Below are 144,179 nucleotides of genomic sequence, written 5' to 3' on the forward strand. Positions count from 1 at the left end.
TGGGTCCAATAACCAGCTCCAGCTCCTGACTGTGTGTTAAGCTCATGCAGACTCTGAGGCAGCGATGATAGCTGATGTAGCTGTGTCCCTGCTACACACTTGGAGACTTGGATTAAGTTCCTGGCTCCAGGTATAGCACAGCCTGAGAGACATAAGCCTTATGAAGATAGCATTCTCTACAGGATCCTGCTCATCATTTTATGAGGTCCAGTAAGCTTTGACTATTTGTTGAAATAATGAACTCAGGGCCTACCAAGCTAAATATCTATAAAAAAAAAATAACTGGAAAGACTGATAACGCAGACCTGCATGAAGACAGCAAAAAGTTTGGTGAGTTTGTCATAATCTATACTTGAGGCAGATGATTCTCTGTGTGTGGCTGTAAGCACAGTCCACGCTCTGGATAATGCAGGGTATGGTGTAGCACCTGATAGGTGCTTTGTTTTGTAGCCATATGCATGCATTGGCATCTAAAGAAAGTTCTCTCTTCACACCAGGTATACAGAGTGTTTGAGATTTGGGAATCACTTCCCTTGTGTAGTTAACATCTCTTCAATGTGCCATACATGGTGATGTGATGAGTTCAGTTGTGTCCTCCACAAATTCCTATGCTGAAGTCCAAAATAGTACCACAGAATATCTGCTATATATTATTGTATTATATTCAGAATATAATTGGATTTGGACCTCAAGTTTTTAAAGAGTGGGACCCTCAGCCAACATGGCATCTTTCAGAAGAGGAAGCAGCAGCAGGAATGTGCCTTCAGAGAGATCATCCTGTGAGGAGGCAGTAAGAGGGCAGCTACCTGCAAGCCAAGGAGGGAGACCTTGGGAGAAACCATTCCTGCCAGTGCCTCCATCTTGGAATTCCAGCGACTAGAGATATAAGAATATAAATTTTATTGTTTAGGTTGCTTAATCTGTGGGATTTGTATATGACAGCCCTGGGAGACTAATACATTGCCAAAAAAAAATTAGTCCTGGTTACTTCAAGTTCACCAATTGGCCAATCCTGAAGGCAGGAGAGAGGGTTCTTGAGGTCTGGATCTCTCAAACTCCTTGACCACAACCTTTGTTCTCTGTCGCCCTCCACCAAGACCCTGTTTCTTCTTCTGTTTGCCTCTGCACATGAATTACCAGTCATCCTTTAGACCACAGATTCTGGTGATGCGGAAGGGGCTCAGTAGCTTTAGATCGTGAGCATTGGGAAGGAATTAGTTTTACATGTTCTGGTCTCAGGGCACAACACCAAATGTGAAATCAAACATGTTCCATGAAAAATAACCTCCTGCCACCAGATCTTCTATGAGTCATTATTTAGGATGTGTATCAACTTTTTCACTATGACTTACATTAAAAAGCAACCTTCTTTGGTTTCCAAGAAGAGGTTTAGTTTCTTGAATTGGTTTTGAGAGATTTTCAAGAATTCATCTTACCACACTCAGAGGAATATACAGTTAAATTTGTCACAAAAGTAGATTCTTGCAACTGCTCCTGTCAGGTTCTTGAAATTGCTCTACAGTTCCCATTTCCTTCTCACTAAGGTACAAGTGATAACTGATAATGAAGGTCAATTTCTGTTTTACTTCTGCTTGAATTCCTCCCTGTCCAGTTTCTGGTGTCCATGCTGTTCTTTTCTTTGGGGAATGATAACTCCTGCTGGATCCTTACATCTCAATCTCTGCTTATAGTCTACTCCCAAAATATGTGCAAGGATATGTAGCAATAGATTCCTGTAAGAAACTTTATCTTGGCTACCTTAACACCCTGAAGGTGACACCTGCCTGATTTAGCAACATGGTTCACGAACCTTGGAAGATTATGCTAAATCTCTCATAGGAAGAGCCATGCCCAAGTGGAGAAATGGCTGAGAGGAGATATCATGGAGGCATTGGTGATATTTGAAATATTTCATAGTGACTAAGGCTTACAAGCAGACCAAAAACATTGATACACAGTGTTATGTAGCAACAGTGAAGCATCTTCAATAGTCATGAGAAAGACTCAAAGGACCATCACAATTCATCAAACAACTCCCTGTGAGGTACTACCTTTGTTTCCACCATAACATCACAGCACTTGCTACCCACTTGAGAAGTAAGTACCATTTCAGAGACATAGCCAGCCTGCCACTCATTAGACTGGTACCCTCTGGTATCCCTCACACACTTAGTGTCGTCTCTCCATCATAGTCTTAGAACTTCATCCAGCTGCAAGAAACCCTGGTCTTGTACTTGCATATTAAGCAGATGAATATCTTAAGATAAGTATCTTAAGCTATGGAGAAATGGAGGTTATTTGACAAGGTCCTCATTCATTTATCCACTGATTCCACAAAAGTTAAATGAATTCTAAACATGGATCAGGCACTGAATTGATTTTAAAAATTGGATGAATAAGTGATATGAGCAAACAAATGAGTAAAGCAACGTTAGTCACTAATTCCCATTGTAACAGATATGAACCATTTTCTAGTTTAACACTGGAGACAAGGAAGAAGGAAACTCTCCAGTTGAAAGGGACCATGAGACATTTGTATCCAAGATACCAAGACAGAACTATGTTTCAGACTCAGAAGAGATCCTTTCTTGAGAGAAGAAGGAGACAAAAGAAATGTTATCAATCCACAAAGATGATGCTATGTATGTCTACCTGGTTCTACCATAAATATTTGCATATACTCTCCTATGTTCAAACATATCTGGTTCCTGTAACTGACCATAACCCTGAAGAGATTAGTGTTGCAATAATTCCATTTATTCCATTAAAAAAAATCCCTGATGACTTTGCAATTTATATTACTTCTCAGCGGCTTCAGTTGCAGACTACTTGCTTAGCTCAGTGCTTTTGCTGTGTCTCTGCCTCGGTCTGGGGCTGGAACTCCTTAAACTAACACAAAAGGCTAACTTAAGTCACCAGTCTGTCAAAATTGGTTCATTATCTTGGTACACAGGCTGAGCAAGGGAACAGTGTCGCTCACAGTTAGAGAAGCAGTTGTCTTGTTCAATCATTCTGGAATTCCTTTAGTTTTCTGATCATATTCACACTTGTCTGGCACATAACTGAGGCCCACTAAGTTTTCTAACTAAATGATTGAAAAGATGAGGGGTTGGCACTGTGGCGCAGTGGGTTAACACCCTGGCCTGGAACACCAGCATCCCATGTGGGTGCCGGCTCAAGACCTGGCTGCTCCACTTCCGATCCAGCTCTCTGCTATGGCCTGGGAAAGCAGTAGAAGATGGCCCAAGTCCTTGGGCCCCTGAACCTGCATGGCAGACCTGGAAGAAGTTCCTGGCTCCTGGCTTCAGATTGGCACAGCTCCAGCCATTGTGGCCAATTGGGGAGTGAACCATCAGATGGAAGACCTTTCTGTCTCTCTGCCTCTCCTCTCTTTGTGTAACTCTGACTTTCAAATAAATAAATAAATCTTAAAAAAAAAAAAGATGAGGGTGATTTGGACATACCTCACCAAAACTTTGGATTCAGTCCTGGCCCAATATCTCAAGATGGCTGTGTGCAAACCATAGTAACATGTGCAGCAAAGAATCTGGAAACTCTTCATTGGAAATGAGGGGTCATGAGGTGTGCACCCTAAAAGAGAGGATGCCTTTAAGGATTTGAGGTCATCAGAGTTATCTAGAAGCATCAGAGGGAAGTGTATAGAGAAATGCATTCATTCTGGAGTAGGCTCCTTCACTAACCAAAAATTCTATGAAAAAATAGAATCACCTTATTGGCTATTTTATCCCCAGCCCTTGAGGCACATACTAGTTGGCACTAAGTCTGTATTTATTAGATGATGAGCAAATGGATGAATGGATGGATGGATGGATGAATAAGCACAAAAAGGTATATTTGGGCTCAAGTACATGCAAAACCCCATAAAAGAAATATTCAAAAATGGGATGATTTGTCTTTCAAGGTTGTAAGTTTTTTTAGTATTTAGGGTATTGAAAATAAATCTGATGATATTCAGGTAGCTTTCCTTAAAAGTAAGATTTTCTTGTTTATGCACCAAATTTTCAATAAGTCACTAAATATTTCCTTGGCCAATTGGTTCTGAATACATAAGCTGCCTCTCCAGTGAGATTCCCTCACCATGTTGGAAATCATGCTATCAATGCAGGCCACAGGGCAATAAGCACAGAGAGATGAGTTCAACCCTTCATTACTGCAAAAGGAGAATACGACAACAATAACAAGACCCCAAAGTAGGTATTCTCATTAAATTCCTTCAGCAAGGCACTTCAACAAAAAGTATGTTTTGCTTGGAAAGGAAAAGTAATTACATAAAAGGCAAATAAAAACATCAAAAACTTCTTGCATTACAGATTTCTATTTAAAAATCACGGCAGTATGTTGACCCATTGAAATAGACATTACACACACATATTACTTTTAATTTTAATTAATTTTTATTTATTAGAGGGAGAGAGAGAGAGCACTTCCATCCACAAGTTCATTCTCCAAATGTCCACAATGATAGGTCATGGCTGGGCCAGGCTGAAGCTGGGAAATGGGAACTCAACCCACGTCTCCCAAGTGGGTGACAGGAACCCATCAACTTGTACCATCACCTGCTGCCTCTCAGGGGCTGCCCCAGGAGGAATCTGGAACATGAGGCAGAACTGGGACTCAATCAATTCACTCTTACATGGGATGTAGGTGTCCTAGTTGGTATCTGAAATGCTAGGCCAATTGTCTGCCCCAGGTATAATATTAGATAATTCTTTCACAGATGAGGACTAATGGTCTCCAGTCTTACTGGTTAGAGTGTTTTAGGGAGATACCCTCCATGCTCCAAGAATTCTTTCTAATTACCTTATCCAATATCCAGAAAATACCCATGTTTTTATATTCCCAGCCATTACAATGCTTTTTTTTTCCTAAAAAGAGAAGCAACTCTATCAAAGTCACATCTTCACAGTTAATTATAACAGGGACTCTCTCACTGAGTATGAAGTAGTCAGTAATAAAATTATCTCCACTTGAGTACTGTTTAGTCAAGGCTGTATTTTTTCTATGACTTTTTTTAAACACTGGAATGTTTTTGGAAATACAATCTCCTTTATTAATGTTAAGAGCCCTGCCCGTAAACTTGAGCTCATTCTGTTGAGTCAGGACTTAACTGATAGATTCCTGAATTTACCCAGCATTTTAAATGTGGTGTTCCAAGTGCCCTTTGCCCTCAAGGAATTAAGGAGTCCATTAATGGAGCTGTCATGGTAATATTTAATAAGGAACCTCATGTAGGATTTTAGAAACTTTCCGTTTGAAGGTGTCTCCTGCTCCTAAATAATACAGAAGCTATCAGTATACAAACTGGGTAACATAGCGGGAGAGCTGGTAGGCCATGCTTACTCAGCACACCCAAGGAAAATGGAATTTAAGAGGTAGGTAGGCCAATGAAAAGAAAAGTCTTCAAGTTCACTGTTTTTTTTACTGTGTGCAACAGGTGGAATTCACAATCAAGTGAGTTGTTAATAGAACAAGTGTGGCTGCAAAATAACAAGTAAGTTATGGCTAACACGCATGCATGTTGTCAGGCCACAAAGCCACAAGGGAAGTGACAGGAGGGAACTACAGTAATGGTGACAACAGATCTCACAACTGTTCATCTTTGGTAAGTCTTATAAACCCTTTAATAGAAACAGGCCCCTGTCTATGTAGCTTCAGCCACTGCTGCTCTATAGCATTTTCTGCCATCTCTATGTTTACAGTTACCTGTTGACATGCTGAGTCCTTCAACTAGACCGAAAATGACTTAAAACTGGGGAGTTTTCTTCAGCGGTGTCTGAACCCACGTAGAGTGCTTTAGCCATAATAGGTATTCAAGAAGCATTGCTTTCTCAGAAGCGGTAACTTCATATGTTGTGCTAAGAATAGGAGTTCAACACCTTTTTACCAACGAGAAGGAAAAAACATGAAGATGAATGAAGGGAGGAGAAGGAGGGTGAAGGGTAGAGGAAGGAAATAAAAGCACAGAAAGAGAAGACAGACTTTGAGTGGACTTTCATAATTAAAGCAATTCCTTCGCATGTAAATGTGCTCGGGTTCTTGCTCTCACATACGGTCTGACACAGGTTTGTGTTTCACAATTGCAAAATCTGTTTCCACGTTAAGTCACTCTCACGTCCTAGGTAAGCCAGCCTGAGAAGAACGTCCGAAGACCCTCTGCAAATGTCAAAGGTATACCTTCAAAGCTTTCCATCCTTTCTCCACATCCTGAATTCACTGTGTGGCTGAATTTCCTGAATAGTGCCTTTCATAGCTAAGATAGCCACTTTTACAAATACCTCCTCTAGAAACTAGCTCCAGTCACATATTGTTTCCACTGCTGTATTTATTTATTTATGTTTTTGACTGAATTAAGTTAATCATTCAGTGTTTCACAATCAGAGCCGCTGATAATCAAGTCTCCATCTTGAGCTACCCTTGCAAAGGTTATCCTTATCAGAGCAGCATGGGCTCTACCAAGTCTGGTCCTTAGCCAGAATGTAATTAGCAGGGTTTGCTCTTAGTATCTCTCCCTATCAAATCCACAAAACCTTTTCTCCTTGGATTTCCACTCAGAGCACCTTTCAGGGCTCCTTTCATGTTTGCAAATATCCCATCTCTTCCTTGCCGTGGGTTTATCTTGGTGATTATTTGAGTTACTGCAAAGTGCCTGACAATGATTTAAGGTCAGATTTCTTCCAGTTGCAATTTGTACTTTTTTAACAGTGACTTTGGATGTTTTGTACTGTTGGTGACCTATACTCTCATTTTTGCCCAAGACTTTCTTCATTTTAGCATCAACAATCCCATGGCTCAGGAAATCTTGCTTCTTGGGCAAACCAGAAAGACTGTTTACCGCACTTGCTCTGGTAGGACTGTAAAAAATGACAACCGGGAAGTGTTCAGCCTTCTATCTCAAATTGTCACTCTCAGCTGGAGATGTTTTCAGGCTGTTCTTCCAAGTTCATGTTCGTAATTATCTGTTGCAGCTTCTCAGGAGTCCCCAGCATCCTGTCTTCCTTCCCCACACACCACACCCTTCAACATGAATTTCCCAGATGCTCTGCCTAATGTGTTTCTGGATGATGTAAGCCTTCCAATGTTTTGGTTTGTGCAATAACGGACATTTGCTACCCACGCATCTTAGTGTTCACTATTTTAAAAACATCCAAAGGGACACATAAATGGACGAGACTCATGTCATAGTTCCCATCTATGGCACTCAGTATATTCTTAGGCTGTCTTCATAGCTCTCTATCTGTCAAAAGAGCATTCCTTTTCTAGCATCCAGATTCTGTAGGGACAACAAGGAAAAAAAAAAAACAAGGGAAATCATCCAAAAGTGTGACTTATCCACACCAATGTGGCCTACCATTAGTTCCAATGAGCAGAGTTTGACTTCATAAACCATGTCTGTGGTTAAAGGACACCATAGGGATGGAGTTCTAGCTAGCATTAAGTGGTCATCTCTCTGCAACCCTACCATGCTGTGCCTCTGGACCTCTGGATGTGTCTCTGACATCCATGACTTTCTGAAGAGAAACAAGGAGGCAAAAATGTTAACAGGTTCATTGCAGGCTTATTTAAAATACATGTCAACCAAGTAGTTGAATTCAACATCTAAAATCATCCAGGTTAATCAAGTTATTTTTCTTACATGGCTGAGTCCTCCATACCCCTCAACTCTTATTTTGAAGTGCTGAACTCTAGGCCCTAAGAATGTGACATATTTAGAGACTGGGTATTCCAGCCATAACCCAGTTAAAGTGAGGACAACAAGGTAAGCCCTAATCCAATCTGACTCCTGTCCTTTAAAGACACGAAGACATGACACATACGTGAAAGGAAGACCACAAAAAGACAGAGGGAGAAGACAGCTCCTAAGCCGAAGAGAGGCCAGGAGCAAGTCCTTCCCATATGGCTTCTGGAAGAAATTCTAACAAAATCTTGCTCTTACTTTTCACCTCCAGAATTAGGAAAAATAAACGTTTGCTGTTTAAAGTACTCAGTCTGTGGTACTTTGTTTTGGGAGCCCTAGTAAGCTAACTCAATTTCCCAGTAGACAAACACAACATATACTAAATGATCACAGCAGAGCTCTCATTAAAGACGGATTTAGTCTTGCTGTAGGCAGAACCCAGGGTGGATGGACTAACCACTGGCAGTGGGTTTGCAGCTATCACATTGGAATGAAGACTCTTGGTCCTAAGCACATGGTGACTTCTCAGCAATTACAACAGAATGCGACACCAAGGGCCTCTAAGAGTGTGAAAGGAAGACCTCAGAATTTGCTTCTTCCTAACTCTCAGTGAAAACAGCTTTAGGAATATAATATCCAATGCTCATTCCTCTTCCTCCCAGGAATAACCTCGATCACTAATCTCTTCTTTCACCATAACCCACAGACTCCCACTCAACCTTGAAAAACATGACATTGTGATCTTCTCTCAGAAAGGATTTCTCCATGCAGTGTCAATTATGACTATAATGAAACCAACATTAACTGGAACCGTGTTTTGAGAAGAAGGATTAAGGGTTCTTCAAAATGAATTGTCTGTTGGTGTGAATTCTACCTTAATAAAGCAGTCTTAGATTTGTAAACAAAAGAGCAAATGTGCCCCCTTTTGTCTGTTGTAGCCCTTGCATTTTGCCCTCTTTTCGATGATCAAGAATTATTTACTTCATTTCAGTCCTTCTCACTGTTCCTCTTTCCCCTTGGGAGGCATTTAGGGGTTATTACTTATTCAAAAGAGGATTTAAGTGTCTCCAGTGGAAAGTCAGATGGCTGAGAAAGATGGAATACCACTGACCTTGAAAGTATTTTTGTAATTTCATTCAGGAAATGTTCAAAGGAATTTGCGGTGGTGTTTTCACTAGTGAGTCATGACACTCAAGCCAAGATCTCCGATTTCCCCAATCAGGCATTCTGGGAAATCCTGGTGTATTTCTTTCTCCCCCTTAGTTTCTTTCAGGTGAGGTGCATGTACTAGGTGGCAGGTCCTTGCTTGAGAGTAAACTAAGTACATGGCCAGGTGCACCTGCAGGTCTGAGTGGAGTTTAGATAGTTTTCTCATGTCATCAGCAATATATAGTCTATAGAGGATATACTTGGCCTGTGAAATTCCATTTACTTCACATTTGACTTAGTGCAGGAGTTTATAAAAACAGGTCCATTGTCCTTTCTCATAGTGCTGAGGTTAATCTCATATCAAATTTTGAGTGAAAAATTACTGTTGGCTTCCCCACCACATCTTCTGTTTTCTAGGAATAGATCTGGACTTCACCTGGTGATCAATGAACCCCAGACTCTCAGAAGCACATGATCTAGTCCTGTGCACTCAAAGGACCACGGGTTACCCCATCACTGATTGGCTGAGTGATTTTAAACACTAAACCTAAATTGTCCAATCAAAGCAATTCAACCTGTGGGGCTTTCAGAAAATAGTTCCCTCACAGCAGCAAAACCAAGAGCAAGGATGTAAAGTAAGAGTGGACGGCAGCCCTTGACCTCCCACATTTGGGAATGCTAGCCTTCATCCAAGTCTTGGGCTAGCTCTTTCTTCCATCTCCGGTGCTGAACCCAAGTCATAGATCAGTCTGGGCTTGGGGAACAGAGGGGCAGGTGGAACCTGTATTTGTCTGTCATTGGCAACCATGGATCTCCCTCCAACTCCAGCCTCACAGTTGTAAGTTAACCTGCAGACATGCTGGTCACTCTGTAAATGGCACTCATGCCTGGCTGGGATTTGGAGAAGACAGAAGAGATCCTGGGAAACTTTGCTTGGGTCACTCACAAGCCAAGTCAGGGGTTGCCATGGAGCCTGGTCTGTCTTCATCTTCCAAGAGCAGCAGTGGCTACTGCTCCATGGAGAACTTCTCAATCTTATGCAGACAGGTCTGTGGCCAACTCAAAACAGAAACATTCAGTGAAGGGACGTCTGGGAAGCATTGTTCCGTTTAGACAGTTAGACATGTTACGGAACCAGGATACCCTGAAACAGGTCTATATTTGCTTTAATTGAAATCCCTTTTCAACTTTAAAAATCAGTCTTACATTGCATTCAATCCATCCTGGTAAAAAGCAAACATTAGTTAATTTGTATCATATTATTGATCAAATAAAGAATGAGAGACATGTTCCATTTTTTAAAAGACCAATAGAAATGGAGCAAAACAAAGGTTTGATATCTGTGAATAGGCTTCTTTTGTGGTAAACTCTCCCTCCTCCCTTCATGCCTTCCTTGCTTTCCAAAGTGATATACAGAGGCTGTTCAAGCATTGAGTAATATTTCCTCCGAATCAAAAAAAGAGAGACTTAGAGTCAATCTTTCTACTATGCTAAGTACTATGATTCTAATGCTAATGCTAATTCTATTATGCCATAATAATTATTATCACATAATAACTCTATCATGCCATTGTAAGGTCAACATTATGCCAAACTTGCCAATCTCAAATTCTGCTTGGGAGCAGAATTAGGTACCACTGGTTTAAGACCAGTAATTTTGTCGTAAGTTTTGGTTTTCAACTACACATCATGTTGATATGAGTACATTAAATGACCCAATATGTTGCAGTGGTTTAAGTGTGGCTGTAAGTATTAGCACCCTTTACATTCTACTGCTAGGCACCAAGGGATAGAGTCATGATATCTTCAGAAACAGAAAGAGGAAAGCCATGGATCCTCCAGTCACTCACAGAAGAATAACTAACAAGAAAATGATGGAAGAAGGTGGGATGTGGAGCTGGTGTTGTGGCACAGAGTGCTAAGCTTTGCATTCCCTGTGGGTGCTGGTTCAAGTCCCATCTGCTCCACTTCTGATCCAGCTCCCCGTCAATGCACCTGGAAAGGCAGTGGGAGACGGCCCTAGTATTTGTGCCTCTGCCACTCACAGGGGAGACCTGGGTGGAATTCCTGGCTCCTACTTTGAACCAGCCCAGCCCTAGCCCTTGTGGTGCCAAACAATAAGTTTAACAGATGCTTGGGCAATAGAAGCAAGACTTTCTCCAAAGTTATTTCACAGTAGCAAGTGCAAGGTTGTACATATTTTGCCAAATTGATAAATGTCCCAAATTATTGTTAACCTGTTTTTTCCCAAATAAATTCATACCATAAATGAGACATGAGGCTTTATTTTAGCTTTACCATAAACATTATTTTCTCAGACATTTATTAACTCATTATGAAAAAGTCCTGTTTATATAAAACAAGCTGTCATGTAAAGTGATTTTTAGTTCTTTTTTGTGATTTTGAATTTCTGGACCCACTGTTGTGGTATGGCAAGTAATGCTGCCATCTGTGATGCCAGTATCCCAAATGGGCACCAGTCTGAGTCCTGACTACTCCATTTCCAAACAAGCTCCCTGCTAATGGCCTGGATAAAGCAGTGGATAAGTCAGTGCCTGGGCTCTGATACCCGCTTGGGAGAACCAGATGAAGCTCTTGGTTCTTGGCTTTGGCGTGGGCTAGCCCTGGCTGGTACAGCTGATTGGGGAGTGAACCAGTGGTTGGAAGATCTCTCTCTCTCTCGGTCTCTGTTCCCCCCCCGCCGCCATAACTCTGACTTTTAAGTAAAGAAATCTTTTAGAAAAATAAAATAAAAATAATTTCTGTGACCCCTATAATGACATGGAATTTTATTTGCCTGAAAGTAATTTTTACTGTTTAATAAAGATTCTTCTGTTCTGTAGCACTGTGGTCCTCAAAGCGTTTGGACAACTAAACCCTGAGTCACCTGGTAACTCATTCGAAATACAAATTCCCAGATTCCACCTCAGAACTGCTGAGTCACAGACTGCTGGTGGCAGCGCCCCGTGACTGTTCCAACCATGCCTTCAGGTGACTCTGTTGCTATAACGTCAGAGCCGCTGCAGTAAAAATCACCGGGTCTGAGGCTTCAGCAGACACGTCCGTGCCTGGCCCTATGCCTTGGGTAGCTCCTCATTCAAACACTGCTGAACGTCTAAGAGCTCAAACGCTATCCTGCAGTTTGAGTAGTTGGTGGCTCTCAAATATGAGGAAGTCTTCAAACTGTTCAAGGGAAATGCTTATTATGGGAAAAAAAACTGTATGAATTATGAATTTCAATTTATTTTTGCACTAACACAAACTTACTTTTCAATTCAATTTTCCGTGAACTTTCTGAGATCCTATCATGTTATATAATTAATTCCTTGAGGTGAAGAATGAAAGAGATACTATTTGTCAAGTGCTTTTGATGCTTGTGGATCTGGGGTATAGGGGTCAGGCTTCTTATACAGGGGACATTGTTTTAATGTGGATAATTGGCATCCACATTATTACTCTTAATTTACATTCTCTCATAACAAAACAACAAACAATACCCGTCTTTCCTATTCGTTATACACTCATAGACTTTCTTTTTTTTTTTTTTTTACTTTTTTTTTTTTTTGTATTTCTTTTTTTTTTTTTTATTAAACTTTTATTTAATGAATATAAATTTCCAAAGTATAGCTTATGGGTTACAATGGTTTCCCCCCTCCCATAACTTCCCTCCCGCCCGCAACCCTCCCCCCTCCCGCTCCCTCTCCCCTTCCATTCATGTAAAGATTCATTTTCAATTCTCTTTGTATACAGAAGATCAGTTTAGTATATACTAGGTAAAGATTTCAACATTTTGCCCATATAGCAACATCAAGTGAAAAAACTACCATTGGATTACTAATTATAGCATTAAATAGCAATGTACAGCACATTAAAGACAGAGATCCTACATAATTTTTTTTTCAAAATAATTAATTTTCTATGCCATTTCCATTTTAACACCAGGTTGTTTTTTTTTTTTTCATTTCCAATTCTCTTTATATACAGAAGATCAATTCAGTATATAATTAGCAAAGACCTCATCAGTCTGCGCCCACACAGAAACGCAAAGTATAAAAATACTGTTTCAGTACCAGTCCTAGCATCACTTGGCTTTAGACGACACATTAGGGACAGATCCCGCATGGGGTGTAAGTACACAGTGACTCCTGTTGCTGACTTAACAATTTGACACTCCTGTTCATGGCGTCAGTAATCTCCCTGGGCTCTAGTCATGAGTTGCCAGGGCTATGGAAGCCTTTAGAGTTCACTGACTTTGATATTGTTCCGATAGGGTCATAGTCAAAGTGGAGGTTCTCTCCTCCCTTCGGAGAAGGGTACCTCCTTCTTTGAAGGCCCCGTTCTTTCCACTGGGATCTCACTCACAGAGATCATTCATTTAGGTCTTTTTTTTTTTTTTCCATGATATCTTGGCTTTCCATGCCTGCTATACTCTCATGGGCTCTTCAGCCAGATCTGAATGCCTTGAGGGCTGATTCTGAGGCCGGAGTGCTGTCTAGGACATCTGCCATCCTATGAGTCTGCTGTGTATCCCACTTCCCATGTTGGATCTTTCTCTCCCTTTTTGATTCTATCAGTTAGTATTAGGAGATACTTGTCTTGTTTGTGTGATCTCTTTGACTCTTAGACCTATCGGAGCTATCAATTGTGAGCTGAAATTGATTACTTGGACTAGTGCGATGGCATTGGTACATGCCATCTTGATGGAATTGTGTTGGAATCCCCTGCACATTTCTGACTCCACCATTTACGGCCAGTCCGATTGAGCATGTTCCTAATTGTTCATTTCCTCCCTCTCTTTTTCCACTCTTAGATTTAACAGGGATCACTTTTCAGTTAAAATTTAAACACCTGAGAATAATTGTGTGTTAATTACTGAGTTCAACCAATAGTACTAGAACAACAACAACAACAAATACTAAAAAGGATAGAGTATTACATTGTACATCTAAAGTCAGGACAGGAGCTGATCAGTTCATTGTTGCTTATAGTGTCCATTTCACTTAACAGGTTTTCTCTTTGGCGCTCAGTTGTCACCGATCAGGGAAAACAAATGATATTTCTCTCTTTGGGACTGGCTCAATTCACTCAGCATGATGTTTTCCAGATTGCTCCATCTTGTTGCAAATGACTGGGTTTCATTGTTTCTTACTGCTGTATAGTATTCTATGGAGTACATGTCCCACAATTTCTTTATCCAGTCTACTGTTGATGGGCATTTGGGTTGGTTCCAGGTCTTAGCTATTGTGAATTGAGCTGCAATAAACATTAAGGTGCAGATGGCTTTTTTATTTGCCAAATTAAATTCCTTTGGGTAAATTCCAAGGAGTGGGATGGCTGGGTTGTATGGTAGGGTTATGTTCAGGTTTCTGAGGAATCTCCAGACAGACTTCCATAGTGGCTTAACCAGTTTGCATTCCCACCAACAGTGGGTTAGTGTCCCTTTTTCCCCACATCCTCTCCAGCATCTGTTGTTGGTAGATTTCTGAATGTGAGCTATTCTCACCGGGGTGAGATGGAACCTCATTGTGGTTTTGATTTGCATTTCTCTGATTGCTAGTGATCTTGAACATTTTTTCATGTGTCTGTTGGCCATTTGGATTTCCTCTTTCGAAAAATGTCTATTGAGGTCCTTGGCCCATCTCTTAAGTGGGTTGTTTGTTTTGTTGTTGTGGATTTTCTTGATTTCTTTGTAGATTCTGGTTATCAATCCTTTAGACTTTCTTTTTTTTTAAGATCTGTTTTATTTATTTGAAAGAGTTACACAGAGAGAGAAGGAGAGGCAGAGAGAGAGAGAGAGAGAGAGAGAGAGAGAGAGAGAGAGAGAGAGAGTCTTCCATCTGCTGGTTCGGCTGCAACGGCTGGAGCTGCGCCAATCTGAAGCCAGGAACCAGGAGCTTCCTCTAGGTCTTCTCACATGAGTGCAGGGGCTCAAGGACTTGGGCCGTCTTGTACTGCTTTCCCAGGCCATTGCAGAGAGCTGGGTCGGAAGTGGAGCAGCTGGGACTTGAACCAGAGCCCATATGGGATGCCGGCACTGCAGGCAGCAGTTTTACCTGCTAAGCCATAGCGTCAGCCCCGTAGACTTTCAAACTTAAGGGGCATGTGAAAGTTACCCAGTTCAAGCTCCTCATTTTACTCATGAGAAAATGAAGCCAGAGAAGCTGGTAGGCAGGCCTGAGGTCTCACAGGGATTGATGAGCAAGGATATAAAGCCATGTCTCTTGACTCCTGGACTAGTGTTTTGCAGGGGAAATCATGCGTGCTGTTGTTGCCACAACAACATTGCTGACTCTGGAATTTTCTCCTGGGACATCACTATTTATGACCCAGTGCTAATCTCTCTATCCCTCCCCCTTCTTACACCAACAGACGCTATTACGCAAAATTGCAAATCTGTCTTTATTAGGCTTATAACTTTCTGATGTATAAAAATAGAAAATCAATATAAAATATACAAGCAAGTCCACACGTTTCTACAATTCAGTGATATTTTGATGCTGAATATCAGATGCACATCAGGTGCTGGGTATGTACAGATTCAAGTCTCCTGTGTGTGTGTTGGTCACTTTTTATTTTGCATTGTGATCTGCCAAATATGCATGCTACAAATTAATCTCCAAAAACTTTTCAGGGTATTCTACTTTGAAAAATGTTTTTGCATTATGCATCAAGCATGATTGTGACATAGGATCTTTGAAACTTCACTTTCACTGAGCTGTATAGCAGCATTTGAGGGAAATCCCATGTAGAAGCACAAATTATGTGTGAATAAGTAGGAAAAAATCTAAGTAGAAAAGCCTCCAGTGACATAAATTATTCACTATTATCCTTTTCTATAACATCGTTTCAAATATTCCCTGGGCATTACATAAGCAATATTTTAAAATTTATTTATATAAATGGAACATATTTCATGTATTCCATATATTTAGTTTTTTTTAAAGATTTATTTTATTTATTTAAAAGACAGAGTCACAGAGAGAGAGAAATAGAAACAGAGAGAGGTCTTCCATCCGCTGGTTCACTCCCCAGATGGCCGAAATGGCCGGAGCTGCGCTGATCCAAAGCCAGGAGCCAGGAGCTTCTTTCAGGTCTCCCACATGTGTGCAGGGGCCCAAGGACTTGACCACCTTCCACTGCTTTCCCAGGCCAAAGCAAGAGAGCTGGATTGGAAGAGGAGCAGCCAGGACTAGAACCGGTGCCCATATGGGATGCTGGTACTTTAGACCAGGGCTTTAACCCACTGCACCACAGCACCGGCCCCTCATATATTTAGTTTTAAGAACATAATGATGCTTCCTGCCCTCCATCCCTCCACCTTCCTTTTACAGTAATGCATCGTCAAAAGCCAGGTCTTGAATTCTAGTTACGGCATTGTACAATTCTGAATATACTTTCTCTATTGTATGTTCATATCATAAATCCTAAGGTGTTAACTACCAGAGGTTTTTCTCAATCCGATGCCATCCCTAGAACTAGCATTCTGTTCTTTCCATAAACCTACTTCCCCCCAAGTTCAAATCTGCATACAGCGGTTTTTATATTACAGGGCATGAAACTGTGTGTTATTCATTATTGTCTCGAACAACAGTTGACCCTCTGTTGAGTGAATCTCCCCTTATTGTTTCATTAAAGGCTTTTACAGAGGGAAGAAGAGGATCTCTGGCTTGCATAGAAATTGTGGCTACGTCGCAAGCTGGCCACTGAATTAAATCTCATCCTAATTCTTATGCCATTATATATATGAAAAGCCTGAGGAACTGAAAAGAACCATCTAAGCTTCTCCCATTTCTGAAATGCTGAAAGAAGTTTTAGATTAATGGCTTTTGATGCTTTAATGATGTCAAGGATGAGATGTAAGTGCCTCGTTAATTCCATTGACTTACTGCCAAATATTAAAGACAGCCCACGATTACAAAGTTAATCTCTGCTTATGAAAATCCATTTTAGCAAGAAAAATGTAAAATTCAGATAAGTGGAAACTCTTTATTAAAAAAAAAGTCAGAATAAATGGATAAGAGCATTTCAACCTGGGTTTAAAATTCCGCTTGATGGATTTGTTAGAAAACTTAAAAAATCGTTTTGTGTGTTAATATGTCAACCATCATTTCATCCTTAAGTTACAGAGATCATGTTTTACATTTTTTGAAAAAAAAAATCTTCTTAAAATTCACAACCACAATCGCATTGCATGCTGCCATGCAAACCTAAAGTGATTTATTCAGTCTTACCACTCATCAACTGGCAAGGTCTCCATCTTCTCAGGTCTGAGAGGCTGGAAAAACTCAGTTATGAATTCTTTAAGGTTCTTTCCTGAAATTCTCTGGCTTACTGACATGCTAGCAAGATCCCAAGAAAGTCACCATGGGAAACGACTGTGTGCTGACAGTACTGGTTGGTTTCCCCCATCCCCCTTTTCCCTGGATTATTTTCAATGAACGTAAACTCTGTCCTCAAATGCATGTTCTAACGCCTCAGTCAGCCTGCATTCTGTTTTTATCAAATGGGAATGTTGGAAACTCCAATGTTGTTTTTCAAACCTAGTGCCTATCACCTTTTCCATGCCCCAAGGCGGGTGTGTTATAAGCTCACAACAGCATCTGCCTTTTACTTTTTAGACAAAGCATGCAATTTATTCGGGAGCCCCAGACAAAACCCATTTTCAATTCGTTCACATTAGCTCTGAGAGTCTTTCCATCCTGAAACCTAGTGGCCCACACGTGGCCTCTTCTGTCCCATCCTCACCTCCCCCCCACCCCCCTCACCTCTTTCTTTATCTTTCCACTCCCTCACCCCTGCTATCTGTGCTCCTGAGCTCCTTCCTGGGACCTCCTCCTCGTGTACCCTGCCCAGACTGGGTGCAGTGCCTGATCTTCCCCCAGGCTCACCATTGCTTTCTTAGGCAACACCTTGTGTGCTCTCCTCTTTGATGGGCTGGCTTACTTACACCTCTGTGCCACTGCAGCATCGTTACAACTGTCATCTTATACTCATGATATACCATGTTTTATTCTCTGTCTCTATCACTGACATCAGCATCGTGTTATTTTCCACATTATCAACCTCAAGCATCTACGTGCCCATCACAGAAGAGGTACACTATCTATCAGCTGACTGACAATAGATGAATGAGTGCCCAAACACACACAGAGACACTGGTAGGGCATCAGCAGATTAAATTTGTGCATAAGTAAATTGTGCCTTTCTGAACTGTGCCAGTCTTTAAACCGAGGCTGGCTTGAGCTCCTAATAATCTATGTCTTCCAAGAGCTTTATAGAACACTCTGATACATACACACACACAGCCTACACATGTCTCTGCACACACAAAGATATCAGTATCTTTGGTTAAGACTATCATACTTAGAACTGACATTTAACCTGGCTGTGATGATACTCACATAGCACATTGGGTACCTGGGTTCAGTCCCTAGTTCCAGCTCTTGATTCCAGCTTCCTGCTAATGCAGACCACGGGAAGTAGCAAAGACCTGGACTCCTGCCACCCATGTGGGAAGCCTGGATTCTGGTTCCTAACTTCAGTCCTGCCCAGCCCTGGCCATTGAAAGCACTTGAGAGTGAACCAACAGATGGAACTCTTTCTCTTCCAAGCTCTCTGCCTCTCAAATACATGCAAATGAAAAGAAAAAGACCACCATACTCAACAGTGGTAAAAGAGGTTTTTGGTTTTTATTATTTTGTTAAATCCCCCTTGTTATTAAAAATCCCTGAGCTCTCAAGAATGACTTTACATGATAATCCTGGGGAGGGAGTCCATGTCGGGGCTGAAGGAAGTAGATGAAAACGCCAGGTCCATGAGTGAGTGAGCATCAGAACTGTTGATTCCCAACGATGTCATTGATGAAAACTCCAGGTTCATGAGTGAGTGCATATCAGAACTCTGTTGATGTCATGTTTTCTTTTCAGCAGTCTTTCAAGAGACAATGAAAAAGAGAAACAATTCCTCCCATTTCCCCGTGAGTTTCCCTCTGTATTCTTGTGTGTTGAATACCCTGCTATGTGGTGTGATTTAAAAAAAAAAAAAAAGTAGAACCAAGTTCTGCAAGCTTTTTCCTGGGTCTGTATTTAACCTTGAGCAGTACTCACTAGTCCTGGTTTTTCCACAGGACAGCTGGGTGTAAGACTGGAAGCCTCTCTGAGCATGAGAGAGAGGGGAGAGAAAGGACGTGCACTGGGATTGGCCTCCCTGGTGTGCTTTCTTCTGGGCTCTGTGAGCCCGCCTCCTGGTGAAACACCCATTGTTCAGAGGGCCTCCAATTTATCTAGACACCTGTTGACAGGATTATCCTAAAAGTTGTTTTGTTTCTCCCCATCCCTCAAAATACTGCCTGGATTTCTATACTTCCTCAAGCGTGGAGAACGCTGTTGCTCTCAGAACCTCTAAGGAATTGACAAGTATCAAAGCTCCAGTTAGGTCTCTCCATTGTTTGGTCGCAGGGCTTTTCATTCTGTCCAAAGCTGACTGAAGATCTTGTAGCAGGTCTCTGTAGCCATTTCCGTAGTGAGCACTCCAAGTACAGAGAAAATCATAGGCAGGTTTCCACATCATCTATAAAGACAAAGTATTAGACTGGAGTAGTGTGGCAGAGAAACAAAGGGAAAAATATATTTAAAGAAAATAAGGGTGTAATTTTCCAGTTCAATGATCTTCAAAAGATCATGAAGGGGATTGCTGGGTCTCCTAGAGTGATAAACATTTAAGAAGTGCAAGGTGGGAAGTGGGATTGGGGCCACGGAGTGGCATCTGCATTACAAAATAAAGCCCTGGTTATCCTCAAAAAAAAAAAAGAAAAGAAAAAAAGAATTTTCAGACTTGTGAAGATGCAAACAAATGGAATACTCAATTATGCATGGGTTTAATAGCAAATATGTTTTAGTAACCACCAATTTTCTGTTATTATATTTCTGCTCTTAAACTAGAGTTTTAAAATGATGATTTTATATATAAGATCTTTAATCTTTTGTATTGATCCATCCACTTTGCATTCCTCATGGTCTTGATATGAATATAAAATGCCTTGCACAATTTTTTGATGAGTACAAATATTATAGAGAGAAACTTTTCATTCTCCAAGATACTTGTAAGCTTAAAGTAATAATCATTTTCTTATTATATGCACCTTTGGTGAAGCGTCTAATACCACATTTCATAATAAGGAGCCAGACTGTGTATTTCACACTTTTAAGTCATTTTACTCAAACAACGAAAAATGTAGCCTGATGATCAAGTTAAAATGAAAGCGAAAATATAGTTGCCTAATTCAAACAATTACTTTGATGATACATTTTTGACCAAAAGAAAAATCAATATTCGATGCTTTTTCATTTTGCATTCCCTAAGCACCTACCCACACCAATGACGTCACTGTTTCCATAGAAATAACTGTACGTCAAAGGAGAACTTCACATGCAAGCGTGTATGTAATGGTAACCAAGGCAACCAAGCTCAGAGAGAATAGAGACAAATGCAGACCCAATCAAACAACTGATGGTACACACACACACACACACACACAGAGCTTAAAATGAATGTTCTGCAAGAAAACAACAAAATGAACCATATGCTTTTAATTGGAATAGCTGGAATATAAACTTTATTACTCATTACTTATTTGGACTTCCAAAACTAATTCAGCAGTGATCCCCTCACTTGAAACTGTAAAATCACAGCATCAGAGCTAAATACTAGGAGAATTGCTCTCACATTCGCAGTAATAGTACATAAAGGAGGGCCTTCTGATGTAGTTTTTTACCCTTTTCCAATATCCTCAGACAGCCTACAATTGAAATAAAAAGCAGTGAAGACCTACACAAGCAATTCCATTATATTTTGCTTCTATCCACATAAAAGGCTCAAGCAGTCATTTGAGGCTATTTGTCCAAAAGGACACTCCTGTGGAGCTATGAACACCCAAATCCTCACCCATCTTGCTGAACTGTAGACAAAGAAAGATAATTATCAAAGTTATACCATATCAGGCTTTATGATGCAGCAATAGAAGTTATCTGTGATTTTTATATGGAAGACTGACCCACACCAGGATCGATAGAGAATTTCACCTGTTATCATTGATAGAATGTTAATGAGGTGTCCCCCGAGAAAGCCCAATCTCCCAAGTCCAGGTCACCATTCATAGCTCAGCAATGGAAGGTGATTGGAGACATTAATAGAAACTTTCTATCAGGCTCAATCTTGGCTGTCACTGCCCAGATGCAAAGATGCATTAAACAAACATTGTTCTGTAGGGGGTATAACCTCACTGTCTAGAAAAGCCCTGGGACCATTATTCTTCACTGCATTCCTTTAAAATCTCTGAGGTTTGCTCCACTAGCTGGTGCATTATTTTTCAATTTGTCATGCATTGCTTAAAATCATGGGTTTTACAACCAACAGCTTCTAAGACTCTTCTAAATCTCTTAGTGATTGAATCTAACAAAAGATGCACTAGGAACATTTTATGATAAACAGCAATTGAGAGCATTTCAGTAACAAGGTGATAGCACAGTAGTCGATTAGCATAAAGTATTGCAGAAAGCAATTGACTCTTATGGATTACAAATGGGTAACTTTGGGGTTGTTCTCTATTCTGCAAATTCATGTGCCTTTATAGGCAGAAACAGCCAAAATGGCCCCACTGACTTTCGTGGGCGGAAGAGCTCTGTATCATCTGTCTTGCTGCAGCGCTATGAATGGCAGTGTGCGGCAAAGCCCTGAGGCACACTCAATCATGAAGCAGCTCCTCAGCGCTATTGGGGGCAGGAGCCATGCCCACGTGTTGCAGAAATTAGGAACTACAGATGCAGGAGGGGGCCAGCGACACAAACTCTCAGCCATGGAGGCAGAGTGCTGCGTACCACCCCCCTCACATTTTGCGAGCTGCCCTGACCGTGGAACACTGCAGCCATCTCTTGCAGTCCAGGGAGCTCTGGCCACGTTGCTGAGTTCTGGACCCTGATGCAGGCTTCCAAATGTATAATTAGACTGCCCAGATGTCCCGTGAATTAGTCAAAATGCAAGGAGGATATTGTCCTAGCTCTTTTGAGATTCCTTTAGAATCTATACCATAATCTGGCTAAAAATGGGTAAGAAGAGCTTTTGGACTGAAAACACAACAGTGGTTAAATTGCATGACCTGTACTAAAATATGTGCATATTTTCATTCCTATTTTTACTTATCATTGCAGCAAGCTAAACATGAATACTCCTTTGGTACAGATTTTGATCTGCTAGAAACTTAACACACATGCTAGAGAAACATTTTTGTAGCATACTTACAATGAAAATATTCAATATACACATGGCTGTTCATTAATCCACTATTTCACTTATTTAATGAAGATTTATTGAGTATTTATCGTGAAAAGGAATTTTATTACAGTAAGGAATAAAATGATGAATATAGTGTAAATCTTTCTTTTAGAAGTTTGTGGCAAAGAAGGGAGACAGATATTGTACAAACACTACCCCAAGGAGTGAATACTCAAGACTTGGTAATTAGGAAAAACTTAAAAATTGCTTGTATGAATCATTTGGTTTTAAATGTTTATTTTTATTAATTTGAAAAGCAGAGAGACACAGAGAGAGAGAAAGAGACAGGTGCAGGTGGGGGGTTCAGGAGATAAAGAAATCTTGTATCCATTTGTTCACTTCTCAAATGCCTACAATAGGCAGGATTGGGCCAAGTCAAAACTGAGAGCTGAGAACTCAATCTGAATTTCCCATGCGGATGCCAGGGATCCAGACACTTAAGTCATCACCTGCTGCCTCCCAGGGTGCAAAATAGCAGGAAGTTGCAGTCAGGAACAGAGCGTGGACTTGAATCCAGGCTCTCTGGTATGGAATGCAGATGTTCCAAACTGTGTCTTAACAGCTAACCCAAATGCTACCCTAGCAGTTTCCCATGGGGAGTCCAGGGCCACCCTGTGTAAGGAGCAAGCACATAGACAATCCCTTCGCATCTTTTACATGAGTATAAGAAAAAGAAGAGATTGTTCTGTTGACCGAGGGGCATCGGTGCTGTGCTGTAAAGGAAGATCATAATATTGTATTCCTTATCTGAGTTCCATGCCTATCAGATGCACCAATTTGAGTAAACTCGTCAAGTTATGTGAGCTTCAAAATTTTTTAAATCTATCAAACGTGGATAACACTTTCTGAGTCTTGAATGTTCATCTGGTACCTCATAAAGCGTATGGAATATAGTTTGCATTAAACTTTTTGATAGTGTATGTAGGAAGTGGGTGCTTTTTGGCGGGTACAGAATAAGGAGCCTAGTTTGTTTATTGCTATATTTTTATTTGAGGGACAGAGAGACAGGCAGACAGATAAAGCAAGCTCCCATAAACTGGTTCACTCCCCAGATGCCTGCATTGACAGTGAGCGCTGGGTCAGGCTGAAGCTAGGCTAAATGCCTGTCCTTAGGAGGCCAGCTTCAGTCTTGCTGGGTGTAAGTTAATGAAGGTAAGGGCACCTGATGAGAATTTGGGATGAATAAATGACATCAAGGAAACAATAAGGATTTTGCATCACTCATGCTATATGAAGGTGAAAGGCATGCCGATAGAGAAAAATGTGAAGAAAGAGAGTACAAGGAAGAAAAAGATAGCCCTCAAGTAGGTCTACTATTAGTGGGTATGGGTATGAAATGGACACAAGGTTAGGATGGGTAGAAGTAGGGTCAGAGTGATGGACAGTGAAGCAGTGCACTGCAGGTGGCAAAAGCCAAGTGCTGAGAGCCTCCTAAGGAAGATGCCCTGTGACTTGCTGGCACCAGCTCACACAAAGCCCAGAGTTGTTGTTCTACCCTCCCAACGTCAGGTGCAGTTACACCACATGCTAGCTTAAAACCATCAGTGTTGGGAGCATCTACTCCATGGAGAAGATTAAAAACTATTAACCAGACATTTTCTCCCTTAGAGACATGGTTAATAGACACTCACCAGCAAGCCAGGAAGAGATCCTGCTATTGTCACCTTTCTCATTACCTGTCATATCCAGTGATGTGGCAATATGAAGAGTACTGTAGAAACGTCAGGATCCGGCAATTTGTAGGCGTTTGGTAACTTCGGAGAAGTAGTGGCGGGCATGCTACAGGTGTGAGTAGGAGCCACAGCAATGGAAACCACAGGACAAGTGGGGCACGTCTGGAATTCAAGTGTGAAAAGAATAGAGACAGCAGCAATGGCAGCAGCAAGAAGAAACAAAAGTATTTTTAAAAGGAAAAATAATCTGTAAAGAGTAATATTTGACAACGGAAAAAGGAGTTTTGCTGGAATCCTACCTTTTTCAGAGAGAGAATGTAGGATTTTTGAGGATTAAAGAGGTGGCATATATGAAACAGCCAAGAAATAAAAGCTTAACTTCCTCTAGGCAGAAGTATAAACACAGAAGGATGTTAAAATCATTATGGAGTCAGGGCACCTGATGTGAGAAGCCAGTATCAAGAGAAATTGAGAAGGAACAGAATCAAAACCATATGTCAATAATTATGTTCTTAGTACACTGATAAAAATACTAAATTTCAAGAAATAGTTTTTCCTTTAATAAGCAAACCTCTAACAGGTACAATAAATAGAAATTTTTCCACCTCAGCAAAGCCTGATAACAGTCCAGCCAGCTTTCATCAATGCAATAGAGAGTCTAATGAGTTCTTTTTTAGATATTTGACATTTGGATTCAAGTCTCTAAAAACTCACACTTTTATATCATCAGCATTTCTTATGACCTTGTTTCATTCTGGTTTTCTTACTACATGAATATATGCTATCAAAGGCACTTCTGCAAGAGGTAATTCATGTATTTCAATTAACTATAGTTCCTGTGGAATTATGTCCACAGATACATGCTCCATGAGGTCACAAAGGAGTCTGCATTTTGTAATTCATCACAGAGAAAATGAAGTCATTCTCCCTGAAAATGTTTAAAGAAATACAATAGGTAGAATAAATAATTTTCTTTCTGGGCTGGCCTAAGTTAAGTCCTCCAAAAGCTGGAAAGCTGGAAATGAGCTGCGGGCTGCCAAGACCTCTTCCAGTTGTGTGTTGTCTTTTATCAACTCAGTGTTTTTAAAATAGTCCTTCTATTCCAGCCCTATGTTATGATTAAGGGAAAATGTGCAGAAACTCCGTGCACATGCTATGACAAATCGGAAGGAAAGCATATTCCTGAGGGTTTGTTTCTGTTGAATTATTCTTTGCGACAAAACACATTCTCTGAGCCTCCTCATTTCTATCCAAATGTTTGATGCAGAGGCTGCATTCTTAAACTCTATGCTTGGATTTTTTTTTTTTTAATGTTAACCTCATGGGGTTATCAGCTCATCCTTGAATAGAAAGCATGAGACTGAGAAAAAAGAAAATGAGCTGTTGACTTCTCATCCACGTGCTTTGATCTCTTTATATAAGGAATAACAGGATTAGGAAGTACTCAATACATCAAGTTGAACATTCTTCCAAAGTGCCAGCATTTGTGTGGAAGGAATATGTCTTTTCTTTGGGTTATCTTCTCAATAGCAGAGGACAAAGAAAAGGTAAGGGAGCAATGTAAAGTGTAATAAGTAGAATGCCAGAGAAAATTAAATAGGAATAGAAATAAAATTATAAAGTTTTCTAAATTTAGAGTGCTTATTTCCAGGAGCCAATAAAACTCATTAGATAATGCACAAGATAATGAAATGTAACATGAAGAAAAGCAATTTAGATTTGAGCATAGCATTCTATGTCTTTTTTAGCTCATAAAATTTGAATAGTAAAAAGAATGTAATTGATTTTAACTACCTTTGGATAATTACATTTTGCCACATTAAAGGATTAATAACCCACCTACATTCCTCATAAAATTATAGAAACAACATTTCATTTTAAGTACCATTAGCTGAAGAAGTATTAAGGCAAGCTTGACTTGTTAATGATTCTTATGTGTGCTCTGTCTTCAGTATATCATTTACAGTATACAGGTAGGTTTTACATCACCTGCAATTGGTAAGTATACAAATATTTTTGAAAACAAGGTTGACATTATCTTCAAAAGAGAAATAAGACCAGCATATCAGGGGGTCCATATTTTCTAAAAAATGAAATGGTGTTTGGTTAAGTGTGTGATCCTCTTGGAAAGAAAAGCCCATTAGGGCACAGCCAGCTAAGTTTGCTGTGGGGATGTCCACTTGGAACTTCAGGACTCAAACATGAACCAGAGGAAGAGAGAGGACCCTCTCCCTGGTGGTAGTGCTTCTGCTCAAAACATCTAACTCTCCAGGGATAGCTGGGGCGGGGGCGGGGTGGGGGGTGGGTCAAAGCCATTCTTACCAATTCCTACTCAGCAGGATTCCTCACTACCCTTTAATCATCACACCACAAGTAGCAGCAGCACCCTCACTTCCAGAAGACATCTGAACATCAGAGCTTAAATAACTGAGTTTCTCCAATACAATTTTTTAATGTAAACTTTACAACAACTGAAGGAAAAGAGAATGGTAAGAACTCTGTTTAGAAGCTGGCTTTCATTCTTTACTCTTCATTTCTATCTCCAGGATCTTGGGTGATCTACAAAATTCCTCTGGTTTCTTACTTTCCCTTTCTGTCAAGATGGGTAGGGGGATTTAGAGCATATTGAATGTCATAGACATATTGCTACGTATACACAGTAACAGATATAACAGTTCCTGGCATATGCTAGGTGTTCAATTAATCATAAGTGTGGTTAGGTTTGAAGTTAAGTAACAAAACCAAAGTCAAATATTCAGGAAAAGAATCCAGGTCACACAGCAATAAAAAACAGAGTCATTTCATTAACTTATTGCTACAAATAAGTTTCATTATTAAGTAGTTTAATACATGTTGATTTAGGCTATATACTTAGCTGGGCTTTGCTTTTCTGAAATTCTTCATGGTTTATGTTCCCCCAACAATAAACCTTGATAAAGAAACCCTTACATCATGTAGTATCCTGTCTACATGTCTTCTATGTTCATTAAAAAATCTCTAAAATATTTAGCCTAATATGATCAATATTTCTATTTGATTTTCAGCCTGGTAGAGAAACACATAATATAGAATTAAACTGAAGATCATAGGAATACAATGTATTACCCTCAGAAATTTCACTGTGGTATTTTGAGGGCTTTCTTGTGTGTGTGTGTGTGTGTGTGATTTAAAAAATGAAGTCCCCTTTTGCAGTTAAAGACTGCAACAAACAGAATTGTACAAAGTAGACTATAGGAATCTAAATATCAAGGCAACAATCTCTAGTTTTAACAGTGAAGACTGGAGAAATTACTCCATACTTAACAATACTACATGAATATCCATGTAGTATTGTCATTTAAGAATCTGTAAATGTTTCTCACTGCAAAAGAGACACAAACCTAAGATTTAAGTACCAAGGCTGGAACTCAGCCAGGCCCTAACACAGAACACTTCAATATTCCTGTAAGCAGAATCCAAGAATTGCCATCTAAGACAGAAAATCCTAACAGTCCAAGGACGTTCATTTTATCTCTGACAAGAGGCATTTTCCAAGGAAAATTAAAAGTTGTTAAGCCCATAAAGAGAAGCTGATTAGCCATGACTTTTTCTGTACTTTTCCATGCATTAGCATTCAGCCAGTCTCACAAGAGAAGTGAGAGACTTTTTCCTTACCTACATTCTTTCTCCAGCTACCCTCGGCCATGTTATTAAAAGGTTATTGCATTTTATTCCCTTTTCTAAATTACGCAGTAGCATACAGTTGCCAAATTCACCTCTTCCTCCTCTTCACAACAGTAGATAACATGTGCTTGGTGCCTGCATATGAAAAGCATTGTTTTTTTTTTCCCATGAATTTCAAAATTTTGTATACTGATTTCTATCTGATTTGATCCTCCAAAAAGCTGATGTGTACGATAATTCACCTCATCATTTTACCTATATGCATTAACACAATGAATATGCATGTATGCATGTATGCATATACATGTATATGTATGCATATATGTATTTCTAGAAAAGTCAATTGAGGCAGGCCTTTGGCACCGTGGTTAAGCTGCTGATCAGAACATCTATATCCCATATCAGAGTACCCAGGTTTGAGTTTGATTCCACGTTCCTGCTAATGTAAACCCTGAGAGGCAGCAGTGAGGGCTCAAGTGGTTGCGTCCCTGCCACCCACGTTGGGGGACTGGATGGAGTTTCTCAATGCTGGCTTCAGCTTGCCCTAGCCCTGGCCACTGCAAGCATTTGAGAAGAAAACCAGCAGATGGGAGATCTCTCTTTCTCTCTCTCTGTCTTGCTGCCTCTCAAATCCAGAAATAAATTTAGAAAAGCCAAGTAAGTTACCCAAAGTGCAGGGCCAATGATTTTTTTTTTGGAGCTGGAACAGATTCCTGGGCAAGAATCTTACAATTCAAGCCTCTTCTTTAATGATCCCAACATATGCACCTAAGCACACATCCCATAATTACCAAGGCCTTCAGCTTGAGTCTTCTCAGTGGTCTCTGTAAGTGTTCCTGTTCAGAAGCTGAAATCCACTTCCAGACCTTTCCAGGTAACTCACACGCTACCCACCCTTGAAGACTGGCTTATGTCTCTTGATTGCACCTGCCCACTTTGGTTAGTTAATTGTCTAGTTCTGAAAGGACTTGTCATCAGTGGCATAGGTGTTTGGACTGGGTATAAAACAAACTGGAATGGTTTCACCTCCTAGCTCTGTCACTTAGCCATGTAATGCTGGATAAAGTACATAACTTCACCCCCAGTTTGCACACTTATAAAAAGTGGATGGTTATAATGTCCTCCTTAAAAAGTGTGTCAAAGGAGCAGGCATGGTGGTGTAGCAGGTAGAGCCACTGCCTGTGACACCAGCATCCCATGTGGGCATGGTTCGAGTCCTGGCTGCTGTGCTTCAGAACCAGTTCCCAGCTAATGGCCTAAGAAAGCAGTGGAGGACAGCCCAAATGCTTGAGCTCCTGCACCCACATGGGAGACCCAGATAAAGCTCCTGGCTTCTGCCTTCTGATAGGCCCAGAACCGGGCATGTGGCCATTTGGAAACTGAACCAGCGAATGGAAGAGTTCTCTCTTTGTTTCTCTCACACTCTCTCTCTCTGTCTCTAACTCTGCCTTTCAAGTAAATAAAATAAATCTTTAAAATTAAAAGTTAATCAAAACAAATGATATATTACAAGGAAAATGCCTGAAATGTTTTGTTGATGCTCAATAAGCAAAAATTTGCAACTATTATCAATTGTCATATAATCATATGCTTCTTTAATACATTATAACAATTCAAATATTAACAAATTATTCTGCTTCCCAAACCAAAATAAAACTTGGTCTTATAGAAAAAAATCTGTTTGAATTTCCTTCTGTTTCTTGTTTGTGCTGAAGACAGATGGATCCAGAAAATGTAAGTGCATATTTGAATAAAATAAAGAAGGCAAGGATACAGAAGAAAGATACAAAACAAGTAGGAAAAATTCTAGAATTCCTGATTCACTTAGGAAAAATAAATCAAATTGGCTGTCCGAGGATTACCCACTTTCTTATTTTTAATCTAGACTAAGAATAAAGTGCTCTGAGCACTCCAAAAGTCAATCCAAGTATAAGGAGGAACAAAGACGTGTGTAGAAGACACAATGGAAAATTAGATATGCAGCAAGTACATGGAAACAACAGAGACTGGAAGTGGGCTTTTGGCTTCAAAGTTCAGACATTTATATCCCAAGGTAGAGTGCCTGGGTTCAGTGTGAACTCTCCATGGTTCCTCTCAGTGCAGACCCTGGGAGCACTGATGGTGGCTCAAGGAATTGAGTTCTTGCCACCCACATGGGAAACCTTGATGAAGTTCTCAGCTCCTAACTTTGGCTTTGGCCTAACCAGCCCTGGCTGTTGTGGGCATTTGCAAAGTGAAACAGCAGATGGGAGTTGTGCTTTCTCTAACTGCCTTTCTATGCATCTCTTTACCTCTAAAATAAATACAGCTTTTTAAAAAGACACAAAATTCACTTTTGCAGTTATAATTCTCTAGGCAAGTGATTTCTGAGGCAGGAGAATACCACTATTAGAACGGTGGAGCTCATGCAATGTCCCTGGGGAGCATGGTCAGCTCTGATAGGTCATGTGATGTCCCTGGGGAGCATGGTCAGCTCTGATAGGTCATGTGATGTCCCTGGGGAGCATGGTCAGCTCTGATAGGTCAGATAAGAAATCATCCTCAGTAGAACTAAGGGTGCCCAGGGTTGAGGCAGAGCCCAGTGGTTTAAGGCATTCTTCAAAACGAATGAGCAGTCAGTGTCCTTGGTGAAAAAAAGGGTCCTAATGAAGAAGATGGAAAGAGCACAATCTTTGTTATCAGGCAGGAGACTGGTGGAGAGGGGGGAAGAAGAATCACTGGTGCCAAAGGCTAAAGAAGAAAGCCACCTTAGGCCTGTGAATATCTTAGCTCTGAAACGTCCAGCTTCTCCCAGCAGCACCCAACTTGAAGACAATGAGTGACATCTCTAACACTTCACCGATTTCTATTTTTAAACTAATATTTCTAGATACTTTCCAAAACTCGCAATGAATATTATCTTTCACAGACAAACATTCGTCTAGCATAAGTGTATTTTTTTCAAAGGACACCCCAAAAAATCCATTTTGCTTGTTTTCAGCCCCAAGCTTTATAGTTTTGCTTTAGTGTAGGATATTGTTAGAGAGGTTGAGTAATATTCCTAAAAGCAAAATTCACAGAGATGGCATCTTAAAAAGCAGCATTCACAGAACTCTCCTAAGTAAAGCTTTTTCTCCTCTTTAGAAGAGAGTAAGAAATAGTCAAGTGTTCAAGGAAAACATGTCAGACATACTATTGATGTCTTCCCTTCTTTAATCAATTTGAGGGATGATAAAGATGTCTGGACTGCTTTCAGTAGTGCCATAACCTGGCTTAGAAAGAGAACAAAGGAAAAGTGAAATGAGTTGTGGGAGACCCCAGCCCTGACCACTTCCTTGTCTGTGAATTTGCCTTGGTGGGCAGAGCACAAAGCTTGAAGGACGTGGAACCACGGAGTCGGGGGTCTATGCTCTACTCTTGGTTCCATGACTTTCTTTTCAGGGAGGCCAGTTTCTCTGCACCCCTACATCTTAGATAATATTCGTGTCTGTCCTGTGAGCTTTTGCTGTGACCAAATAAGTTAATTTTTATAATATTCACAGGGCAGTTCTTGGAATGGACTAAAAGCTACATAACTGTCTGTAACGCAATAAAATAGAAGAAAGGGAAGTAAAAGAAGTTGAAAAGGAGAGAAAATGAGGCATAAGCCTGCCCAAAGGCCCTGGTACATGCAGTGGGCACAGGATACCTCCTAGGAAGGTATGCGCAGAAAACAATAGCTTGGGGCCAGCGCCATGGCACAGTAGGTTAATTCTCCACCTGCAACATCAGCATCCCATACAGGTGCAAGTTTTAGTCCTGGCTGCTCCTCTTCCAATCCAGCTCTCTGCTATGGCCTGGGAAAGCAGAAGATGGCTCAAATGCTTGGGCCCCTGCACCTGCATGGGAGACCAGGAAGAAGCATCTGGCTCCTGGCTTGGGATAGGCGCATTTCTGGCCGCTGCAGCCATCTAGGGAGTGAACCAATGGAAGGAAGACCTTTGTCTCTTTCTCTCTGTAATTCTACCTCTCAAATAAATAAATAAAATATTACAAAAAAGAAAGAAAACAACAGCAGCACAGGAGCTGCTGGGCGTAGCATCTCCCTGCCCCAGTGCCACAAGAAAAAAAAAATTTAGGGATTTCCTCCCTGTGCTCCACCCACCACCCAAAATTAACCTCAGTGTGCTATGGAGTCAGCTATGCAGGTTATTGGTCATGTTTAAGAATCATCTCCTTCCAAAGAAAACTTGCATAGCCATATGTTTATTTGCAGGGTGATGTAAATTAGCATTCATTGACCCTTTTGTGGAAGTGGCCTCATAGGTGTAGATTCCTATAGCTCTCCTGAACGGCCATAGGCTGATAGAGACTGGAATTTTATATTTTTGGAAATAATTTATTTTGTTCATTTGAAACGCAGGATGACAGAGAGCAATGAAATATCTTCCACATGCTGGTTCACCCTTTCCCTGCCCTCCCAAATGGCTGCAATAGCCAGAGCTGGACCAGGCTGAAGGCAGGAGCCTGGAACTCCATCCTGGTCTCCCACATGGGTGGCAGGGATCCATGACCTTGAGGCATCACCTGCTGCCTCCCAAGCACATTAGCAGGAAGCTGGATCAGAAGCAGAGCAGCCAGGTTACAAACAGGCACTCTGGCACTCTGACATGGAATTGCCAGAGTAGGAAGCATCAGTGGAATCCATGGAACCAGCCCCCTGAGCCTGGATTTTTAGAAGAATTTAATAACATGGATCAGAGTGATGCGTGTTCGTGTTAATCTCAGTTAATTGGACCATGGCTCCAAGGAGGACAGTCTAGGGGCTTTCCTTTCTGCCTCTGAGTGCTTACCCGTCACAGACATAGACTTAGTCATTTATGCTTAGGGTTGTCCAAAAGTAAACAGTGGAAAAGCAGGGTGTTTGTTAGTCTCCATCAAGATTTGGAGGAAGACAAACTGTAAACAACCACAATTAGAGAGAAGCCAGATGCTTAAGAGGCTGACCAAATAAACAACTCCTGATAACTCCAAATGAACTTTTTTTTTTTTTTTCCAAATGAACTTTTAAAAACAGCCCGGCTAAGGCAAAAGGAAGAAAGTCCTGCTTGTTACACTCAGTCACCTTTTTCATCAGTTAATGGAAACGTAAGAGTCAGAGCAGCACCTCTCTCATAACTGCGTTCTTTTTCCCCTCCTAAGACTTCTCAACTTTCTGCTCACACTTGTGTGCTGGTTGCTATGTTTTGCTCATTGGCAAGTGGGATGCTCTCTTCGTTTATGGAGGTAAGAGTGTTCTACGATGGGAACTACATCCTTGGTCCCTGGCTGCTCTCCTGGAGGAACACTTGCTGGAGACACAGGCTCCAGGGACCCAGAAGCCAGGGAGCAGATGCTGAGGTTTCACCTGCCTTCACCCCACTCTTTAGACCTTCGTCCTGGATGCCCAGGTGGAATGGCAGCCTCAAAGAGACAAAGATTCCTCAAATAATTAAGATCCAAATCTATGCCCAAAAGGGAGGTAGAGAACACAGTTTCTGCTCCCACCAAGTCATCAACCAATGTGAGAGAAAAATATTTTCTTAAACTTAAATATCTTGAAAATGTATAAACTTTTGTCAAAGAGGTAGAACATTTCATATGTGCTCATCAAGGCAATATTTTTATTTAACTCAAATAAATATGCACTCACACTTCTTCATTGTAATCTTAAAAAAAAAAGCGTTTGTCTAACTGCTGCCAACAGTGTACATTTTTTTTTGACAGGCAGAGTGGACAGTGAGAGAGAGAGAGACAGAGAGAAAGGTCTTCCTTTGCCCTTGGTTCACCCTCCAATGGCCGCCGCTGCTGGCACACTGCGGCCGGTGCACCGCACTGATCCGAAGCCAGGAGCCAGGTGCTTCCTCCTGGTCTCCCATGGGGTGTAGGGCCCAAGCACTTGGGCCATCCTCCACTGCACTCCCTGGCCACAGCAGAGAGCTGGCCTGGAAGAGGGGCAACAAGGACAGAATCCGGCACGTACATATGTTTTAATAGTGGTAAAAACAGCATTTGCAGGGTTGGCATTGTGGCACTGAAGGTTAAGCCACTACCTATGATGCCAGCTTACCATATTGGAGTGCCAGTTTGAGTTCTGGCAGCTCCACTACTGATCCAGGGCCTTGCTAATGTACCTGGGAAAGCAGTGGAAGATGACCCAAGTACATGGGCCCCTGCCATCCACATGGGAAACCAGGATGGAGTTCCAGGTTCCTGGCTTCAGCCTCACAGGCCCTTGCAGACCCGGGCAGCCATTTGGCACACGGGAAATCTCTTTCTTTCTCTGTCTCTCCCTCTCTTTGTCACTCTGCCTTTCAAATAAACAAAAAATAAGTCTTAAAAAAAAGACAGCATTTGCACAGCAAATATTCACTTTGTAAGAAGTGTGGTCATTCTGTTGATGTCATCTATAGTTCTTATATGCAGAATGGTGAAAGAGCTAAGGAAGCTCTTGATGTCTCTATTAAGGTTTGAACAACATTTGGCTCCCCAAAGTCACGAAGCTGCTGAAATCCCAAAGTCTGATGTTAATGGATTCATGTTAATGGTTGATGGATTAGGGTAAAAGTCTGATCTAGTTTTAGTGTCTGAAGATGGGGGTCATTGGGAAGTGCTTGGATCGCATCAGACTGTTGGGTGAAGGCTATGACTGAACCATGACTTTTTTTGGGAGTGTCACATGGGCATGGAGGACGACTGTGCTCTGTGTGTCTCTTCTTTCAGGTTCGCCATGTGATCATCACCTCCACAAGATTTGCTCTCATCTGACATCACCCTGATCTTGAACTGTGAACCTGCAAAACTGTAAAACAAAATAAGCCTTCTTCCTTCCTAAGTAGCTCCTCTCGGGTATTTTAATTAAGGTAGTATGGCCAGAGGTCCCACAACATCCTCTCTCTTACTGTTTCTTGTCACAGAGCATGATTGATCACAAATGATATGCCCTGTGCTTGAGGATGAGAAATACTTGATATTGTATCTTTCTTCCTTGTCCTGACTTGGTTTTTACCCCTTCTCTTCAAAAGTTACCTGCTCTATGCTTCAAGTTCCTAGTCCTACCTCCTTACTGACTCAGATATATGCTGATACAATTATATTGTAAGGGCTCTCAATGCCTTCTAAGAGTGATGTATGTCTATTTCAGATAGTTTTCGATGGGTTACAGGGACACTGACTTTAGTTATCTGATCTTCTTGTGCACACCTCCAATTAATCCATGATTGGTTTCAGGCTGGATTGCATTAGCTTTATTTGCTCTACAGCTTTTCATTAATGAATCTGATAGACCAAAACCTTACCTCCGCACACACGTCTCCAGCTTTTCCTCGGTGAGGAATTTCGTAGGCCTCTACTTGTTGCTTCGTGAGTCGTACTAACTTTTCAGCTAGTTCCCTCCAGGCCTTTCCAAGCTTGACAGCTGATGTCAGAAGGATAGCCTCTTGGACAAGATGTGCCACTAGCCCTTGGCAATCCATCTTCAGCAGAGCCTGCCACAATAATTATATGTCATATTAAAAGCAACTCATCTGGTCTTTTTCTTAGAAATTAAAAAAAAATTTACTACATATCCTAGAATTTGATTCCATTTTATTCGCCACACATATAATTGAGTTTTCTTTTTTTAAAAAAGTTTATTTATTATTTGAAAGGCAGAGTGATAGAAAAGGAGAGATGTACAAAGACATCTTCCAGTTAATGGTTCACTCCCCACTTGGGTGCTTCAGCAGGTGGTAGAGCAGGTCAAAGGCAGCAGCCAGGAACTCCATTCAAGTCTCCCATCTGGGTGTCAGGCATCCAAGTATTGGCTCATCTGCTATTGCCTTCCTAGGTGCATTAATGGGGAGCTGGGTGGGAAGTAGAGTAGCCAGGACTCAAACAGGCACTCAGCTATGGGATGTTGGCATTTCAGGGACACACCTTAACCCACTGTGCCACAATGCTGTCCCCTAATTGAGTTTCCTAAAACTCAAAAATTTGGTTTATTTTTAAGCAAATTCAACATGCCAACTGCAGTGTACATAGCTAAACCAGAACTAGGGGATTTTTAGGAGTAACTCAGTGACTAATTATAGGATTTTAGATAAACCACATAACTAACATTTGTCTTAAAATCTTTCATTGTAAAAAGGAAGTTGAAGTCAACTCTTCCAAAGGTATTCTGTGATTCTGACAGTCTACAATTTATCAACTCAAGGTTGATAATTCATTTGCAAAAATAATTCCTTGCTTTATTAGAGGATCAGCTACAAGTGATCACACTGGTGATGGTAAACATTATTTTATTTCTCCCAAAAATGCGATTTAAAACCTTACAGAATCATGCCGAGTGCATAAAAGCAAAATGTTCCTTCAATGTTGAGCAAAGATATTGATGTTCGTAAAATATGAAGTCAAAATGTAACACAGTTCTGCTAAGTGTAACCCACAGGATAGTGACTATGAAACACTTAGCTTTCTACAATGCAAAACGCAAAGCCATCACACTTGCTTTCTGCCTTTATCAGGCTTCTGAACTTGGCCACTTTTCTTGCATACTTCAAAGAAGTCTGTAACTTCTTGTTTTGCCTTAAGTACATTTTTAAATGATGTGATTATATCAAGGTGTACCTCTTCTCTGTTCAAATAAAATGTGTTTGACAGCCCCTCCATTAATTAATACTTAAAAGTTTTATCTACCAATATAAAATACTAAGCAAATACAAGTGATTAAGTAAAGCAATTATTAAAGTCCATGAGGAGTTATAATTACAAGGAATACCTCTGGTTACAAACTATGGACTACACTGATCCATATATCTATACCACACATGTATGACCTTAGTGAGAAGAAACCCTGAGACTGCAGGGCCAGGAAGGTGCTTTTAGTAAATTGCAGAGTAGTTTTCTCACTGTGTTGTCCAGTTTCTTGCTTTAATGAAAAAGAATTCTGTTGTGGCAGGCATTGTAGTGCAGTGGGTTGAGCTGCTGCTGGGCACCCCTGCATCCCATATTCCAGGGCTGCAATCAACTCCCACCTGTTGCTTCTGATCCTGGTTCCAGTTAATGCATGCTCTTGAGAAAGAAGATGATGGCTCAATTACTTTGGAACCTGATACCCACATGGCAGACCCAGATGGAATTTCTGGCTCTTGGCTTCCATTTGGCTAGAACCATTGTTTGTGGGCATTTGGGGAGTGAATGAGTAGATGGAAGAGTCTCTCTTTGCCTCTCTCTCTCTCTAACTCTGCCTTTCAAATAAAATAAATAAAGCTTTTTAAAAAGTGAGGATGAGGAAGACAATCTCTAACATCATTGCTTAGGCTGTGAGGCACGGCATACAGGAGAAGAATACAAATTGCTAAAGTAAGAAACACTGATTTTATGTACTTTTAACCAAAAAAAAAAAAAAATGAAAGTTGGCTTCTAGCAATGGCTATCAGTTTTGTTTCAGTTTACTCTTTTTTTTAAAAAAAAGATGTATTTATTTACTTGAAAGGCAGAGTTACAGAGAGGCAGAGGCAGAGAGAAAGAGGTCTTCCATCCACTGGTTCACTCCCTAGATGGCCACAGTGACCACAGCTGTGCTGATCCAAAGCCAGGATCCTGGAGCTTCTTCCCTGTCTCCTACATGAGTGCAGGGCTATCTTCCACTGCTTTTTCAGATCATGACAGAGAGCTGGATTGTAAGTGGAGTAGCCGGGACTCGAACCGGTGCCCATATGGGATGCTGGCACTGCCGGCGGCAGCTTAACCCGCTACACCCTAAGTTTACTCGTATTTACTTTCATGTAGTGCAGCGCCTCTGATATTTCAAGAGCTGGCAGAACATTTAAGAGAGGAAAAGAAGACATCTCTCAACTGTTAAGACCAGCACAAAGAGAACTTTTCCTCTTTAACGAGATGATCCTTGGAGGCCTGTTTTCTTGGAAAATCACAATGGAATCTTGATTCGAACAAGCTAATTACATTATCTTATAGGAAAAGCTCTATATTGCATGCAATATGGTTTCAATTTATTTGAGACTACTTTTTTCTTATTTTTTCTCTCATATGTTTGCTTAGAAATCATGTTAATAAAGTTCCCACTGGTGAATAAATTACTGTAGACAAGTAATGCTCACCACAGTGAGTTCATAAAGAAACTTCCTTGTAGTTCTCTCTTCATGGCAATCTTCCTTTAACTTCTTTACAACACAGGAAACCTTCTCTGATTCTTTGTCTGTATGCATTCGATCAAAATCTTCCAGTGCCAGATGGGAGTAACCCAGCACATCAGCTAAAACTCTCCAGTCATAAATTTTTTCCGTCACCAAGGTCAACACAACCGAGTAGATATAAGTCAGTTTTTTGAAGGGCAGGGAAATCTGTTCAAGAAGATTCTTGGTTGTAAAGACAGTATCTGATATAGCCATCACTTGCTCCTTCGGAATTACCTTGACATTTTTGCAATGCACAAGTCCAATCTTCCCTCTGAGGACTCCCACATACCATTCTTTCACTTTGGACTGCCCAATGGCTTTTATCTTTCCTTCTCCAAGGAGAGCTATTGTGTCCCCTTTGAAATATTCCAGAAGGTAGTCAATCTTGATTTGTCGTAGCACAGTCTTCATGGCTACCCCATAGTTGGTAAAGTTCAAATTTCTATCTTGAAATTTGGGATATTTAACAAGCACTGTCGGTAATAAAGAAGCAGACTTGATTTCCTTCTCATTCTGCAAACAAGCTGACATATTTGAGAGTCTTTTTAGGTTTGGGGCTGGATCAGGTGTAGTAATACTGAACTCTGTGACTGGACTGCCATCAGGAGTGTCCAACCGAACACGAAAAGCAAACAAGCGCAACTCTCTGGGTTCAACTATAGAAAATAAAAACTGTCGATGAACTACTTCACCAGCTTTCAACTGCTTTTTCTTGATTTCTTTCTTTTCTCCTTCTACCTTCACTTCAAAATCAGGATCACACGAAACAACAGAAATACTTAGATCTTGGGGCTTATCAAGAATGAAGGAATGCTTCCCCCAGAGATGAAACACAACTGGAGATGTGTTTTTACCACCCTTCTTGATGTCAGGGATTGTAAGCTTTCCTGGCAGGTAATTGTGTCCACAGACTGTGAAAACAGCAGTGAAACTGGGATGTATGTATTTGGGCCCATAGATGCCAATCGAGGTGGTTTTGTGAATATAGTCCCAGATGGTGGCAGCTGGGGACTGGAGAGCTTTAGCCTGGGCAACCACCACTAGATATGTCACCTGACTCACGTTGATGAGCTTCACTTGGACGGTGTCTTTATACACATAGCAGTTGTCTAACACGTCAAAAGGGCCCTCTTTAGCCAGGCTGCGTAAACACGCCATTTCGGTCATGACTTGGCTGAGAGGATCTTGTCTTACTTCAGCCCCAATTTTCATCTCCAGCAAAATGGCTTCCTTCGTGTTCAGGTTGCTCAACGTGATTTCCAGCAGTGGGCTCACAGTGCAGGAAAGCCCATGGTTAAGCATTTGTGGGGGATCCAGGAAAGCCCTGAGAGCCACCTCTTGGACTTCTCCCGCAGGGACGTGACCTTGGGGCACGTGGACGCTGATGTCCGATTCAGGCAGCTGCACCGACCCCCCTCGGTGGGTTAATCTGCACACCAGAGTGGTCTCTGCGACTTGTGTTTGTGCCCATCCAGGACTCTGGTTGATGGTATCCAAATCCAGGCAGGAGCGGGCCAGCTGCCGTTGACTTAACCAGGCCATCTTGTAAGCCTCGCGATCGTCTTGCAGCCATTCTAAGTCTTGAACCAGGATCTGGTGGGAGTTATTTAAACTCTGAGGAGCATGCACTGTGTCGTCTAAAATGTCCAGAAGTTCTGAAACACTTTTCGATCTCCCGGCTCTCCTGCAGGAAGGCTTCTTCAGCAACCGATGCGCGTCAAGTTCATCACCAGAGGAATCGAAGGAATTTTCAGGTTCTGTTTCTCTAAAAAAGAGAAAGGGATCTTCCTTCAAAATGGAAATATTATATCTCTTCTGGCTGCTTCTCAGGTGTGTGATGTCATCCAAAAATGGGTTAGAAGCAGACAGTTTGCTCCAGAATGGATTTGTAGCTCTACAGACATTCTTGTCTTGAAGGGCAACAGGAACTGGCCAGTCGGGAAGTGTGCCTGGGTCTTGGCATTCTTGGTATTTAAACATAAACAGAAATAAACAACAGATGAAGTGTCATACTGAGACATAACCACAATTAATTTTTCCCATAGCTTAAAAATCCATGTCTTACTTTTCATTTGCCTTTTGATCTTCAGTTCACTAGCTGCTATAAACATTAGGTCAAATTTAAACATATGGAGGAAAGAGAAATTTTACTATAGGTTATTTTGACAATAAATAATGATATTTTTTCTTAGGACATCATGACCATAAACTTAATAAATGATGAATGATATTAATTATATCATTTTCAAATACAGTACACCATTTTTCCATTTTTAGGTGAATTCAAATCATGGGACACACCCCTGCCCCTTTATTTTTCTTTAGTCATCTGTTTTATTTGTTTACTTGACAGTGATTCAGAGAGAAAGACACACAGAGAATTCCTATTTGGTAGTTTATACCCCAAATGGCTGCAATAGTGGGTTTGAGACTGAGCCAAAGCCAAGAGCCAGGAATTCAATTCAGCTCTCTCAAGTGGGTGACAGGAATTCAACTATATCACTGCTGCCTCCCAAGATGTGCATTAGCAGGGAACTGGGGTGAGGAGCTGGAGCCCCAATCCGAAGCAATGGGATTCCCAGAATGGGAAGCAAGCCTCCAAAACAGTTCTTAATTACTGGGATAAATGCGCACTCACTTAAAATAATAATATATTGTACACATTTATTTGAAAATGACCCACTTAGGCCTTACTTTATAATTTATTTTCACAGAAGCAAATTTCTGAACAAATAGAACACTTGAGTCAATTTACAGATTTTTCTAAAGATAGTTTTCTCATTACACCTAGAATATTACTTTAGTGTGTATCTTTTTAGATAATATTTAATTTGTGAAAAAAATCAAATATACCCGAAACTGCTAAAATAACTTTGAAAATCTATGCTAAATTAGATAGTCATCATTAATAGATTATTTTTTGATAAATGTGTATTGATAATTTTAATAATATTGACTTTTTCATAATAAAATGAACATGTCATGAAAATGAACATTGACTCCATAGATTATCAATGGATTTACTGCCTGAAGGAATTCATTTAGTTTTTCAAGCTTGCAAGTGGAAAGCATTGGTCTCACCTGGAGAAATGGCAACATTACTTTGGAAAATGGCTGTTTTAAGAATTAGTTAAATATTAAAATATTCACATTTTTAGTTTAACAATTTATGTATATATGTATTTATGTGTAGAGAAATTCCTCCAAGGTCACTTCTGAGGAGATATTAGGAATCACTCTCTGGACTGTGTGAGGCTGGTACTGCTGTTGGGAAAATGAGAGCCAAACTGGACAATTACATTGTCAGAGTTGTACAGAAAAAAAATTCAAGCAAATTCTCGGTCCTTTTTGTTTGATATTTGTGGCATTATCCTGAGTGAAATGAGTTATAACTGATATAAATAAAAAATTAAAATGCACATTGTTGAAAATTAAAGTGGCACTTTTCTCAATCCACACTTTTCTTCAAAATTTTCAGATTTTTTAGGCCATTCCAACCTTCAGATATGTTTAAACCTCCAAATTCATTATATTTACTGTATATACCACCCATTTATTATGAGCCTTTCTATCCATAATATGTTTTATAATCTATAGCTGTGCTAGTTTATTTTGCATATATTATTTAATTTGTAAATATTTCTATGATAATGCTGTAACTTCAGAATCCATTTAGACTCTGGTAGCACTCTTTGGAGGTAGATTTTCAGTGCATACTGGTGATAGATTTACTTAAATGGGAAAATTGCAATAGTTATAAACTGCTGTACCTGTAATATCACAACTTTTTGAGAGCTTTGGGGAGTCCATGTCAGCCAAGTTTCCTTCAGATATACTTCTTGCAATTCCTCCTGAGCAAAAATGGGCTCTTTCATGGATTAACATTTTCCCACCTACAAAGTAAATAGATGTACTTCGTTTTTGTAACACACACGTGCAGGTTGGCAGAAAAAACAAACTTGAAATGGCCATTCATACTTAAATAGAAAACAGCATGTAAAAATGTTCATTCTCTACATCTGACAAGATGCTAGCGCAGATATCCTAATCTGTTTGCTAGAAATCCCTGAAAAACGCTCAGATGTTGAAAAAATACCAACAAATAAATCTGGGAATGCATTGCTAATCCCTAAAAATGTACTTAGTAAAACAACAAAAATGATGTTAGTAGAAATCTGGATAATAGATATTCTTTTCTGGGGATTGGAAAACCAAATGTTATATATCCAAAAGTTCTCCCCCAAATCCTTCTATATATTGAATGCTGTTCCAAAAAGTTCACAGCATGTTACATATATGTGTGTTTGTAACTTTCTTTCATTTTGTTATTTTTTAACTGGCAACGGGACATAAATAGCATCAAATAGCAGAAGAATGATCTAGAAAACAATGATTCGTTCATACGATAACCACTGCATATAGTCTACAACTTGGGATGCTTTGTACATGCCCTGTCCCAGACTCATGGTTCACAATGGCACATTCTGAGACTGCTTCACCTTCCAGTTCATGTTTCTCCTATGCTGAAACTGAGTTCCTGTTGTCTTTGTTGTGTTGACCACAGGTCTTATTCTTTCTCCAAATTCTTGACTCTTTTGTTGAAATAATTTGATTTGATTTCAAAAAAAAAAAAGAAATCAAAAGACTTCTGGCATAGAACAGGGAGAATTGTAAGATGGGAAGGGAAGGGAAGGAAAAGGAAGGGAAGAGAGGGCAAGGCAGGGCAAAGGAGAGGAGAGAGGAGAGGAAGGAAGGAGAGTAGAGGAAGAAAAAGGAAAAGGAAAGAAAGGAAAGGTGGGAAGCCGATTTTCCCAGTTATAATGAATAAACAAATGCAAAACTCTATCTTAACAGGAATAGTTTAAAAACCAATCTGCTGATGCATTAGCAATTTTTATCCTTAGAGGAAACTACATTGAAAGACTGAGTGAAAACTTGAATTATACGATATGCAAATTGCACTGAGGCCTCCAGTTTCCTGGAAGTTCTTCAGAATTCTGTGGTTGATTTTGCCAAAAAGAATGTCCAAAATGGAAAGTCCTTAGCACACCACAGGCAGTCAAAACTTGGAGGCAGGAAAACCGAGCTTTTCAGCACAATTTAACAAATCAAAATCAAATGAGCCAAAACGTTTCAATGTATAAGTATATTTTTTAAAAGATAAAGGACATTTTAAATGAAAAACCAAATTAGAAATCTACCTATATTTGTTCATTTCTTGCAGTGAATAGGCCAAAAAATAATTTATACAGGAATTCCTTGGAGGCAAATAAACCCTGATGTAAAAAAAATAGTTTTGTGGGGGGTGAACCAACGGAAAAGAAAGACCTTTCTCTCTGTCTCTCTCTCTCTCTCACTGTCCACTCTGCATGTCAAAAAAAAAAAAAATAGTTATGTCCCAAGGAAATACAATTACAAGTCCTTACCCACATAAAACTTAAGAATGGTTTCTTCGGCAGCTGTGATCCTGAGGAGTCATAGCATCTCAGAAGATCCACTAGCTGAGACTCTGTGGACTGTTCTTTTTTCTCCAGCTGTCCTTCAGGGAACTGGTTCTAAACCTCTGTGATACCAGAATCACCTGGGAAGTTTGATCAAACCTAGCCTGTTGTACCCACTTCAGGGTTTGGGATCCCTTAGGTCTGAGGTTATGCCCAACAAATTCTATTCCTTACAAAGTTGCCAAATGGTGTTGATACTTTGGTTCTGGAGAACACATACTGAGAACCACATTCTGAAAAGTATCCTGGTAGGTTCTTTCCCTGGCCACATAGTTTCTGTGGTTGTTGCCAGTAGCCACTCCCTATCCCCCAAAAGAAAAAAAAATCCTTTCCCACAAGTCCACACACACAGACATACACACACACCTCTCATAGTACTACATCCATAGATTTTTTTTTTCCTATGAAAACAAGGTAAGCTAACATAGGGAAGAAAGTCTTTGACTAGAAAGATGGAAGGAAGGAAGGAGAACTCTGACCAAAGAAGTCAGGGCTGGTCCACCAGACACAAAAAGCACTAACCACAGTCATTCCCCTGAGTTTTCCTCCAGTTAAACTGTGTACCCAGAGACCAATGTTGTCTGAAATGGGATTTTTTTGAACTTTGGCTAGAGATGCGTGAATCAGTCTTTATGGGAGTGAGTGAGGAATGAGAAGTCTACTACCTGTTGTATTTAGGAGGATCTTCTCAGTATGCCCTTAGCAAAACACTTGTTTTGCTTAAGCATAACCCATGATCTTTTTCCTCCAAGAATCAGTGTACAAAGATCGCCCCTTCTTTTGTTTTACTATTTGAACCAAATCTCAAGAAATTAGGAATATTTACTAAGCTTGAAACTTGGCAAAAGATCCTAAAGATGTTTCGGGAAAAAGTAGAGGACAAGGAAGAGTTTTTAATGTCTAGAAAAGAATAACTGGAGGAAACAGTACTATTTGAAAGAACCATCCTGTGATCACTGACGTCACAAAAAGAGTGTTCATTGTTAAAGGAACAACAGTAGTCACTGTGCACTTGCTCCCCAGGTAGGACCTCTGTCCTATTGAATTGTAATATGAAAATTGACTGCAAATTCTCTCCCCAAACTGTACTCTATATGAAGTGTGTGGGTATAGGGGCAAATTATTGAAGTCTATGATTAGCATAGAGTTGGTCCTCTGTATATAAAGTCATACTAAAAATGATCCATAATGAAGAAGGAGATGGGAGGTGGGATGGGAGTGGGGGTGGGGGTATGGGGAAAAGAACCACTATATTCCTAAAGTTGTATCTACGTAAAAATCCATTCATTAAATAAAAATTTTAAAATAAAGAAGAACCATCCTGTTAAAATGTGTCCTTTGAAATGTTTACAGCAGTCCTTATACTGTGAAAATTGCTATTTTTAACCAGCCAGATGATTCAACATATTTTCCAATCAGTTTTCAAATAATACCTCAGGTCTCTGTGGTTTCCATGTATTGCACTTGACACTTTCTATGATCTGCGCTACACTTAGCTCTTGCCTTATGTGATAGTGAAAGCACAACACATAGGCTGTATTCTTTACAGGTGATAATAAATAGTAAAATGTCAGCAGAGCAATGGTTGTTCTGGTAGACTTGATCTTCACCCTCCAAGTGCCAAGCCTAGGCAAATAACATCTTGCCTTGTAAATGCAACTGGTATAAATGGCCATCATGGCTCACCAAGGAACCACAACCAAACAATACTCACTAGTGTGTATGTACTGGACATGAATTACACTGGTGTGTGTGGTCTTACTGGGTGTCACCCTGAGGCTACCTTCTGAAGGGCTGGTGACGCTCTCCGGTTAGTAGTGTGTGTACCCTATGGCCAGTTATTGCATAGTTCATGTGTTACTTCTGATTGTTTAACGAAATATTTAAAAGATCTCGCAGCCCAGCAGGTCAAATGTCAACAGTCACTTTTTCCCAAGGCAAATCTTAGAGGATTCTCCAAGGAGAACAGCAGGGACCCCAGGCCAATAAAGCAGTTGTAAAAATGCACAATAATTTCTATGATGCCTCCAGCCTCAATAACTCAGAATGTTTCATAAGTATATCATCTCATTAATATCACCATGTCAACATGTCTGTTACTTCTATCAATGGCAGAACTGAAGTGTGGGAAAATTATAATAATTGTGCAGGCTAACATCATGCTAATAAGCAAAAAACAGCAGCAGGGAATTAGTAGGTCAGAAATCTATTCTATGTTCAGCTTCCTGTTGTAACAAAGGGACATTCCCAGAGGTCTCAGTCTGGAAATCCAAGTATAAAGTGTACTCTGAATAGATACACAGAAGGAATCTTGGGTCTATTAAAAAAATCATAAGAAATAGTATTGATTAAGTGCCCCTTACACTCCTGGTAGGATATTTTCATTTATTGCTTACAACCCTTCTGCAATGTTGATTTATCACATTCCTATTTATTTATTTGAAAATCAGAGTTACAGAGAGGGAGGGAAACACACACACACACACATACACACACACAGAGAGAGAGATGGAGAAATCTTCCATTTTCTGGTTCACTTTCCAGTAAACCAGGCCTAAGCCAGGAGCCTCATCAGGGTCTCCCTCCTGGGTGGCAGGGACCCAAGCACTTAGGCCATCTTCTGCTGCTTTTCCAGGCCATTAAAAGGGAGTTTGATTGGAATTGGCGCAGTCAGGACATGGACTGGTGCCCACATGGTGCCCATATGCTAGCATGGCAAGCAGCAGCTTTACCTGCTACACCAGAATGCTGGCTCCATCATTCTCATTCTTAAAAGTAGGAAAGTAGAAGCTTAGGGACAGTATATGCCCAAAGTTACAAAACCACTGAATAGCAGAGCCAATGTTTGAATTTATGGATATTGCCCAGGAGAATTTGAAATCTGCCCTGTGCTTCCTATCTAGGAATCAGGGCTTCTCCTCCAAGAGGAAGTGAAATGTGAGACTGTGCCCTGGACTTGTTGCTGGAGAATGGTTTTAAGCCCCAGTCTTGAACCCGAAAGATCTCCAAGTTCCCAGCAGGTTCCCCAGAGAGAGCATGTCACCTGTACAGAAACACTTGGTCTCTCCCAGATCTGCTCTCAGTAAAGCTTTTCTGTTGCCATCTTGAAATACTTAACATGTGTTGACCAAGGGGGCCATATCTGTACTTTGTACCAGGTACTGCAAGCTATGTGGCTAGCCCTGATTCACAGAGTTGACAACTCTGACCTCTCAGACCTGGGGAAGTGACAGAAATTATTAGTGGTCACGAAGAAAGGAGAGAAGCATCCTTGTGGATGAGGAATGCTCACTTTCCAGAAAACAAAACCAAGCTGCAGAAAGGGTGACTGAAATACCTAAGACTGCAGGTTCATCATGGGCAGGTGTAGGAATCGAACTACCATCACCTGATTCCAAACTCCATAAGAACCAACTAGGGTATGAGAGTAGTGACAGCCATCTCCATGGACTAGGTAAGTATGAAACAATATTCTTCTACATGCTGATGCTATATAATGGCAAAGGGAATAGTTTAATTGGAATAACTCTAATGCAACACAGATACCAAGTTTAAACACACCATCCAATGAGAGTGAAATCCAGTGATCTCCAGCCCCATGCTCCCCAGCCACCACCATCCTACCAAGAAATCCTTTGGGTATGATACAGGGCTAATGCCTGGGTTAACCAAGTCTACCAGCAATCAAGTCAACTCTGCCTGTTGTAACCTCATCTCACTCTGGCTTTTCACCTCATGGAGCAAAACTATATAATCAACATCCAAGCGAAAAAAAAAAGAAAGAAAGAAATGAATAAGACATCTTTTGCAACACTTCAGAGAATATCCCATGGAAACAGGAGTGTTTAAGAGAGTGCTATAGGGCCTGGCGCTGTGGAGTAGTAGGCTAAGCCCCATCTGCGGCACTGGCATTCTACATGGGCAACGGTTCATGTTCTGGCTGCTCCTCTTCCAACCCATGCTTGGGCCCCTGTACACCATATGGGAGACCCTGAGGAAGCTCCTGAGTGAACCAGTGGATGGAAGAGTCTCTCTCTCTCTCTCTCTCCCCCCTCTCTCTGTAACTCTGCCTCATATATAAATAAATAAACATTTTAAAATAAGAGAGCACACATTATAGACATCTGGTAAATATCAATTGTGAATCAGTAGTCTTTTAACAGAAGTACATAATTGATTATCAACAGAGATTTGTTTAATTTGAATTCCTTTCCATATGTTCAATTATGCATTTGTTTTAAACGTGTGTATGTACCCACATATAAGAATGTGCACAGCATCCCTTAGTGTAAAAAGAATTTGAGAATAATTCAAAACACACAATGAGTTGAAATAAGTATGTGTATATGAATTTCCACTAAAAATAATTTAAACAAAACCAGTAAATATACAAAGTAAGGTGACATTTGCAAGAAGTTGGTAGGAAGAACAAGATAAAAGCAATTTTGCAAAACATCCTGCTGGAACTGCTAGTTCCAGTTCAGTTACTAGCAATGGAGCTCCGATTTGGCTTGCCACTTTTTAAAAGTGACCACAACTAGCACCGCAGTGACGCATGACGTGAATAAACCACTTAGCAGCAACACGAAGGTTATCAGGAATGAAGGGGCGTGAAGCGGAGTGAGCATCCTCTGAGAGCAACATCCTCAGGGCAGTCCTCTGCTGTCTGTTCAACCATGTGTCTCTTTCCTGGACAGCTTTCCTAACAAGTCATGATGCCATCTCACTGAAGGGCAGATCCGAGGAATCACAAGCAGGACAGCTGGAATGGCTACTCAGCAATCTGCCTTGGTATCTCACAATAAGAACACACATCTGCTTACATTCTCCCCAGACCGGGAGTGACAGCGAGGTCAGGAAAGCCCACCAGTCTTAGCTCCTCTTACTGAACTTCTAAACCATCTACACTGCTGCACTTGGACATTCCAGCCCTAAGATCCAGGGTAACTCTTTCTATTGAAGACCTAGAAAATGAGCTAAATTAAAAACGGGAGTCCCAACCCCTTGTCAACATGGAGACAGCCGGCGGAAACGTAGGCCCGAGCGGATCATTCTACCTCTGCATTTGTGCTATGATGGAAGCCGCGATGGTCCTCAGGAACAGTTTTGCTATTGCTCCCACAGAAAAGCATACAGGTCCCAGCTTTTTAAGCTATGGAGCAAAGCTTCTGAACTTTCACTGTTGAATACATTTCATTAATTTGTCATTAAATCTCTTCTGTTGTTACAAAACATTCCCCATGATGTGTCTTTCAAGTTTAACTTTAAGCAATGATGCTGTCAGCAAACCCTCAAAGACAAATCAGCTGCAAAACTGAACGTTTAATTCTCGCCCTGGTGGTTGGATATGACTTTGGCAGTGGAACTGTTGACCTGAAGTTATTTTTTTCCTGCATCCTTCAAAGCAAGAAAAATTTTCTGGGTTATATTTTTCGAAAGGCATGAAGGTCAACTCCTGGTTCAGAAGAGGAGGAACAAGGAGGATCTCCATGGAGGCTAAGCAAGCTGAACCTGCAGGAGCTAAGTTTGCCTTAGCTAACTTGTAAGCTTCATATTCTGCAGAACTCCATTGCTTGGTAGAAAGTAAATCTCTAGATCTCATTTGCTGTCACCAACCAGAAATTTGTTTCTTTTTTCTTCTCTACAAATGCATTTTGGTAAAGTACAAATCATACAGCCATTGGAGTTAGAATTCTCTCAATTTCAGAGCTTTGAGTGTAAACTTGGAAAAATTACTAAATATTTCTAACTTTAGCATCTATTAAAAAATAAAATAATAATAGTAGTAGTAGTAATAAATAATAATCATGCTGCTGTAGGGATCAAATGAAAAGCTATATAAAAGGTAGCACAACAGGACAGGCACTGTGGTGTAGTGGGTAAAGCCACTGCCTGCAGCACTGGCATCCCATAGCAACAGTTCGAATCCCGGCTACTCCACTTCTGATCCAGCTCTCTGCTATGGCCTAGGATAGCAGTAGAAAATGGCTCAAGTGCTTGGGCCCCTCCATCCACATGGGAGACCTGGAAGAGGCTCCTGGCTCCTGGCTTTGGATCAGCCCAGCTCCTGCTGTTGCAACCATCTGGGGAGTGGACCAGTAGATGGAAGATGTCTCTCTCTCTGCCTCTGCCTCTGCCTCTCTGTAACTCTGCCTTTCAAATAAAACAAATAAATATTTTTAAAAAGGCACAACAAGATGATTTCCTGTCTCCTGCTCTGGAACATCCTGTTGATTATTCAAGTAAAAGGGAAACAGCTTTGCCAACTAGGCCTTTTGCAGAAGCTTCTGTTGTCCCCAGGCTTTGAGACTCCAACCTCATTCCATCACTCCCTAAGAAGTAAAAACAACTACCCATGAATTTTATCATGAAACTCTATGTGCTATTCCTCACTATTCATAGAAAATTTTGCTCTCAAGGTGGGTATTTGGAACACCAGTGAGTAAGGCCAGCATTAAGACCATGCTGGCATCCCGTCTTGGAGCCCCGGTTCCAGTCCTGGCTGCTCTGCTTCCAATCTGGCTGTTTGCTAATTCACCTGGGAAAGCAGCAGAAGATGTCCCAAGTGCTTGGGCCCCTGCCATCCACATGGGAGACCAGGCCAGAGTTCCTGGCTCCTGCCTTTAGCCTGGCCCAGTCCCAGCTATTGCAGCCATTTGGTGAGTGACTAACAGATGGAAGATCTCTCTCTGGCTTGCTCTTGCCATTGTTCTCCATGTGTGCCTGTGTGTATCTCCCTCTGTCACTCTGCCTTTCAAATAAATAAATAAATCTTTTTTTTAAAAAAAGCTACTGGGGCACCTGCATCTTTCTCAGCCCCAACTAAACTGCTGATCCCAGCTTCCTGTTAATGCACACCCTGGGAGGCTGCAGGTGATGGCTCAAGCAATTGGATCCTTGCCATCCACATTGGAAGCTCGAATTGAAATCTTGGATCCTGGTTTCAACATGGCCCATCCCAGCCATTTTGGGCACTTTGGAGAGTGAACCAGTATAGGGAATCGCTCTCTGTCTCTCAAATAAATGAAAAAATAAATAACTTTTAGAAGAAATAATGTAGTCTTGGAAATGCGATATTTCCAAGCCATGCATATAAATGAATCCCCCTTTTCAGCTGACTTCATTTTTGAATCTACTTTAAATAGTCTCTGTAATGGTATATGAAACACACCAATAAGGCTGTTATTTTATGTAAAAAGTAAACAACATAAATCTCTAATGAACACGAAGAGCCACTTAGAATAATTCTGTTTCTTTTATTTTTCTCACATCTGTGCAGTTCTTTTAGTTTTAATAAGAATAATGGGTGGTTACTGACAAAGAAACTTACAGAAAATTAGAAACGAGGAAACAACATAAACATGGTGGAAGTTTAATTGCCAATTTAGCTTGATTGGTTATTCAACCTATAGTATTCATTTCACCCATCTGAAGAGGGTAATTGAAAAATTACTGGTTTTCTAATTAGATTTTTAAATTCTTTTGACATGAAATCTAACATTTTCCAGCCAACACGCACCCTGTTGTTATTACAAGAGGTTAATTGTATGATCCCCAATATTCTTTGTCCAGAGAAGAACTGTCCCTGATGAACATTTTGGATAAATGCACAGTATTTCTTGGTTGGAACATACACACTGGTGTGAATCACTTATCATCTGACAAGGCTACCTGCTTAACAGAGAGTGAATAGGAGGATCCGTAGGTCAGTGCTAGATATGGATGAGATATTCATTTGTTAACACCTGCTGTGAGAAGGAGTCCACACACACACACACACACACAGATATTTGGTAGAGGTGACAAGATGAAAGGCAAGGGGGACTCATGCTACATTGCCCTGTTTATTAATAAGGGATTTCTCTTATATTCTCATCAACTTTTCAAATCTAATTTTTAACATTTCCAGGAATCACAGGGCTCTGTTTATTGTTTTTGTAAATTAAGAATTGTGTGCAAAGTATGAAGTCTTCATCAAAGTAATACATGGAGATGCTTAGATGGATTGATGGATATTAAATATATATGTGATTCAGCTGAACAAGAAATGTGGTTTGTTATTGGGAATATTCTATACTGCTCTCAGAATACTGAAAACTGGAAGATTATTTTCTTTCTGAAAGATAATTAAAAATCTCCAAAATTACACTTACTTGAAAATAGAACCAAGAAGTGATGGGAGTTATAAGTTTGAAGAAGGTACTTAAGAGAGACCAAAATTCCCCAGTGGCTGACACTGTGGCATAGTGAGCTAAGCCTCTGCCCTCGGCACCAGAATTCTTTTCCAACCAAGCTCTCTGCTTGGCCTAAGAAAGTATTAGAAGACGGCCCAAGTGCTTAGGTCCCTGCACCCACGTGAGTGACTTGGAAGAAACTCCTGGCTCCTGGCTTCGGATCAACCCAGCTCCGGCCATTGAGGCCATCTGAGGAGAGAACCAGCAGATAGAAGACCTTTCTCTCTATCTCTCCTTCTCTCTGTCTGTAACGCTACCTCTCAAATAAATAAATAAAATCTTAAAAAGAAAAGAAAAGAAACTCACAGAGGGGATCCAGGATTGGGGCTGCAGGTGATTGCAGCCTACGAGAGATGAGAAATAAAAAGTCACAGCTGAAGAGAACATTCCTAGTACAAAACTAAGCTGTATGCGTTGTCAACCCCACCATCTAGTCCCACCCTAGGATCTTCAGAAAAATTCACATTACTTGTTAATTCAAAAAGATTTCACAGTGAAGAATCAGAGGTATTGGGTGCTACTTAAACACAGGGGAGATGCGAAAACACAGCTGTCCAGAGGGACCTACGGCCATACACAGGGTGGCCAAACACTAGTTTGGGTTTCTCTGGGACTGTCCCATTTTAAAACAGAACCCTCAGCCCAGGGCAAATGATGGTAGTTCAAAGTACGTAGTAGTGCATCGCTACATAGTCCAGCATTGAGGTTGAAACATCAATGTAAATTCTTTCTATCAGTAACAATGTTTTAAGCGTTTAAAACTATTCATGAGGAAGAAGCCGGCGCCGTGGCTCAACAGGCTACTCCTCTGCCTAGCGGTGCCGGCATACCGGGTTCTAGTCCCGGTCGGGGCGCCGGATTCTGTCCCGGTTGCCCCTCTTCCAGGCCAGCTCTCTGCTATGGCCCAGGAGTGCAGTGGAGAATGGCCCAAGTGCTTGGGCCCTGCACCCCATGGGAGACCAGGAGAAGCACCTGGCTCCTGCCTTCGGACCAGGAGAAGCACCTGGCTCCTGCCTTCGGATCAGAGCGGTGCGCCGGCCACAGCGTGCCGGCTGCAGTGGCCATTGGAGGGTGAACCAACGGCAAAGGAAGACCTTTCTCTTTCTCTCTCTCTCTCTCACTGTCCACTCTGTCAAAAATTAAAAAAAAAAAACTATTCATGAGGAAGAAAACCAAATATGTATGTGTATATACATATATGCACATACATACATCTTTAAATTTTTATGCACATACATACATCTTTAAATTTTAATGTGTGAATTCACTTATGTTTTGCTATTCTGTTTAGAAACAGCAAATTAAATATAAAGGGAAACATTCAGCATGGAATCAACAGAAGGGTTTATTTCATAAACTCAACCCAACAGATTGAACCCATCAATTAGCAGCTGTGAACTTTTCCAAGAAGGAGCTCTTCCCCCTCTGCCCTCCCTATTCTCCCTTCATGTGTGCAAGTCCAACTCTCAAGGTCAAGAGCTGGGGTTGCTTCCCTCTGCTTAGAGCCTCCCCTGCTCTGCTGCCTCTGGTGGGCTCCTGCCCATCAGCTAGGAACAGGAAGGAGGCTCAGAGTTGAGAGCACAGGGCCCTCTGGTGCCGGCTTGGGCCTTCCTGGAGTCTTGTACTTAGCCATGACTCTCCCCAGTCTGCTACAAAAGGGTGGCTTTCAGTCATTTCCCTGCACCAAAGCCAATTTCAGCATTTCAGATAAAGTGCACACCAGAAACCACCCCAAGAGTCTGAGGTAGAGCCCAGGTATCATCTTTTTTTTTTTTATAAAAAAATTCCTAGGAGATTCTGATGCCCAAAAAAGCTTACAAGTTACCAAAACAGAATTATGAGGTGATAAGCACCATGTGTGTTTCATTTGTTCTTGTCTTACATAAGCATGATTTGTTTTTATCTTACATAAGCATGGTACTCGACAAAATAAATTCCGTGGAAGCTCAAGTTGCCCATCCTTACAAAAACATCCTTGCATGCTGGCCAAAAAACTGATGTGCTGTAACAGAAGCATTCAGAACACTCTCTTCCTGGGGCCCAGCCCTTCCTGGTAGGGTCCAGGGAGCACAGCTGAGGTGAGTTCTGCTCTAGATTTCAGTATGCTTTCCCAGGGTCCACGTCTTCTTGTCTCCTCCATCTCTAACAACTGGAAGATGCAGACGAAGACATTTCTGGACAGTAACGTAACATAAAGCCTGCTTTTAGTATAAGCTTTTCTTCTCCCTATAGCTTAGTCTAAGTTTTCTTGTGTGCCAGGTGGCATTTGCTAGCTTGCCACTTAAGTGCATGGAGAATTATTCACTTCAAATGGTTTTCCCAGGCCTATAGCACAAACAGAGGTTACGCCCCTGAGCCTGAACCACAGACCATCTTGGCCCAAGCAACCCAGAGTCACTCAAAGGTAGTGAACTCATCCCAATATGCTTGCATTACTTGTTTTAGAACTGACAAGGGTCACTGATGGCAATGCTCTTGGGTATAATGCAGGAATTAGCTCAGGAAGTGAGGCTAAAAGAACCCTGGAGGAGTAGCTGCATCCTGGGAGGGTGGCCGTCACATTCAGGACTCCCTATTTTGCATAGAGGACTCCAACATGATGTTTGTAAAAACTGGCTCAGGAGCATGATTTCAAAGAAGCAGGTCAGTTTACAGATGGCCAGAGGAATAAACAAACAACATAACACTTAGCATTACAGTGTGACTTGAACTATTTAAGTGTGACTTGGAGAGGGTGTTGGGCCTTGTGGCTAAGATGCCAAGTGTCCCACAGGATAGCACTGGGGTCTGATTACTGATGATTCCAACATCCTGCTCATGTAAACTCTGGGAGAAAGCAGTGATGACTCAAGTAATTGGGTTTCTGATATCCATGTCGAATACTTAGATTGCATTAGTGGCTCCCAGCCTTGGCCTGGTCCAGCCCCAGACCCAGCCACTGAGCATTTGAGGAGTGATTCAGCAGATGGGTGGGCTCTGTCTCTGTCTCTCACCCTCTGTCTCCCAAATAATTAAACAAATATAAGTTAGAAGGAAAAAATAACAAAGTGTGACTCTTGGAAGACCCAGCAACACCTGAATCGTCTTTGGACCCCAACGCTTGGCATAACTCATAGAAACAGTTCTGAATAAATGATGCCGATTGATTAAAGTCGGTTGCTAAGTAATCATGCTGTTGAGATGCCTTCCCACCCAGGACTGCGCAGGGCTTAGTGTACCAGGATGAATGCGAATGAGAGACGGTCTTTCTAAAACTGCTTTTGAATTGCACGTGCTTGAACTCAGATGTGAGAAATAAACTGTGCGATGGTTAAGTGAAGGCCGTAGCATATATCAGATCCATGTTACAACAAGACACAAAAATATGGGACATTGCTGATAACATAACAATGCTTTGTGGAAAAGCAGGATATAAAATCTTTTATATAACAGGATGCCTTCTCTGTATATGTAAGAGCATACAACCTGCAGACTTTGTTCTAATATAGAAAAGTATGAGAATAAAATAAAATCCTCACCCCCACCAAAAATCCACTTTTGCTGTTTTGTGTACAAAATTCCAAAGAGTATCTCCCTACTCCATTCACATGAAATACTACAAAAAAGGAAAATACAGGGCTCGTAGCAGATTCTGTGCTGACTGTGTCTCAGTGAATTAATCTTCACATTCATTGCATGCAGATTCATGTTATTGATATTCACCTCAATACTCTTTGTACTTTGATTATTAACAATATACTACATCATTAAGTAGATTTTATTATATAGTTCTACTATTTTCCCAGTTTCTGATGATGAACTTGAGAAAAGTTCTAATATTACAGACATGAGGAGTTTGTTTATATATTACACATAACAAATATGATGTCCTACTATCTTGTCCACTTTGTGCTTCACTTATAACATCTAGGTTATAAGTTCTATTTTTTATGTTGACAAATTTATAAAAGTTTCCTGATCTTATTTAACCTGAGATCAAGTAAACATTAACTTTTGTTGACTTCTAATTCTTACGGCTTTAATTTTTCTTTTATGAGCGCTTTAATCTAGTGAGATTTTATTTTGGTATATAAGTTGAGAGCATTATTTTTCAAAGTATTTATTCATTACTCAACCCTCATTAAAAATAAGTTTACCATCATTGATACCATAAAAAAAATTCATGTGACTACACACATAGCATGTACATCATTTTAATCAATATTTGGCCTTCCTGGCCTTTTTAATAGATCATCAGCTTTAAAATATGGCAGGCAGGGGTGGCTGTTTGGTGTAGCCATTAAGACATCACATGGAATGCCCACATCCTGCACCAAAGTGCTTGGGATCAAGACCCAGCTCTGCCCCTGACTTCCTGAGTCCAGTTTCCTGCTAATGTGCACCCTCGGAGGAAGCAGCTGATGGCCCCCACTACCCTTGTGGGTGACCCAGATTGAGTTCCCAACTCTGGCTTGGCCAGGCTTGCTGTGGGTATTTGGGGAGTAAACCAGTGGGTCAGATCTCTCTCTCTCTCTCTCTCTCTCTCTCTATATATATATATATATATATATACATAGATAGATAGATATCTTGCTACTGTTCAAATAAACAGTAAAATAAAATAAAGTATGGCAGGCAAAGTTGGATAAAAAGAGAAATTAAAAGGTAAGTTTATTACAAGATGAAAAATTTGAAATCAATACATGTTTCTTTCCATAATACACATTTTACATCAAATTTTTGAAGTATCCTTGTATTTTCAAGGGTATTGCAACATCAGCATCTTCATATATATATTCATATTTATATTATACATCACATTTTGTAGTACTGTGGCACCAGTAAAAACCCAAGAAAGATTTTAGATCACACTCCAGCTTATCATTGTAAGACTCTGTTGCTGTCTTATTTTTTTAATGTATATATTTGTTTATTTGAAGGGCACAGTTAAAGAGAGAGAGAGAGAGGGGGGAAGAGACTGAGAGAGAGGAATCTTCCATCTACTTGTCCATCCCTAAATGGCCCCACCAGCCAGGGATGGGTCAGGCCAAAGCCAGGAGCCAGGAACTCCGTCTGGGTCTCCCATGTGGGTGCAGGGTCCCAAGTACATGGACCATCCTCTGCTGCTTTCCCAGATGCAGTAGCAGAGAGCTGGATCAGAAGTGGAGCAGCCGGGACATGAACTGGCACTCATACGGGAGGCTGAAGTTGCAGGCAGTGGCTTAACCCACTGGTACCCACGCAAGTCTCTAATCTTGATATCAGAGTTTTCCTTTATTTTTCCTTCCCATCCTTTATTTGGACAGAGTAATTATATTTTAACATGATTTTTGACCCCAGGGATAAAAACGGCATAAGCCTCCATTTTCTGACACGGGAGCTGGAGCGGACTTGAATAAATGCCCTTAGAACCACGTGGAATGTAGCACAGAGTCGGCGGGACACTGGTAGCATCTTCCTGTTGCAAGCCACAGACAAAAGGTACCACTGAAAGTGAGAGACCGGTCAGAATCAGCTGACTTCTTGGCCGCCCCTGAGTTTATTCTTCCTGAGTGTCTGTCCGGACTCTGTTGCTCACCTCATAGGGCAGCTGTGGAAATCTAGTCAAGTATTTAAATAGGATGGGGCCGGCGCTGTGGCACAGTGGGTTAAAGCCCTGGCCTGAACACCGGCATCCCATATGGGCGCCGGTTCTAGTCCCAGCTGCTCCTCTTCCAATCTAGTTCTCTGCTATGGCCTGGGAAAAGCAGTGGAAGATGGCCAAAGTCCTTGGGCCTCTGTACCCACATCGAGACCCAGAAGAAGCTCCTGGCTCCTGGTTTTGGCTAGGTGCAGCTCCAGCCGTTGTGGCCATCTGGGGAGTGAACCAGCGGATGGAAGACCTCTTTCTGTCTCTACCTCTCTCTGTGACTTTGTCTTTCAAATAAATAAAATTTTTTTGCACAAGATAAAGAAAAATTTTTTTTTGCACAAGGTAAAGAAAAATATGAAGTATACCAGATATTTTGTTTAAAGCATATTAACAGAGTATTGTTTTAGTTTGTAAATATATGGGGAATCAAATATCTTTTGATTTCAAATTACAATTTAACTTCATTTCACAATGCATACATATATCAAAACATCATGTGTGACACCTCAAATATACATAATCTTTATTTGTCAATGTTGTCTCAAAGCTGGGAAAAGGGAACTTAAATTTAAAAAGGAAGATTAGAGAAATTTATACATAAGATATACTAACATAGAACTATAGCAGAGTAATTAATTTTTCAAGTCCCAGAGCTGATGATGGCAGTGTCAGATTCAACCTTAAGTCCATTTGTCTCCAAGCCCCAGGCTGTCAATCACTATGGTTCTTTAAAACTAAGCTTGAAAGATTAGCCTTAATTGACTCCTTAAAACAACTAAAACACGCCTGAGCATTTATCCCACAGAAATAGAAACTTCCATTCATATAACAATCTTTGCATAATTGTTTTGTTGTTGTTGTTTTATTTGAAAGGCAGAGTTACAGGGAGAAAGAAGGACAGACAGAGAGAGAGGTCTTTCATCCACTGGTTCACAATGGCCAGACCTGAACTAGTCCAAAGCCAAGAGCCAGGAGCTTCTTCCAGGTCTCCCACATGGGTGCAGGGGCACAGGCAGTTGGGCCATCCTCTACTGCTTTCCCAAGTGCATCAGCAGGGAGCTAATGTAGAAGTGGAGCAGCTGGGATTCAAACCTGCGCCTATATGGGATGCCAGCACTGCAAGCAATGGCTTAACCCACTATACAACAATGCCAGCCCCCGCACAATTGTTTATAGTGGCTTTCTTTTTAACAACCAAGAACTGGAAACAACCAAAATATTCTTTAGAGAGTAAATGAATAATAATGAATAATAAAACTGTGGTATATCCTCACCATGAAAAATTAGACAATAATAAAAAAGAACAAACCGTTGATATATGAAACCTCTTAGCTATTATGTTTTGGGAAAGAAGCCAGCCACATAAGGTTTCATACTGCACAGCTCCAGTCCTGTCTGTTGTGCGCATTTGTAGAGTGAACCATTGCTTAAGGGTCTCTATTTGTCTCTATTTCTGTCTCTCTAACTTGGAAATAGAAGACAAATTAAACATTTTAAAATAGCTTTTAAAAAAGAAAAAAGACCAACACAATTGGCAAATCTTTAGTAAATATTTCTAAAACAACAAAAATAAACAAAATTGAGAGAATGATTATAACTACAGATTCTAAGAGTAGGAAATTATTTTTTGAAAGATGCAAATAATACTTGAATCTTTTGGAAAAGCTCCCTAAGAAAACATTTTCTGAGTGTGCTCACATGTGTGTGGTTATTTAGAGTGGATTCAAGAAGTAAAAAAAAAAAGAAAGAAAGAAAGAAAAAAGAAACAGAGAAATGAATGAAATCAACAAAAATGTTAAAGCTAACTTCTAAAATATTTACCTGACCAATCTAGTTTTATTTCCAATTCTAGCAAAGCTTGTAGCTCTAAAAATATTAAATTACATGAACATTCTAGATTATAGGGCAAAATGGAATCTTGCTAGCAAGCATAATACCCAGAAAGAGAACAATGACATTAATTACAGCAAAATTGCAATGAATGCTGGGTTAAACACTGTACCTAAAACATTAGCAAATGAAATCCATAAATGTACTAAATAACTAATGCTTGTTAACCATGTTACGCTTCTCAGGAATGAATGATTGCATAAGCATTTAAGGATATATTTATTCAAACATTCATTTATGCTTAAATTATGATCATCTAAATACATCCTGAAAGATATTTTGCTAAAATCCCATATAAAGTACACTAACAATATGCCAACAGACTAGGAATATAAGGAAAGATTGTATATTAAAAACAGTCTCGGCCGGCGCCGTGGCTCAACAGGCTAATCCTCCGCCTTGCGGCGCCGGCACACCGGGTTCTAGTCCCGGTCAGGGCACCGATCCTGTCCCGGTTGCCCCTCTTCCAGGCCAGCTCTCTGCTGTGGCCAGGGAGTGCAGTGGAGGATGGCCCAAGTGCTTGGGCCCTGCACCCCATGGGAGACCAGGAGAAGCACCTGGCTCCTGCCATCGGAACAGCGCAGCGCGCTACCGCGGCGGCCATTGGAGGGTGAACCAACGGCAAAAGGAAGATCTTCCTCTCTGTCTCTCTCTCACTGTCCACTCTGCCTGTCAAAAAAAAAAAAAAAAAAAAAAAAAAAAAAACAGTCTCTACCAGAAGCTTTCTTCTTATACCAAAATGAATAGTAAACCTTAGAAACATTGGGCTTTTTAAAGGCACGTTGTAGAGATCCCATGTTACTGTTACTCCGCATACAGTGGTCAAAAGTTGAAAATCAGTGTAATGAAGCAAGAAAAAGAAATAAAACTCAAAATATCAAAAGAAACAAAAATTGTTATTCACACACTATCAACATATCCTTAACAAATCCAAGAAAATAGCTGGCCAACTATCAAAATTAATGATAAAATAAATAAATCTTTAAAAAAAAAAACTAATGATAAATCTAGGTGGCGAGATGTAAGATAAATCAATTAGATAACATAATGGGAAAATTAATCCCATTAACCATAGCAACAGTTATCAGTAAAATACAGCATCTATAAAAGGAATGTTAAATCTCAGATGAGAATAAACTGAGCTATGCAGAAGTTCCTATCTAGGAAAGACGTCAGCTCTCCCAAATTCAGTATAAAAGAAACTTGATTGTGGCTGACTAGTGCGGTAGAGGGAGCTCTACAGGGACCCTGCGTGAGTCTCAGTCATGTCCAAGAACCGGTTATTATGACCAGATGCCTCACCCACGATTCTGTTACTTCATATGACAAAAGGGAAGCCAACCTCGGGGGTCACTGATTTAATCATCCGAGCCTTTTGAAAGCAGGATTTTCTCCAGCTGGTTGCAGAATTCGGAGCTCAAGGTGGCCCTTGTTGTACTTGACCCAGAAACAGAGACCCCAGTCTTACAAGTACAAGAAACTATTTTGCCAGTAACTCGAATGTTCTTGGAAGCAGATGTCCCCCCTGCCAGAGCCTTCCATCGAGAATTCAGTCCCATCAACACCTTGATTTTGACCTTGTGATAGAAACCTTTAGCTAAGGATCCTGCCTCATTGTGCCACTTTTGACCTTCAGGATTGCAAACTCACAGATGGCTGTTATTTTAAGACTATGGGTTCATGTTAATCTGTTTCATAGAAATATAAATGTAACACAAGGATATTTCAAAAAGCTCATGGAAAATGCATAGTATAGGAAAAAAAAAACACACAATGCACATATCTCCAAATGTTTGTACCCAAATAAACCTATTCCTTTTCATTTTTTCCATGAGCTTTTTGAAGTGCCCTCAAACCACTAACTGATCCTAAAATTCATCTGGAGGAGAAATTATTCTTAATTTTCTCCTACTTCTCCCCCTACAACATCTCATTTCTGAGAATTATTCAGTTCAGAGACCTTTTAAAACAATTCCTCACCCCCTTCAGATCTTCCCTCGCCTCCTTATCTGTTTGGAGTTCATGGTGCAGCATTATAATCATTTGCTCTCAACTCCCAAGTCCACTTATGTTCTATTATCCCAACTGTGACAACATCCAACTCATTGCCTGTTGCTGAAATTGAAGGGAGATAAACATGACAATTGTCCACCATGCACAACTAAGAATGTACCAACACTGGGGCCTGTGTTGTGGTGTAGCAGGTTAAGCTGTCAACTACAATGCCAGCATCCCATATGGACATTGGTTTGTGTTCCAGCTGCTCCACTTCTGATCCAGCACACTGCTAATAGCCTGGGGAAAGTAGCTGAAGATGGCCCCAATATTTGGGTCCCTGCCACCCAGGTGGAAGACTTGGAAGAAGCTCCTGGCTCCTGGCTTCAATCTGGCCATTGTGGCCATATGGGGAGTGAAAGACAGATGTGTCTCGCTCCCCCTCTCTTTCCCTGCCCCTCTGTAACTCTGACTTTCAAATAAATAAATAAAACATCACCTTCCCACTCTAAAACAACTCTGTCATGTCTTCTATTCTCATGTCACACTCAGAACATTCTTTTCTTTCTCTTTCTGGACAAACTTCTTGCTATCTCCTTTGCTAAAAATATAGGCACAAGAAGAAATGAACTTCTATAAGCTTCCAACCACATCTCCAGCTTTGTCTCATCGATATCTGTGTAATTATGCCCATGCTATTCTTGAACATCTGCTCATAGAAAAGATCCAGAGAGGAAAAACCATGTTGCAGCCCCTTATACATGAGAGATGAAATGGCTAAACGCAAAACCTTCCTCCGCAATTTACAATAAAATAACTACACTGGTTAAACATTTTTTTTTTTTTGAGACACAGCTAGAAAGCTGTTTTCTCTCCAGAAGGGGTACAGTTTTCCAGCAAATTGATTAAATATTTTAAAGAAATGACATCATTTTACCTAAGAGCAATGAATGAAACCTTCTAATTTATGAGAAACAGCAGTTCAAAGAAGCATTACTCAAACCAGAACTGGAGAAAATGTCTAACAACTAAGGTTTAATTAAATAAAAATGATTAATTTTTAATTAGGTGTCTTTAATCTTCTTTCTCACTGTCTGTAAAGATAGAATCAATTTTACAGCTTAAACTTATGCACCAAGTCCTGGATACCAGAACAACCTTACTTTAATCTTATCAAGGCCCCAGGCAGGGCCAGGGCTCTAAAGCAGAGGGTTAACCAATCGCGCCTGTGAGGCTGCATCCCAGATTGGAGTGCCAATCTGAGCCCAACTGCTCTGCTTCTGACCTAGCTCCCTGCTAATGTACCTGAGAAGGCGGTGGAAGACGGCCCAAGTGCTCGGGCCCCTGCCACCCATGTAGGAGACCCACATGGAGTTCCAGGCTCTTGGCTTTGGCCTGAAGCTGCTGTGGCATTTGGGGAGCAAACCAAGGGATAAGGTAGTATCTCACAGGCTCTCCCTTTCTCTATCACTGTGACTTTCAAATAAATTAATAAATCTTTTTTTTAAAAGGTACTAGGTCAAAGGTCTCTGAATTATGATTGACAGGGGGAGCTTTTCCTCTCTAATCCTGGGTGCAGGAAAGGCAGCCTTGCTCTCACCCTGCTGGTGAGATGGTGAGCTAAACAGAACCAGAAAAACAGTCTGAATTACCAAGAGACTGTTATTTGTGCAGAGGCCTAGAACTTTTTATTGTAAGAATAAGACAAATCATTCTTTCAAATTCTATCAATATGCTAGCTACTGAATTATAAGCTTTTCAAAAAACACATTGGGGCCTGCACTGTGGTACATGGGGCCTGCACTGTGGCACAGCACACTGAGAGGCCATCTCAGTGCCAGCATCCCACATGGCCAAGATTTCAGTCTGGCTGCTCCACTTCCAATCCAGCTCCCTGCTACTGCACCTGGGAAAGCAGCAGAGGATGGCTCAAGTACTTGGGCCCCTGCACCCTCAGAGCTCCTGGCTTCTGGCTTCTGGCTTCGGCTTGGCTCAGCCCTGACTGTTGTGGCCATCTGGGGAATTAATCTGGATGGAAGATTTCTCTCTCTCTCCCACTCCCTCCCCCTCTATAACTCTTTCAGATAAATAAATACAAGTCTTTAAAAATAAACATATCAAAGTGTTGAGCGCTGTGGCTCAACAGGCTAATCCTCCACTTTGCGGCGCCAGCACACTGGGTTCTAGTCCCGGTCGGGGCGCTGGATTCTGTCCCGGTTGCCCCTCTTCCAGGCCAGCTCTCTGCTGTGGCCAGGGAGTGCAGTGGAGGATGGCCCAAGTGCTTGGGCCCTGCACCCCATGGGAGAACAGGAGAAGCACCTGGCTCCTGCCATCGGATCAGCACGGTGCGCCAGCCGCAGCGCGCCTACCGCGGCGGCCATTGGAGGGTGAACCAACAGCAAAGGAAGACCTTTCTCTCTGACTCTCTCTCTCTCACTGTCCACTCTGCCTGTCAAAAAAATTTTTTTCTAAAATATATCTCCTGATATTCAAATCTTATCCAAAATGATCACTCTGCATCCAAGGAGACACAAATTGAATGAAAATGGAAGAGAGACAGGAAATAAGGAAGGCTCTGAGGAATTGGCTGGGTGTTCAGGCTAAAACCATCATGCACTCAGTTTGTGGAAGGAAACAAACACATCTCAAACCAACTTTTAATCTAGGAATAAAAATAGAAAAGAAAATGGGCCACTTTAGTATTTAAGGAAGAGGTTGAAAATAGCAAATAAAATAAAAATTACTTTCAGTATTGTAAAATAACTATGAATGAAATAAAATAATAGAAAACCAAAAAGTCCAACAGGAGTAAGAGACTGACTAATGCAGGCTAAGTTAAATCTGCCGCCGGCCTCTGATGCTCTCACCGAGTCCACTCCATCCCACTGCATCTATCACTGTCTCTGAGCCTCAGGTGCACGCCGCAGGATAGGTGCTGGTAGGGTCTGCATTTTGCTGTTGGGGAAACTGAGGTGCACAGAGAGTCATTCACTTACCCAACATCACACTGCAAGGAAGTCAAGGCTACAGGAGCCAAATCCCACACTCAGTGACTGCACAGGGACTTGCACATGGGAAATGTCCTAGGAACCCTAAGCCAGAAAGCCGTGATAGCTCTTGGGAGGGAATAATGAGGGAATGACCAGTAAGTGGCTGGGGCTACTGACCCAGCACAGTAAAGACTAGCTCCTTGCTGCAAGGGTTGTTTTCTTCCTGGCTTACACTTCCTCCAGTTGCCTCTCCGTGACCTCTTATAATCGGAAAGCATCTTGTTCCTTATGAGGTAAAGGAACCCACTAACCAGGATGTTTTCTGGCTTTTCCAATTTGAATAAGATTAAATATTGACCACCAATAGCATTCTAAGTGGTTCTGGAAACTTTCAACAGAGAAAAATGGCCCAAAATTATAGTGTTTACTAACTCATACTGAGTAGTTAAAAATAAAACAAATTATCATCTTAATCAATAAAAATTAATCAGGCTATGAGAAATCATGCTTGCAATCAGGATACAGCTCCATAAAAATGTAACATAATATTGAAAAGCACAGATAACTAATAAAATAAATAAGAGGCAAACGTAACAAAAGTTAAGAACCTTTTCCTTAAATCCATTAGGACAGCTATTAAAATGCTAGGTGGAAAACATCTAAGTATTGGTTTGAGTAACTGGGATTATTCTGTTTGAAGGAAAGGAAAAAATTTACAAAGATCTCTTAAGGAATATGAATGGTAATTTTAAAAAACTATGCATAAAAATTTCATCAACACCCAGTTTTAATGCCTAAAGTAAATTAGTTTAAATATCTTGTTATGTTGACAAGACAAAATAAATCATGAAACATCCTTTAATTGAAATATTGTGCAGTCATTAAAGATAATGTTGGTGAAAATCTTTAAGTATTTAACAGCATTAAGTATCCTTATGAGAGTATGATGAAAGAAACAACTTAAAACACGATACAAAACCAAATTCATAAATGATTACTATCACATTTTATAAAATCAGATTAAAAGAAACATGAATAGAATAATATATTCAAAAATGTTACCAGTCCATGTAAATACAAATTTACATGATATTGATTTTTTGTTTTCCTTCTCTATGTTTCAAAAATTTAATGAACTTATATTATAAAAAGATTACTTCACATAGAAAAGGCAATAGTAATTAAAATCATAGCTACCTTTGAAAGAGAGACATCTACAAAAAAATTGAGTAAAGAGGAAACCACAATGGAAACAAAGAAAAATTCTTAAAATTGAGATGAAGTCTAATATGAATTCATATTTCCTAGTAACCCCTTAATCTGAATGCTCCCCTGCTCTGTAAGATCTGTGGGTCCTACTACCTATCATTGCCCTTCACCTTCCTTCCTAATAATTTAAATTCCAAGAATAGTCAGGATAATCGTCTTCAAGAAAGCTCCTTTGCCTCTCCAAAAACTGTACCAGCTTCTTCTGCTATGTGCAGGAATGATGGCAAAATCTTGGTGAACTCCAACACTCATCATTCCACTCACTTACCATAGTCCTGGGAGCCAGAGGGGGGGAGAGGGAGGGGCGTAGCGGGGGCGTCGAGAAAGGCCTGCAATTGTGCCAAGCAGACTTGCTTTCAGTTTGGATCCCTGACCTAATGTGGGTTCCTAGAGTTGCCAGACAGCCCTACTTCATGTCCTAGTACATACACCTTTCTCTCATTTCTTGAATCTCCAACATTCTTCTCTGTTTTGTGCTTATCTGATGACCTTGCTTCTTATTTTATTATAGAAGAAAGAAACAAGTGCCCAGAGAGAACATCCACCTGTTCCTACCAACAAATGCTCTGAACCACTTGTATGTTTTGGACCCAAATGTTCGCATGTCTTTCATATATTGTGGATGCTCTGTCCGTGCTGTCAGTTAAGTCTCACACTCCACAGCTACAGTAGGTTCCAACCCCCACCTATGTACTTAAAGAAAAGGCTTTTATAAAACCCCTCTATCTTCCCAGCATTGCACGTGTGTTCTGTTCTGTCGCACTTTCTTCGTGAGTGTAGAACATGCTGATGCATTTTCCTTCTAAAAAAAGAAACCTATTGTGATCTTACTTTCCCCTCCAGCTTTCCCCCATTTCCATATTTCCCTTTGCAGCAAAAACAGACACACACAGTACTTTCCTTATCGACAGAATTTTCCCTCCACCACCCCTGCCCCATCATTTTTAGCCAGCCTCCTCCCCATCATTTTACAGCCATGCACAACCTCCTGTTGCCAAAGTCAGTGGAAAATCCTCATCCCTCGTGGCTTGACCTGTCCTAGTCACACAACATACCTCATCCTTCACCCTCTCCACCTTGAACCAGTCAGATCGGATCCTTGGGATCGCATCACCTGTCTGTTCAACCCAAGTAGATGCCAAGTAAACCCCAAAGCCCCATGGCCTCTGTAGCACCATAGCTTTTCCTCCGACCTAATCACCTCTCTGGGGTCCTGGTCTAAGCCCTCCTCCTCTCTCATGCTGGCCTCATCTGCTGTTTCCTGAACACACCAGGCACATTCTTGCTCAGGGTCTTACACTTGCTATTTTTCCTGCCAGACACACCTGATAGCTGTGCTGGCTTCCTCACCAATTTTAGATATTCACTAAATCATCGTCTTGTTAAGGAGGACTTTCTATTTAAAAATAAAGCTTCTACACACTTGTCCATACCTTGTTTATGCTTCTCTGTCTTACTTTTCTTCGTATCATTTACAGCATAATTCGCTATATGCTTCATTAATTTATGTTCTGTTTCATGTAAATATTCACTTCTTTATCTTCTTTGTAGCCCATAACCTAGAACACTTTCTAGTACATAGTGGGACACAAGAAATAATCATGTAGAGCCGGCACTGTGGCACAGCAGATTAACGCCCTGGCCTGAAGCGCCAGCATTCCATATGGGCTGCTCCACTTCCAATCCTGCTCTCTGCTATGGTCTGGGAAAGCAGTAGAAGATGGCCCAAGTCTTTGGGCCCCTGCACCCGCGTGAGAGATCCGGAGGAAGCTCCTGGCTTCGGATCGGCACAGCTCTGGCCATTGCGGCCATCTGGGGAGTGAACCTCTCTCTGTAACTCTGTCTTTCAAATAAATAAAATAAATCTTTAAAAAAAGAAATAATCATGGAATGAAGGTTGAATGAATTCCATTTCCTCTTGAAAACTGGTAAAGATCTGAGTTCGTTAATACAGTGAAGATCATTTTCAGTAAACACATGGAAGTCAGAAAGGGTTTCCTAGATGGTGTGTAAATCCCTGTTTTTAAATAAAAAATTATTTATTTAATTAATTTGAAAGGTAGAGCTACAGAGAAAATGAGTGAGAGAGAAAGAGAAAGAGATTTTCCATCTACTGGCTCACTCCCCAAGTACCAAAAAGTTAGGTCTAGGCCAGGCTGAAGCCAGGAGCCAGGAACTCCATCTGGGTCCCTCACGTTGGATGGCAGGGGCCCAATCACTTGACTCAATATCTTCTGCCTCCCAGGGTGCACATTTACAGGGAATTGGATTTGGAAACAAGGTTTTGGGACCGGAACCATCACTCTGATATAGGATGCAGATGTCCCAGGCAATGGCTCAATCCATTGCACCACCACAACAGTCTCAAACATGGTACTTCTGAATGTCCACTCCGTTATGTATTTCTACCAATTTCAAAACTAAATTAGGGTGCAATAACAATATTAAGGATGATTCAGATGAAATTTTATTGAAATAAAAACCAGAACTTCTCAAATTCTCATAGAAAAGGTATAGGTGCCTTGACTGAACTCTTTTGAATAAAGTACCTCATTGAAAATGAGGTGAGATAATCACAAATATTTTCACTCCTAAATTATCTTGATTCAAACGTTTGAGAGCGAAGTGTTTCTAGATTCCTTCCAGTCTTTCTGGATTTCTCAAAATCTCACTCTATGGAGATTTGATTAGCCTAAAGTTGAATAACCTGAATATCAGTTTCCGGTGTTTGTCTTCCAGGTTCACAACATCAGACAGTCATCTAAAGTATTCTAAATAAGTTACAATTGGCTTTAATGAGTAAGCTCATAGGGGCTGACTTTGTAGCGCAGCAGGTTAAGTCACTGCCTACAATCATCCATATTGGAACAGAGTTCTGAGTTCTGGCTGCTCCACTTCTAATCTAGCTTCCTGCTAATGTGCCTGAGAAGGCAGAGGATGATGGCACAAGTGTTTGGGCCCCTGCCACCCATGTAAGAAACCTGAATGGAGTTTCTGGCTCCTGACTTCGTCTTGGCCTTTCCCAGCTGTTTTGGCTATTTGGGGAATGAGCTAGCATATTGAAGATCTCTCTCTCTCTTTCTCTCTTCCTCTTTCACTCTCTGTAACTCTGCCTTTCAAATAAATAAATCTTAAAAAAAAATAAACTCTTAGCTTGATTGAAAGCGGCCTTTCATATTCCAAATACTTAATAATAAAATAAATAAAACTAAGAGAATGCTTATAAATAGGTGACACTCTAAATATAGAAAGATAAGTATTAAGTGTGATAGGAGAATATGTGTATTAGAGCTACAGGTCTAGGCAGAGAGTAGTAAAAACATAAAAATAAAGACAATATGATACGTTTGCTCACATATACTATACCATATCACTATTCTTTGCTGAATATCAAAGATAATTACAATCATGCCAAAATAAATGTGTAATTGGGAATAGTTTTTCTCCTGGCTTGCTTTATTCAAAACATTTTGCTTCTAATATTTTAATTATTATTTAGCATGCATATGATTTTAGTAGCTATGGATTAATAAATTGTTATTGGAACTTATCATTAAATAACGTTTTTCTCAATACAAATTTTACAAAATTGGCAAGTGGATGTAAGACACAAGGCATAACAACGATTCCTCTTTGTTCATTCTTTTGTTCCAAAGCAATTGGCAGTTACATTTTCCATTCCCAGTGCCACCACAGAAAATTCTAAAGCATGAACATTTTGGAGCAGTTCATGGATCCAAACTGGCAACAAAACTGAAATCTGTGAGTTTTTGTCAAACCAAGAAAAATGGAAGGATTTTCACCACAATTTTTTTTTATCAATAATAACCCACGTTTTCATTTTCAAGAGCTCACCTATGAACTGTTAATAACAGAATGACCAATGGGTGCATTCTTCTGACTTCTGCTACTACAAAATTCGATTTGACATTGACAAGAAAAATAAGCATCACTCCCAAATATGTTTGCTTTCTGCTTCATGAAAAGTCTGTCCTTGCAAAGCACAATTAGTATTCTACATATAGGGTCTAAAACAGATAAAGATATTAGAAAGGAAGCAAATTAAGCATCATATTTTATGAATGACTTGCTCTTGTAACTATTACACTATTACACCAGCTACAGTCATCCGAGCCTTCTTCTTTAGTGAACATTTTACTTCGGCATGCAAATGATGAACAGTAGTACAAGCACTTGCCAGAAAAAAAAAAATACATGAAGTCATTCACACCAAGGGACTAGTTATAAAAGTGGTTGGGAGGCCAAAGGAGCATTCTGGATATTAATACCTGCAGAAAGCAGCTGTTCTCAGTGCTGGGGAAACAAGAGAGAGGAGGGGATGGTAGAACCCAGGAGCCCAGTTGCTGATGTACTCCTAGGATCTCTCAACAGATCCTGGAGACACAATGGAGGTGCTACCCATGTCACTACTGGGAGCATGGGTCAGGTGCCAGGAGTAGGTTCCTGGACATCGAGTGAGGTGTGTTTCCCTCTGGCGTGGAAAGACAGCTGTGCTGCCTGTGGTTGGTGCTGGAACAGACAAGGGGGTGCTCCTCCAGCCAAAGGACTCACATAGCTAAGGCGAGGGGAGAGCAGATGGGGACCTGAGGAGCCACTGATGCTGGAACCAAGGAAGAGCTCTGGGAGCTGCTCAGGATTCTGGAGTCTGCAGCTTTGGGTTCCCACAAAAGGAGGCCTGGATGTTGCAAGCAGGTAGCAAACCACCTCTGCTCTTTCTCATTTCTCAGTGTCTTCCCAAGACCTCTCATTGGCAAGACCTGACCAAAATCCTGCTGGCAATGAAGACTTAGGGTAGTCATCTATGGCGTGTCAGGACCCTGCAGTACACGGGAGAACACAGAAGGTAGGGACTTTGAGAGCACACAGACAAATTGTTGGCACATGCAGGGGCCTCAGAGGCCAGTTTTCTGTATTATTGGTTCAACATGACTATCCCTAAAGTTGCTAATGGAACTTGGACATCATATTTCTATTCTCTTACTAAAAGAATGAAATGCTGTTTCTCTCTCTGCCTCTCCTTCTCTCTGTGTAACTTCGACTTTCAAATAAAATAAATAAATCTTTTTTTTTTAAAAGGGGGAGCGGGGCGGCACTATGTCATAGCAGGTAAAGCTGCCACCTGTAGTGCCGGCATCCCATATGGGCGCCGGTTTGAGGCCCGGCTGCTCCACTTCCAATCCAGCTTTCTGCTATGGCCTGGAAAAGCAGTAGAAGATGGCCCAAGTCCTTGGGCTCCTGCACCCCACGAGGGAGACCCGGAAGAAGCTCCTGGCTCCTGGCTTCAGATCGGCACAGCTCCGGCCATTGTGGCCAGTTGGAGAGTGAATCAACTAATGGAATACCTCTCTCTCTCTAACTCTCCTTCTCTCTGTGTAACTCTGACTTTCAAATAAAATAAATAAATATTTAAACAAAAAAAGAATGAAATGATAAATAAATAAAAAGCACTAAAATAGAAGATGCAGATATATTATTTAACACATTACTATAAACTAGTGACCTTATTTAAGCCTGCTATTGAAGAAATTCTGATTTTTCCCCTTTGATAAAGGCACATTTAGTTAGACTGATGAAACATACAAAATTCTATCTATCTTCTCTAATTTTCAGGAAGTCACATTAGTGTTCTACTTAAGTCTTCATTATTCGGTTCAGATTCCAATATATGATGCTGTTGAAGATATAATTTACATAAGAAGTAAATAATCCAGGAAAATGATTAGCCTGTGATAGGTTAAAATGGCCTCTAATTCCTGGCTGCTCTCATTGAGGGTCCCCTGGAATCTAGACTGGCCATGGTGAGTTGCTCGGCTAAGAAAATCCAGGAAAAGCAACATTCAGGGACTTAAAAACCTAAGTCATAGGGAACTCTGCCCCTTCTGCCAGAGTCTCTCTGAAAACTTGGTCTGGGCAGAGCCAGTCGCCATGCAGGAAGTCCAGCTGCCCCGAGACCAGCATGCTGGAGTGACTCCATGGACATGCTCCCCACCACAGTCCTGGCTGAGCCCCAACTTCCAGTCATCCCCCACAACCGACATCCACACCTGTGCAGCTGCCTTGGCCTCTGTACACCGGACCAATTGCAAGCTGAGAGCCAGTCTATCCTACAAGAGGCAGCAGAACCACATTGTCAATCACCTTGGGGAATATGGTGGAACAGTGGTTCTGGGCTACTAAGTTTTGAAGTTATTTGCTATGTAACAAAGGATAATGGAATGTGGTCTCTTTAATTATTAAAAAAAATGCACAGAAACTAAATTATCCATATAAATTAGATCTGGTTATGCTGGCTAAATTAGCTAAAACTAAATCACAAAACAGAAAACTCATGAAACTTCAGGGATGAAGGAGTTGCATGTGTTACTGATGAAATTTTTATTAAGGCACTTGAAGGAACCCCTTTGATAATATAAATATGATACAAGTTGAACCCACATCTCTTCACTGGGATGAGCCATTTCATGTAGGAAGTGCCTAATTTTTATTTTTTAAGATTTATTTATTGATTTGAAAGGCACAGTTACAGAAAGAGAGAAAGGAAATTAAATCCAGTCATTTACAACAAAATGGGTGAATCTGGAAAATATCATAGTTAGTTAAATAAGCCAGACCCAAAGGGACAAATACCATATGTTCTCCCTGACCTGTAATACCTAATAGAGCACCTAAAAGGAAATCTGTAGAAGTGAAATTGACACTTTGAGAAGCAATGACTTGTATAGCCCTTATCTTGACTGTTGAGGAACAGTTTTTTTTTTATATATACTATTTATTGAGCTCTTTACTTAACAGAGTTAAACATGTGTGTATAAAGTCAATTGAAAATATATCTCAGTAAAAAACGAATGGAAATAAGAGAGGGAGGAGGAAGAGGGTTGGGAGTATGGGTTGGGGGGGGGGGGGGTGGGCATGGTGGGAAGAATCACCATGTTCCTAACGTTGTAATTATGCAGTGTATGAAGACTGTGTAGTTCTTGGGAGAAGGTACTTGTTAGAAAAGCCTGACTTTGGGCTCAGATTCTCTCTCTGTTTCCTGACGTGATCCTTTCTTCACACAGACTTCACCAGTGCCATCCACTACCCTCATCAGAGTCCAAACCAATGGCGTTATCCAGTCTTAAGTTTGACCTACAAGTCTATGAACTAAACAGAACTTTTCTCTTTATAAAACTCATTGTGTCAGATATTTTGTTATAATAGCAAAGGGTTAACATAGAATTTATGGGATTTTTTTTTAAAACCTGCAGTTAAGGAATTTGTCCATCATGTTGGTTGTACATTTTCTTCATATAAAGCCATACATAGCAAATTATTCTGAGAGTTTGGGAATAAAAAAATTTCTCCTAGTTTAAATGTTTTCTTTTACTGAAAACAATATTCCCTCATGCTTTGAATTTTATCTTGGCTACTAGGGAAAATAACAAACCCTGGCAGGGGTATGGAGAAAAACTACTGTAATTTACTATTGATGGGAAAGGAAACTAGTATAACTATAATGGAAGACAGTATGGGGACTACTCAAAATCTGAAAATTGATTTGCCATATGATGCAGCCATCTCATCCCTGGGAATTTACCCACAGCAAATGAAATCAGCATATGAAAGAGTTATCTGTACCCCCATGTTTACTGCAGTTCAATTCACATTAGCTAATATAAGGAATCCACCCGATGTCCAACAACTGATAACTGGATAAAGAAAATATCTACATATACACAATAGGATATGATTCAGCCATAAAAAAATCTTGTCGTTTGCAACAAATGGATGCAATTGGAGACCAGTATGCTTAGTGAAATAAGCTAGATCCAAAAAGATAAATACCATGTTTTCTCTTTGTCATGGCTAACATATAGAGTACATAAAATGTAATGTATATAAGTGAAATTAACAACCTGAGATTTGATTATTGTTTATAGCCCTTGTCTATACTCCTGAAGAACAGTGGTCTTTCTCCTTTCTACTTGTTAAATTCTTATTTAGTGAAGAATTAAGCCTGTGACTATAGAGTAATTGAAAATATGCCACTGCAAAAATTAAAAGGAAAAAAAGGGAGAAAAATGATGATAAGGAGAGATAAGGTAGGAAATATCATCATGTGATTGAAATTGTAAATTTCAAGAAATACATGAGGGGCTGGCACTGTGGCATAGTCGTTTGAGCCGCTGCCTGTGGTGCCAGCATCCCATGTGGGCGTCGGTTCGAGACCTGGCTGCTCCACTTCTGATCCAGCTCTTTGCTGTGGCCTGGGAAAGCAGTAAAAGATGGCCCAAGTCCTTGGGTGGCTGCACCCATGTGGGAGACCCGGAAGAAGCTCTTGGCTCCTGGCTTCAGACTGGCTCAGCTCCAGCTGTGGTGGCCATCTGGGGAGTGAACCAGCAGATGGAGAACCTCTCTCTCTGCCTCTGCCTCTCCATCTCTTTCTGTGTAATTCTGACTTTCAAATAAATAAATAAATCTTTTAAAAAGTCTATACAGTAAAAATCAAGAAAATTTTATGTTACAAATATTCTGTCTGCAAATTGTTAAGTTACAATACACATATATTTCCCTGATTCCTTTCTTTTCCCTTTGAAATTTATATTACTGTTATTTATGTATCCTGCTTTTATCTCATAATATTGTCATGTGCTTACGATCAAGGTCTTCATTCACACTGTCCACTGGCCAGCAAAACACTTGGAATGATAGTAAAAGCGAACAATCAGTATTGGACAGCTGCTGTGTACCAGAGAGCCTGTTAATTATTGTGTTTATTACCCCCTTTAATAGTCACGACACTAGGAAGTCATGAAAAATTAAACAGCAGGCTTACATTGACCTGATACTGAGTGGTGAAGTTGGAATCCCTTTTGCTAACTCCAGAGCCTAATGTGGGAGAATGGGGAGTTAGAGCACGGTGAATTAACAAGGCAGCAATGTTATTTTCTCGCAGGTCCAGCACTATTTTTTTTTTTTAAGCAAGGGCATGCCCTCTGTCCTTTTCAGATTTGTTTTCACCTGGTTCTGTCCCCAGCTTTTCCTTAGCAATTTTTTATGCACCTAAACTTCTTGACGCCCTTGGCAAAAAATCGTGGAGTGCTGTGTGTTTGTGTGTTAAATGAGCTTAACCATGATAAAGGTTTAGTGGAATCTAAGTGACAGCTTGTTTTTCTTTCTTGGGCATATATTGACCTGATTTTCGTTAACATTACACATATCAAGTTTTCTTATTCAATTAGTAAAATCTGAACGTGCTCTTGTGTTCGCCTGTCAATCAACTGGGGACTGAATCATTCTGGGAGCCTGTGTTATTTTACTAATTTCTCCAGACAAAACTGAAAAATAGAATGTACTTACACAATGCACAAAGACGTCACAGAAACTTCGGGTAGAACGTGGAATGCTTAAGAAGCCACATAGGAGCTTCAAAATTCAAAGTCGTGATTCTAGACATTTAATTTCAGAGAAGACAATAGAATGCTTCATGCATCATGGCTTCTAGGAGAAATGCTCTGAAAGCGACCATTTCTTGTTTGTTTGCATTTTTATTCCTTACAACACAAAAGCCTGTTTTTACTCCCCCCCCCCATGTATTTATTTCATGTATAGAAATGTTTGTTTATTTAACAAAGCCGAAGAAACCATATCAAGGATCATAAGAAAACACCACCCCCTAGTGGGGAAACCCTTAAACAGCAAAGTCCTGGGGGCAGCCTCTCCCAGTTGCCATGGTGACCAACCCAGATGGAGAGGAGAGTGGGAGGAAGGACTGAGGAGGGGTAAGGAGGAAACCCCAAGAACAGCACAGGCATCTGATACCTGTGATAGAGGGAGGAGTGTCAAGTAAACCATTGCCAGGAAGATACTAATCAAAGCAAAGTCTGAGCCTGTCTCAGGAGCCGGTGGAGCCTGGTGCTAATCACCCTGGTGCCCCAGGGCTCCTCTGAACCAGGATGCGGCATCTTCCCAGAGGAGAGATGATGAAGGGATAAAGAGCCGAGGTGCCCTGCTGGCGCGGGGTGTGAACTGTGGCCAGAGCCGACAATCCACGGCTGGCATTTCATGCATCTCGGTTTCCCAGTGGGTGAGAGGGGATCAATGGGCCAACGTAAACATCTCAGGCTTATCCAGATCAGTAAACATTCTGTCCAGGCTCCACCCTTGGATTATCCTGCTGCATCCTGGTAAACTCGAGTCGCACTGTGGCCTGTCTCCACTCTGGAGTTTCCCTTTCCCCATTAGCCTCACCTAAAATCTCTCCAGTCCCCCCTGATGAGGGAGGCCAATGTAGGACGCAGGTCACACAAAAGGAAAAATCTCTCAGAACCCAAGCAGACTTGTGATACGATAAATCCTTTAAATCAGTGGCAAAATAGAATAATGATTTGAATTAGTAAAATCATGAAGAGTCAACAAAAATGATCCGCAGAGAACACCTACCAAATCGTTTATGAATAAAAGCATGATAATGAAACTGCACAGGGCAAGAGGCTGTTCTAAATTCATAAGCATTATAAAGTAGCTTTAAAGGCGGAGCTCTATGAATATTGGATAGAACATGAGCCTCACTCTTCTTCCGGCAGTCCAGAGGGATGTTGGTAATAGTACTCACTGGGAATTTATGGAGGGTCTATCACCTTAAGACACTTGCCAGCTTATTAATCTTCAGGACTCTTAGGAGAAATGTAGTCGATGGTATTAGCTCCATTTGCAGATAAGATATTGAGACACTCACAGATTGTGTAGTTTATACAAGGCGTGTACAAGAAAGCTGTGAGCAGAAGGGAAATTTGCTAGCCACTAAGTTGGATGTGTGGTCCACGGATAGAGTTGGCATGGTTTGGCCATGTTCCACCCAGACACATGAAGAAAGTAGGCACCATGTCAGCTGCAGCTATCTGAAACAAAGGGGAGGTTCCACCAGGATGGGATGTCCTGGGCACACAGGAGACTTTGGCACTCTCCTGGTGTGAGGCCAAGGTCTGCTGTAGGACTACCCTCCCCACTGCACCCCTTCCAACAACACCAGAAAGCTCATCGAGCAATGATTAGGAAGCCACCACTTCAGAGTCTTAATGAGTAGGCTAGCAGAATAAGCCAAAGTTCTGGGCATAAATAGGAAGCATTGCAGAGACAATAGAGCACTTAGAGCGTCACCCAGAAAGAATCCTTACTCTCTTCTTTGCTTAAAAAAAAATCACTTGTTTATTTTTTAAAAATAAGTGTTTCACAAATAAAATCTAAAAATCAAGCTAAGTGTTCTAGAAAGTGAATCACTAAGAAAGTAGTGTTGTGCAGACTTTCATAAAAGAACTTGTAAAACAAGTTGTAAAACTCAGGTGAGGTGGCCAGATCTTAATAATTATCAACAAGATTGAGAATAAAAAACAAAAAACAATACACCTCCCTCCCTCCCCCCCCCAACACACAACCTCATTTAAAAGATTACTGGAAATGAACAGGGCAGATAAACAGATAAAAACATCTCTCCCACTAACAAAAGCTAGTAAGTTAGATTTCGAAATAATAATAAATACTGAAGAAAACACATGATGACATTCAAGGGAAAAAGAGATTACTAAAAGACCTTTGGTAGCAAAATTCTCAACCAACTTACTGATCATAACAACAAATCCTGGAAAAGAAAGTAAATTGTTGTCAAATTTTAACAGGCAAGGGTGCATAGGTTAATCACAGGGAATTTCTAGTTTAGGAAACTGCCAAATGCAACCCAAGACATGAGAAATCAAGTCATGTAATTACATAAGAGGGAGCCGAAATAATGCAATCAGTCAATATTACCTACTTCCTGTTTGGGTGATCCAGGGAGAAGCATTTCCACTGATGACGAGTCAGGCTCCTGAGATAGCCCTTGCCCACCCCAGCCTGAAAACCAGAAACTAGTCATCACTAGAAGTTTATAAGGGCCAGGCGATACATATCTGTCTGTCCTCTGCTTCCAGCTAGGGTGGACAGACATAAAAACACCAAGGGCCATGTACTAGCCAGCATCCATCCTGGTGGCATAGTACCCATGCCATACACGTTACTCAATATTTCTATCTTTCGACATCCAGGAAAGTGTCAACTCAAGAGTGACCAAAGAGTTGTCATCTTCCTTTTTGAAAGTCTTTGAAGATGACTGGGTAGTACCAGGTGGGATGGATTTCTATTGGCATGCTTCTTTATTTTAGAAAATATGCTAAGAGAGAGGAGTTCGTTATGACATCTGAAGAAGTCCAGCAAATATAGGGAGGCCCTTGATGAAGATCAGACCCAAAGGAAGCAACTACTATCAGAATGCGAAGGAGGGGAGGAGAAAGGAGCCAGGGTTGAGCAATGGGTGAGCGCAGACAAGGTCTCTCAGCCTGTCTGCCCCATGGTATCATGTGCTTGTGAGATGGCTCCCGGTGGTGCAGCTGAGGTCAAATGCCAGCTCCACATGGGACTCAGTAGGGAGAAGTAGGGCAAGGGTGCTTCTGGTAAGGAAGAGTGTGATTCACAATGGAGTAGAAACAAGAGTGACCCAACAAGAGTGAGGAAGCAGCAAGCCGTGCCAGAGGTCTGGGGTCCGGGACACAGCAGTGGGAGAGGGACAGAGACAGAGTTAAGAGGATTCTGGGTGCGATGAGAAGAAAGCATGCAGAGAAAGGAACAGTTGGTCAGGACGTGATTATAAAACAAGATGAGAAACTTGAGCGTGGGCCTCAAAGAAAGAAGGTGTAGAGGAGTTTAAAGAAATGGCACGATCCAACTTACGATTTACATTTGGAGAAGGTGGAGAGCCAAAGTGATGCAGAGCTAGACAAAAGGAAAGGAGACAGTGGCCTCCCGTAGGAGAGGGGTCATCGGAATGGGGAGAGGTCGACAGAACCCCTCACACCCCTGCTTTCTGCTCCTAAATTCCCCAGTGGATTAAAAGCCAGGCCCTTGAGGGTTGCACTCCAGGCCACCAGGATTTCCTTGATGAGCTTGGGCTGACAATGGCACAAAAGGAGGACCAACTCCCTTAGTTCTGGGCACCAGTTGAACCCATGCTGGCCTCGCTTTTCATTGTTATTTTACAGTTGACCCCTGAATTTCTTTTTCTCATAAAACAATTATCGAGAGGCGGCAAGATGGTGGAATAGGCAGGAAGCACACTTAGTCCGGGGGGAGAGAAAGTTTAATATAAGTGGAGATACTGCAGGGTCAAGGAAGAGTAGGGGATGAAACAGCAGAGGAAACTCTTCCGGAACTAGTGATTCACAGTGGACCTGCGTGGAGAGCGTGGGAGCCCAAGTTCGGGACACCAGCGGCAGACTCAATGCACCAGCGCTGGAACGCGAGGTGAGCCGAACCTCCATAGCCCGAGATACCAGCAGGCAAGCGGAAAGAGGAGGCTAGAGGGAACGAGGCTTGAAACTCCGTGGGGAAAAGTTCACCAGGCTAACTAGAAGAGAGAGAAAAAAAATAAAAAAAGTGACTGATACGGACACAAGTTTCTCTCTCTCCGCTCACCTCTCAAAGGCGAACAAGACAGAGCAGGCGCCATTTTGGACATACGTCATAAGCAGGGCGACCTCAGGTCTGCACCAGCCCTGAGCCTAGCAGAAAAACCTGACTCTGTGGGGAGGGGTGAAATAACAGGAGATTAGCATCTAACTTGGCAACCCAGTGGGAGATTTCAGGAGAATTGGAGCCCACACTGAGGGCAGCAGAGATTCCCTGTGTGGTCCTTGGGAAAGAGCTTCCGATCTCTGGCTCCTGTGGGTATATCATTTGCCTGCTAACTACCTCCAATTACGTTCAGCTGTGCGGAATTCCTTCCCTTTTAAATCAAAAAAAGAAAGAGAGATTTTACCACACCTAACCTGGGAGTGTCATCCTTGACACACCCTCAACCCTGAGGAACCAAACACAGCTCTCAGTCCACACTCATCTCAAGCCTCTAAGGCTCCACTGAAAGCAGACAGTCCACTTAATATAGAGCCATAGTGTAACAAGAAAAAACACCACAGTGAAGAAACCAAATATCTCCAACATGCCAAACAACAAACGCAAAAACCAAGCTAACAAGAACAAGGAAGACACTATGACGCCCCCAAATGAAAAAGACACCCCAATTCAAGATTATGAAGATGATGAGATCGAAGAAATGCAAGAAGCGGATCTCAAAAAATTGATAAGAACATTAACAAGTTCTCAAAAACAAATTCTTGAACTACAGAAATCCTTCATGGACAAGATAGAAAATCTCTCTCGTGAAAGTGAAATATTAAGGAGGAATCAAAATGAAATGAAACAACTAGTGGAACAAGAAACTCTGATAGTGACTAGAAATCATAATGAAATGAAGAGTACAATAGATCAAATGACAAACACATTAGAGAGCCTTAAAAACAGAATGGGCGAAGCAGAAGAGAGAATATCAGACTTAGAAGACAGAGAACAGGAAAGGAAACAGGCAAACCAAAGAAAAGAAGAAGAAATTAGAAACCTAAAAAATATTGTCAGGAATCTACAGGATACTATTAAAAAACCCAACATTCGGGTTCTAGGAGTTCCTGAAGGCATGGAGAGGGAGAAAGGATTAGAAGGCATTTTCAGTGAGATACTAGCAGAAAATTTCCCAGGTTTGGAGAAGGACAGAGGCATCTTAGTACAGGAAGCTTATAGAACCCCTAATAAACATGACCAAAAGAGATCCTCACCACGACATGTTGTAATCAAACTCACCACAGTGAAACATAAAGAAAAGATCCTAAAAGGTGCAAGAGAGAAACGTCAGATCACTCTTAGAGGATCTCCAATTAGACTCACAGCAGACTTCTCATCAGAAACCCTACAAGCTAGAAGGGAATGGCGAGACATAGCCCAGGTACTAAGAGAGAAAAACTGCCAGCCCAGAATACTATATCCTGCAAAGCTCTCATTTGTGAATGAAGGTGAAATTAAGACTTTTCATAGCAAACAGAAACTGAAAGAATTTGTTGCCACTCATCCAGCCCTGCAAAAGATGCTTAAAGATGTCTTATACACAGAAACACAGAAACATGGTCACCAATATGAAAGAAGGTAAAGGAAGGAAACCTCACAGCAAAAGATCACAGAAAGCTCAATTTCTCTTTGACATAGAATTAAACTCTGATACTCTGTTAAAGCAATGTGTTAAAGTAATCTATTATGTTCTCTTGATGTCTGTTCAATTCTAATTGTTAAAAAACAGCTGAATTTTTATTAAGAGCTATGGGTTATTTAAATATGTGCTTTTTTCAAAAATTTGAATAATCACCTTGTAACAATGATCAAATTTGGTCTATGTTAGGTCATGATTTTAAGAAATCTTATTTCAACCAGATATTTTGGATTTTGAGCCTTCTTGGCATTCTTGACAGGCATTCAAAAAATCAAAGTTTCAAACAATCTGGTCTCTAAAATTTCCAGTAAATCCTGGACTTTGGTTTTTCCAGTTTGGGCCCAACTGAAAAAATCGAAGGACCTATGTCTCTCATCTTATAGAGACACCAACTAATCAGTCTATTTGGAGTATATTAGAATTACTGTCAAGATGTGATGTGGTACCAGACTTTAAGTTTCTATAATGGAAAATACTATTAATACAAATGTTTGAGAATTAAAAAGTCTAATGATCTTGTGTTACTAGACATGATAGTTATCTTAATGAGAAAGCCCCAGAGGCTTAAAGGGTTAAATACTTGTAAAATCCTACAGGTGCTTTCAAAAATACTGTGAAGTAAGCAAGTGCCTCTTGTTGGTTGATGAGTTTATAATTTTAAACATGGCGACTTAAAGTCTTTTGTCATCCACAGTTATATATGATCTGCTGCTCATAAAACTAAAGCGTTGTTGGTTCTGTGTTTAGCTGTCCTCCTATAGGTTCCTATGGACTTTTTCCAGCCACTTCCATTGTATTCAGTACTTTGGGATGGCTCTGTAAACACATGAAGCCAATAATGTATTAACAGTACCAACTGAGAGAAAGTATGGTTAACTGAGGTTACTAAAAACAAAAAGCAATTCAAATCAATTGGCAATCTACAAAAAGAGTTAAAGATTTTAAAAGCTATTATTAAAATTGCTATATTGGTCTACTATGCTATGTTATATGTGTGTACATATTGTATGTCCACATGGGGAAATTTTATTAAGAGTTTTATTTTAAATAGCTTATAGATAAGATTGTCCATAAATTTAAGCTGCTAAAATCAATCAAAGATACATTTTAATTTGTGTGACCTGAATCTGTGTATCATATGTTTTAAACTTGTTGGTAGAGAGAAACTAAAAACATTTTATATGGTTGTGCTTAAGTTTACTGGTTAAACAAACTACACCATGTTAGATATTTAAGAGGTGTTTTCAAATACATGATTCTTAAAATTAATAGAAGGCATTGGACCTTCTGGTAAATGTTTTCTTAAGTTGTTATCTAATGGTTGAAACAGTTTGCTAAGTATTCATGTGATATTGCTATTGTCAGCAAGCGATCTAGGACTTGCTCCCTCATTTCTCTATTCTAAGCCCAACTTGTTCTTTCATTTCTCTATTCTCTTCAAGGTAGGAAACTAATTCTATTATGAAGGAATCTGTAGGACATACAATTTAATCTTTAGACCTTATAAAAGAGATGGCTAACATTTTTCTGCAATAGCATAGCCAAAATAAGAACTCAAATAATAATCTCATAGCTAGATTCACTTCGCCATCAGCGAAGTATACAGTAAGTAGAAAAAACCTCCCTTTCAGACCAAAGGGAAAGAAAGTTTTAAAGTGAGAATATAATTTTCCTCATGGGCATTGTCTACCTTAGGAAAACTACTACAGAACATGCCTGTGACTATAGACTTGTAGTTCAGGCCACTGAAGATTAGAGATGGGAAACGGGCACTCCCTTGACTTGCATCCTCTGGTCTGCTTTAACACAAACCAGGAGGAAAAGAAAGCTCGGCATCAGAAGCAATGGGTGGCAGGCCTATTAATGGCTGATCTGTACAGTGATCTGCCCTCAAGGAGACCCAACAGGCCAGTCCACTGCAGTGGCTTGCAATGTGGTAAGCCTGGGCTTCAGCAGAAGTCAGCTTGTGATGAGCCCTGGCAGCTCTGCCAAGAGTGGGATCACTGGAAATGGACCTGCCCTGGAGTCGAAGGATGCCCAGGTCAGAGCCACAGATCTTATTGGCTCTAAGCTGAAAAGCCCTTCACTCAGCCCAACTTCCAAAGTGACCACTGCAGCTGAGGGGATGGTCAAGTAGGGTCAGCAACATTACAGGCAGAACTGTAAATTTCTTGTTAGAGATGCCCCCTGCCTTTACCTGGCCAGCTCTCCTCCCAGGCCAGCCAAGTAATGAAAGTCAACAGAGTGCCTTCCCCTAGGAGGTTCACACCTCCCTTAGGATATACCCCATGTGAAGAGATAGATAGGTCTGGGCCTCTTAACTCACAAGGCCTAAAGCCCACCAGATTATTATCAAGCCCCTTCTATCAGGTTCTATTTGCCTCTCAATCAGAAAACTTCATTGTAGCTTAGACAGCACCTTTCTTAGCTCCTCTAATAATGACTCTGTCCTTTGTTCTAGGCCCTGTCTAGTGCACTTGGGCCTCATTCCTTTGTAATCATAACCTCTACTCTACCACCAATGGCTCTACTCCCAACCTGTGTGTACTGATGGTCCTCTTCCCCACTTAATGCTGTATAATTGTTCAAACCTGGTAAATGCCACTCTTAGGATCATTGGTTACTATCCTCACTCTGTCTTTTATGACCTTGTCTAAATATGATCAGAGTCGGCAAACTTGGAAGGCTTCCATAGCCTTGGCAACTCATGACGACAGCCTAGGATGGTTACTGGCGCCATAAACTAGAGTGTCAATTTGTTGGGTCAACAACAGGAGCCACTGTGCACTTGCTCCTCATGTGGGATCTCTGTCCTTAATGTGCTGTACATTGTGATTTAATGCTGTAACTAGTACTCAAACAGTATGTTTCACTTTGTGTTTCTATGTGGGTGCAAACTGTTGAAATCTTTATACTAAATTGATCTTCTGTATATAAAGAGAATTGAAAGTGAATCTTGATGCAAATGGAAGGGGAGAGGGAGCGGGAGAGGGGAGGGTTGTGGGTGGGAGGGAAGTTATGGGGGGGGGAAGCCATTGTAATCCATAAGCTGTACACTGGAAATTTATATTCATTAAATAAAAGTTTAAAAAAAAAGTTAAAAAAAAAAAAAAGAAACAATTATCTCCACAGCCTACTGGATGCTTGGAGTGAAGCAACGTTTCTGTGCTGAATTCCATTTGTCTTGTGAAAGACAAGAGAGCCCACGTGGGCTCCAAACTGCACACATCCAAGTCTCTGAGTCACATCAAAGTGAAGGGAGACTATAGGTGAGCATCATTATTTAGGACTCCACAACTGCTATCCAGAACCTTTCCCATTCACGAAGACAGCTTTGCTTTTTTTTTTTTTTTTTCAACCTACCTCTGTAAATAAATCGTAAGGTTGTAAAACGGGAAGAACAAGAAACAGGATACAAGATTGTGCTTCCTACCAACAATCATGATAGAGAAAAAAGCCCTGTCTCTTATGCTAAGGGATTTCCAGGTTTCCTAATATTCCTCTTTGGCTTTTGCAACCAGAGGGAAGTGCATTTTACATTTTATATTTGTGTTGAGGGTCAAACAATGTACTGTGAAAGAAAGAATGAGAGTGGTGGGATCAAAATACCTAGTTAAGTTCCTAAATCTCTCTGATCTTCCATTTTTACATCTATTCAGTGAGGCTAATGTTTATCCCTTTTCCGCTGTGTTCTGTGAGAATTAAAGACTTTAATGCCTGGGATAAGGACCTAAAGCTCTTTGGTTTCAGAAGTTTTCTCTATCTGCTCTGTCCTATCAGGCAATCAATAACCACGGGAACTCTTGAAATATGGCTTATTCAACAAAGGCACTGCATTGTTCATTTTAGTTTTTAATCAAGTAAAAATTTTAAAGCCCATGTGTCTAGTGCAAATCTAGAGAGCTGTTTGAGTTTCCATTATTCTTACTCTGAATTAACTCACCACAGCTTTGCCCTAGAAACCCACAGACTAGGATATGGTCCTTGTTGAGGCACAGGTGTTTTACTTACATGTGGTCAAAGGTACTTGTGAAACCCTTTCAAACACAACTGCTGGGGCCGGTGCTGTGGCGCAGTAGGTTAATCTTCTGCCTGCGGTGTCGGCATCCCATCTGGGCGCCAGTTCTAGTCCCGGCTGCTCCTCTTCCAATCCCGCTCTCTGCTATGGCCTGGGAAAGCAGTACAAGATGGCCCAAGTGCTTGGGCCTCTGCACCCTCGTGGGAGACCCAGAAGAAGCTCCTGGCTTTGGATTGGCGCAGCTCTGGCCTTTGCAGCCATTTGGGGAGTGAACCAACAGAAGGGAGACCTTTCTGTTTGTTTTTCCCTCTCACTGTAACTCTACCTCTCAAATAAATAAAATCTTAAAAAAAACACAACTGCTGAGATGAAACAAAGTAATAAAATGCGATTTTATTTTTGTTAATCACTCATCTATAAAAAAAATTCCTAGGAAGAAGTTTTCCCCAAAACCACTGCTGAAAATTCCCCAGGAAGCCTCATGTATCCTCTAGTTATTCTTAGATTTAAAAAAAATATACTAATGTGAATGCATGTGTTCATGATAAGCATGTGTGTGTATGTGGGTGGTGTTTGTGTATATGATGTCTGTGTGCATGTGCCTGTGTACATGTGTGTGTGCATATGTTTGTGGTGTGTGGGCATGTGTGGGATATGTGTGTGCATGTGTGTGTGTGAGTACACGTCCATGCAGGCATGTGTGGGATATGTGTGTGCATGTGTGTGTGTGTGAGTACACGTCCATGCAGGCACCTCAAAAGATCCTCAGAAGTTTTCAACAACAGTGACTGCAAAATGAATGATGCATCCAATTCTTACATCACCTCTACCTGCCTGAGCTCTGCTTTGCCAGCAGTGAAACACACCAAGCTCTCCTGGAATAAACAATAAAGCCATTTCCACTTGGCTTGATGAGAAAGTGCCCCTCATCTCCACCGCGCTATATGAAGACAGCCTTCCAAAAATTGTTCTGACAAAATCATTGCAGTGTTCATTCCTGCTTTCGATTTTGATGCGACCTGGAAGTCAGTAAGAAGCTCAAGAATTGTGAACATATTTCCAGTTGGGATGTTTGCCAGATATCTCTTTCTGGTATCTGAAATTTATCATCTTAGAATCTTAGCTAAGTTTTCCAATTTAACATTCTATTAGTATGCAAAAATGAGCACTGTCTCGCTGGTAATAATAGCTAAAGGTGAGGAAATTACATAATCATATGGTGAAAAAGAAAAGTGGTAACTTCCTAAGCAATTGAGGGCCAAAGGTAGAATAAGGGAGTTTATGTTTCTTTTTTTAATAAGTGGGTGTGCTGTTATAAACAGCTTTTCAGGGGGGAACAGACAAATGCACTGACTTGCAGGCATAATAGGACATCTGCATTCAACTACAAATTTATAATCTACATGAAAACAAAGAGGAATTAACCTATACACTTGATAAATGATGCTTCTTCCTTGATATTCAAAAGCAAGTAATTTTTACTGCTTTTTTATTGGTTAAAATTATCCAGCAAGAGGATGACCCTGTGAAGAGCGACTGCACCCTGTGAGGTCCTTCCTAGTACCTGAGTATAATGTTCCAGAATCAAATTTATCCTATAGCTATCAAGGGGAAATTTTCAGCAAACAAAAGTTTGATATACAAATCAATACCTTCTATTTTCTTTAGAATGCAAAAGCAAAACTATGAAATGAAACATAAAGCTTTACCTATGGTAAGTTTTCATGACATCAAAATAAGTTCATGTCTAGCAATAACTTGATCATAAAATATTTCCTTCAGTCAGAAGAAAAAGAAATTGGAATCTATCCTATAAAGTTAAACAAAGATAAATATTTGAGCCTATGCCAAAAAATGGGGACAAATTGCAAACAAATAAGTGGAGGCAACATAAATCCTAGTATTAGAGTGAATAGTGTAAAAATGCATTTTTCAGGACAAAGTATCCTCCTAAGTCACCCGCTTATTGAGGTACCCCCAAGGCTTTTTGGTCTCTTCTTGCTATCAGTATTCTCTTTGAGATGTTCTAGCCTTTCCCCTGATTTCAAATCTCATTTTTTAGGAGAAAAACTTTCTAATTTTTTTCTTTACCTTAGCTCTCTCCCTGGAGCTGCAGAACCATACACTCCACCTGCAGGAGGTCTCTGTGTGAATGCTGTCCATCCACTCTGTTATCTCCATGTACACTTCAAATCAACACATCTCTCCTTCCTTATCACCACCAACAAAAATGCCTGCTCCCCCTGCCCCCAAACTCTACCTTCATTGATGGTTTCACAATCTCCCCAGTGTTTTGTGTTAATTCTTGGAGCCCTCTTGAAGGCCATCCTCTTTCTCACACGTCATTGCTAACTACTTGCTGAACTCTAACACACAGTCTCTTTGTATCGGACACCATGGCACCTGCCCTGATTTGGACCTGCTTCTCTCTTTCCTGAAGTCCCAATCCTACTTCCTTGTGTCTTCCTTTCCTAAGCCGTTCTACCCACTGCCATGAGCATCGTCTTCCTGAAGCACAAGCCTCCTCATGGCATTCTGGTGCCTGTCCCTGTCACTCTATTGCGATTGTCCTGGACAAGGCTTTCCATGAAATTCAAAGAGTGTCTTTCATTCTCTCTTGGCCTCACTGCACCACATGACACTGTCAGCTTCTCCCTTCTTGAAAAGTGCTCCTCCCTTGTCTTGGTTACTCTTCCAGCCACTTGATTTCTTCCCATTTCTCAGTCTTCTCATTACATCAGAGGACACCAACCTGAGCCTCTCCGTTTCAGGCTGCAGCTACTTTCCCTGGGAAAGTCATCCACACCCATGGCTGTAGGAACTGCCATTTCCTTGTCTATCTCTAACCCATTTCCACCCCCGAGGACTCACAAATCTGTCCAATCACTTACAGAATTCCTCCATGTGGATGGACACACCTATGTCCCCAGCTTCAACTCGCCTAATTTTCCTCACAACCCTGTTTCTCTACCTTCCCTATCTAAAGGACCTAACACCCCCATCTATACAGGAATCCCTGGAGGTAATCCCTGATTAGTTTTACACCCTTCTGCCCCCTCACAGCCACTGTCCCTAATTCATTAATTTTTTGCAAAATTAACATTTCTAAAATATTCTGCATCCCAAGACCAACTTCTTTTCACAGGAGCAGATTTTATTTTATTTTTCTCAATTAGATTTCTGCAACACACACACTGCTTTAGTCTATTTTGTACTCTCTTCACAGTAATTCCAGCAGTCAAAAACAATGAAATCCGGTCATTTGCAACAAAATGGAAGAATCTGGAAAACATTATGCTGAGTGAATTAAGCCAGCCCAAAGGGACAAATATCATACGCTCTCCCTGATGGATGACAACTAACTGAGCACCAAAGGGGAAACCTGTTGAAGTGAAAGGGACACTATGAGAAACAGTGACTTGATCAGCCCTTGTCCTGACTGTTGATGTACAATTTAATACTTTACTCCTTTTAGTATTTTTTTTTTGTTCTAGTACTATTGGTTGAACTCTGTAATTAACACACAATTATTCTTAGGTGTTTAAATTTAACTGAAAAGTGATCTCTGTTAAATATAACAGTGGGAATAAGAGAGGGAGGAGATGTACAATTGGGGACATGCTCAATTGGACTTGCCCCAAATGGTGGAGTTAGAAACGTGCCAGGGGATTCCAATACAATCCCATCAAGGTGGCATGTACCAATGCCATCTCACTAGTCCAAGTGATCAATTTCAGTTCACAATTGATGGCTCTGATAGGTCTAAGAGTCAAATGGATCACACAAACAAGACCAGTGTCTACTAATACTAACTGATAGAATAAAAAAGGGAGAGAACCATCCAACATGGGAAGCGGGATACACAGCAGACTTACAGAATGGCAGATGTTCTAAACAGCACTCTGGCCTCAGAATCAGCCCTTAAGGCATTCGGATCTGGCTGAAGAGCCCATGAGAGTATTTTAGGCATGGAAAGCCAAGACACTCTGAAAAAAAAAAAAAAAACTAAATGAAAGATCTCTGTGAGTGAGATCCCAATGGAAAGAACTGGGCCATCAAAGAAGGAGGTACCTTTCTCTGAAGGGAGGAGAGAACTTCCACTTTGGCTATGACTCTGTCAGAATAAGATCGAAGTTGGCGAACTCAAAAGGCTTCCATGGCCTTGACAACTCATGACTAGAGCCTGGGGAGATTGCTGACGCCTTAAACAAGAGTGTCAAATTGTTAAGTCAACAACAGGAGTCATTGTGTACTTACTCCTCATGTGGGATCTCTGTCCTTAATGTGTTGTCCAATGTGAAATAATGCTATAACTAGTACTGAAACAGTATTTTTACACTTTGTGTTTCTGTGTGGGTGCAAACTGATGAAATCTTTACTTAATATATACTAAATTGATTTTCTGTATATAAAGATAATTGAAAATGAATCTTGATGTGAATGGAATAGGAGAGGGAGCGGGAGATGGGAGAAGTGCGAGTGGGAGGGAAGTTATGGGGGGGAAAGCCATTGTAATCCATAAACTGTACTTTGGAAATTTATATTTACTAAATAAAAGTTTAAAAAAATGAAAAAAAAACAACTTTGTTACAGAACATAAAATGCTATCAAAATACATATTATGCAATGCAGTGAACTAAAAATATCACATCAATTATTTATCCTTAATATCTATTTACACCTATTAGTATAGATATAGAGGTTAATAGGATATACACATAAAATATAACTGTGCATTCTTGGTATGGGTTAGTTCTCAAATTTTAAACAGTGAACACACAATATTGCTTGCTTTATTTTAAAGATGCTTCCATTATTTTTTAAATGTTTATTTGTTTCTTTGAGAGGCATAATGAGGGGCATATGAGATCCCACCTGCTGATTTACTCCCCAAATGCCTGCCATGGATTGACTCTGAGCTGGGCCAAAGCTGGAAGCCAGGAACTCAATCCAGTTATCCCGTGTGTGTGGCAGGAAACCTACTACTTGAGCCATCACCTACTTCTTTTTAGGATATACATCAGTAAGAAGTTGGAATCAGAAGCCAGAACTAGGTATTGAACCCAGATATAGTAGTATGGGACATGGGCATCCTAAAGAGACTCAACCCCTAGGCCAAATGCTCACTCCTACACAACACTATTAACATCACAAAAAGAAAAAATAAATCCAGTTGTCAAATTTCTTCAGTCAACATCCTTTATCCAAGAAGAAGTATCTTGGGGATGGTGCTGTGGCTCAGTGTGTTAAAGCCTTGGCCTGTAGCACTGGCATCCAATATGGGTGCAGGTTTGACTCCCAGTTGCTCCACTTCTAATCCAGCTTTCTGCTATGTAAGTAGTAGAAGATGACCCAAGTCCTTGGGCCCCTGCACCTGCGTGGGAGACCTGGAAGAAGCTCCTGGCTCCTGACTTCGGATCAGCTTAGCTCTGGCCATTGCAGCCATTGGGGAGAGAACCAGCAAGATGGAAGATATCTCTTTCTCTCTCTCTCTCTCTCTCTCTCTCTCTCTCTCTCTCTCTCTCTCTCTGGATCTGGCTCTACCTGTCTCTGCAACTCTGTCTTTCAAATAAATAAAATAAATCTTTTTAAAAAAGAAGAAGAAGAAGAAGTGCCTTGGGATCTCTCCCACCAGTCCTCCCTCTCTTTACATTTTCCCAGCCTGCATTAGGCACCTCTATCCTGTGCATGCATCTGACTTAGCTCCATATTGTATTACACATTTTACATACATAGTTGCCACTTGCACTGCAAATGCCCATGTCCCCAGAACTAAGCTAAATACAGGTAGAATAAATGTTGATGAATAAATAAATCACAGATGCCACTCAGTTTGCATTGACTAGTGGATTTTCTACTACCTTTGGAAATATTTGAAACTGCTTAGGCTAACACTTGAAAATCCTTCAAAATTAGAAATATCTACTTTTTTGGTCTTATTTGCTTCATACTCTTTTCCCCATATCCCCAAGGACCGCTTCTCCAACACTCATCTATGGAGAGAAATGGTATCTCTCTTACTTACTTCTGTATCCTAGAATAGTTCAGTGCCTATCATAGAGTAGATGCTCAGAAATGATTTATGGAATTAATGCTTGGATAAATGAGATTTCTTGCATATATCCTAAACTTTCTCTTTCTCCATGTTTTCATATTTTGCCTCCTCAACCTCCTTTCTGAAGTCTGCAAGACTTTGATCACCTGGAAGAATCATTTTCCAATCTTCCCAGGAAAATGAAATTCTCTTGAGTACACACACAGTGCATATTCTACAACCCCCATAATTTATGTTTGCTCTTTTGACATTCTTAACCAGATTCTAAACTTGAGAGAGTTGAAGACTAAAATAGTTTTGTGTCTCTCCTCCAAGAGCTCCTATCTCTCTTTTCCTGCCTGTATAGCTGGAACAGATCAATAAGACACAAAAGCAACAATCTCTACTAACTACTGACAAAACAATTTCTGTGAATCACTTTCCTCATCTCTATATGATGTGTAATATTGCTATCTTCCGGCCAAAGTTAATCAAATGAGGTAATGTTATTAAAGAAGTTAATGCATAGTAATTATCCAATGGATGTTAGCAGTTGTTTTTGATATATTATTAGTATTATCATTCATATAATTAATACTAGAGTGTATGTCTGTCAAATGAAGAAACCTGTAGCACTAAAGGCTGAAAAACAAGGAAATTCATTTAAGGCCAAATGCTGGTGTTTGTCTTGGGAATTAAGATGACAGCAGAGATTCCATATCAGAAGACCTGGGTCCAAGTCTCAGCTCCTGACTCCAGCTTCAGGCCAATGCAGACGCTAAGAGGCAGTGGAGATGGCTCAAGTAGCTGGCCCCTGCCCACCTGGGAGAGCTGGATTGACTTTCAAGAACATGGCTGCTGCTTGGCCTAATTCTCTCTCTCTCTCTCTCCACCCCTCCACACCTCCCTCTCAAATATAATAAAATAAAATAGCATTTCACACTATATTATAGAAATTAGAGTACTATAAACTTATAAAGTTTCTCAGATGCCATAAAGCATGTGGTTTTTTATTACAGCTGAGAAGATCATTTGATTAGAACATTTGAGATTACAAATGTGTTGAGAATGGGGAGGGACAGGAACTTTGATTTTGGCTGAGAATATAATGAGGTATAAATATTTTGGAAACCAATTCCTCAATATTTCACAAAGTTGAAGATATACATGTCTGTGGCCTAGCTAATCTATCCTTATAAATATCACTAGTGTAATTTTTATATTTGTACACAAAGAAGAATGTAGTGAAAAATTTATGGAGCTACTTCTGATATTTTTCTGATAGCAAAATTTCATAGTTTTGAAAACAAGTAAGTGTTCATAAGACTCAACATAGATTAATCTCAAACAATGGTAAGTGAGCAAGTTGCAGATGAATAGTATATACTTGATTATATAAATTTTTAAACATTCAAATTTATGTTACACACTGTTCATAGATACATTCATACAGCAGTGGAAAGAACAAAGTAGAAAATAGAAAAAAATAGGAAAGAAAACAGAAACACAGATTGCAGTGATATCTACAAAGACAGCACAGTGGTAATACAGAGGTTGAAAAGATGGAACTAGAACTAGCGAGGATGCTGCTTTTTTAAAATCACTGGAAGTAATGCTTTACTTCCCAATCCAGTAGATGAGTACCAGGTTGCCTACTTCAGTGTCTCCTGTCTACTGTATTATTAAAGAAACATCTATCCCAACAAAGATAAGAGATACACAAAACTCTTCCTGGAAATAAAAATTGGTGTCTTTCATTCTAGAAAAGAAGATGTTTTTGTTTATTCTAAGGAATGATCTTATAAAGAAACCGCATGTCTCTGATGAGGTAGCAGCAATAGAAATCAAGGGCATACACGCAAGAGGTGGGTGTTTGGCATCTCATATCAGAGTGCCCAGGATCGAGTCCTGGATCTGCTCTTGATTCCAGCTTTCTGCTGTTGCACATCATCGGAGACAGTAGGTAATGGCTCCTACATGAGAGACCTGGATTGAGTTCCTGGCTCCTGGTTTTGGCCTGAGCCAAACCCAGCTGTTGCAAGCATTTGGGGAGTGAACCAGCAGATGGGTGATCTATCTCTGTCTCTTTCTCTCTCTCACACAGACACACTTCCTCTTTCTGTTTCTCCCTGTCTCTCTGCTTTCCAAATACATAAAAATCAATGAATTTTTTAAAGAGAGACCCCCTCCTCAAAGAGAAAACAGAAGCTTGAGAGGAACAAGCTGCCCTTCCTCTGCCTTCCCATCCCTGGGGTCCTGAGCATTCCATTTCTTCAGCTTCCGTCCCCTAAATGCTTGAGGGAGCAGGAGGAAGAGTGAGGCTAGGTTTCATTTTCATAGGGGTGGGCTCTCTATTGCATTTCCCAACCCCTCTGGAATTCCGATTTCACACGGTTAAAATGCCATTTTCCCTTCTGCTCAAAGGCCCCTTCTCAACTCCATTTCAGACCACCCAAGATGCAGAGTATGGTTTCTGTGTAAGACCCTCTCTTATCATTACCATAGCCACTCTTCCAGGCCACCAAGCTCAAGGGCATCACCACTGTTGTGCTTGCTGTTATTATGAACACATTGCTTCTTTTTTTAATATTTTACTTATTTATTTGAGAGGTAGAATTACAGACAAAGAGAGGAAGAAACAGAGAGAGAGGTCTTCCATCCAATGGTTCACTCCACAAATGGCCACAATGGCCAGAGCTGGGCCGATCTGAAGCCAGGAACCAGGAGCTTCTTCCAGGTCTCCCACACGAGTACAGGGGCCCAAGCACTTAGGCCATCCTCTGCTACATTCCTAGGCCATAGCAGAGAGCTGGATCAGAAGGGAAGCAGCGGTGACTAGAACGGGAGCCCATATGGGATGCTGGCACCACAGGAGTAAGACTGGTCCTGATCACATTTCCTTTTGTTTAAGATTTATTTATTTCTTTGAAAGGCAAAGTTAGAGGCAACATTTGATTTTTTTTTTTTTTTTTGACAGCCAGAGTTAGACAGGGAGAGAGAGACAGAGAGAAAGGTCTTCCTTCCGTTGGTTCACCCCCCAAATGGCCGCTACGGCCCGAGCTATGCCGATCTGAAGCCAAGAGCAAGGTGCTTCCTCCTGGTCTCCCATGCAGGTGCAGGGCCCAAGCACTTGGACCATCCTCCACTGCACTCCCAGGCCACAGCAGAGAGCTGGACTGGAAGAGGAGTAACCGGGACTAGAACTTGGCGCCCATATGGGATGCCGGCACCGTGGCTCACTTGGTTAACATTTGCTTTTAATCAACTCTTCCATCCTTCTCTCCTTTTCCATCTTAGTTTCCAGTGCCCTCATTTATTTATGCTCAGTTATTAGCACTTGTTTCCAAAGTGATTCCAGCCACGCTGGGAGCCCTTGCCTGGGGAAAAGCTCTTAAATCTCAGCTCTCAAGGGGCAGGGTAGGGGAGAGGGGGGTAGCCCCTTTGAACTCTGCCATGGAGAGGCCGAAGTGCAAATCCAGTTGAAGCTTCCACAACCACCTTTTTCCAGCTGCACCACTCAAAACCACCCGGGGTGCCTCTGTAGATCACCTAATATCCTCACTTCTCACCGCACACAGAAAGAGCTTATTCGATTCATTTTCTTGTTTTGACATTACCATTGGAATGGGAAACATGGAATGGGAAACCATTTCATGTTTTCCCAAACTTCAGGCATTAAGGTATCTTGTGATTTTTCCACTACCAATGATCATCTAAGCTAGTTATTCCTAAGCGTTTTCTGTAAATCCACTCACACACCTGTGGTCTTTCAACTCAGAGATGTATTTTTAGAGGTTAATTTCTATTAGTTCTATAAACAGAAAAATCAGTATCTATTGCAACAAATGAGTGATACCTATGAAAATCAATGTCATTTTAAAAGTTGTTAAATATGGGGGCCAGCGCTGTGGTGAAGTGAGTAAAGCTGCTGCCTGCAGTGCTGGCATCCCATATGAACGCCAGTTCGAGTCCCGGATTTTCCACTTCCGATCCAGCTTTCTGCTGTGGCCTGGGAAAGCAGTAGAAGATGGCCCAAGTCCTTAGGCCTCTGCCCCCATGTGGGAGACCTGGAGGAAGTTCCTGGCTCCTGGCTTTGGTTCGGCGCAGCTCCGGCCATTGCAGCCAGTGGAACCAGTAGATGGAAGCCCTCTCTCTCTACCTCTCCTTCTCTCTCTGTGTAACTCAACTTTCAAATAAATAAATAAATCTTTTTTAAAAAGTTGTTAAAGTAAATAAATACTTTTGGCCCACTGAAGTCTGTCATTTTCAGGGACAGGAACTCAAAGCCTGTGAAATCGTTTGTTCTGGTCTTAAGAAGGCAATTGCAGGCATAACTCGAAACTCAATACACATCTACAGCAGGCTGGTTTTCAAGTTCTCAAGTGGGTAGATGTGCATGGCCTGCAAATGATGTTATAAATATCCAAACGGCCCTTGGCAGAAGAAAAGGCTCCCCACCTCTGTAGGAAGCTTTAAAAAGTTAGAAGCATCTTCAAACCATAACAACAAAATGTATCCCTGAAGAACTGAAGAGAAGTTGAAAACATTCTCCGTCTGTCATTTCAATGTTACTTGTGCGTGTCCTGCTGTCTATGTTGCCAAACATCAACTCACGCATGTGAAGTTGGGAATCGGTTGGGTCCACGAGGTCGTCTCTTCACGCCTCTCTGCCAATCTCAACTCTGCACACACACACACAGCCTGGCTGGAGTCCCGCCCTCCCGGCGCAGGTGTGCTCATGGAACTCAGTGCGCAACGCCTGCTCCTTCTGCTGGCAGACCCGGGGCCGTGGCTGCTCTGTGGTTTGGAGGTCACTCCACTCTACTTCTCAATGACTCACATGCAAGGTCTGAAGTTTATTTTCCCTGGTCTCTAGTGATTAAGGCAAGATTTATGGAGGACTCTTTTTAATCCCCTGATACAGAGCGTCACACCTTCTATGGGGTGGGATTAACGCAAGTGACTCCAGGAACAGTGAGTGACTGATGGTCCAGCACTTCCTCTCTTGACTATTCAGGGTCCTTATCTCCTCCAACAGATAAGCATTCCCACAAGGGCCTGCGCTGAGTCACTCTTCTAACATCTAGGCCCAGCTCAGTGGGGAACATTGGGGGATTGCTGTAAATCCTTGTCAGATGAAGAAATGACCCTCTGAGAAAAGACCACAGGAGACTGCATTCAATGACAAACAGCCTTTTCCAGAAGTGTGCGCTGTAGGTTCAGTGCTGCTGCAAGTTTTCCTCCAACTGTATTTTGTACCTTGATGCCACATAGCTTGATGGCCGAGCCCCTGAACGGTCTGAGATTTATACAGCATAACACACACAAAACTTGGCACACTCATCATGAATAGCAGCCATTATCTCCTTCAGTTATCACCAAATACTATAGGGGATGCTTAGTCTTTTTTAAGATTAGTTACTTATTTGAAAGGCAGAGAGAGAGAGAGAGAGAGAGAGAGAGAGAGAGAGAGAGAGAAAGAGAAATTTCCTCTACTCTCTTCTACCGCTCAAATGGCTACAATAGCTGAGGCTGGGCCAGGATGAAGCCAGGAGCTTCTTCCAGGTCTCCCATGTGGGTTTAAGGGGCACAAGTACTCAGACCATCTTCCCCTACTTTTGCAAGCACATTAGCAGGGAGCTGGATGGGAAGTGGAGCTGGCCGGCGCTGTGGCTTAGTGGCTTAGCAGGCTAATCCTCCGCCTTGCGGCACCGGCACACCGGGTTCTAGTCCCGGTCGGGGCGCCGGATTCTATCCCGGTTGCCCCTCTTCCAGGTCAGCTCTCTGCTATGGCCCAGGAAGGCAGTGGAGGATGGCCCAAGTGCTTGGGCCCTGCACCCGCATGGGAGACCAGGAGAAGCACCTGGATCCTGGCTTCAGATCAGCAAGATGTGCCGGCCGCAGCGGCCATTGGAGGGCGAACCAATGGCAAAAAGGAAGACCTTTCTCTCTGTCTCTCTCTCTCACTATCCACTCTGCCTATAAAAAAAGAAAAAAGAAAAAAAGGAATTGGAGCAAACAGGATTCGAACTGGTGCTCATATGAGATGCCAGTATTGCAGGCAGAGGTTTTACCTGCTATGCCACAACACTGACCCCTAACAAATGTTTTCTTAATAGTCATTATTAGCAATAAGGCAGAGACAGATAAAAGTATTCTATTTATAAATTAGCTACAGGAAAGGTAAGCAAACTGGAACAAATACTATACTTAAGTATTGTAAATGAGTTGTGATTAAAGCTTTGAAGTAAATTATAACTAATAATTCCTCGATTCTGAATGCTATCCATGAAATCGTGTTAAAAATCACCAGTATGAATTATTTATTATTTTTATCTACTTATTTGAGAGACAGAGACAGATAGACAAAGAGAGCCCCAATCTACACATTCATTCCCCAAATGCCCACAACACCTGGGACTCAGAGTGGCAGAAGCCGCAAGCCAGGAACTTAGTCTCTCACTGGAGTAGCAGCTACCCAACTACTTAAGCCATCACCTGCTTCCTCCCAGAGTATGAATTAACAGAAAGCTAGAAAAACAGAGGCAGAGCTGGGACAATAACCCAGGCACACTCGATGTTAGTTGTGAGTGTTCTACTTGGGGTCTTTTTTTTTTTTTTTTTTTTGACAGGCAAAGTTAGAGAGGAAGGTCTTCCTTTTTCTGTTGGTTCACCCCCAAAGTGGCCGCTACGGCTCCAAAGCCAGGAGCCAGGTGCTTCCTCCTAGTCTCCCATGCAGGTGCAGGGCCCAAGCACTTGGGCCATCCTCCACTGCCTTCCTGGGCCACAGCAAAGAGCTGGACTGGAAAAGGAGCAACCCAGACAGAATCTGGTGCCCCGATCGGGACTAGAACCCAGAATATTGGCGCCACAGGCAGAGAATTAGCTGAGTGAGCCACGGCGCCAGCTGCGCACTTGGGGTCTTAATCTTTGCTTCAAACACCAGCCCCACTGTTCCAAATTAAAAATTATCACATAATTAAGTTAAAGATGGCATAAATGGATTATCAATTATCACTAAGGTCTGAAGGTTGAGTTGACTTTATGAATATGCCTAAAAATGCAACACCAGTACTGTGTCATCACCATAATGTGAAAAAGAGACACTAACATAGGGAGTTCAATGTCAACCCTGACTTTGACCCATTGAATACGGACTTAGAGATGTTTAAAAGAGGGGTGAGTGTTTGGCACAAAAGTTAACATGCGGCTTGGTACACCGGCATCCCATGTCAGAGTGCCTGGTTCAAATCCCTGGTCCTCTTTGGATCCAGTTTCCTGCTAATGAGCACCCTGGGAGGCAGCAAGTGGAGGCTCAAGTACTTGGGTCCCTGCCATTCATATGGGACACCCAGATGGAGTTCCAGTATCCTGGCTTTGGCCTATCCCAGCCCTGGCTGCTGCAAGCATTGTGGGAATAAACCAACAGAGGGAAAAATCTCTCTCTCTCTCTCTCTCTCTCTCTCTCTCTCTCTCTCTCTCATAAACAAAACAAACAAAAAACCCATAAGAAATATTTAAAAGAATCAAGGAGACTTTGATAAATGGGAAGCACCAGATTTTTCACCTATTGCTCTTTGCTCTTATTTTATTTTAAATTATGGTTTAAAAAAACCCCTCACTGCCTTAACCACTGATAAGTGTGAGGTTCAGTAGTGCTAAGTACATTTACTGTATTGTGCAAACAATCTCCAGGGCATTTTCATCGGCCGAAAGTGAAACTCGGTCCCCACTACACATGCCGTGTTTCCTCCTGGCCACCACCACTCTGGGTCTCTGTGACCATGACTCATCTAGATAGCCGCTCTAAGTGGAATTCCATGGTGTTTGTCATTGTGTCTCTTTGATCTATTTTTCAAGAGTAAATGAAACCTCATCAGGATGAAGCCAAGTTATCCTGAGTCAGTTGCTATGTAACCATCTATGTTAGTTCAATGCACTAAGCTAATTCATGGCTATCCACTCAATGACGTAGGTTATACCCACTTCACAGGTGAGAAAGACAAGGTTTTACAGGGTAAAACGCCATGCCAAAGGCCGCAAATTCAATCAGCTGTGGGGGCCACTGAATCCAACTTACCAAAGTCCACAGTCTTCACTACACTTGAGTGCCTTTGAAATATTTGAATTTCTAGAGGATTTTAACCCTCTACATATTTCAAACAAGTCAGAGCTGTTCTTTTTGTTCACATTTAATTCTTAACGGTGCATGGATTTTTGTGAACTAATTTATCTTAAAAACCATGTCTCAGGGTGATACTCTAGCTGTGTCTCAAGGCTTATTCTAACCCACATGCCACGAGCCCACAGAATACCAGTGACCTTCTGTTTTCTCCAGCAGTTCTTGGGAAGGAAGAAGCAATTATTGCATTCAATTCTTCCAGCCAACACACAGCTTCCTAGTGTGTAGCACATATCGAGGGTGAGAGGAATATTACTTTTTAAAGAGCGACACTTACTTTCGTGGAAGGCAGCCGCAGCTTCTTCAGTTCTGGCACATTGTTTTAGTGAATGGAAGTCACTCTACCACACCGAACTCCTCTCTTCAAATGTGCCCTGCTGTGGGCGGGCACCTGCAGGTCTGTTTGCACAGCCACCTGGGACTTGAAGTCCCACCTGTGTGGCTCTGAGGCTGCCCAGCTGGAATCCTGAATGGCAAAAGAACTACAATACCCACAATTCGGACTCCTCACCCGAAACCAGGACGAGAGAGTGCATGGCTGGAGTTTCACCCTAGGGTGAAGGGGGAAACAAGGCAAGCCATAAGGAAAAAAAAAATGGAATAGCTCCAAGAACAGTCTGTATGTGTGGTCCTGTCTGCAAAAGGAAAGAAGGAAGAGTGCTTTCATGTTTGCCAAGGAGTAGGACGTCTCCCTCCCAGTAGGCAGCAGTGAGAAATCTTCAGGCAAAGAAACCCCATGCAGCCTTGGAACCTGCCCCACCAGATTCTCTGTCGCTGATTCACAGGTGAGAGTTCCAGGCTGCCTTGTGCAGCAGGTGAGTGACACCTTCCCAGTGCTACTAAGACTGTGTGCAGAGCTGCCTCAGCTGGAACGCCCGTGACCTTCTAACCCCTCATCTTCCAAAATACACTGGATTTAGAATGTGCTTGTCAGAATGTGAGTAAAATGAACATTTTCTGATATTGCTTTCCGTTTTCCTACCATTTCTGGGTTTCCTGCCATCCTTCTGCGTATTCCAGCATTATTTCTAGTTGCTCAAAATTCAAGAAAGACAAAATAACAGGGGGAGAAACTCAACAAAATGAAAGAGATGATAATTATTTTACCTGTTTGCAGCATCAGAAACCATGAAAGTAAAAAAAAAAAAAAAAAAAAAAGCAAGTTAAAAACTCAGAAATGTGTTTCCCTTGCTTCTTCCTGTAGCGTCTCTCTCTAGTCATTTATTTCCTGTTAGACACACCCAAAAACGCATTGACACAAGCCCTGGCTTGATCTGGGCTCAAAATCACATAGAAGGGGCCGGCGCTGTGGTGCAGCGGGTTAAAACCCTGGCTTGAAGCGCCAGTATCCCATATGGGCGCCGGTTCGAGACCTGGCTGCTCTACTTCCTATCCAGCTCTCTGCTATGGCCTGGGAAAGCAGTAGAAGATGGCCCAAGTTCTTGGGCCCCTGCACCCTCATGGGAGACCCAGAGAAAGCTCCTGGCTCCTGGCTTTGGATCAGCACAGTTCCGGCCATTGTGGTCAATTGGGGAGTGAACCAACAGATGGAAGACCTCTCTCTCTCTCTCTCTCTGCCTCTCCTCTCTCTGTGTAACTCTGACTTTCAAATAAATAAATAATCTTTTAAAAAAAAATCATATAGAAGGCTAACTCTGCAGTAGGCAGAGGGCAGAATGGAGACACAGGAGAAGACTCCTTTCCCATCTCTGGGCATTCTCTTCCAATTTCCATCCCCCACCCCTTCCCACCTTCCTCATGCATTTTGGGGCTTCCTGGGGCCCGGACCACCTTAACTCCAGAGCTGTGTGGACCCCAAGTCCTCCCACATACAAAACTGAGCCATCCCTACTCCCTTTGTCACCTGTCCCTCAACTCCCTACTGGAACCCAACTGACTTTAAGGGCATTCGTAATCAAGCCCAGACAAATGCCTCTCTTTTCCCCAAACCCCTCAGATTTTGCTCTTGCATTCTTTCTTCTCTTCCAAGTTCTCTTGGCTCACTATTAACTGTTCAGATCTTGCCTATCTTTCAAAGAATGACAAAAATCCACTCTTCTCCAGGATGCCTTCCCCAGTCCGGCTTAAGCCCTCCTTCCAATAAACTCCATGATATTATATGTGGTCCTCTAATAATACATTCTGCTCCTTCATTGTTTTACATGACAGTGAATGCATGCATGCAGCCTTACTTTCCTATCTGAAAGCAAGACCCTACCTTCTTCCCACCTGATTTTCACAATAATGTACATGTGCCTGCTTCTGATAAGCAATCAGTGCATGAAATACCCAAGTCCTTGCCTCTAACTTAGTCAATACCCGATACCATAAAGATCTCTCCCAGAAAGTATTTGCTTTCTCAGGGCAGGCGCTGTGGGGTAGCAAGTAAAGCTGCCGCCTGCAATGCCGGCATCCCATATGGGCGCTGGTTCTAGTCCTGCCTGCTCCACTTCCAATCTAGCTCTCTGCTATGGCCTGGGAAAGCAATAGAAGATGGCCCAAGTGCTTGGGCCCCTGCACCCACGTGGGAGACCCGGAAGAAGTTCCTGGCTCCTGGCTTCAGATCAGCGCAGCTTTGGTCATTATGGCCAGTTGGGGAGTGAACTAGTGGATGGATGACCTCTCTTGCCTCTCCTTTTCTCTCTGTGTAATTCTGACTTTAAAATAAATAAATAAGTCTTTAAAAATATATTTGCTTTGAAAGAGCTCTCTCTGTGCCAAGAAGGAAGTGTTATCAGAATCTCCCTGGATCTAGTCTTATGTGGCTTCCATAGCCCTTATCTGCAGCAATGCACATGGAGAAAGCTAGCGATCCAATGCCTGACACTACCTGACGTGAAGGCTCTAAGGTGTCTGCACTCTCTCCAGCTTCATTTCTCACCATGCACTTGACTTTCTAACAGCGGCCCAAGGCTTGGCCTGCCCGGAGTGCTCTGCTTCTATCTGTGATTTGTAGTTATCATCTCCACTGTTTCTGGCTCTCTTCCTCTATAATCTGAACCCCCAGTGTTGAAGACTACACTCTGAACTCTTTAAATAGCCCCTAATCAAGGCTCTTTCCAACTCAGGGAAGGGCATTGTTTCAGCAGCTCCGTGAGCCCCTGCTTCCATGGGCTTCACCTGGTTCTTGCACGTCCTACTGCGTCTTCTGGCTGTCTGGACACAGAGGAAGTGAGTCAGACCCTGCTGACTCACACAATGAGATTTCCGTGGGCCATCAGACACAAGGACTGGCTGGTAAAGACAATTGTTTCCTGTGATATCTTTCCGACTCTTCTCTAATCACATCTAAGTGCTGCCGTCCCCATAGCCTGCCTAGGTGAACACAATCTGAGCTATTTAAGTTGAGCCTGTGGTTGATCCTCAACCCATGGCCCAGGGCCACTTCCTAAAAAGGTCTCTTGTCAGTCTTTTACCCCTCCATGCCGCTTTCTACGGCGCTTGTAATGACTTTCACAGACATCGTGTGTTGTGCACCTGCTCCAAGGTGTGTTCATTTCTCCTCCAAAGTCAAGATCATTTGCAGCCATGAGATTCAATGTATCAGAAAAAAGAGCAGCATACGGGCATATGTTATTTCCCAAGAGACTGAAAAAAGGGTGCAGAAAGCCAGTCCCTTTGACCCAGGTATGTGGGAAGATAGACATCAGGAGCTATAAAGAATATTGGGGCTTCAGTAGAAACACACAGGTAGACAGTAGAGAATAAGATGCACCTCTTCCCCAGCCACACAGATGCACCACAGTGGGCAGGTTGGCCCAGCTGGAAAGAGATGAGCTATTTCTACATCCTTCAGTTTGGAAAGAATGTGAAGGTACCAAGAGGCCCATGGAACTGTGGAGCCCAGGAATGGGACAAGAAGGCCATCTCACACCTTTGGGACTCTATAAAAATGGTACGAATCACCCATCAATGGATGCCACACAGTGTCAGAGTCCTCAGAGCAGAAGACCAGCTGTGATACACAAGATGCCACCTGGGCTCCGGCCTCCTCCTCCTCCTGCCCCCTCCATAGTGTTACACTCCTGCCCCTCTGACACACTCAGGTATCAACTTGGAGAGCAACTGAATGTGGAAGAGGAGAAACTCAAAGACTGAGACGCCACCTGAAAGAATGTTTAACTCAAAGAGACTGTGATGCACTCAAACCACTCCTTCATCCCCATCTACACACTCCAATGGCAACAGCAATCTGAATGCTGAAAGTCCAGTGACTCACTGTCCCCCCGAGATAAGGGAAAGACAAAGCACTCAGAATGTCAGCAGACATAGATATTTGGGACCTGGAATCAGGAACTGGCAACACAAAGGGGCAGAGAGGATGTGAGTCCACCTTGTGTGGAGCAGAGGCAGCTGTACAAATAGTGCCCTGCTCTGGATGTGACGGTGGAAGCCAGGGAAGGCAGGGTCCAAGGCTCAGAGCTTGGCTCGTGACAAATGTGCTTTCTAGGGCTTAGCAGAGACCACAAACCCACCCAGCAACACTGTGTTCACTGCTGCTCCGACTTCATGAGCCACAGGCCTGATCTCCCAGCCTTCCCAGCAATTCTGTGGTAGGCAGGCATCCAGGATAAAATTGATCAGGTTTGTGAGCTAGAAGACCATGCCTTCACCACGCCCCGTCTGACCTCGTGACCCTACCTGGCCACACCTTGTGCACCCACCAGCCAATCAGGTTAATTAACCACTCCCACTTTGGAATTGGATTAAAAGCCTGGGACTTGGTGTGTGCCCAGCTTTTTCCTATCTTTGGCCTTTTGCCAGTGAGGGGCTTGCTGCCCCTGGGTCTCCAGGGCCACCCGCCCCCTGCTTCCTGGCCTGCATGCTCCTCCACGTGGCTGGCTCCTGGTACTTGGTATGAACCCAGATTTCCCTCTCTCTTTTAGATAGGGCCCTCACTCTCCTAGGCATCTTTTTCACTGAATAAAAGCTTAAAACGTACCATGCTGCCTCGTTCATTTATGCCGGTATCCAGAATTTTTCACTGAATGTTAGGCAAGAACCCACACAGGTATGTATTAATATTGGGAATTTATTAATAAGCACATGGTGATATCATATGGCACCCCATAGTCTGATATCAATTCTGGGACTAAAGTTGGACATGCTGCTTTCAATTTAGACCAGCTAAAGTCATTTGCTGTAGTTTGAAGCTAAAAACTCCGGCTGAAAGATGCCCCAGCACAGCTTGCACGCACAGATGGCCCCCCTACTGACCCCACCACATTTAGACTCTGTCACATCAAGCATTTATCTCTATCCATAAGCTCCACAGTGTCTGGTCACAGCACACGTTAGTTGATCTAGGTAGAACTGATCAATAAAACCAGGAAACTTATCTTAATGTTCGTTCTAAATTAAAAATTCGGTGAGCACATGGAAGCTGTCAAGTTGCTTATTAATGTGCATGTAATTTTTTTCTCTCCTAAATCCTGCAACTTTTTTAAACTTTTCACCCTCTCAGTATCTGAGTTAGTGATTTTCCTGCACCCAGGGGAGAAATTAAGGACACGAAGGAGGTTTGAATATGCCCAGGTTGCTGCTCACTCATGCTTAATAATCAAAAAGGATCTTTTTTTGGTATCCTTCAATGACCTATGTTAAATGTCACTCATGTGTGGTTCCTGTTGTACAAATATGTCAGAGTGATAGGAAACAGCCTGTTCCCCACATGCTCAGATTTTTCCCGGTATGAGTCTATCTTGGAAAGAGAAAGGCCACATTTTCAAGTTTAGAAGAAAGTTCCCCTTGGAGTTTTTTCTCTGTCCTGTTTCAGTATTATAGACTCCCAGACCGTGGTTTGCTATGACATCCGTTTCTGGGTCACTTTGTCCCTGAGTCATGATCACACTGTAACTTTCAAAAAAAAACAGTTGTTAATGGTGCCATTTGCTAGTTAATTTCAGTGAATAGCTCAAATTGTACTAAAGTGTCAGGACCAGAGTTAATTTAGGTCAGTTGGATTGTACTTCCTCTGATTAAGAAAGTGAGCCAAGTTCTTCCTATAATTCCATGTTTTCCTTCATTACATATTCCTGAATCCTTACTCAACTATAAGATGAGATGTTCATAATTTGACCCCCCCCCCATCCCCAAGCAGTAGTTTAGAAGTTCATTGCTGTTTTCTCTCATTTGTTGCCTTCAGGATAACACAGGAACATATGGTTCAACCTCTTTCATAACCATGTAATGTCCATGCTGCCCTTTTGTTACTTAGCAACAATAGGGGGTGCTATGAGCAGTTTTTGCTGGAATACATATAGATTACTTGTCTCATACTTGTAATCTAAAGAGTTGTCCATTTGTTCACATTTTACTTTTATTAGCATTATTGCTACTTGGATACCAAGATCACTGTTTGGAAGAACCCTTATCTGTGCTGACATTAATTTCCATGAGGCTTACCTGATTTTCCAAATCATGTTTTTGTGAATAAATCCTAAGAATATATAAAATTTTGGATCTCTTGATTAAAATAATGATTTTGTGCATTCCATTAACAAATTTCAGTGTGTGTGTGTGTGTGCATAGCGTGTCAGCTATCTTTCCTGCTTTGGGCTGGAGCAAGAGCTTGCCTGAGTCTCTGGTCTATCAGAAGGTAAGTTCTGCAAGAATAGATAATCAACATTTCTTTGTATTCTACAAATCTTACAATCTAGATACAAAAAAAAAAAAAGAGGGGGTTAGATATTCCTCACTCATCTGCCCATAGGCAATAGGACTCACAGAATATTTGTTTCATTCCTATTTTTCCATTTTCCCAAGGAGACACAGAACTTTTTTTTTTAAAGATTTCTTTATTGATTTGAAAGTCAATTACAGAGAGAGAGGGAGAGACAGAGACAAAGAGATCTTCCATCCATGGGTTTACTTCCAAAATGGCCACATTAGCCAGGGCCAGGAGCTTCATCCAGGTTTCCCATGTGAGTGCAGAGGCCCAAGGACTTGATCCATCTTCCACTGCTTTCCCAGGCCATCAGTAGGGAGCTGGATCAGAAGTGGAGCAGCCAGGATCTGAACCGGCGCCCATAAGGGATGCTGGTACTGCAGGCACTGGTTTAACCCACTACACCACAGCACCGGCCCCCAGACACAGAACACTTTATAATGTTAGCATCCACTCACATACCACCATGTGCTGTGGACACCAACTCTGGGATTTTACAGGAGTAGCTAAATTTTTCTGTCAATCAGAAGCTCTGCAGGAAACCAGTAGTGTATTTTATTTCTTTTCTTTCTTTCTTTCTTTCTTTCTTTCTTTCTTTCTTTCTTTCTTTCTTTCTTTCTTTCTCTCCAGAGTTAGACAGAGAGAGAGAGATAGAAAGATCTTCCTTCCGTTGGTTCACCCCCTAAATGGCCTCTATGGCCAGCGCTGCGCCAATCTGAAGCCAGGAGCCGGGTGCTTCTTCCTAGTCTCCCATGTGGGTGCAGGCACCCAAGCACTTGAGCCATCCTCCACTGCCTTCCTGGGCCACAGCAGAGAGCTGGACTGGAAGAGGAGCAACCGGGACTAGAACCCAGTGCCCATATGGGATGGCGGCACCGCAGGTGGAGGATTAACCTAGTAAGCCACGGTGCCAGCCCCCCACCAGCAGTGTATTTCATATCCTAGGAATACTGTCTCTTATTTCGTATGCTCGTAATAATGGGCTCTATTCTTTAGGTTAGGGTTACAAGATTCAACTCTACAGAGACACAATTGGGTTTACCTATAAAGGACAAAATTCCCAGTTTCTCCTGCTGGAGGATGAGAGAAATACTTTAATTGACCCAGCCAGAATCCTGCAAGAATTCTCATGTCACAGTCAAGTCAGTTGGGGCTGGCAGCTGATTTGTACACATTTTTCTAGTGCTAACACAATCATGCTAAGTGTACTAGTATTCAATAACTGCTGTAACAAATTGCCACAATGTAGTGGTTGAAACTCCACAAATCCGTTACCTTACAGATTGAAAAGTCACAAGACTGACACAAGTCCCGTTGGCTGAAATCAAGGCATCTTCAAGATCATATTCTTTTCCAGAGTCTCTGGGGACAAGTGCATCTATTGACCTTCTCTGATATCTAGAGGCCACACACTTTTCTTGGCCCAGACCCCTTCTTCCATCTTCGAGGCTAGCCACAGCATTTGAGTCTGCTCACGCTGCACCTCTCTAAGTCTTCTGTCATCATATCTCCCTCACTGACTACAGCTGGGAAAGCTGCTTTGCTTTTAAGCACTTGCATTTACATGGGTACCACCTGGATACTCTGAGCTGCCCCCATCTCAAGGTGTAAAGTTCCTTTAGCCGTGCCAGGTAACGCATTCACACATACCAGGGGTTTGGGCAAGAACAGAATGGAGGGACCAACCACCCTGGGTAACCTCCATACAACATTGTCAACACTAGATTCTCAGTTGGAGTTGGGTCATGCACAGATTTATCATTAGGGTTGCAAGGAAATCTTTTGTTTTTCATATAGTACCAGTGTTAGAAGATGATTGGGTCAGCGCCATGCTCACTTGGTTAATCCTCTGCCTGCAGCGCCAGCATCCCATATGGGCGCCGGGTTCTAGTCCCAGTTGCTCCTCTTCCAGTCCAGCGCTCTGCTGTGGCCTGGGAGGGCAGTGGAGGATGGCCCAAGTGCTTGGGCCCCTGCACCTACATGGGAGACCAGAAGGAGGCACCTGGCTCCTGGCTTCAGATCGGCGTAGTTCCAGCCATAGCGGCCATTTGGGCAGGGTAAACCAACGGAAGGAAGATCTTTCTCTCTGTCTCTCTCTCTCCCACTGTCTAACTCATCTGTCAAATAATAATAATAATAATAAAAATAATAAAAACACACCTGGGATGCTGTATGAAGTGTTAATAGAGTTCTAAGCAGACTGTTGATTTAAAAAAAGAAGAAGAAGAAGAAAATGATGTAAGATTGAAAGGTCCCTCAAGGCAGCATCTGCCCCGGGGTTGTCCCCACTATTTCATTATTAGAGACCCATGATTCAATTCTAAAAGTGAGTTTCTCTCAAGAGCAATTACATTACTTAATAAGACCGTATTAAAATGCAAATACACCTTAGAGGGGTTTCCATTGGAAGGAATCAACATCAATCGACACCATAACAGAGCTAAGTTTATGAGAAGGGCTGAATAGGGAGTACTCAGTGGAGGAGCAGGAGTTCCCTGCACCAAAGAGACCACATGGCTTACCCCTCATAGCCATAGTTCCCTTCTCATGAAAGAACCTAGCCACAGACAAAATTTTTCATGTAGCATGTGACTCTACTGCCCTGACTGACCATAGATGACTGAACTGAAAAGTGTGCCCAAGCCCAGGTTGGGCATCTGTAACTCTGCATAGGCACAGCATTGTTAAATTGTATGCTTGACCACTTTGTAGGTTATGAGTCAAGTTTTCAACATTTTTAAATGACAGAGAATACAAAGAAATGGAATGGATCTGAATCGATGGAGTGGGGTGAATAGATTAGATCAATAGAATACATTGATCTAGAACGAGTGAACTTGTTTCATGAACTGCTCATTTCACTGTGCATATGAATGTGTGTGCTTATGTGTGTTTGTGTGTTGGGTCACATACAGTTTCCTCTCTGGAAAAATTGGAAAGTCATACACTGAGTCATCTCACAAGTGCTCTAGCAAGAGAGCTATGCTCTGTTCAGGTATTTTTACATTAAGACGTAATCAATGAACGAATCAGCCACCTCATCTCTCTTTGGCATACAAATGAAAAATTCGACTTAAAGGGACAGGCCATGTAACTCTGTGACAGCACCCTAAACACTTTGACAATACTGAGAGCAGAAACCACAAGGCAGCCAAAACCTAAGGTGGGGGCCGATGGTTGGTGGAAGCCATAGAACAAGATGCTGGATGAAGTGGAATGAAGGACAGGATAGTCCCAGCAGTAGCGGAATCACAGTGTTAGGAGGTATTAGGGCCACACTTTCTTTTTTTTAAGATTTATTTTATTTATTTGAAAGACAGAGTAACAGAGAGAGGTACAGACAGAGAGAGAGAGGTCTTCCATCCACTGGTTCACTCCCCAGATGGCCGCAATGGCTGGAGCTGCACTGATCTGAAGCCAGGAGCCAGGAGCTTCTTCCAGGTCTCGATGTGGGTGCAGGGGCCCAAGGACTTAGGCCATCTTCTACTGTTTTCCCAGGCCATAGCAGAGAGCTGGATTGGAAGAGAAGCAGCCAGGACTAGAAGCGGCACCCACATGGGATGCCGATGCTTCAGGCCAGGGTGTTAGCCCACTGCGCCACAGCGCCAGCCTCAGGGCCACACTTTCAATAAACACTTAATGATTGCTTGCCTGTTGTGTGCCAAGAACTGTTCTAAGAGTTGGGTATGCTGCAGTAAAGAAAAAAAACACAAATCCATGCCTTCACAGCACCTATATTCTAGAGCGTCCAAGGATATGGTAAGAATTTTATCCTAAACAAAATCGAAGGTCTTCCTAGTTATAGGAGTAGAACAATGACTTTCTGTGCTCCCTCAATTTGTTCTCTATTGTTTTGTTAAGCACACCTGATCATTTTATTTTTTGAAACATAAAGGGCCTAGTTAACGTGGGGGCACAGTAAGTTCATCACCGAGAGCTGTGTGTGAGACTGGTTTTTAAGTGTCCAGAAGTTTCATTCTGGCAGGATTGAAGCAAGAGTTTGTCCCCTCTTGCAGATGGCACTGGGGTCAGGACAGAAGTTAAGTGGAATAAAGATTTCATCATTGTGGCTCTTGTACTCATTACAGAATTAATTAATTCATTTTACATTTATTATTATTCCAGTAAGTGGTTTTCTTTTTAAGGATCCCAGAGTGACTTGCTAGTCACAATTTGCCTAGCTCTGTTTGCAGTTCTCAAGGTATATTGCACCTACATTTTAAAGGAGCATTCAACATCAATTATCTCTCGTTTTCTTTTGTATATTCTGCCTCTCCTCTGATCAGAATCCTTCCTGTCAACAGAGTTCTCAAGTTTCCCTTGCTGAATAAGAGCCACAGATTTTCTGCAATAGCAACTCTGTCTTTGCTCCTGGTCACTGATTATCTTCTTGACAGAATCTCTCTAGATCCTTGCCACCCCCTGCCTTATCTTCATCTCAGTCCCCCCACCCATCTTTCTAATCGCACTTCTCCCTCCATCAAGCTCTCCTTACAGACATTTTTCTAAATTCAGTGAATTTTTCTCTTGCTGTTATTTCTTTAAAGCTTTAACTTTCTTAGTCTCTTAGCAGAGTTTAACCTTGTTGTCAGTTGGAATGATCTAAATTGTGCTACAGGAAAGAAAAAATCATAATAATAATGCCCCATAACCTCAGACTCACAGCAGTATAGTGCTCTCAGTCATTCTGCTTGACAATGAGGTGAGCAAAATCTCACTCAGAGATTTTTTTGTCTGTTTGTTTTAATTTAAAGATAAAGAGAGAAAGAAATCTTCCATCACCTGGTTCACTCTCCAAATGACCACAACAGCTGGAGCTAGGGCAGGCCAAAGTCAGGATCCAGGAACTCCATGAGTATCTCTCACATGGGTGACAGAAACCCAAGTATTTTGCTCATCTTCCACTGCTTTCTCAGGTGCATTAGCAGGGAGCTGGATTGGAAGTGGAGCAGCCAGGATTCCAATCAGCATTCAGATATGGGATGCCTCTGTAAGGAGTTAAATGGGTAATAGGAAGTCAGGGTGGTCCCCTAGTAGAAATTTGGAATTGCAAGGTGCCTGCTCCCCCCAAAAAAGTTTATCTTTAGCAGATCAAAGTATCCTGCTTCCTTTGGAATCTCCAAATTTACAAATTTACCATGAAAATAGCAAGGAAGTGGTGATTCCTCCTCTGCCCTTCCAGATTATTATTTTTTTTAATCATAAACAAACCTGGACAGGATGGAGAATTGTAAATCAGGTCTTTTGTTGAGTTTGGTCCCACCTCCTTGATTGACAGTTTGGTCCCCAAGATTGTACTTTAACACCTCATTCCTATCAGCCCTTTGGTTCTTCCTCTCTTGGAACCCCCCTCTTTGCCACTCTAGCAGAAGGTTTCCAACCTAAATAAATCCTACCTTACTTTCACCGCTGTGCCTGGGTGAGATAAAGAACGGAGGCCATCTCTTCACCGCCGTTTCCCCCATAACACCGCCATTGCAAGCAGTGGCTTAACCTGCTGCACCACAGCACCGGCCCCGACTCAGGGATTTGGATGAGTGGAGCAGCGTTCATTTTGAACATTGTCATCCCATACAGAGAGTTCTGCTGAACATCATACAGGCAATAATAAACTCTGCCCAGAGTCAACACACATCCTGCTGGCTCACAACTCTTCCACCAAAATGACATTCATGGTCAGCCCCACCCACAGTGGGCCAGACAGTAGATGGCCCCACGTGCCTGTAGGCAGAGAGCTGGAAACAAGGGAGGAACTGGCTGGCTGCAGTTCCAACAGTGAAAGCCACTGAGCCCTCTTGGAACTCACTCTCCTCCAGTGTCTGAGTGACCACACGCTCTGGACACTTCCCTTTCACTGCTGCTTTTTCTGTCTCTGCAGACTCACCCTCCTTCCTGCGCTCAGCCTGTCCTGGTACCGCATCTCTTCCTTTGTGCAGTCTCAGCTTTGCCATCATCTCTGCTTCCCTCCCTATACTAATGACTTTGAATTCCTATCAGAGACCCCCAGTTCTCTTCATTTCCACCTTTACATCTCAGTCCTACACCAGCCTTACAAATTTGCCTCTAGATGGTGTCTTGGCCTATTTCCAACCTCAGGAAGTGGTACTGTGAGTGCTTGGATTTTAAAAACCCAAATTCTGGGACATATTCTTGTACCTGTTTCTCTACTCACCGACTCCTGTCAGATTGAGCTCCTGAATAAAGTCCATCCTACATTCCTCTCTCCCCATGCATTGCCATCACTGACCCCAATCTACTCACATCCATTGACAGAAAGAAGAGTAAAACCGCCTATGCTGCCTCTCAACTCCATTCTTGATGCTCATGAACCCATTCTTCACATTGAAAACAGAACGGGTCTCCCAAAATGTAAATTTTCTTTGTCTGCTTTAAAATTCTTGAATAGCTTCGCTTTGCCAACAGGGTAAAGCGAAGTCGCTATTTGGTCAGTGAGGTCCTTCATGGTCTCATGAGTCCATTCTTGTCTCTCTGCTCTCAGAGTCTATCACTAAAGGATTAATTCGGCTTCCAAGAAGACCTGTGTTAGTTCTTGGAAGTTTCCAAGTTCTTCTGGCATATCCTCTCTGAATGAAAGTTCTCCTCCTTTCTTCCCTTTGGAGTTAGTTCTTCCACAAGAGAAAGAGAAAGACTTCTTCCAAGTATCTACATGAAGATTCTAACTCCAGGATCACTTTTGTGAATAATTCATGTTTGCACTTCAGGTAAGCTTTAGTAGGCCAGGACCTGGGTTTAAGTTTCTTTACTGTTATTTTCCAAGCTGCTAGTGTGGTGTCCTGGATAGAGTAGATGTTTGCTAAATGGACTGTGTGACAAACATTATATGGTAAGTTTTAGATTCCTTTTGCATATTAGATTTTAGTTTGAACAACATGTATATATTTGTTTAAAAATGATCTGAGAGAGAAGTCCCTGTCACTGGATAAATTTCTAAAGAGTTTTTCAAAGGTTTATATATTTATTTGAAAGGCAGAATTATAGAAAGAGAAGGAGAAGGAGAGGGAGAGGGAGAGGGAGAGGGAAAAGGGGGGGGGGGGGAGAATCTTCCCCATCACAGATGCACTCCCTACATGGCTGCAATAGTCAGGGCTGGACCTGGCTGAAATCAGAAACCAGATTCATACAGATCTCCCTCATGGGTGCAGTGGCCCACGTATTTGGACTATCTTCTGCTTTCCCAGACACATTGGCAGGGAGCTGGATTGGAAGAGGAGCAGCTGGAACACAAATTGGCACCCATATGAGATGGCAGCATCACAGGCGATTGCTTAACCTCTGCACCCCTTAAAGAACATTTTTAAGGAATAGATGAGACTTTTGCTAAACTGTTAAGTACTTACTTGTTAATGAGATTGCTAGTAATAACCTCACTAATAAAACTAGCAGTTTATCTTTTCCAACTTGTATTTCCAAAGCCATTCTTACATGACACTTGAAAGGCAGTAACTAGACATTGCAATTGTGTGTGGTGGTTGCTGAAAATCAGCGGTTAACTGAAAATTGTTATAGTGACTTCCCTTTCCATTTCAGGAGAAATTTATGAATTACGAGGGTCAGAGTAGAAAGGCATGGAGCCATATTAAATAAATACAAACCTGAAGATTCACTGAGTTCACGGGAAATGAAATAGACTAGCCTCACACACAAGAGAGTGGAGGTAAAGCATGATCCTAAATTCCAAAACTATTTTAGAGAGTCATCCTAAGGATCAGTAGAAGGAAAACATTTCTCTCAGCTAAGTCAAGGTATTAACTCTTTTAGGTTACTAAGGTTTCTCTGGTAGAATTTCAAATGTTCAATAAATGTGCTGCTTCTTATTAAAAGGCATAATTTGCATCCTGGAATTAAGTCATCAATTACCCAATTATGGACTGAGCATTGGCAATTTTATGTTTTTAAAATCAAAGTCTATGTTGAAAGCCCATGTGTAATCCCTCAGGCTTTAAATAAAAATCTACTGTATTTATTTCAAAGGCAGTGTTACAGAGAGAGGGGGAAGGACAGAGAGAGATCTTATATCCACTGGTTCTCTCCCCAGATGGCCACAATGGCTAAGGCTGGGCCAGGCTGAAGCCAGCAGCCAGGAATTATTTACTCTCATTTCCTATATTTATAAAATAAATATTATCTTACTGTGTAAATTAGATTTTCTCCAATGCCACTATCTTTTTAGAGATTAATAATCTATTGATCATCTGAAAATTGACCTGTTGGTCAACTTTTATGCCAGAGCCACTCATATACTTTCACAAAAAGTGATTTGAAAGACAATGGAATAGCATCTGAGGAAAAGATTCTTGTCACTGAAAAGTTCTTAAAATTATTCATGTTTAAGTGTTCTTTTTATTTTGCAAATCCACCCAACATATAATTATTCATATGTCTTCATATGTTAGGGGGAAGAGAAATGCCTTTCCCTCACCTATCACAAGACACTTAAAAAAAGACAGAAGCTGGTGCTGTGGCATAGTGGCTGAAGCTGTTGCCTGCAGTGCTGGCATCCCATTTGGGCACCGGTTCGAGTCCTGGCTGTTGTACTTCTAATCCAGCTCTCTGGATTGGAATTCTAGTTTCTATGATCCAACCTTGGGGGAGTGAGAGTCTAGTTTCTGTGACTTGCTGTGGAGAGAAAAAAAAAAGGAGGATAGAGAATGCCAGACAAATTTTGCTTTTGGCAGCCTGGGAATAGAGTAGAAGATGGTCCAAGTCCTTGGGCCCCTGCATCCACGTGGGAGACCCAGAAGAAGCTCCTGGCTCCTGGCTTCAGATCAGTGCAGCTCCAGCCGTTGCAGCCATTTGGGGAGTGAACCAGCAGATGAAGACCTCTCTCTGCCTCTCTGTAATTCTGCCTTTCAAATAAATGGATACATCTTAAAAAAAAAAAAAAAGACAGGTTAACAAGAGACAATCTGGAAGTTTTACATGACTGAGAGCCTTCAGAAATGAAAATCCAAGACCTAGGGAATTGTCTTTTTATGTTCATGTTCAGTGAAAAACATACAGTCTATTAGAATATAATTTGCACAAAAAAATGGAGTCTAGCCACTGGAGAGCACAGAGAGCCTTGTGTATCCAGATACTTCTAGATTTGAGGTGCAGCATCCCTCCCCCAGCAGGTATGGGTAGGTCTCCCCTCCAGTGAAGGCCTTATGACCCAGTTTCAGGCAAAGCCATTTGGAGAACTCCCGTGTGGTCATGCTGCTCACATCAGTGCACGGGGAAGTCAGAAAGTGACCTTTGGAGGTTGTCATGGCTTACTGCGGGAAGAGGAATTCTAGTTTCTATGATCCAATCTTGGGGGAGTGAGAGTCTAGTTTCTGTGACTTGCTGGGGAGAGAAAAAAAGGAGGATGGAGAATGCCACACAAATTTTGCTTTTGGCAACCTCCCGATGTCCTTGAACTCAAAATACTCAGCAGGTCAAGGCACCCCACTGTAAGGTATGCTGTTCTGAGCCCCAGCAATGAGATTAATGTGGCAGTCACTGAAAGAAATTGATACCCAAAGGACTTACGTGAATATTTCTAGGGGAAAACATTAAGCCAGACCCTGGATCCCTGGACTCTTTATCCAAATTGTTTTCACATAGTGATGGTTAAATTAATCTTCATTCTGGAATCATCCATGTTTCACTTCTCTGGAAACAGTGTTCCTGCAAATTTTTAAATAAGTGTTCTGTATAAGTGGAATCACTTAGTATAAGGCGGGGAAAGTGATTTTAAGAAGTATTCAAAGGGTCAAAACTCTTTTTAGGGAAATGCTTTAAGATTCCAAATAAGAAATTAAACTGAGAAAAGTCCCTTTCATTTCCACTGGTAAGTGGATGAAAGTAACAATTCTGAAATGTGAAAGAGCTGTGGGGCTCATTGGGATGTATTTGTGTGCATTGCTGAAAGGTAAACCGCATATTATAAAGGAAGATTTCTCACCAATGTATTGTGGTACTATCATCCAATCTCCTTTCCTAGTACAGCTTCTGATATGGATTTATTTATTGATCTCTATTCTCGCAGAATTGTCACTGAGACTGCAGGGATTTAAGAGAAATGCTAGATTTGAAAGTGAATGCAGCGGCTGGCGCTGTGGCTGAGTGGGTAAAGTCGCTGCCTGCAGTGCCGGCATCCCATTTGGGTGCCGGTTCTAGACCCGGCTACTCCACTTCTGATCCAGCTATCTGCTGTGGCCTGGGAAAGCAGTAGAAAGATGGCCCAAGTTCTTGGTCCTCTGCACCCGCATGGGAGACCCAGAAGAAGCTCCTGGCTCCTGGCTTCAAATTAGCCCAGCTCTGGTCATGGTAGCAGTGGATGAAATCTCTCTCTCTCTCTCTCTCTCTCTCTCTGCTTCTGCCTCTATGTAGCTTTGCCTTTCAAATAAATAAATCTTAAGAAAAAAAAAAAGAATGTGATTGTAGAGGAAACTTTCCACACACCACACATGATCTTTTCTGTGTGGGGCTGGAGTTGGGAAGTTGACAGAAGAATGCCGGAATACATTGTATTATCTCATCTTTCAATAAATAAGAACTTCAGTCTATATGACTGTTACTTCACCAAAAGTTGATAATATGGTCCTGAGATTGCTGCAGCAGAATAGAAAGGCTTCCTTGACTAATGAACAACCCACTGAGTAACAGGTCTTTCCTCCGTGGGTTGACCTCCATCCCACATCTCCTAGTGGAGCACCATGCCCAGTGGTTTGATTCACATTGCCCTAGAAAAGAAACTCCCCGAGGGAAATCCAAAGAACTAACCAATCATAATCTAGTGACTTCCATGAGCATCTTAGTCCCATCCTGTAAATGTTAAGGAGATTTTTCTGGGCTGTTCTAGAAACCCAACCACTATTTCCAACATTGTTTCTTCCCAAAAATTGACTCCCACACAGAGTTGATATGAATTCTCAAAAGCATTTGCGATTTAAGACATAGAATCACATGGATACAAACAGTAAAATTTGAATGGTTTCAGAATCTAGACAGCATTTTCATCTATTCTTCAAATTTCTGGGGACTTTTGCTATGATTCTGTTTTAAAAATTACACAAGAAAAAAAAAAAGATAGGAATCCAAAAACCTAGATTCCTACGTCAACTCTTCCACTTACTAAGCTACATGTTCTTGATCCAGCGTATGTGACCTGGCACATCTGGAAATGGGTATAATTTCTTGTCCCACAACATCTCACAGTTGGAAGGCTTGAAGAACAGTTAAATGGCACAGAACTTGGCATGAGACAACAGTTCGTTTTCAATTTTACCTCCATCCCTTACCAAGTTACTGCATTTCCCTCAGTCTGTTTGTTACATTTCAGGTTTTGAAGAAAGGTTCAAAAAGATAGGTGTCTAATAAATACTTGTAATGATAAGAGATGCAGAAGATAGTTGAGAGCTGTTGAGTTCATAGCAAAGTATCATCTTGTTGAACGTTAGAATATGTTCAGTAGGGATAGTGTTATGATGTAGCACGTTAGCCACCTCTTGCAATGCTGGCATCCCGTATCAGAGTACCAATTCAAGTCCTGGCCATTCCACCTCCAATGCAGCTCCCTGCTAATGTGCCTGGGAAAGCAGCAATCAATGGCTCAAGTACCTGGGTCCCTGCCACCCATGTAGAAGAGCCAGATGGATTTCCTGGCTCCTGGCTTCAGCATGACCCAGCCCTGGCCATTGTGTCCATCTGGGGACTGGACCAACAGATAGAAGACTTCTTTCTCTTTCTCTCCTTTTCTGTAAGTCTGCCCTTCAAATAAATAAAAAAAATATTATTTTGTTTAGAAAAAACTGATTCATCTGTTTATTAGATCTTAGGATTTTTTGCCCTAACTATGTAACTTTCTGTATTTGTCAAAACTTTTTGGCTCTACGGTTAAATAAATATTATTTCACAGTGAAAACAAATAAATTAATAAAATAAAATAAACAATAATATGCATAGGCATTGTGCCATTCAAATCATAACCTGAATCCATAGCTTATACGGAGCTTGGTGTTGGTTTCTCATCTGGCTTCCTGGATACAATGACTGCAGTCATATGAGACCAGGATGATTCTCAGTAATTGTGTCCACCCCCTGAATCAATGCCTGGCACATACTAGGTACTCAATAACACGCTAACACTAACAACGCACCTATGTGCCTATAACTCCATAGCATCCCTATGATCTGGGCATTGTGTATTATTAGCTGCAAACTGTGGCATGGGTCCATCTCACAAGCAAGGGCAGGGACTGGATTGGAACCCTGTCTGGCTCCAGAGTCCATTCTCCCATATGCCACCCTTTATTGGAAGTGAATGTTACAAAAATGGATGCTCCTCCATCTTCTTCTGCAATGATTTGGCACTATCTAAGTCACAAGGTCAGTTAAACCCATTTATGAAAAAGGGTGAGTGGCCGGCACTGCAGCTTAGTGGGCAAAGCCGCCGCCTGCAGTGCCGGCATCCCACATGGGAGCCAGTTCTAGTTTCGGTTGCTCCACTTCCGATCCAGCTCTCTGCTATGGCCTGGGAAAGCAGAGGAAGATGGCCCAAGTCCTTGGGCCCCTGCACCCATGTGGGAGGCCCGGAAGAAGCTCCTGTCTCTTGGCTCCTGGCTTCGGATCTGCACAGCTCTGGCCGTTGCGGCCATCTGAGGAGTAAACCAGCGGTTGGAGGTTCTCTCTCTTCCTCTCCTTCTACTCTTTCAAATAAATAAATCTTTTTTTTTAAGGGGTGATCATTTCCTTTCACGTTCATACAAACTGATCAACAAGATCTCGTTGGTACAATGAAGGGAAAACAGGCCTACGTTCAGAGCACCCCAGAGGGCATGCTGATCACACACAGCAACAAGAGGCAAAGGGCTGCCTGTTAAATCTTAGTGGGCTTGAGCCAAATGATTGGCAGACTTTCCCTCCCACAGCCCTGTCCCACTACATTCCCCCAGGGTACAAAGAGGGAGAAGTCTGTCATGTGGCTCTCTTTCCACAGGAGCAGACCTTTGGGAAGTCACTGGGGCTAATGCCTCCTCTACAAAGTAAAATATCACACTTCCTGGATTCTGCGCTGGGCTTGTTGACCTTTGGACTTTTCATTCTCTCTACTCACTTTCTAGCCCTGAGGTTATTTGCTCTCCGAGTTGGCTCAGGTTGCAGGGGAGGCATAAAGCAGTTCTGTAACGCAGAACACAGACCTCCTAAGCCCCAATTTCCTAACTAATGCTTGTCCATTTGCCCACATGCTGCCCTGTACCTTTGCCTGGTAATTTGGAGCTCCTTTGGTGGAGTGAGGGAGGCAGGATGGCGCAGCTGTTACCGGCAGGGCACTTACATGGCTCTGCCTGGTTCAAACCCTGGCTCCTCGCTGCCGTGATCTTTGACGCTCCTGGGCCTCCGTGCCCTCATCTCAGAAGAGCTGGTAACGGTAACACCCACTTGAGGAGGTTTTTGCATGGATTAGGGCAGTGGATACACATCCATAGTGTCCACAACATGTCTTGCGTGACAAGTCAATGCCTCCTGCATGTAGTGGTTCATATTTACTTACAAAAATTGGATCGCATTCTGGAATAAGAATATGTTGAGTTTTTCTTCTCTTCTTTATAAACTTCATATTCTGTAAATTCTTCCTGGTCTATTTCTCCATGGATTTGACTTCCTCAGTCATCCCTGAGTATGAAGATTTTTACATTTTTAAATTATTTTGACAACTCCTATTTGCATCTTCAGGAAGAATCCTGAAGGTCTCAGACACATAATGATTTGCCATTTTTCTGATGCCCATATCTTGCTCCAGTATTCTTAAAATTACACAGATGCTCAGATTAGAATTAAGTAGTTTTCCTTTCAGTTCACACGGATGTTCTCTACTGCTCTCCCTGTTCAAGTTTTCTAGAGCTTCCCTTTGTGTTTTGCTGGGAAGAGGGGTGAATTACATGATGAACTGGTATTTACAAATTGAGTTATTCTTAAAAAAATCCTTATTCTATTACTAGTGAATGTTGGCATTAAGTTTATAAATTAACAGAATTATTTAGCTCTAGAATTGTATTTCCAACTATTTCTAGGCATTTTACCTAGATATTCATTGGAAAAATTTACATTATTATAAAATTAGCTTCTTCTTCAAAATTGCATCTTTACCCCTGCCTTTTATCATGACAAAGGATCTTAACATTTGCTTTGCTGTATAGCTAACCAAACACCATCATTGATTGCTGTCTCTCCACATCCAAACTCTTCCGTGTCCTCTTGATTCTATCATGAAGCCATCTTTAGCATTTATCCTTCACTTTCCAATCCTACCTCTCTCTTAGATTAGCCTCTTATATTTTCTTTTCATGTGGATTGTTGCAAGTGCCCACCTGGGTAGGCTCTTTAAAAGTTCATGGAAAGTGACATTAAAAGACGAGTTTATTTTGGTACAAAATAAATTTTGAAACCCACACATATGAAGGTCATTGAAAAGTTTGCAAAAAATGTGTGCTGGGGAAAATGATGCATAGATTTCAAACATTTGCTCATGAAGTGAACTTATCTTTTAATTCCATTTCCCTTAAATTTTTGAAGTTTCCGTATACTTCTCATCCATATGGTCTCCTTACTCAGAATCCATGAAAGGTTTCCTAGGATTTAAGAATACAACACCAGATTTCTTCCTAACACAGAATCTAGAGCCCTTCAGAACCTAAATCCAGGATTCCTTTCAGTTCACCTACATCATTGCTCCCACACAACTTTCATTCACACGGGACCCTTATTCTCTACATGAAGTCTGCCTCAATTCATTCATTCACGTACACACCTTTGCCTTCATTCAGATTTTTCTGTCTTTTCTGTCCATCTCGATTCAACCTTCACAGATCCTACTCAGTCCTTCAAAGAGTCTCCCCTCAAGAAAGCCTGCCTGACATTTCCTTCTTTCCATTTTGAGGAGCACATCCCTCTGTTTTCTGTGGTACCATGGCAACAGGACAGTCAACATCACATTATTTTAAAGTTGCTATTCAAACATTTATGTTTCTGAAGTTAAAATATCAGCATATTATGGAAAGTGGTATTTCTTCCCTCTTGCACCTGAATTCCCCAGAAATCAATGTCCTAAACCAGGAACTTTTTTTTGTTATTGTTGTTTGAGAAGTGCAATCTGAAAGAAGAAAGGGAGGAGAAAGTGAAGCCAACTCCAGGGGATTTGTTATTGAACCGGCCACATGGAGCCATGTGTCTCAGATGGGCCATCTGGAAAAGAATACTGAGAAATTTACCTACTTATTCTCCCCTTCTTCTCTCTCTACTGAAGATTCTCTCCAAAGAGCATTAACTCGTATACCTCCAGCTCATGTTGTCCAGCCTCTTTAGGCAGCCATGGGACAAACCTGCAACTCCATGGCTCCAGTAAGACTGAAACTAGATGCTGGCAATGAGCCATGCCAGTGCCAGCGCCCACCTCAGCTCAGGATAGGCAGAGACAACTGGTGTTGTTGAGAAGTGAATTGATAACTTTGATGGCTTTTGTGATTAAGGGAAAAATCCAAGAGTTCATAGAAAATGTAATGAAAAGATGCTTATTTCAGTGCAAAGCACATTTTGAAATCAATGCACACAAGGAATCTCCAAAAAAGTTTGTGGAAAAGATATATTATGAAAAACTATATGGGTGTTTCAAAGTTTTTTTGCACCAAAATAAACATTTTGGCCCATTTTCCATTAAGTTTTTAAAGATCGGTGAACTTCACTGTAATCTGGGTGTCAGAGACACATGACCTGCATCAATTATACTTCCTTTTTGTGTCTAAAATTATAGCAAGGTTAATGTGTGACTACTGTTTACTGTATATTGAATGGGATAGTTTTCAAATTCACCATTATTGAATATGACTTGAGGCAAATCCAAATCACTGCCATTTTATCAGGTAGTACAGTCACAGGGATGTAATATAACCTGGATACTACTACTGTATAAAACATTTCCTTTTCAGAGCCAGCACTGTGGCATAGTAGTTTAAACTTCTGCCTGTGGTGCCAGCATCCCATATGGGTGCCCGTTTGTATCCTGGCTGCTCCTCTTCTGATCCAGGTCCCTGCTAATGGCCTGGGAATACAGTGGAAGATGGCTCAGGTGCTTGGGCCTCTGCACCACATGGGAGACCTGAAAGAAGCTCCTGGCTCCTGGCTTCAGATCATCCCAGCTCTAGTTGTAGCAGCCATCTGGAGAGTGAACCAGTGGATGGAAGACCTCTCTCTGTTTCTCCTTCTCTCTTTCTGTAACTCTGTCTCCCAAATAAATAAATAAATGAATCTTAAAAAAAAAAAAAAAAAAAAAAAAAAAAAAAAAAAAAAAAAACACTTCCTTGATCCTTTGGTATCATTCTCCCAATATCTTATTAAACAGGTACTTCTGATACCTTTATTTGATCTATGACAAAAGTCAGTAAGTTGCTTCTCCAAGGTTGTGCATCTGGTAACTTGCAGAGTCAAGAGTGTACCCCAAATAGCCTAATTCCAAAGCCTCCCCAAATACCCCCTATTAGTCATGTGTAACTGCATTATGAAGAAAACTTCAGATCTAGTTGGATAGCTTACATCATTCTTTATTTGGCAAATACAGAATCCCTTTCTCATTCCTTCTACTGTGACTGGGATACATATGTGTCATATGTTAGAACTGCACAACCACCTTCAAACCCATTGCCTGCAAATGAACCCAGGTATTTGCAGCCTTCAGAATAGACCACTTGAGAGTGCAACTGAACTTGCATTCATGGATTAAAAGAAAACAATGGACCTCACTACTGTAGTTTTAGGAAATCAGATTTGGGGGTGTCTATGGAGTACCTCACTACTGAAGTCACAACTTGCTGCTTAGTCTTCTTGAGGGGTGTGGGCTGCGGCTCCTGGGTTCCTCTTCTGTGGCTGAGTTGCCACAGCCATCAGGGATTTCCTACCTCCTTCACTCCTCAAAGGAAGGCTGTGGTGGGGGCCCCCAAGTAGACGCGTGTGCTGCCTGCAGGGAAGGAAGTGTGAGATTCGTGTCAGTGGTAAGTATTTAATCAACAGAGGGATTGAATCACTGTCTCCAGGGGAAGCATTCTTAATCTCAAAAACACCGTCTGGGAGAAGCCATGTGATGCACCTGAAACCTAATTATGGCCTTGTTTGTTTGGTGTCGAATAGAAATCTCCCTCGGTGGTCTTAGTGAATTCCAAATTTCGCCAACACACTGGGTCTAATTCTTGCCCTGTGAAGTTGTGAAATGCTCTGACATGCACAAGAAACACAGAAGTGTTGTGGCTAGATTCCGAAAATGGTTTTTTATTAATTGTTTTTTATTAATAGCTGCTCATACATAAGATACAGCAAAATTAATAAAATGTGGGATATAAGGGTTGGCATTGTGGCATCATTTGGGTCCCTGCCACCCATGTGGGAGACCTGCATGGAGCTCCATGCTCCTGGCCATGATGGCCATTTGGAGAATGACCCAGTAGATGGAAGATCTCTCTTTCCCTCTTTCTGTCTCTCCCTCTCTCTGTAAGTCTGACTTTCAAATAAATAAATAAATAAGTCTTTTTTTAAAAAAGTGAGATATGAGCTTCAGTGTTTGAATGGCTGTGGGAATTTAAGATCTATTGTATTCCTTGCTTTATTTGAAGGATAGCTATGGAATCATATTTTGAGAAGGCACAAAGTTCCCATAAAATGCTTCAGGTTTAAGACACATCCTAGGATCCTTTTGTACTATTGGTTGAATTTTGAATCAAGTGGATCTGAGTTAGAATCCAAGCTGTAGCACCAGCTGGTACCTAAAAGCAAATTCCCCATCTCTCTAAGCCTCATTCGATTCATTATGAAGTAGAAATAATAGATAAATCAACCTTATGAGAGCCTCATAAAGGTTAAATGACTAATGCTTATAAAACCCTCAGTGTGTCTGACTTGCTATCATAAAAAAAAAAAAAAAAACAAGTGTTGGAGAGGATGTGAAGAAACAGGTACCCTAGTATACTGTTAGTGGGAATGTGAACTAGTACAACCACTATGGAAGACAGCATGGAGATTCCTCAGAAATCTGAAACTAGATCTATCACATGACACAGCCATTCCACCCCTGGAATTTACCCAAAGGAAATGAAACCAGCATATGAAATGGTTGTTTGTACTCCAATGTTTATAGCAGCTCAAATCATAATGGCTAAGATATGGAATCACCCAGATGTCTACCAACTGATGACTGGATAAAGAAAATGTGATATACATGTGTGTGAATACACACATAAAAAGAATGAATTCCGTCTTTCACAGCAAAATGGATGCAATTGGAGTCTATTATGCTTAGTGAAATAAGCCAGTCCCCAAAAGATACATATATATTTTCTCTGGTTTGTGGTAACTACTATGTAGAGTGCAAAAAAATGTGATGTATAGAATTTAAATTGACATCTTGAGATTTGATTACTGTTTGCAGCCCTTGTCTAAACTGTGGTCTTTTAACTTTCTACTTGTTGAATTATTTATTTAGTGGAGGATTAAGCTTATGATTATAAAGTGAGTTGAATGTGTGTTGTTGTAAATTTAAAGGAAAATAAGAAAGGAGGAGAGAGCGTGGGAGCAAGGGAGGCAAAAAATCAGGGTGTGAAGTATCATTATGTTCTTAAATCTATATACATGAACTACACAGAATCTGTCCCCTTTATATAAATAAAAAAAGAAAATTATCATATAGACAACAGGGATTCCTTGAAAATCCACACTAACCTTGATTGTTGCATGTCTGTCTTCCCTGTTTCATTAATGCTTAGGATCTTCAGACAGGGAATAAAAACAAGGAACTGAAAGTCAACTGAAGAAAAATAAAGACTGTAAAGAAAAATACTAGCTTCCACTAAAAATAATTTTTATACTCATTAACACAAGTATGCATGCTGAAGTTCTAAAATTTCAAGAGATCCTTGCTACTGAAAGGTGTAAGTTTCAGACCTTGTGAAGTCTTTAAAAAAAGACTGAACAGGAAGAAGAAAGAGAAAGGAGAACGTGTAGAGAAGAGAAAAGGGATTTCAGAGTTTCAGAAATCACGGGAGCAGAGAGGTATGAAGATGGGAGGTGTTTGGAAGGGTGTCCTCAGTTGGTTGACATCAGTGTTTACTGAGTGTGTGATGTATGCAAAGCTATGGGAACACAGTGTGATAAAACACATTCTCTGTCTTGGAGAGATTTTCAACACCATAGCAGGATTTATTTCTCTTGGGTTTTGTTTTGGGGTGTTGTTATTGGCTTTGGTTTTTGGCTGTGAACCATACTTTATTGAGTCTTATGTGTTTGCAACCAAAACTCTGGGAACTCCAAGTTAGCATCTATGCACCTGAGTTTCATACACACACCTGGGCAGGCATCAACGCCCCGCCCTCGGCTTCCCTGGAGGTCAGGATCCAGGCCTCCAGGCTGCACCTTGTACGGACGGCTGCTGGGGCACCGTTCTGGGGTGCTTTCACTTATTTTGAACTCAGCTTTTTCAGGAAGGCTCAGGCAGGATTTTCCTCTGGGCCATGAAGACAACCTGCTTCCCACTCAATATTCTCTCCAATTCACGGTCAAGCTGGACATAGGTTTTCTGGAAAGATTGTTGTTGAGGGATAGGAACAAAGACAATGATGGCTCTTCAACCACCAGCAGCTTCTAGTTCCTGGGGCCTGTGAGGTTCAGTGCTGGTAGCTGAGCCTCGAGGTCTGAACTCATCCCCAGCTTTCTGGGGTGCTGAGAGTTACCCACTGGGCTGGACTCCAGCATCTCATCGGGGCTGCAGGATGACAGAGCTGGAGCTGTACTTGGCTTCTCTGTGTTGAGCAGGGCAGTAGGGGAGGGTCCAGATCTCAAAAGAGAAGGCAAGAAGCACAGTAGGGTTATTGAGTCTAACATTTCCGTAAGGAAAGGAGAGCAGCTCCATCCACTCATCAAGTAGGTAGCAGGCAAGGCAACCTTAATAAAGGAGGCTTGGGCTGAGAATCCCATATGGAAGTGCCTGGGTTCCAACCCCAGCTCTGCTGCTGGTCCAGCTTCCAGATAACATACCTGCATTTTGGGAGGCAGCAGGTGATGGCTGAAATGACTGGATCCTTGCCACCTACATGAGAGACCAAGGTGGAGCTCACAGCTCCTGGCCCTGCCCTGGCTGTTGCAAGCTTTTGGATAGCGAAACAGCAGATGAGAGATCTCTCTGTCTTTTTCTCTCACTCTCTGTCCCTCTGCCTGTCAAGTAAATAAATAAAAACAAAGGCAGCAATGAGGTTTCAAACTGGGAAGACGGTACTATTGTTTGTCTGGACAGAGGCAAGGAGAAGGCAGGCTTGCGTGTACAAAGCCGCAGAGGCTTGCAACAATCTGCCTTGCACGTGAAAGTGCACGTTATGATTGGAAGCACACAAGGAGAATCCAAGGTGGATAGGGTTCTTCCCCTGAGACTCTGCACCATCAGTGGATTCTGTTCTGAAGGTTTACCTGCTCTACCTCAAATGTCTGATTCTAGCCATTCAAGTCTCAGCCTAGATGCCCCATGTGTAGAAAAACCTCAGCCCATACCATTTAATTTAGCAGATCTGTCACTCTCTGGCAACTAAGCCTTTCATTCTGTGACCAGCATGTGCTGCTTGAAAATTCCTTATCCCAAAGGGTTTGGGATCAGCGGTGTTTTGGAGTCTGAAATTTTATTTTTCAGATTCTGCAATATTTGCTCAATGAGATAACTCGGGAAGGAGATACAAGTCTAAACACAAAATTCACTTATGAGTCATATACACCTTACACACATAGCCTGAAGGTAATTTTCTATAATATTTTACATGCACCTGTGTTTTGACTGCAACACGTCACCTGATGTCAGTTGTGGAATTTTCCTCTTGTGGCAACATGCTGATGCTCAAAAATGTTTCAGATTTTCAGACTAGGGATGCTCAACCTGTGCTAATAAATGTATTTGCATTTCCTACATTGGGTTGTCTATTTTTTGTTTACTGACACTTTCTCCCCACAGTTCCTGGGGAGCAGGTGCTCTGCACTGCTCATCATGGTGTCTCTACCATCTTGAATCTTACCCATGAATATTTGGTAAAAAATAAAGTAGGAAAGACCAACCTGGAAGGATTTGTAAACTGTGGTGAACATCTATATTCCATAGGTGGGGAAGAGCCACTGATGATTGAATAGGAAAAAGTATAATTACTTTCCAGTTTGACAGCTATTCCTGGGGCTGGCATCATGGCACAGCAGGTTAAGCTCCCATTCTTGAATGGAGCTCTGGTTTGATTCCTGACTGTTCCACTTTCGATCCAGCTCCCTGCTCATGCACTTGAGAAAGCAGCAGATGACCCGAGTGCTTGGGCCCCTGCCACCTGTGTGGGAGACCTGGCTGGTGTCCCAGGCTCCTGGCTTCAACCTGGCCCAGTCCTTGTCATTGTGGTCACTTGGGGAGTGAATCTCTGTCCTTCTGCCTTTCAAATAAAAAACATCTTTTTTAAAAAATTGTAAAAGTAGGTCACTTTTCTAACTATGTAGAGGATGCATCTCGGAAGAATGAGACCAGTTTAGAATGCACTGAAAGAACTGAACCAGAACGTCTGTGGGGAGAAAAGAGAAGAAGTAACAATGAAACCAATTTTAATTAAAAGGGCCTAAGAGTGAGAAGGAGACCTGAGGCGGTAATAGCCTGGAATGACTCTGGCTTAGGACTTGCACACGATCGAAGTACTTATAATGGAGTTTTCTGAATTTCAAGCGAGTCCATCTTGCCACATGAAGGCAGAGCAAAAGAGAATGAAAACAGAAAGCTGTGACAATGAAGAAGTCACCAGTGACCTTCCAAAGCAGCGACAGGGCAAAGTTACTAGAGCTTTAGGCAGTAAATGAATGGAAGTCGTGGCTGTTGGGGTCTGCCCCTTTACACATTCACTTGCATCATGCATAATACAAGCGAGGATGCTCCCCCACAGCCAATCTTGCTCCACACTCCTCACAGAAAACTTCCTCTGGTGACTGCCTAGGCCTAGACGTCCACACCCCACCAGCAACAAGAGGCCCCTCAAAAGACAGTCTGAGGGATCTTTCCACATAAACTTAGGATGTAGGACTTGAGTGAACTGGACAGCAAATTGAGAGTTTGACTCTGGAAGAAGAGGCTATCCTAGGCTATCTGGGTGGCTCACCCCATTGCCTGTGAATTCCTTGACCAATAGGAAGAAGCACAGCTGAGGGAAGAGGATAGAGTTTGGGTCCAGGGCAGGGGGTCACTTCTGATTGCAAGAGGAACTCCAGAACTTACACCCTGGCATCTTGAAACTCTGCAGAAATAAAAGTGGGAAATCTCCTTCCCTGGAAATCCCAATCACGTCTGGTAGCCTCTTACTCACTCGAGGTCACCAGCCCGCCCCTTCGTGGGGACCCATCACTCAGGCCAGGAGGAATGGGATGGGCTCTCCGACTTGACGTGCTCATGCGCTCCACCCTGAGGGAACAGTGTGACCCCTCAGTCTACAAAGGGAAGGGGGATGCAGCCTGCAGGAGGCAAGGGGAGAGGGGTGCTGAGGGGCGATCAATGCTTACATGTGCACTGCAGAGGAAAGGAAGCCAGACCGCAGGCTGTTGTAGAGGGAGAAGCAAAGTGAACTGAAATGCATGAAGCAGCACATAGAAATCAGGCCATCAAAGAAAGGAAAAATAGAGAAAAGCAACAGAAATAAGGTTTATTGGAAGTTGCATCTCATAGGGAAAACCTGTGCTGGTCTCAATGTGTGGGATGGATTTGAAACTTTAACATGCGTGTAAGGCACGTGAGGATTCCGACTCAGCCCATCTGTGGGTGGGGCTTGCAATCCTGCATTCCTAACAAGTGCCTGGGGAATGCTGTTGGGTCATGGAGAAGTAAGAGCACAGAGAATTAGGGAACAGAGAAAAAAAATGAGATTGAAGATGTTAGTGAGACAGGTGAGATGAAAACTAGAGCCCTGGACAGCATTCCTCTTTGGCCCAGGGTCATAAACAATTTCCTCTGCAGAGAGACACAACACAGCATCTTGGAGTCACGTGGGGATGTCCCCATGTTCTTTGAGGGACATCAGAAGAATATGCTGTCCAAGGGCTCATCCTGCATGAGCAGGAAGCAGGAATGCCGAGCCTCTGGCCTTTCTCAGGCCACAGAGCTGCTGGTGTGTTCAATGACATCTGTGCCCATGCTCAGGTCCCAGGGCTTGCTCTGCCTTGGTCGCATGAATGAGGACATGGCTATGTGTGTTTGGAGACACGGAGGGGGATGTCCCTGTACGTCCCTGTGTGTGTCTTATGTGTCTCTCTGGATATCTGTGTGTTTGTGTGCATGTATGTGTGTGTATGTGTGCGTGTGTGTGTTGGACTCTTTTAACTGTCTAACAGCCAACCACAGAGTTTCAGTCACATTGCTCACTGTTCCCTCATGACTTAATTCTTAACCAGTCATAGAAATAATGAAACTGAGCTAATTAAGGATTCACAATGCCTTCTTGTGATGACTCAGAGATCTGAAAGCCGTACGAATTTGCTAACTAATGTGGTGTCAGCACCTGAGACTGGCAACAGTAAAAAGTACCTTGTCAAAATAAGGAAGTGAATTTTCATTAGTAAAATTTATTTCTGCAATTTTTAACCTAAAATTTTTTTCGTTATTTTTCTCCACAGATATTGACCTCAGACGTGACTTTTCTGAAACTTTAAGTGCTGTGTTGTCATGACAACATTTTCAATAATTGTATTTGAATTTTCATCCCAAGATCTCAACTTACTGTTGGAAAATAACATACTTTTAAGTATAGGATATATATCCAAGAGTTTATCCTGATACATTATTCAATTTAGTTATTGTCTGAGAACACACAATTCACCCTCCGATGTCTTGAAGATCTGCTAAAGCGAAGTCCCTTTCCTTTCTTGTGACTCTGTAGTCTATTTAATGCTCATCTTGGAATTAGGAAAATGTAATGGAAATCACAGAAACAAGTCCCACAGAACCTGGTTCATTTTTGGCTTTGCAAATAAGCTTTTTTAAAAAAAAAAATCTAAACTAAGTTCTTAAATTCCCCACATCTCTCCTCCTGTTCCTCCTGCTTCTCATGGTCAGTCTCTTCTTTTCCTGACTTCTTTTTACTGGCCATTTCCATAACTGTCTGCATCTCATCTATCTAACCCAGAGTAAATGTCATCTCCTGAAAGATTCTCTTAAGATATCTTTGTGTATGCATTTATTTTCTGTCTCCTTAGAGTAGCTGGTGCATTATCTCTGGTAGATAGTCTCCCTTGTTTTGGGTTATAAGCAAGTTGCTAACAGTATATTGCATAGAATTTACTGTCATATTATATATATATATGTGTGTGTGTGTGTATATACATATATATATGCAGAGAACATTCCATAAACTCTTTATTTTTATTCCTTTAAAAGGAAGAGAGAGAGAGAGAGAGAGATCTTACATCCACTGGGTTGCTCCCCAAATACTGGCAATAGCCAGGGCTGTGCCAGGAGCCAGGAACTCAGTCTATGTCTTCCACAGGGGTAACAGGGATCTAAGTACTTGAACCACCTGCTGCCTCTCAAGGGTACATTAGCAAGATGCTAGAACAGGAAGTGGAGATGTAACTCAAACCCAAGCACTCTAATCTGAGATGCAGGTGTCCCGAGCTCTTTTTTTTTTTTCTTTCTTTTTCTTTTTTGACAGGCAGAGTAGATAGTGAGAGAGAGAGACAGAGAGAAAGGTCTTCCTTTTCCGTTGGTTCACCCCCCCAGTGGCCGCTGCGGCTCGCGCGCTGCAGCCCGCGCACCGCGCTGATCTGAAGCCAGGAGCCAGGTGCTTCTCCTGGTCTCCCATGGGATGCAGGGCCCAAGCACTTGGGCCATCCTCCACTGCACTCCCGGACCATAGCAGAGAGCTAGTCTGGAAGAGGAGCAACCGGGACAGAATTCGGTGTCCCGACTGGGACTAGAACCAGGTGTGCCAGTGCTGCAGGCGGAGGATTAGCCTATTGAGCTGCGGCACCGGCCCGAGCTCTGTCTTAACTGCTACTCCAAATAGCTGCCCCCGTACACTCTTTTAGCAGGAATTAATTCTTTATTTTCTGTGTAACCTAACCCTCTAACCCAGTGCCTGACATAAAGTAGGCACTCGATATATAGTGGTTGAGAAACAAATACATGAACAGAGATGTATCTGTAAGTGTGAATAACTTCACTCTTAGCATCCACTGCTGGCAGAGAAGAAGCCAGGACCAGAATCCATGGGTAATATAGCCTTTGTATCCACCAACTCAAAGGACCCTTTTGATTTTCATTGATATTTGAAAGGCTTTTCTCTGGTCTTTGCAGACATACTGTACAAATGCTTTGTTGAGAGTCTTGTCTAAACTTTTCTTGCAGAGAAATATTATCTAATTTTCTCCAAGGTGTCTGTTCTCATCAACCTGTGTACTTATGTTTAGCAACTTCTATCCTTGTGCTTAAGGTCATTACTAAGAAAACCCACGGTTACTGTGGCATAGCAGGTTGGGCCAGCACCTGCAATACTGGCATCCCATATGGATGCCATTCTGAGTCCCAGCTGCTCCACTTCTGATCCAGCTCCCTGCTAGAGCATCTGGGAAAGCAGCAGAAGATGGCTCAGGTCCTTGGGCCCCTGCACCACAGGGGAGACCTGGAAGAAGCCCCAGACTGCTGGCTTCCATCTGGCCCAGCACTGCCATTGTGGTCATTTGGGGAGTGCCAGTAGATGGACGATCTCTCTCTCTCTGTGTGTCTCCCTCTCCCTCCCTCCCTCTCTCCCTCCCTTCCTCTCTCCCTGATTTATTTATTTATTTATTTATTTATTTATTTATTTTAAAGTCAGAGTTACACAGAGAGAGGAGAGGCAGAGGGAGAGAGAAAGAGAGAGAGAGATGTCTTCCATCCACTGGTTCACTCTCCAAATGGCTGCAACGGCTGAAGCTGAGCTGATCCAAAGCCAGGAGCCAGGAGCTTCCTCCAGGTATCCCATGTGGGTGCAGGGACCCAAGGTTTTGGACCATCTTCTACTGCTTTCTCAGGCCATAGCATAGAGCTGGATTGGAAACGGAGCAGCCAGGACTCAAATCGGTGTCCATATGGGATGCCAGCACTGCAGGTGGCAGCTTTACCGGCTACGCAAAGCGCCGGACTCTCTCTCTTTCTCTCTCTCTGCCTGTCCCTCTCTCTCTGTAACTCTGCCTTTCAAACAAATAAAATAAATTGTTAAAAAAAATATGGTCTTTCAATCATCGTGGACATCATTCCTAAGAACTGCGACCACATTCAGGCATGCACGCAGCTCATGTTTTACACTTAGAATCTGATCCACCACTTACATCCCTCACACAGATGGCTTGTGCTCAAAAGTTGAGGCCCTGAATCAGATTGCTACAGTCTGTGTCTGACTTCCCTAGTACTCGACTTCTCTTTACCTTCTTACAGCTTCTACCCAAACACAAACATAAGGTTGTGCATCTCGTAGGGGTTTTGTTTTCATTAGGTGAAATAATTTCATGCAGAGTCCTGAGCCAAGTGGCTGGATGAATGAGGCCTGGATGAGTGGCTGGCATAATGAGGCCTTTGATATTAGCTGGATGTTACAGCTATGATCAACGTGAACTTTGTAGTTTTTCAATTACAGAAGTAAAATTAGTGTAGTAATAAGTTAAAAGCAGAGAAAGGGGGAGAAAACACTTGTCCCTTACTACATGACCTTGTAGGAACTGTGAATACTGTGGTTACTCTCCTATCAAAAATGAACTCTATTAGGTATATTTGAGGTTTCCAACATGATGTGAGATCGATTTAAATTGTAGTATGATTACCTTAATGAAGCACAGCTGTTATCTCAATAGGTACATATTTTGTGATAAGAGCAGCCAAAATCTACTTATTTAACAAAAATCCCTTGTACAATACAATATAATCATGTTAGCTATAGTCTTCATATTGTGCGTTGCATTTCTAAATTTGTTCATCCAATGAATCTGCTCTTTTGTAGCCTCTGACCTACACTTCAAATTTCCTTTCAGTAATTACCAGGTAATTACTCATTCTTTTCCTTTGTGTATTTGAGCTCTCTTCTTTTTTTTTTTTAAAGCCATTTTATAAATACTCAATGAAAATATATGTATATGTTTGTAATAGATTATAATTCAACCTTAATAAAAGAATGAGAGGGGCCAACATTGTGGCATAGCAGGTAAAGCTACTACCTGTGACATCAGCATCCTGTATGGACTTGGGTTCAAGTCTCAGCTGCTCCATTTCTGACCCTGATCCCTGCTAGTGGCCTGGGAAAAGCAACAGAAGATGGCCCAAGTCCTTGGACCCCTGCACCCACTTGGGAGACCTGCATGAAGCTCCTGGCTTTGGCTTGGCCCAGCTTTGGCCATTGTGGCCATCTATTGACTGAATCAGAATATGAAAGATCTTTCTCTCTCTCTCTTTCTCTTTCAAATAAATAAATAAATCTTTTAAAAGTAAAATAAACTAACACAGCCAAACAAAGAATTCATGGCATTACTCCATCTCATTACCTTGCTTGAGTACTGAATATTGTATTTTAGATTTGTAAATGTATTGCCTCTGGCCCTTATTAGAATGTAAATCCCTGTAAAAACAAGGAATTGTCCATTTTGTTAAAATTGTTGATCTCTAGCACATCATAGGTTCTTTTTTTTAGATTTATTTATTTTTATTTGAAAGGCAAAGTTACAGAGAGGCAGAGAGAAAGAGAGAGAGAGAGAGAGGGAGGGAGAGAGAAAGTCTTCCATCTGCTTGTTCACTCCCCAGATGGCTGCAACAGCTGGAGCTGTGATGATCCAAAGCCAGGAGCTTCCTCCAGGTCTTTCACACAGGTGTAGGGGCCCAAGCACTTGGGCCATCTTCTACTGTTTTCCCAGGCTATAGCAGAGAGCTGGATTGGAAGTGGAGTAGACAGGACTCGAACAGGCACTCATAAGAATGCCAGCACTGCAGGTGGCAGCTTTACCGGCTATGCCACAGCACTGGCCCCACATCATAGGTTCTTAATAAATATTTGTGGATCAAATGAATATCCCTTAAAACTTGTGAAAATACAGGAGGCAACATATATTTATATGCACAGTAAAGACTCTAGAAAAATCACTGGCTGAATTCAGTATTCACAACAAAGTGGCGTAGTATAAATCTTAGCCTGGAGATCTAGGGTCTAGGTTTGGTTTTGCCACTAAATGGGCAACTTTAGACAACAGGGACATGAATTTCAGATGCACCACATGATCTCAATGATAAGGTGAAGTCTTTGCTGTTCTTGATTCAAGTTGATAAACGTAAGACCTCCATCACTGCCTATCATCAGACTCATGTTGATCTAGGATGGGGTTACAGAAGAAGGACAGAGATACAGTCAAAGTCTTCAAACCCATCTCTATACCCAAGAGTTACTAGCAATGAGCAGGGGGCAGGCTAAGATAAGCACTGAGGTAATGTGCTTAGTCCGGCACAACATTCTATAAAAATGAGCTTCCTCTTTCGAGTCTCTGTTCTGCAAAATACTTACAAATCTGGTAAGAACTCAAAGCAGAATCTAATTGAATTGTAGGAAACAATAGAACTGTTTGCTGGACAAATACTTCAAAAACTCAGTTGCTAATTTATTACTTGAAGAGTTTTGAATTTAAGTTTTTTTAATTAAAGTTTAGGGAAGCAGACAATTAAGATGATGCAAATACAGACACGATTCCCCCCATTCATTACTTCATAGGTTCATTACAGTTTATGTTAATCATGGGCTCTCTTCACGTAAAAGCTCAATGAAAACACACATGCTGCAATTTTCAAGCTTGTTTGCTTGCCTAAGAAAGGATTGGTGCCAGCTCACTCCCATGGCAGATTTGTGGTATACAATGAGTTCATGATTATGAGCTAACGAAATAGTATATTTAATTGTTGCCTAAGAATTTGGAACTCCAACATGATTTAACATGATCGAGAGAAAGAGAACGAGAATCACAAAACAGATGCGTCATGTGCAATATGTTTTGCAGATTTCCCTACTGAACTATCAGGTATGATGCTTTGAAGTAGAACTGTAATGTAAAATTCTTGATATGACAAGAAAGAATCAAACTTCATAGTAGCTCCTGGCCTGAACATATTCCACTCGATAACTGATATTCCTTGAGGCATTCTCATATTTGGACAACAAGACTCTTTCCATGTTATACAAGGACTAGACTACAGTGTACTTGGTCAGCAGAAAAGAATGTGAGAATTCTGAAAGCCTTAGTAACCACAAAACACACAATAATTAAAAATAACAGAAAAGGAGGGAGTAATTTTTACACCAGGATTAAACCAGGCAGAAAAAAAGAAGTATTTGCTGTATATTTCTGGACAATAAAAGTCCACATTTGCTATGGTCGAAATTATTTGATAATTTTTTAAATTGTGATTTTTCTAGTTAGTAGATCTATATGTTCTGTGTATCACAACATGAAAACACAATCCTAACAGACTTCACGGTCCCAGGAGAAAACCAGAAATGAGCAATGCCTGGGAAGAGTGAATCCTGGTTCACAGACAGACACAATGTGCCACCAGGTCAAATGATGGCACGAAGAAGGTCAGACCTAAAGTAGCATCATCCAAAAGATTGAATATTTTAGCTCATTTTCTTGGCCAATATTATTCCTCACTGGCCGTGAGCACTTGCATAAGAGGCAGCAATGCACAGTAGACAGACCCTGGACACACAGCACTCCTGAATTCTAAGTCAGACTGCCAACTGCTATCAGAAATCTGGTACAAATCATTTTATTTCCCCAAAGATAGATCATTCCCAGTGGCAAAAATGGAGGTAATACCTCTTGCTCCAAAGTTTGATGTGGACATTAAAGGAAAGCATCTGACATCATCCTGATGCACACTTGATATTCCATAAATATGAATTTTCTCTTTCTTTTTCTAAAAATGTCAAATAAAAGTCAAATGTTTCCCATTCCTACTGCATAAAAATTTGAATGTTTCAAGGAACAGATAGCTTGAGTTTGGCAGCCCTAAGCAATCTTTACCCAGAGGACTTTTTGTTTTTCTGCTTTGTTTTGAACTAATCAAGTCTGGACTTTTATGGAAACAACAATAATAATTTCTTTATGATTACAGTTTGGTGAACCACAGGCACATAAACCACTTCACTAACAAGGTTGAATACCTTTTCATTCATATATACATGAATTATACATATGTATATGAATTATACATATATATACACACATATCAGTTTTCACATATATACATATGTGAAAAGTATCCTTAAAAGACAAAATCATAGAATATTTTCTGGCTATAGTTTTGCATAATAATACAGAAGACCATGATACGGTCTTCAATATAGTAGACACATTGAAAAGACAAAATAACAATGATTTTATTTTTCTAGAAATTCACTATTATGCTAAGGGCTGATGAATCAAATGCCAGATTTAGTTTCTCTTCAAAGGATCCTTATTATGTGAAAGTTTAAAGCAATGGCTACAAACACAAAACCTCAACACAAGAGGATGGGTACCCCTGCTTCTTTCTACTGCTCTGTACATAAGCACCATGGTCTCTCAGCATATGCTGGTTGGGTGAACTAATAAATGAACTAATGACCTCAAAAGTCTTCTAAGACTTTATATAAAAAATCTATGAATGTGAATCACTTTTTTGGCACTTACTCATATCACACCTAGAGGAACCATCATAAAATGCCACAAAAGGAGGTTACGGCATTTGCATCCCTGAAGAGAAAGATTGCATGTTGTAAGTAGTATACCCAGAAAGAGCTACATTCTCTAAAATCTTTGCAAGTGGTCACAGGTGTTGAATTCCATTCAAGCTGTATGGTAAGGCTGGGAATATACAGATGATTATAGCAGTTATCTTCAAGGAGTTTACAATCAGAAGTGCGTAACTCCTAAAAACCTAAAAATGACCACAGTGTTTATATAAAAATAGAGGTGTGTATAAAACATGATGCCAATAAAAATACTACCATGTTCAAAACCAGAATTAATCAATACTGCTCTGAGGACATGGTGTAGCGGGAAGTGGGACATTGTGATGTGTCTCTGAGGGGACAGTTTAATTGGGCCTCACAGGAGAGCCAGATGTTATCAGCCACACCACGTGTGCCAGAGCCTTCAGGCAGCCAGCAGATCAGGTGCAAGAATAGTGAGGCCCAAAGCAAGGGTGATCGGGTTAGGGAACACGGGGACATCAGCGTGGTGCAGAGATGGCCAAAGGGAAGCTGAGGTGTGCAGATGGCTTCCAAGTTATAACGAGCAGAGCCATTGCAGGGCTTGGCCTCCATCTGTTGAACCTTCTTAAGATTTCCTTTATGAGAAAATAATTTGGAAACCTACCATATGCACTGAGCCCATGAAAGACTGATAATAAGAACAAATTGACTTTTTAAGAGGCCATTGCTGGGTACAGCATTGTGGTGCAGCAGGTTAAGTTGTTGCCTGCAATGCCAGCATCCTGTGTGGGCACTGGTTTGAGCCCCAGCTGCCCCACTTCCAATCCAGCTCCCTGCTAATATACCTGGAAAAGCAGCAGCAGAAGTTGGCCTAGGACTTGGGTCCTTTGCATCCATATGGGAGACTCAGATGAAACTCCTGGTTCCTGGCTTCACCCTAGCTCAGCCCCTGCCATTGCAGCCAACTGGGTGGCAAAACAGCAGATGAAGATCTCTCTCTCTCTCTCTCCCTCTCCCTCTCCCTCCCCACCCACATAGATCATCAGGGGAGGTGCAAGGACCTGAAAACAGACTCTAAAATTGATTAGATTGCCGAGGTGAAAGATTTGGGTGACTACTCCAAGAAGGCAGCAGGTATGATGGATGCCTTGCTCCTGGAGCAGAAAGTTTTCTCTCTAAAGCTGTGCCCCACCGTCCTGGAGTAAATGGTTTGGCGATTGGCCTAGTGGTTTACACATAATTTAAGATACCCTTTGCCCATACTGACATGCCTGTGTTCAAGATCTGTCTCTGCTCCTAATCCCAGCTTCTTGCTAATGAGCTTCCTGAATGTCAACAAATGATGGCTCAAGAGATTGGATTTCTGGCACATAAGTGACCTGGCTTTGGTCTCAATCCAACCTTAGCTATTGCAGACATTTGGGAACTGAACCAGGAGATCCAAATTCAATCTCAGTCTCTCTTCCTCTAACCCTCTCATAATAAATAAGTACTTAAAAAAAATCACAATGAACAGAAAGTTTTAGCTTGGGGTTGTACAAACTATTCTCCAGCATGATGAAAGAGCAAAATGATGAGGACAAAGACTAAGGAGCACCTGTTGAGTCTGGCAATGAGCAACTCCGTAGAGATCTCTGATAAAGTGGAGTGGCTGGTGCATGGTGAAAGCAGGATGGAAAGAAGGGACTGGGTTCCCTTCAGAGACAACCCCAGGAACAAATCACTTGGTCGTGAACGCAGAGTTTGTTACAGGCTACAAGAAAGTCACCAAAGTTACAGAGTCAAAGTAAGTAAGAGTGCCAGTCATGGAAGAGACACTATCTTATAGGAAGAAGGTATTGGTTACAAGGATCTCAGGGTTTGAAACAGAGATTTGAAATCAGATTCGGGAGCAACACAGCATGAATTGATATATTTCAAGCATGATTATTAAATTCTAACCTTTAGAAATTTTGAGAGAGAGAGAGAGGAAGGGAGAGAGAGACTGGGCTCTGCTATCCACTATTTCACTCCCCCAAATAATCACAACAGTCAGGGCTGGCCCAAGTCAAAACCAGAATACAGAAAACAAATCTCTCATGCGGGTGGCAGAGACCCACCTGTTTCAGCCATTACCCAACTACTTAAGCGTATTAGCAGGAATCTGTGAGCAAGAGCAAAGCTGGGACTCCAATGAAGGCACTCCAAAATGGGACGTGGGTATCCTAGGCAACATCTTATCCACTACACCGCATGCCTGCCTCTAATTTGTAATGTTGTGTATCCAGTCTGGCTCTGCTTGATAGGTTGGCCCAAGTACACAATTTAAATGCAACTAAGGAGAAATTCCCAAACTGAAATGCTGTGTAACAAGCCAAGCCAGGAGCAGGGGTGCCAGAAATCGGCAAGGGGTGGGCACTGTTTCATAGTAGGTTAATCCTCCGCCTGCAGTACCGGCATCCCATATGGGTGCCGGTTCAAGTCCTGGCTGCTTCATTTCTGATCCAGTTCCCTGTTTATGTGCCTGGGAAAGCAGTGGAAGATGGTCCAAGTGCTTGGGCCCCTGCACCCACCTGGGAGACCCAGAAGAAGCTCTTAGCTTTGGATTGGCCCAGTTACAGCCTTTGTGGCCATCTAGGGAGTGAAACAGCGAATGGAAGACCTTTCTCTCTGTCTCTCCCTCTCTCTGTGTGTAACTCTGCTTCTCAAACAAGTAATTAAATCTTTTTAAAAAAATTAGTACATCCTTGCATCTATCTGACTTTAAAGTAGGAGTGATGAAATCCTGAAGCCATCCAAAGGCAACAAAATGAAGCAATGAACATGGAAGTAGCTGCTCCTCAACCAGGGAACAGAGGAAGAACACTATGGCTATTCTCACATTAAAATGTGAATTATTTTTAAAGTTCAAGAGCTAACAGATTGAGTCAGTTTTTTTGAGGAAAGCAGTGACCCACTTTTTGTAACTATGCTCAATGAGAGAACAAGTGTACCTCATGTCTTCCCTAAGATGGAAAGTGCTTATTCACAGAGCATCTTTTGTGTTTTTTTTTTTTAATTAAAGGATACAGCTAAGGATTTATATTTCCTCGAATTTTGGTGAAAAGCTTGCTCTTATTTATCAGCTAGCATAACTCTAAATGGATAACTTAAAAATGTTTAATTCTTCCACTTCTGTTTTATTTAACAGGTTGCAGTACCCCCCTTCCCCAAATCCACCATCCTGTTACTGGTTTATTGTGATCTGACTGGTAAAAGGCTGAGAAAGTCTACAAGTTTTTTGAAAGCAGATGGCTGTCTCCCCAGAACTTCACAGATGTGAAACAAAATCTCACTGTGTAAAATTAAGTCACATACAAAATAACATTGAACAAAATTTCACTTACCCTGATTTTTAAAAAGAAAAGGACTCTCTGGAACTTAATGAAGATTAAAGAATTCAATAGCAAACAGACCTTGAAAATAGATTTGTTTGACACACTTGATTGATAATCACTATTTACACAAAGTAGGAATATTTCACATTAGTCCAGCTGTCAAGAACCTCTTGTCAAGGGCCACGGAGCCAACACAAAAGGGGACAGCTGTGGGCACAGGGGTTGCAGACTCTTGCAAGTAAGAGGGGCAGGCAAAAACCACTCCACCTCAGGGAATCATGCTCCTGGTTCACATCACCTTATTTTTCAAGAGAAGTCAGAAATACAGATTTTTGAGGTGAAATCTCTTAGCTTCAAAATGTTAACTCTCTCTTGGGGCTGACGCAGTAGGTTAACGCCCTGGCCTGAAGCACCAGCATCTCATATGGGCGCCGGTTCAAGTCCCGGCTGCTCCTCTTCCAATCCAGCTCTCTGCTATGGCCTGGGATAGCAGTAGAAGGTGGTCCAAGTCCTTGGGCCCCTGCACCCATGTGGGAGGCCTGTAGGAAGCTCCTGGCTCCTGGCTTCAGATCAGCGCAGCTCCGGCCATTGCGGCCATCTGGCAAATGAACCAGTGGATGGAAGACCTCTCTCTCTCTCTCTCTCTCTCTCTCTCTCTCTCTCTCTCTCTCTCTCCCTCTCCCTCTCCCTCTCCTTCTCTTTCTGTGTAACTCTGACTTTAAAGGAAAATAAATTTTAAAAATCTTTAAAAAAATGTTAACTCTCCTGCTTTGTAAACCATCATGTGTTTGGAAGGGCATTTAGCCTGGCTTTTGAGATACCAATTAAAATGCCCATGTTCCATATCAGAGTGCCTGGGTTTGACCCTTGGTTTTGCCTCCTAATTCCCTCTTCTTGTTAATGCACAGCCATGATTCTCAAGTAATTGGGTCCCTGTCACCACAAGCAACCCCTGCATTGGATTCCCAGCTCTGAACTTTGGCCCCAACCCAGCCCTGACCATGATAGGCATTTGAGGAACAAAGCAGAATGTGGGAGCTCTCATTTTCTGCCTGTCTCCGTGTGTATCTTTGCCTCTCAAATAAATAAACAAACAAAATATTACCATGTGCTCAACAACCTCTTATTCTCCAGGTAGAAATGTAGTGATTAAGGTCTTCAGCAAATCCATTAAAACGAGTAAGCAATAATAATGAATGGGTTGTGTGTTCAGCCCATGCCACCTGAATTACAGAAAAGCGTTCTCACCAAAGAGGATGTAAAATGCATTTGGCCCAGCTGCAGGAGCTGTTGACGAGAGTATCAAACGTTCCGCACAGCTGTGGCGACCATTGTTGAGTTCTCTTTTCTTCTTCGCCCAGCTGCAGCGGTCTGTAATGCCACCACAATCTAAAAGTTGAACATCAAAATGATCAAAAAGAAAAAAAAAACACTTAGAGACTCTTGCATAATTCATTAGTGGAGCTCAAACTGAAAGAACCATTGTCCCATTGCTTAATTACATTATAAACTATAGCATATAATGAAAATTAAGTTAAAATGCACTTAACTAAAGTGAAAAGAGTTAAAATGCATTTTAAAAACCCACAAATCACAGAGTTGAACCACTCACCATATTTTAGATACGTTCTATGAAATAACATTGTTAGGTAGGAGCAGGATGCATTTGTGCAGCTCATCCGTGATCTATTCATTCCAAATGGCTGGTTCAGAGCTATTATTATTGTTCCATCGCATGAGAATCGCACTGGGGCCCATTCCTGGGCCAAAGCCGCCCTGCGGTATAAACACCACATGTGGTGCCAGCTTTTGTCACACTTCAGTGGAAGAATTTCTAATAATTTACTTTCATTGTGGGTCTGTCTTTAACAGAGTGTCAATGTGCACCATGTGAATACCCTTGAGACTGGATTTTAAAAACTGTGTTTGGATGAGTGTGTATCTGAAGGGCGGATTTCTTTCTCAGCACAGTGGGAAATAAATGCCCCACTGGCAGACAGATCTGGTTTTCAATCCAGATCTGCCACCCATTAGCCATGTAATCTTGAACAAATCATTAGAGCCTTCCTTTGCATCTTCTGTGTGCCAGGCGTTATGCTAAGTACTGGGTAGACAAGAGTGAACAAGGTTAAGTCATGGCCCAAAGAAGCATGTACATTAGTAGGAGACTCAGGAAACAATAGGCAGCTTCAACCCAGAATCTACAGGGCTACAGTAAATGTAGGCGAAAGGCATTTGGGGAGAACCTAGAAGCAACATCTACCCCAATCTTAACCTGTCTGGGAAGACATGCAAGAGGAACCAACTTCCCAGCTGATATCTGGAGAGAGAACAGGATGAGGTAAATGAAAAAGGAGGCAGAGTATTTCAGAAGCAAAAAAAGAAACATGTGCATAGGAAAAAAACTGAGAGAACCTAGAGCTCCTGAGGACCAGCTCATGGTTTGAATGGCTACAACCAGTGTTCACTATGGGCTATCACTGTTCATCAGTATTCATCAGAGTCAAAAGGAGGTTGGAGGAAGAGCCAAAGATTAACCGTCTCACCATTATACATTTCATCTTAATAGTTACTTCAACCTGCTCTATTTAAGAAACTGCAGCCATTACTTTGATGCAGATCCTATTAGTTTTCACATCAACCATAACAATCTCCAAAACACTACTGTTTGAAGGGCAGACAACTGAGTTATTATCAAATAAAATGTTCATTTCTAGACACCAACGAATTTCACAGTAATTTTCTGCAGAACAATAGTATTAAAAAATCTCATAGGTGGAGGTGGGAGACATTAGAGTGTCACAGGCTAAGGATCCACTTGGGATACCCACATTCCATATCAGAGTATCAGTTTGAGTCCAGGAACCACCAGTTCTATTCCAGCTCCCTGCTAATGCGTTGTGGAAGGCATCAGATGACGACTAAAGTGCTTTGGTCTTTGCCATCAACGTAAGAGACCCAGATGGCATTCTGGGCTCCTGGATTTGGCCTGGCCCAGCTCTGGCTGCCGTAGGCATTTGGATAGTGAAACAGCAAACACATATCTCTCCCCCCCGCTCTTTCTCTCTCTCTATCTTTCTCTGTCTCTTTCTCTCTCTCTATCCCTCTCTCTCTCCCCACCTGTCTCTGTGTCATTCACATAGATGGAATCAAATAAAACATTTTTTTAAATTTCATTTGAAGAACAGATAATGATCTTATAATTTTAGCTAATGCTACATATTATCCCCATTAGATGTCATCTGTATTAGCATAGTTAATGTTCTAAGTCCTAAAGTAACCAGAGCAACCCAAATACTCTTCATCTCAGGCTTAGAAAAGAGATAGTTAGCACAGATCTAGCCAACTGCCAGAATCCACTCATGGCATGTGGAATCAGTGCCAGGGAGATTACCGTTTTCAAAGGAAATCCTTCAGAACATCTTCTATTAAATACATAACCTGCTCTCACCATCATGGAACACCTATTTTTCCTATCAAGGAAAATTGATGGGAGTGACCACCATTGCAGCTATTTTTCTCCAGCAATATATGTCAAGCACTATGGCCATTCCTAGAAATAGCATATGTTTCTAATAAGGGAAAAAAATGCAAGAGAAAGGAACTGAGATCTGAAAACCCCAGAAGAACTGCTGTTGGGCACCTCCCTGCCAACCTGTGTGATGACACACAGTCACTGACTGACAGCTCCAACCCACCCAAGTGGGCTGCTGATGGACAGCCCAGGCAATCCAAAGTTTAACAGCTGCAGTCAACTAGCAGCAGGGCAAGCATGACCAACAAGCTGTGGGAGAGTCTGCCCTGATCCTTATAACAACTCCCTTTCTGTGCACAGCCAAATTCCCTTTCCTTTCTGTGCACAACCGAAGCTTCCCTTTCTGTCCACCATCCAGGCCCACCTTCCGCAAACCATTAAGCCCCTGCTCTTTCCCTGTGGTGGAAATCCCAAGTTCCAAGATCTTGTGAATTTACAATCAACACTAACTGGAAATATTCAAAGGTTTGCAAGATGTGTGATTTCCACCCCTCCCCCAACCATGACACTTAGGTCATTATAATATCATTATAATAAAATTACCATGGGCATTCCCACTCCTATCATGCACCTAACACCAGGACACTTCCATTAATTGCACTTAAATGGGTGGTGCTTAAGCCCCAACCCAAAGTCCACCCTCTTTTGAATATTCAATTTCAAGCACATCTCAGCCATCACCCTCTCCACCTTGGATGGTATAAAGGGAAGGCCTAACCTTATTGAGGGGGTGCTTTCCTTTGCTCAGGGCATTTTCAATGTTGGAGTTTCTTTCTTGTTGAGGAGTTTCTCTTTTTGCATTTTGGCTCTTTGTTCATTCTCTCTCTCTCTCTCTCTCTCTCTCTCTCTCTCTAGCTGCCATACTTGGTTCTGGAATTTTTCTTTTGCTTTGTTCTAAATGAATCCTGCTTTCCTCACAGCCCCCAGCACCAGGCCTAGAACCAGCATTCTGGTACAGCATGTGGGCATCAAAAAACAGTGGCTTAATTGCTACACCACAACACCTGCCCCAAGATCCTTATCTTAACCTGTCATAATATAAATGGTCTTTTCCTTTTCTACCTCATCATGGTCTTGCCTGGAGAACAGATGCATGGCCAATTTGGAAGACCCTGGAATACTTTTCTATTTTTCCTGCATTAGCCTGGTGAGAACATTTAGAATTATCTATGAGAAAGGGAATCACCTTGGACTTGTCCACTCCTGTGTCTCTGTGCCTAGCATAGTGTCTGGCACAGAGCAGGCTCCCAAAATATTTAGAGATAGGGAGAGGGGTGGAGGAGAGGCTTAGACTTCAAGCACAAGGTTGTCACAGTCAGAGAAG

At 41.7% G+C, this 144,179-nt stretch overlaps 1 protein-coding gene across 1 annotated transcript; it reads right to left on the reverse strand.

The window, feature by feature from the left end:
- Positions 1 to 18,510: 18,510 nt before the first annotated feature.
- MACC1 (MET transcriptional regulator MACC1) lies at positions 18,511 to 98,885 on the reverse strand. Its single transcript, XM_062178734.1, has 5 exons — positions 98,808 to 98,885; positions 41,456 to 41,578; positions 37,608 to 39,649; positions 34,806 to 34,994; positions 18,511 to 19,414 (listed from the first exon to the last, which is right to left on the reverse strand). Exons 2-5 carry the CDS (start codon positions 41,568 to 41,570, stop codon positions 19,202 to 19,204), a joined length of 2,559 nt encoding a protein of 852 aa, XP_062034718.1. The 5' UTR covers positions 41,571 to 41,578; positions 98,808 to 98,885; the 3' UTR covers positions 18,511 to 19,201.
- Positions 98,886 to 144,179: the final 45,294 nt, after the last annotated feature.

This window comes from Lepus europaeus, chromosome 20 (genome assembly GCF_033115175.1).
Source record: "Lepus europaeus isolate LE1 chromosome 20, mLepTim1.pri, whole genome shotgun sequence".
Classification (NCBI taxonomy): domain Eukaryota; kingdom Metazoa; phylum Chordata; class Mammalia; order Lagomorpha; family Leporidae; genus Lepus; species Lepus europaeus.

Excerpts from the sequence above, each read along its gene's own strand:
- MACC1 (XM_062178734.1), bottom strand. The coding sequence starts at position 41,570 with ATGTTAATCCATGAAAGAGCCCATTTTTGCTCAGGAGGAATTGCAAGA. Across the intron at positions 34,995-37,607 it reads TTCTTTATGAACTCACTGTG|GCTCTGCTGAAGATGGATTG; the intron begins GTGAGCATTACT and ends TTATTGTGGCAG. Across the intron at positions 19,415-34,805 it reads CTGGAGACGTGTGTGCGGAG|ATGATGTGGAAACCTGCCTA; the intron begins GTAAGGTTTTGG and ends TTGTCTTTATAG.